At 54.6% G+C, this 118,703-nt stretch overlaps 3 protein-coding genes across 3 annotated transcripts; 1 reads left to right on the top strand and 2 right to left on the bottom strand.

Moving 5' to 3' along the window:
- Positions 1 to 7,215: 7,215 nt before the first annotated feature.
- On the bottom strand, positions 7,216 to 30,454 carry GNA15 (G protein subunit alpha 15). The gene is made up of 7 exons (XM_037824128.1): positions 29,937 to 30,454; positions 21,883 to 22,067; positions 15,919 to 16,073; positions 15,264 to 15,392; positions 12,327 to 12,456; positions 10,987 to 11,140; positions 7,216 to 8,117 (listed from the first exon to the last, which is right to left on the bottom strand). The coding sequence occupies exons 1-7, from the start codon at positions 30,079 to 30,081 to the stop codon at positions 7,891 to 7,893; spliced, it is 1,125 nt and encodes a 374-aa protein (XP_037680056.1). The 5' UTR covers positions 30,082 to 30,454; the 3' UTR covers positions 7,216 to 7,890.
- An 11,711-nt stretch (positions 30,455 to 42,165) lies between these two features.
- Positions 42,166 to 69,023, bottom strand: GNA11 (G protein subunit alpha 11). Its single transcript, XM_037824138.1, has 7 exons — positions 68,888 to 69,023; positions 53,155 to 53,339; positions 49,372 to 49,526; positions 48,502 to 48,630; positions 46,274 to 46,403; positions 45,888 to 46,041; positions 42,166 to 44,931 (listed from the first exon to the last, which is right to left on the bottom strand). Exons 1-7 carry the CDS (start codon positions 69,021 to 69,023, stop codon positions 44,741 to 44,743), a joined length of 1,080 nt encoding a protein of 359 aa, XP_037680066.1. The 3' UTR covers positions 42,166 to 44,740.
- Positions 69,024 to 98,326: 29,303 nt separating this feature from the next.
- Positions 98,327 to 106,481, top strand: TLE5 (TLE family member 5, transcriptional modulator). The gene is made up of 7 exons (XM_037823930.1): positions 98,327 to 98,484; positions 99,308 to 99,405; positions 102,051 to 102,114; positions 103,412 to 103,456; positions 104,040 to 104,102; positions 105,217 to 105,291; positions 105,374 to 106,481. The coding sequence occupies exons 1-7, from the start codon at positions 98,458 to 98,460 to the stop codon at positions 105,593 to 105,595; spliced, it is 594 nt and encodes a 197-aa protein (XP_037679858.1). The 5' UTR covers positions 98,327 to 98,457; the 3' UTR covers positions 105,596 to 106,481.
- Positions 106,482 to 118,703: the final 12,222 nt, after the last annotated feature.

The raw sequence follows: 118,703 nt of genomic DNA, 5'->3' as shown, positions 1-118,703 counted from the left end.
TTGGAAAATTCTGGGCTTCTGGAAAGCGAGTCCCTAGAAAATAGTGTCCAATATGAGGATTTAACTGAACATGGGTCAAGTCAGCCATTTTGGTGTAAGTCAAGATTGGAAATATAGTTATCCAGGAAGAATCTGTGCAAAGTTCTTTTGTCTGATCGTTTGGACCCCTGTGTACTACATGCAAAACTGAGTCTTTTTGTGAGTTCTGTATGAATGGAACCACTGCCAGCCTGGACTAAGAGGGACAAAAAAGGGACAGATTGAAGGAAAAATCGCTCCAAGGGCAGAAGAGTGGAAGGCTGAGGGCTGGTCTGAAGACGGCCCACCCTGTGTGCAAAAAGGGTGAGTCTGCCCTGGAGCTTGAAGAGGATGGGCCTTCCGCCCCATTGTTCAGGAAACCTGTGACCACCCTGGTGTTCTCAGAAGGTGGAGCCTATTCCCCAGGATTGCAGAGAGTCCAGCGGCCAGCCTTCTGCTTTTCCAAATTAAAGAAGACTAAAAATGCATGACAATGATTATGGGTTGAATTGGGTTCCCCCAAAAGGTACGTTCAAGTTCTAACTCCCAGTCCTATGAACGTCACCTTATTTTGACACAGGGTCTTTGAAGACGTGATTAGTTAAAATATAGTCAAAGTGGGCCCCCACCCCAATTAAGATGGTGGAGTGAGAGACTTTGGGGCTCTGTCCCCACCACAGAAGTTTTGAGTAACCAGCAAGAGCCAGCAGACACATCTTTCTCAAAGCTCCAGAAAACGGTAAAACAGGAACAGGCTGAGCACCAAATCAAGAAAAGGCCACTGAAAAGCAGTGGGATCTCCTGTTGCTCTGGCTGGCCCTGCCCCACCCCTCACCGGTTCAGCACGGAGCTGCCCTGCACTCCCACTGTGGACCCCTGTGTACATACTGGGAGCACGTATCTGCCCAGTGGTGGCCAGAGGGACTCATCATCTTAGAACTTGCCCGGTATATGGAAGGCGGCTCACAGAGCTTTCCCACAGAACACTGTGGTGCTGTCTGGGGCAGGCGATCACCGGCTGTAGGACATAGCAATCCATGCCCAGACTTTGAGGAACCTGTTTCCTAGGGAAAAGGGGACCTTTGGGACCAGGTAAACAGGGGAACTCTTAGGGCCACACATACACATACTCAAGATGCATGCACAGAAAGGATGGGTGGCACCTATGCTTTGGCCTGGAGCTGTCCTCTAAACTCATTGTATGGATAGCCCTGAAGGAGAGCACACTCACAGGTCAATCTGCAAAGACCAGGAAAGGTGTTTTCTTTTTTTTTCTTCTTCTTCTTCCTCTTCTTCCTCTTCTTCCTCCTCTTCCTCTTTCTCTTCTTCTTCTTTTCATTAGCTCCTGACATTCAAGGAATACTCATTCTTAACATTAGCTGGATATAAGTTTAAGGAATAGATGCCTCAGAATCTAAAATCCAGTGGTAACAAACTAAAATATCAAAATGTCCAGGTTTCAACAAAAGATTACAACACATGCAAAGCAACAGGAAGCGATGGCCCGGGCAAAGGAGAAGACTAAAGCATTAGAAGCCATCAGGACTAGGCAGACCAGATCTGGGACATTCCAGACAAAGATTTTAAAATGAGGCCAAACCGGATTAGGGCTCAGGATGGCCGGCAGGTCACCAGCAGCCAGGAGAGATGCAGGGAGCAGATTCTTCCCTACAATCAGAGGGGGTGTAGCACTGCCAACAACTGCATTTTGAATTTCTGGCCCTCGCAACTAGGAGATGACAAATTTCTGTTGTTTTAAGCCATCTAGATTCTGGTCCTTTGATACAGCAGCCCTAGAAGACTAAGGCAACAGCCGAATGCCATAAGTGACCCAGGACCTGATACCAGAATGGGGGAAAAAGTTGCTATAAGACAATATTGGGACAATTGATGAAATTTCAATATGGGCTCTTTTTTAGATAATATTATTAGATCAAGGTTAAATTTCATTTCCTGAATTTGACCGTTGTCCTCTGGTTATGAGAGACAATGTTCTTGGGAAATGCATAGTGTGTTTTGGGTAGACAAAGTCTCCAGCTTACTCTTAAACTTATTTAGAAAAAATTAAGAAAAAGAAGAATGCGTCTGTTCTCCATATAATATATGATACATTTTTAAATTATGTTTACAGAGAGATATAAAGCAAAATGTTAACCCGAGATGAATCGAGCTCAGGGGTTGGCAAACTTTTTCTGCAAAAGGGCCAGACAATAAATATTTTTGGTTTTGCAGGCTGTACTGTCTCTGATTGTATTGGGACATGGCCACACCCATTCATGTATCTATTATCTATGGTATGTTGTAGCAAAAGGTACATAGAGGAGAAGAACGGCAGCCGCAGAAGCCCGTCTCCCTAAACTATCACGACGAGAAAAGCTACATCTATGGAATGGCTATAGGACATATCAAGATTTTTTGTTGTTTTATTTTTCTTTTGTAGCTTATCTAGCAATGTTTTGGTTATTTGGAACTGTTTTACTCAAATATTTGACATCTAAAATCTTTGGCGTTGCAGATGATAAAATCAGTGACACGAACAGATATCTGCACGCCAATGTTCATAGCAGCATTATTCACAATTGCCAAGAGATGGAAACAACCCAAATGTCCTTCAACAGATGAGTGGATAAATAAAATGTGGTATATACACACAATGGAATACTACACGGCAGTAAGAAGGAACGATCTCGTGAAACATAAGACAACATGGATGAACCTTGAAGACATAATGCTGAGCGAAATAAGCCAGGCACAAAAAGAGAAATATTATATGCTACCACTAATGTGAACTTTGAAAAATGTAAAACAAATGGTTTATAATGTAGAATGTAGGGGAACTAGCAATAGAGAGCAATTAAGGAAGGGGGAACAATAATCCAAGAAGAACAGATAAGCTATTTAACGTTCTGGGGATGCCCAGGAATGACTATGGTCTGTTAATTTCTGATGGATATAGTAGGAACAAGTTCACAGAAATGTTGCTATATTAGGTAACTTTCTTGGGGTAAAGTAGGAACAGGTTGGAGGTAAAGCAGTTATCTTAGGTTAGTCGTCTTTTTCTTACTCCCTTGTTATGGTCTCTTTGAAATGTTCTTTTATTGTATGTTTTTGTTTTTTTTTTTTAATTTTTTTTTTCATACAGTTTATTTAAAAAATAAAAAAAGTTAAAAAAAAAAAAAACAAGGAAAAAATATGTAGTGCCCCCTTGAGGAGCCTGTGGAGAATGCAGAGGTATTGGCCTACCCCTCCTCGATGGTTGCTAACATGATCACAGACATAGGGGACTGGTGGTTTGATGGGTTGAGCCTTCTACCATAGGTTTTACCCTTGGGAAGACGTTTGCTGTAAAGGAGAGGCTAGGCCTCCCTATAATTGTGCCTAAGAACCTCCTCCCAAATGCCTCTGTTGCTCAGATGTGGCCCTCTCTCTCTAGCTAAGCCAGCTTGAAAGGTGAAATCACTGCCCTCCCCCCCTACGTGGGATCAGACACCCAGGGGAGTGAATCTCCCTGGCAACGTGGAATATGACTCCCGGGGAGGAATGTAGACCTGGCATCGTGGGACGGAGAACATCTTCTGGACCAAAAGGGGGATGTGAAAGGAAATGAAATAAGCTTCAGTGGCAGAGAGATTCCAAAAGGAGCCGAGAGGTCACTCTGGTGGGCACTCTTACGCACACTTTAGACAACCCTTTTTAGGTTCTAAAGAATTGGGGTGGCTGGTGGTGGATACCTGAAACTATCAAACTACAACCCAGAACCCATGAATCTTGAAGACAATTGTATAAAAATGTAGCTTATGAGGGGTGACAATGGGATTGGGAAAGCCACAAGGACCACACTCCACTTTGTCTAGTTTATGGATGGATGAGTAGAAAAATAGGGGAAGGAAACAAACAAACAGACAAAGGTACCCAGTGTTCTTTTTTACTTCAATTGCTCTTTTTCACTTTAATTATTATTGTTATTTTTGTGTGTGTGCTAATGAAGGTGTCAGGGATTGATTTAGGTGATGAATGTTCAACTATGTAATGGTACTGTGAACAATCGAATGTACGATTTGTTATGTATGACTGCATGGTATGTGAATATATCTCAATAAAACGAAGGAAAAAAGAAAAAAAAAGATCACATTAAAAAAAAAAAAAAAGGTACATAGATAATAAACAGATGAATGGGTGTAGTGATGTCCCAATGCAACTTTATTTACAAAAACAAGCTTAGGGCTGGATTTGACCCTCAGGTGGTAGTGAGCTGAGCCAGATGAAGTATATACAGGAATGCATTGTCAGGTTTTTGCAACTTCTGTAGGTTTGACATTTTTTTTCAAAATAAAAAAAAAAATGAATAAAAAAAAAAATCTGCAATTCCCAACTTGGCCTGTAAATCTCATCTCCCATTAAGAGGGAGCAGAGATTCTTGGGGAACTGGGGCTGAGAGAGTTCACAATGCATCTAAAGCATCTTACTGTGCCAAAAGTTTGAGCTCTCAAGACCAGTGGGGTCATGTCAGAAGGACTTGGGAGCAATTCGAAGAGGTTCCCACAGCCCAAAGATGGAATGATGCGGGCATAACAAAAGAATAGCATTTGGAGTAGATGTGGAAGCACATCACGTGTTAAAAACCATGATGCAAAAACAAAAAGAAAAACCCTTGGGGTATCTTTAGTGGAGGTTGGAGCACCAACTCATTTTTCTGAAAACTGCTAAATAAAGGGAAAGAAGCGTGTGAATTCTGCTTTTCCTGCTCACTCAGAGTATTTCTGGGTGGCTGATTACTTAATAGGGGAAAGGTTTTGTTTTCTCATAGAATAGTTCCAGGCAATTAAGGCAGAAGAAAGGAAAGCAAGAGAAGATTGTCATTTTGCAACCCAAGCTCTGAGCCTCAGTGGCCACTAAGGAAAAGAGGATGATGGGAAGTTCCTAATTGAAGGATTAAGCTGATGCTCTTTGGGGTGGGGAAGGAGGAGAGAGAGAACCAGATGGTTGGTGTATTCTGACGGCAGCTCCCAGCATCGCCTCCGAAATTCACTTGCCAAAAGCCCAAACTGGAATCTGCTCACCTTTCTAAATCAAACAACTGACGGGGATTGTAGGGGCTGGAGGGAAACCAGCGAATCAACCTGGGGTGCAATGAGCCCAAATGGGGAGCTGCGTGCCTTGCGCTCCCAGGGCTTCCGTAACAAAGCACCACGAATGAGTGTGGTTTAAAACAACAGAAATTTATTCTCTCACGCGTTCTGGAGGCCAGAAGTTCAAAATCAAGGTGTTGGCAGAGCCACGCTCCCCCTGAAACCCTAAGGAAAACTCTTTGTTTGCCTTGTCCAGCAACTGGGCACCCCATGCTTTCCTTGGCTTGCAGCACTCTCACCCTAATTTCCAGATGGTTAGCTACCTGAGCATGTGTTTTTGGAGGACATACTTCAACCCACTCGAGTGGGAAATCTATACGACAAATGAGCTTGTCTCCTCAACAAGTAAATGGCAAAGGAAAAAAGAAAACAAGACAGAGGGACAAAGACTGCAGACTCAGCACAGATCGAGGAGAGGAAGACGACTAAATGCAACGCAGGAGCCTCGGTTGGCTCCTTGACCAGAAAAGAAAGGGCATTCGAGGGAGAACTGGGACACCCCAATAACGTCTTATACGTTAACTCAAAGGACTGCGTGGAGGTTCATTTCCCGGCTGCCATTACGTAAACTGTTAACCTTACACAACTAACACTGGCCAAAGAGTGTTTGGAAACTTGGCGCTGTTTCTACAACTGTTCTGTATGGGTCTAAAGTTGTTTCAAAATTAACAGTTTTAAAAACAGACACGTCTGAGACAAATGCAGAACTCTGAATACTGCCTGGGTGTTCAATATGAAATATTAAGTTACTACAAGTGGTGGGATTCACTTGTCATCTCAGGGCAAACTTATTCTTTAGTTCGCCCACAGCTCACAATGCTTTTAAGGGCCCCATGGAAATTTTTTATTTTAATTTCTTTAAAAATCAGTAGAAAACAAAGAATATAATAATAGTAGTTAATTTATAATAACAAGCCCAGACTGGATCTTATTCATTTCTATACCAACACGGTAGTACAAGGTAATTTAGAATATTTTTCGATGGAGGAAGGAGCTCACAAAAGCAAGAGACCCCAAAAATGGGGCCCTGATTTTGTGTGGGCTTGAAAGTTCTGAGATCAAGAAGGTTTAAGAAAGTTCTGGATGGCCACCTCCGCCAGGTGGTGAGGTTGTGGACATCAAGTAATCAGACATCAGGGTGACAGTCCGTGACCTTGATAGGATGTGATGAAAATGGCCCTTTCCCTCTGTGATTTTCCTCCCGAAAACCCATAACGCCAGTCTAACCATGAGGAAAACATCAGACGAATCCCAATAGAAAGACATGCTATAAAGTCCTTCTGCCAAACTGTCACTGAAAAACAAATTCTGAGAAACTGCTCCAGGGGACATGACAACTTAATGTCATGTGGAATCTTGGGATAGAAAAAGGACATTAGGGCAAAACTGAGGAATTCTGAATCCAGCATAAATTTCAGTTAATAATAAAAGTATCGATACGGGTTCATTCATTTTGACAAATGTACCAACTAAAATAAGGGGAACTCGGTGCAGGGTATATGGGAACGCTATACTATCTTTGCAATTTTTCTGTAAGGTGAAAACTCTTCTAATAAATAAAGTTTATATATATATTTTTAACTGTAAAAAAAAAATTGTGTTTGGTATTGTGAGTGGAATTTTGGTTCTGCCACTTCCCAGAGGTGTGTGACCTGAGTCAAACTACTCAGCCTTTCTCTCTGGGCCTGGGTTTCCTCATCTGTAAAATGGGGAGATGGGGCTGGTACTCCTCGGGCTGCCCTGAGGATGGTGGGAGAGAATCTAGCACAGAGGGAGAACCACCACCATCATCTTCAACCTCATCAAAGCTGAGTGGATGGGGTGGGGGGAGGATCTGCTCAAATGTCCCCACAACCACGGAGGGAGGTCAGGACGCCACCTCCTGGATCAAAGTGAGCTTAGTCCCTCATAGCTGTGAGTATGGCGCCCAGCATGTGGGCGGATAACAAGTAGAACTTCCCCCTCTCCTTCCCGATGTTGCTAGCGGTCCCTGCTCCCCACTGTCACCGCTGGTGCCCGGGGAGATAAACACGACGCTGACCACCGGGCCCCTAAGAAATCACAGGTCTCCGGAATGTCGTTGCTTTAATGTCCACGCCGCCAAGAGCCCCCGCAGAAGGGGAGAGAATAAATACACAGGTTGGGGGAGGCCGCACGCCCTGCCCCCAGCCTGGGATGGAGGGGATCCCGGTGGGCCTCGGCTTTCCTCGTCTGCAAAACGGAGCAGGAATCGCCTTGGGCCACGCGGGACAGCGTTTTCCAGGGGCGTCCTGTCCCCCAATGAAGGGAAGGCGCTGCCCTGCCGGGTCCTCGGGGGGCGCCGGCGCGTTCCTGCAAGGAGGGGCCTTCTGCCGTCCATCAGGGGGCGTAGAGGCCACGCCCCCTCTCGAGGGGTCCCACGTGGTACATCACCTCCAGGGGCCCCAGACTCCTGAGAGAGAACCTCCATCCCCTATCCACGAGCTCCTGATTTCTCAACCTTTTCCTCCACAAATGACCTTTTTGCTCCCTTGCAAAGGAGGTAAACTGAGTCAGGGAGGAAGAACGCAGGCAGGAGGTGTCCGGGTGAGAAGCAGGGAGAGGGGGCAGATGTCCAGCCTTCCATCCAACCCCGACCCGCTTCGAGGCCCTTCTGCCACCCCCCGGGGCCGGGGCTGGAATGACAGCGGGCGTTTGGGTCTCACCGCGCGCGACCCCGGCGGCTGCCCCGCCGCCCACCTGCCCGTGGCGGTCGGGGCCTGGGTCACAGCAGGTTGATCTCGTCCAGGTAGCGGGCGAGGACCGAGTCCCGCACGTCCTTGAAGACCTTGCGGATGTTCTGCGTGTCCGTGGCGCACGTGTAGTGGCTGAAGAGGCGACGCGAGCGCGGGCCCTTCCTGCTCCCGTCGGGGCCGTGGGCGCAGCCCGCGTACATCCCGGCGTACATGTCCAGGATAAACTTCTTGGCAGCCTCCGCGTCCTGCTTCGGGCCTGGGGGGAAAGTGGGGGGCGCGGGAGTGGGGGGAGAGTCAGGACACGCGGCCCGTTGGGGCAGGCGACCCTCCCGCTCGGGACCACCGCGGGCTGGGGAGGTTTGGCCCATCGCAGCGTGGTTCAGGCTGGGCGCCGCCATGTTTGCGTTTTAGACTAGTCACATGACCTAGGCCCAGCCAATGGGAGCGCCAAGGGTTGGCCCGGGAGCGTCACATGACCCCAGATGGTCCAATGGGATTCGTTTTTGGGACTCGGGCCAGAACTGTTGGCAAGAGAGACCCTGTCTCCCTGCAGGGCTTAGGGCGGGGGAGGATGGAACCTGGAGGGGCAGAGACAGACGCCCCGATACTGTGCAGATGGGGAAACCGAGAACAAGAGCAGGAGAGGGGAGCCCCCCAAAGAGAGCCTAGGGAAACGCAAGGTGAATTAGGGGCTTCTGGAGACCCAGAACCAGCTCTGCTACTTCCCAGCTGGGTTGCCTTATATAACTCATGCACCGTCTCTGAGCCTCAGTTTCCCCATTTGTAAAATGGGGGTCACACCAGTCCCAGGCCTCCTAGGGTTGTCCGTGGAGGTTCAACGCCAACGCATACAGGATTCGGTGCTCAATTATCAGAAGCGTTCATCATTAAGTAGCAGACCCCACATTTCAGAAAAGCAGGGTAGGACAGTGGTTAAGGCCCACAGGCTCCCGATGCACACAGCCTGGGTTCAAATCCTGCCTTTACTTCTTACTGGCTTTGTAACTCTGTGACGACACCGCTCTGTGCCTCAGTTTCTCCATCTCTAGGATGTCCAGAAGAATAATTCTTATGGCACAGGGTTACTAATGAGGACTAAATGACTGCTCCAGTCACTCAAGAGCAAGGGTGACCGATGAGGGCACTCTTTGATCTGAATGAAAAAAAAAACATCCCTCCAAACTCTCCATCCCTATCCCTGTTCCCAAACTCTCCAAGCCATGGTCCGAGTTCCAGGACTGCTTGGCTGGGAAGGGGGTAAGGGACGTCCAGGCCACTATTCTGGAGCAGCTTGACATCTACTGAGATGTGACTCGGTCCTGGGAATGGCCCAACCCATGGTGACATCCCCAAAGCTTATGTTTACCAACTGTTAACCAAAGGCTTCCCCAGCTGCGGTAGCTTCTGTAGTGGATTGGATGCAGTCCCCCCAGAATTGATGGTTACCCAGAAACTCAGTATATGACCGTATTTGGAAATAGGGTCTTTGAAGATGGAATTAGTTAAGATGAGGTCAAGGTGGGCCCTAAATTCAGTGGCTGGTGTCCTTATGAGGAGAAAGAACGCACACAGAAAGAGGCCACGTGAGATGGACTCAGAGACTGGAGTGATGTGGCTACAAGCCAAGAACACCAAGGATGGCCAGAAGCTAGGGAGAGAGGCAGGGGACAGATACTTCCTCAGAGCCTCCAGAAGGCACAAACCCTGCTGATACCTTGATTTCACACTTCTGCCCTCCTGAACTGTGAAAGCGTGCATTTCTGTGGCTTTAAGCCACCCAGTTTGTGGCAATCTGTTGCAGCATCCCTAGGAAATGAAAACAGCTCATCTGCAAAGTGGCTGCCATTGTTTCATTCCCTCCCTCCCTGCAAACCAGGGTCCTTCCTCCATCCAGAAGTGGAGGCTGTTTCCCCTCGTCTTGAATCTGGGCTACCCTGGATGGGTTGCTTGATCCACAGAATCTGGCAGATGTGAACATTCTGGAACTTCGGAGGCTAAGTTGTAAGATGCTTGCAGCTCCCACTTGGGCTTCTTGGATGCCCACTAAGAAGCCCCATTTACTCTGGGACCGCCATGCTCTGAGGATGCCCAAGCTGTGGGGAGTTATAAGACACCAAATGGAAGGGGTGGCACCGAGTCACCAGACACATGGGGGAGAAGCCATCTTGGGGTCTCATCTCCAATCCCAGTCAACCCAGCTGCTGTCTCAGGGATGAGAGATGAACTTCTGCAGGCAGGCAAGCCTTACCCAAATCCCTGACACACAAAATCATGGGCAAAGTAAAATGGTTTGTTTTATGAAACTAAGTTTGGGAGAGGAGAGTTGGTTATGCGGCAATAGATAAAACTGTGCTACTTCTACCACCTAACTTGCTCTCTGGGTAGGGAGAGACCTAATACAGACCTTCCCCATCCCACTTCCTGGGTCAACTGAAAACCTACAATATGGTGCCCAGAGCCTACTGTGTCCCACTCCTAGAAAGCCTGGGCCCTTTGCCCCTCAGGTGTATGCCAGTTTATGCCAGTTTCACTTGTCTTGGTGAAGACACAATTGAATGAAACATTCCAAAAGCCACTAACTGCAAGCCCCAAACGAAAGTGGGGTGTTGTATCTGTGAAAACTAAGTCACGTGCTCTAGAAAGACTTGTCAAAAGGCGAGTCATGGATTTAAAAAAAAAAAAGTTATCCAGTTAGGTATAGGTGAGATGACTGAGAGTTTAGGAAAAGAAACATTTAAAAAAATCTAGACGATGCCTTCTGGGTGTGGTCTTTGAAAATTAACTCAAACCCAAACCAGAGATCTTGGCCCTGACTCCAAAAGGTGGCCAGACAAATGCAAAATTAAATGTTTAAGGTCTATATAATACGCTATATATTTCTAGAACTCTCCACTTTAATTGACTGGGTGGCGTAAGAGGGCTTCTGCTATTTTATCCCCATTTTACACATAGGGAAACTGAGGCCCAAGAAGTGGGGCCATGGAAGGAGTTGGATGTGAAGTCAGGTCTGTCTGATCCTAAATCCTTTTTGAATCTTCAATACCTAGGCTAGGGCCTGGACTGGCCTTTCTCTGCGGGTCTGCTTTTGGGGAGCGAAGGTTGTGGAAAGTTCTAGAACCACTCACCCTGGAAACTGGGGAAGTAGGTGGCCAGGTGGGACGTGCGGATCTTCTCCTCGAGGATGTCGGTCTTGTTGAGGAAGAGGATGACGGACGTGCTTTTGAACCAGGGGAGTTCCAGGATGGTGCCGAACAGAGCCAAGCTCTCCTTCATGCGGTTCTGCGGTGGGGGGGTGAGGTACGAGCCGGTCACCGCTCCAGCCGGCTAGCTCGGCCATTTCCGGAAACCCTCGGCCACGTGGAGTGTGTGTGTGGGGAGGTGGCTCCCTGCTTTCTGCCTGGCTAGATCTGGGGGGATGGATGTACCCAAGCCTGACTTCCACCCCCGTGTGCCCTGCTGTGTCTGAGCAGCTGCTTTGCCGCACACGTGGATGGTGGTCTGTGTCAGTGGTTGGGATGCTGTCCGTCTGTCTGTCCCGACTGTGTTGTGGCTGTGGATTTTCCCCCGAGACTCAGCCGAGTCTTGGGCCCATGCCCGGGCAGCCTTGTATATCCACGCATGACGAAGATCTGAGCGGTTCTGAGTGTGCGTGACTGCCCGTGGCTACCTGGGTGGGGACATCTTTTTGTTTAGCTTTTAGCAGACACTTTGGGCTGTCCATGTTCGGCCACACAAACACAAGAGATGCATTTAGGATGGCTCGTGTGGCTGGATTTGGGTCCGAACAACCCAAAACTCATTCTGGCTGACTCAGTCTGAGAGTGGAAATTGTAACTTCTGACCCTCCCCGAAAGGGCTGCCGAAACTTGAACCCCTGACACGCACACCTCCTGGACGATGACTTTCCTGATCTTCAGGCCTGGGTGCTCACGAGGAGAAAAGCCAGTGCTTACACAGAAGAGAGCACCCCCCACGCTTTCTGAATCAAGGTGGAAAGACTTTACCTGCGGAGGTGGGCTGCTATGTCTGGGCCGGACTGTCTGTGTGTAATTGTGGGTGATCGTATCTCTGGGCTTGAGGGTTCCTCGGTGTGTGTGTGTGTGTGTGTGTGTGTGTGTGTGTGTGTGGTAGACCTGAGCCCGTGACTCACCCCAGGATGTCTCCTTGAGTAGGTGTAACAGACCAGGTTTCCTTGGGTGTGGCTCGTTGTCGGGCGAGCCCACAGGGACTGGAATTTCCACGTGTCTGGTTGAATATGTGTGTGTGTGTGTGTGTGTGTGTGTGTGTGTGTGTGTGTCTAGGTTTCTGGACCTATAAGTGCTTGTGGATCAAGGACTTGGGCCAGTCAGCTGCACACAGGTTGGGGGGCCCCTCGAGAGCAAAGACCCTTCCTGGGGCTTCCTGCTCGGATGGGGGGGGTTCCCTGGGCCCATGGAGCAGGGGCAGAGGGGAGCAGTGCCCTCACCTCCTGGTTGTTCTCCTCGAGACGCTGGTCGTACTCGCTCAGCGAGGCCAGGTAGATGAGGGCGATCACGTTCTCGAAGCAGTGGATCCACTTCTTACGTTCCGACTTCTGGCCCCCGACATCGACGATCCTACCAGGAACCAGGACCCCCCTCATTTCAGAGCTCAGGCCTAATCGGCACCCCACACCCCTCAAGTTCAGTGATTGTAACAGCAAGAAGACATAGGGGCCTGCCCCCCCCGTGAATTATCGCACTTTATCCCCACGACAGATGATCATGGATACTGTCCCCATCTACAGGCAGAGAAACTGAGGCACGGGGAGGTGCGGGAACAGGTCCAAGCTCCTTCTGCCCAGGCTTCCTGCTTTCTCCCCCAACGTGGAAGGCAGAAAGTCGGATGGGGGAGGGGGTCCCCCCTGGCTCTGGCTGTGTGACCCGGGGGTAATGGCCAACCCTCTCTGGGCTCAGTTTCCCCGTCCTCCCACTGGCAGTGGAAGGGCCCGGTTGGCTGCACAGATGGGGAACAAGGGCCATTCTGCAAGCAAACAGCACCCACAGTGCCTGCAGCCCGGGCTGGGGGCCCAGTGACCGGCTCCACACACCACAACAAAGACCTTCCCCTCCCCTCCTTCCTCTTCTCTCTTCTCAGAAATGTAGGTCACCGATAGCAGACGGTGTGTCATTTCCCTGGAGAGGCGACCGTTACAGGAAATGCCAGAATCTGGGCTCTGGATGGGCAGGAGCCAGAAACCCAGGGCAAGAAGGGACCTGCCCAATCTTACAGTGGGGGAAACTGAGGCTGGTGATTCAGTGGCTGGAGTGTGGCTAGGACCACTGGGGCCCAAGGCCACCTCCTCTTGCTTGTCTTCAGCCTCCCTCGAAACCCCATACCGGAAGTGGGACAGGGGAGCGCAGTGGTCAAAACCGGGGCTCTGGAGGCTGAGACCGATGTGGGTTTCCAGTCCAGAGCTGGCGACTTGCCAGCCGAGGAACTTGAGGTGAGTCACCTCCCTCTCCAAGCTCCAGTTTCCTCTGAGAGCTCGGTCCATTCACCAGTCTCTCTCCTCGGCCTGCAACTGACTCAGCTCTCCCTGGCCTAAAAGTCACCTCTTCAGCCCAGCCTTCCCTGTGAGCTTCCCCAGTTCCACCTTCCCTCCTAAACTTCTACCCATCCACACATCCATCCACCATCCATCCACTTACCCATCTACCCATCCATCCACCATCCACCCATCTACCCATCCATCCACCATCCATCCATCCATCCATCCACCATCTACCCATCTACCCATCTACCCTTCCATCCACCCATCCTTCCATCCATCCATCCACCCATCTACCCATCCATCCATCCACCCATCCTTCCATCCACCATCCACCCATCCATCCACCATCCACCCATCCATTCATCCACCATCCATCCACTTACCCATCTACCCATCCATCCACCATCCACCCATCTACCCATCCATCCACCATCCATCCATCCATCCATCCACCATCTACCCATCTACCCATCTACCCTTCCATCCACCCATCCTTCCATCCATCCATCCACCCATCTACCCATCCATCCATCCACCCATCCTTCCATCCACCATCCACCATCCACCCATCCACCCACCCATCCATTCATCCATCCATCCATCCACTTACCCATCTACCCATCCATCCATCCATCCACCCATCCTTCCATCCACCCATCCACCCATCCATCCACCATCCATCCATCTACCCATCTACCCATCCATCCATCCATCCATCCATCCACCCATCCTTCCATCCATCCACCCACCCATCCATTCATCCACCATCCATCCACTTACCCATCTACCCATCCATCCACCATCCATCCATCCATCCATCCACCATCTACCCACCTACCCATCCAGCCATCTATCCACCCATCCATCCATCTAGCCATCCATACACCCATACACTCATCCATTCACCCGTCCATCTACTCACCCACCTACCCATTCACTCACACATCCAGCCACACACACACCCTGACATCCATCAGATGTTCATCCATCCATCTATCCATCCATCCATCTGCCTATCCACAGACCTATCCATCCAAACCCGCCTATTCATTCCTCCATCTTTCCAGCCATCCACCCATATTTACCAACTTCCTTTTTGACCTTGAGCTGACCCCTGGAGAAGCAGGAGAATCAAGCTCAGCCCCTAACCTTGAGGGGCTCTCAGTTGAGTGGAGGAGACCCAGGTAAACAGATAAATGATGAGCCCACCTGGTAAGGCTATCACAGAGGCCAGAACAGTGTGTTGGGGAAACCCAGAAGAAAGAGGGACCCAATGGGGTCCCTACCTCCATGTGTCACCTCCCAGCCCTCCTCAGCAATCCGCAGAAACGGATCTTGCTAAGGTCACTGATGACCCTCTAACTGCCAATTCCAGAAGTCTTTTCTCACTGTATCCTTCTGGACTTCTCTTTGACCCTTGACATTGGCCATCACTCTGCCTGGATGATCCCTTCCTGCCTGCATCATGACACTTGCCTCTTCCTGGGTCCCTTGACCTCCAGCCACACCCCTTCCAGGTCATCCCCTGACATGACCACTGGAAGGTTCCCCCAGCCCCAAATCCATCCCTCTGGCCACATGGGCTCTGTGTCTGGCTCTGTCTCCTCTTCTCCAGCAGCAACTCAGGAGTCAGGACTAGTGAACTCCTAACTCATCCTTCAAAGCCCTAATTTCAATACCCCCTCCTGGAGCCAAGCTCCTCACTCTGGGCTCTCACAGGCCCTGTTTCTCCCTCTGACCCAGTCCTGACCACACACAGGGCTGGAAATGCCTGTGTCCAGCTTTGCTTCTAGTTCTGAAAGTCCCTTGAAAGCCGGGACTTGGGAGCTTCTACTCATGCCTCAGGGCTCCAGCTCCCTTGCCCCTCTAGGATCCCAGCCGAGCACTCACCGCAGGTTGGTTTTCTGCACAGAAAAGCAGTACTCGTTGATGCCGGTGGTGGGCATGCGGCTGCGGAGCACATCCTGGGCTGTGGGGACGTAGTCCTCCTCCGTGATACGCTCCAGGTGGGACAGGTAGCTGTGGAACAAGGAGCTCTGAGGCCCAGCCTTGTGACCTCCCTTCACTTCTTAGACCCCCACCCACCCAGGGCCCAGTGAGGACCCCGCTGGGGGAGGAAGATCCCCTCCAGACAGAACCAGAATCTCAGGGGTCTGCAGATGATCCCAGGACACCACTCTGAGGCTGGCAGGGGACACTAAGAACAGTGTCACCTTGGGAGGCTGTCACACCCCCAACAGCTGTACCCTCGGAACACACTGCCCAGATATCAAGTCACCATAGATGGCCAGCATCAGTCCAGGATCCAGTCACCCCAGGAATGAGGTCATCCCACCATCAACCTGTGCCCATCAGTATCCCCACTTTACCCCACCCCCCAGATCCCCCCTTCTCCCCCACCCCATTCCTCAACCTCCCCCCACACGCCGCACAGAAAGCAGCCCCCCTGGGACCCCTCTGCCCGGGTTCCCGTCCCCTGGGGCTGGGCTGGCTGCATCTTGACCTCAGGCTGCACCCCGGGAACCCCCGTGGACCCCAGACTCACTATCCAGCCGAGTCGAGCAGGTGGTACTCGCGCCGCCGCTCGTAGCAGGCCCGGATGCCGGTGTCCCTCCACAGCCACTGGATGGCCGCGGCGCAGCACTTCTGGAAGGTCGTCACCTTGTAGGGGTCCTGGCTCATGACCAGGTCGGCATGGAGCTGGGGAGGGGTGGCCCGGCCCGTCAGAGTGGCCGAGAGGCTCCGCACCCCCCCTTGGCCCTCCCGGAGGCACGCTTTGTCCCACTGCCCCTGCCTTCTTTCCCAAAGCCAGTCTGACTGTCTGGGCCCAGTGGCTCCCCTCCTCTGCCCACCTCTGGTTTCCATTTGTCCATTCATCTATCCTCGGAGGGAAAGGCACGTGCAGAAGTGGGGGATGGGGGACAGCAGACAGCACGTGTGCCTTAGAGAGCGAGCTCAGAATAATGACAAGAGGCCAGAAATCACAGGCAATGAGCATTGTGTGTTTCTAACAGTGCGGCACCCCATAAGCATCTTTGAAGCCTGCACTGCAATCACCCCCAGTTTACAGATTAGACAACTGAGGCCCAGAGAAATGAGGCAACTTGCCCGGAGTCCTACTGCAAATCAGAGGCACACTCAGCTGGAGCTGCCCACGTGTATCTATGTGTACTTGCATGTGTGCATTTGTGGGTACACGTGTGCATGTATGTGCATGCCTGTGTGTGCATTTGGATGTGTGTATGTATGTGCATGTGCATCTGTCTGTGTGTGCATTTGTGGGTACACGTGTGCATGTATGTGCATGGTTTGTGTGCATTTGTATGTGTGTATGTATGTGCATGTGCATTGTGCTTGCATGTACATTTGCACTTGTGTGTGTGTGCATTTGTTGGTACATGTGTGCATGAATGTGCATGCCTGTGTGTGCATTTGGATGTGTGTATGTATGTGCATGTGTGCTTGCATGTGTAGGTGCACCTGTGTGTGCATTTGTGGGTACATGTGTGCATGTATGTGCATAGTTTGTGTGCATTTGGGTGCATGTACGTATGTGTGTGTGCATGTATACTTGTGTGTGCATGTGCATCTGTGTGTGTGCATATGTGTTTGCTTGTGTGCATTTGTGTGTATGCATGCATGTATCTGTATGAGTGTGTGTCTATGTGGGCACATGTGCATTTATGTGTGTGCACGTGTGTATACATGTGCACGTGTATTTGCATGTGTGTACATATGTGCATGTGCATGTGTGCTTGCATGTGCATGTGCATCTGTGTGTGTGCATTTGTGGGTACACTTGTGCATGTATGTGCATAGTTTGTGTGCATTTGGGTGCATGTATGTATGTGCATGTGCACTTGTGTGTGCATGTGCATCTGTATGTGTGCATGTGTATTTCCTTGTGTGCATTTGTGTGTGCATGTGTGTATCTGTATGAGTGTGTGTCTATGTGGGCACATGTGCGTTTATGTGTGTGCACATGTGTATACATGTGCACGTGTGTGTGTGTTTGTATGTGTGCGCTTGTGTGTGGAGTATGTACGTGTGTGTGTGTCTGGCTGGATGGGTGTTGTATTTGAATTTCTGAAGCATCGGCCTCAAACCCTGTTCTCTGGATGTTGGGTCGGGGGCCAAAGGAGCCTCCAAGTTGCTTGGGTGCCATCTTGGCCATCCCCCTGCATCATGCCAGGCAGGCACAAAAGGCTGCTTCCGTGGAGGCAAACATCTGGGTTGGGTGGGCTGGGGGTGGGCAGGAGAGGGTGGCCCCTGAAAAGCAGCAGGTTTTCCCCCATCAGCTTCCCCGGGCTAAGGCCCTTTGCACCCAGCCTGAGCAACCAGATTGGCCCAAGCAGAGCCAGGAGAAAAGGAATCTGATGTTTTCATGCCCCCCCCTGTCCCCCGTGCCTCCTGGCATTGCCCAAAATTCTCCACAGGGCATGTGCATCCCTTTCATTATTGCACTGGATGTGGTTAAAGTCTGGGAGATGTGGATGACAGCGGGGTGGCTTTGGGTAACTTCTGGGTGCGATTGGGTAATACCTGAGTTTTTGTGGATAACCTCTAGGTAAGATAAAGACCCTACAGAAAAATTTGCAACCTGAAAATATATTGGCTCCCGTGGTTGAAAAAAACACAATCAAAATGAATAATAATTTTAAAAGCAAATTTTAAAGGGAAAATCCTTTTAAAAATTCAGAGTAACAATTATATTCAAAGAGGGTCATGAATACAGCTGAATCTCATTTGAATGAAGTGAATGTGAGTCTTTTGAAGTTTTTTAAGAGATAGGAGGCTTTTCTTCTGAGATTGGGAGTGAGACGAGGATGTCTATGATCCTCACTTCTAATTAACACCATCCTGGAGTCTGGGCCAATGCAATAAGGCATGAAAAATAAAAGGTATAAGGTGTGGTAAGGAAAAAACTACCCTGCTATTATTCACAGATGACATGACTGCATATGTCAAAAATCTAAAATAGTCTACGTATAAACTATTAGAATAAGCAAGTACATTTAGCAAGACTCCTGAACGCAAGGTCAATCAATATACAGAAACAAATAATATGTCTGTATCCTAGCCATTGACTAAAGGAAAAATTGAAAAATGTTTAAGTACCATTTACAGTAGAATAGCAACAAAAAACATCTAATACCTGGGAATAACCCTAACAACAGATGTGAAATTCTCTACACTGAAAACTATAAATCATGGCTAAGAGAAATTTTATAAGACCTAAATAAATGGAGAGCTATTTTATGTTCATGGATTGGAAGACTAAATATTATTAAGCTTTCAGTTCTCCCCAAATTTATTTATAGACTTAGTGCAATCCCAACCAAAATCTTAGAAAGAAGTGTGTGTATGTGTGTGTGTGTGTGTGTGTGTGAAAATTAACAAATTCTAAAATTTATATAGAAATCCAAAACCCAAGCAATACTAAAGAACAACATAGTGGAAGGATTTACCCTACTGGATCTCAAGACCATCCTAGAAAGCTACAATAATTGACATGATACAGATATCAAATGAACAGAATCTGTATTCTTACTGTAACAGATCCAGGCACATATGGACACTTGATTTATCATGAAGGTGAGACAGTGGTGCTATAGGAAAAGGGCAGTTTTTTCAAGGTGGGACAATCAAAAATCCACAAAGGGAAAACAAAAGGAAGAAACTTCTTCCCTGCCTCACACCCTACACAAAAACCAGTGCCAGTGGAATATAAATCAAAATGTGAGACAATAAAGCTGCTAGAAGATAGCAGTAGAGAATTTCTTCATGATTTGCAGTAGAAAAAGATTTCTTAGACTGGCCACACACACAAACACAAACATTCACCAGGAAAGAAAAGATTGATAAACTGGGCTTCATTAAAATTAAGAACTTCCATTCATCAAGACATCATTAAAATAGTGAAAATGCAAGCTATAGATGGGGAGAAAATATGAGCCAACAAAGGGCTCATACCAGACTAAACAAAGAATTGTTACAAATCAATAAGATAAATGGTTAAAAATGGACAAAAACAAAACAAAAGCAAGAACGAACAAGCAAAAGGTTCGAGCAGATGCTTCATAAAAGAGGATAACCAGGTGGCCCCCCAAAAATATATGAAAAGGTGCTCAACTTCATTATTAATTGGGAAAATTCAAACTAAAGCCACAATGAAATCACCAAACATATGGCAGAAGGGCTAAAGTGAAAGGACAGATAGCATCAAGTGTTGGCAAGAAGGTGGAGCACCTGGAACTCTGTGTACAACTGGTGGGAGAGTGAGTTGATACAATCCAAAAACACAGAGGCATCGCAAACATAAGAGAACATTCCGTACAGTTCCACAGGTGAGAAGTTCAAATGCAGGCAAAGCAATCTATGGTGATAGAAGATACGATAGCATCCCTTTGCGGGTAGTAATTGAGAAGGGGTTTAAAGGGGTTCTGGGAGCCAGATCTGTTTTACCTCTTGACCCAGGCAGTGGCTTCACAAGTGTATTTACCTTGCTTATTAATCACTTTAATTTAATTAATTTAATTTGATTATTAATGATTTAGTAATTAAACAATAAAATTTAACTAGCTTGCGAGTTTTGAATTTTTCCGCATCGTGTTATATCAATTAAATGTTATTTTTAAAAAAGCCAATATAGGGCAGCAGTTCAGATAGCAAATATGCATCTTTCCTCTTCTCCTTCCCTGTGTGCTGTGCACCACAAACAAATTACTTCCCCTCTCTGAGCCTTCCTCTTCTCATCCATAAAGCTTGGAAGAGAGCACTGTCAGAAATTATGGGAATCATTCTGTCCACTGACATTTACTGACATTACTGGACATTTACTGTCCACCCCATATCCCAGCTTTGAGACGATCTGAGAGATTTACGCACTTTTGATTCACCGCATCCTCACATTGCCCTATGAGGTAGATATGACAGGTCCCCAGTTGCTCATTTGGAATCCTTGGGACCAGCCCAGATTGAAAATTCAGAAGCTTTTGGATTTGGGGGAGATGGTATGGAGGATGTACCCTTTCATGACCCAGCCCGGAGCAGGGTCCGGGGCAGGACTCGGTAACTGCCAGTCACACTAATGTTTCTACAGCGAGAGGGGCACTATCGGGGACCCCACCCCAGGCATCCTGGGGTCTAATGAGAATCGGCCCCACTCTGGAGGTCCATGGGGGAGAAGTGGGGGGGGGGCTCATGCTGGTGCCGCCATGCCCGCGATGCCATGGGAAAGAGTGGGCCTTCCCTGGGGGATCGCAGGAATCTGAATTTCTGCTGGGAAAAACATGTCACGACGCGGGGGTGGGGGTGGGGGGGCTGGAGACCAGGATGGAGGTGGGACTTGGTCAAGTGGGGGGAGAAGGGCTGAGCTGGGTCTGGGGGGGCAGCGGGGAGGGTGGCGCTGAGACAGAAGTGGACACCGAGGGGTGACAGGTGGGGTGCTGGGGTGGAGGGCAGGGCCAACTCAAGGATATGTTTGGGGGTACCTGCAGGAGGGGGGCCATCAACAGGGTGGGCAGCAAATTAGGAGAGAAGCTTAAACTCCAGTCTAAGGAGAACACGGCCCCATCCTGGGGGTTCCGAGGGGATGTGGCCCTGATCTGGGGGGTCTCAGGTGGCTTGTCCCTGATCTGGGGGTTCCAAGGGGATGTGTCCCTGATCTGGGGGGTCTCAGGTGGCTTGTCCCTGACGTGGGGGTTCCGAGGGGATGTGGCCCTGATCTGGGGGGTCTCAGGTGACTTGTCCCTGGCTTAAGGGTTCCGAGGGGATGTGGCCCTGATCTGGGGGGTCTCAGGTGGCTTGTCCCTGGCCTGGGGGTTCCGAGGGGATGTGGCCCTGATCTGGGGGGTCTCAGGTGGCTTGTCCCTGGCCTAAGGGTTCCGAGGGGATGTGGCCCTGATCTGGAGGGGTCTCAGGTGACTTGTCCCTGACCTGGGGGTTCCGAGGGGATGTGGCCCTGATCTGGGGGGTCTCAGGTGACTTGTCCCTGACCTGGGGGTTCTGAGGGGATGTGGCCCTGATCTGGGGGGTCTCAGGTGACTTGTCCCGGACCTGGGGGTTCCGAGGGGATGTGGCCCTGATCTGGGGGGTCTCAGGTGACTTGTCCCTGGCCTGAGGGTTCCGAGGGGATGTGGCCCTGATCTGGGGGGTCTCAGGTGGCTTGGCCCTGACCTGGGGGGTCCGAGGGGACATGGTCCTGATCTGGGGGAGTCTGAGGGCTCATAGTCCTGCCCAGACATCTAAAGGGATGCAGCCCTGCCCTGGGGGGATATCTCTTCTAGGCGGTTCAGGGGACACAGCCTTGTCCCAGGGGTTCTCAGGGACATGGCCCTGGTCTAGAGTTTCTGAGGGGATTCGACACTGATCTGGGGGTCTCAGGGGCTTGACCCTGAACTGGGGGGTCTCAGGGGACATGGCCATGCCCTGGGGGATCAGTTCTGGGGTCTCCCTAGGGGTCCTAGGAAGGGGCCCCAGTGCACCCCCGTGTCGCACCCCGGCTCACCTTGCTCTCGGGCCTGCCGAAGGGGATCTGCAGCCGGTCCATGGCGTCCACCATGGCCTGCATGGAGACGAGGACGTTCTGGAAGACGAGCGGCCGGAAGCCCCTGCGCTCCTCCTCGGAGTACCCGGCCCCGTGGATGATGCGCATCTGCTTGATGAATGTACTCTTCCCGCTCTCGCCCGTGCCTGGGGGGACGCGGGGGCCCGCTCAGCCCGGCCGGGAGGCCCCGAGGGGACACCACCCCGCCTCCCGGCCCTGCACACACCCCAGCAGGCGCCAGGCCTGGCCGCGGCCACTGGAGGCCGCGGGTTCAAATCCCGGCTGGGCCAGGCCCCGACCCGGGGGCCCTGCGCGCTCCGTGCCTCAGTTTCCCCGTCTGTAAAATGTGGCCCTCCACACGCTCTGCCGGGAGAAGTGGACGGGACCCTCAGATGAGTTCTTCGGAAATTGCTAAACACGACCCCCGGGCCAAATCCTGCCCGCGGCCTATTTTTGTATGGCCTGCTGAGGGGATTGTTAACATTTTTTCAGATGACTTTTACATTTTTAAGACCTTTGATGGTTGTGAGTTTTGCATTCTCTGGGTTGTAGAGAATCAAAAGAAGAATGTGTTCTGGGCGGTGAAAATTATACGAAATTCGCTTGTCAGGGTTTGTAAATGAAGACTTATTGGAGCCACCTCCGTTCATTTTCATATTTTCTATGGCGGCTTTTGTGCTGCAACCCAGAATGACGCAGTCACAGTAGCCACTGACTGGCACGCAGAGCTGAAAACATTTGCTGTCTGCCCTTGACAGAAAAAGTTGGCCGACCCCTGGCTTATGGCTATGCCCAGCAAATAGGAACAGCTAATAAGATTAGTATTAGTATTATTACTATTACTAGTAGTAACAATTATATTACATAAAATATATAATTAGTATCATGATTGTATTAATACAATCTACTATATTATTTCCTCTGTAATAATTATTGCTATTATTTGTTATAATGATTTCAGGTAGAGAAATTTTTGGAAGGAGACACACAGAATAAGTAGGATACAGGGGGACTGGGCAGCTGCTGTGGCTGGGGAGTCAAGGAAGGCTTCCTGGCGGAGGTGACTTGTGGGGTTGGGATTGGAGGGTTGGGAAGGGGATCTCACATCAAGATCTGGAGGAAGGGAACACCACACAGACGGAGCAGCCCGTGCAAAGGCCCTGGGGCAGGCCTGGGCCTGGCATGTTGGAGGAGCAGTGAAGAGGCCTGTGGGGCTGGAGGAGGGAGCGAGGGGGAGAGCGGGAGGAGGGGAGGGCAGGGAGGGGACAGGGCAGGGCATGCAGGACCTGGTGGGCCGCGGGGAGGACTTGGGCTTTTCCCCCGAGGAAGGTGGGAGCCATGGAGGGTTGTAGGCAGAGGAGGGACAGGCCCTGACTCGGTGCTCACAGGCGCCCTCTGGCTGCTGCAGGGAGGACAGACTGTGGGGGGTGAGGGCAGGAGCCAGGGGGCCAGGGCAGAGGCCACTGTGGGTCCAGACGGGCGATGGTGGGGACAGACCAGGTGGAGATGGAGACAAGGGGGCATCTTCAAGAGAGACTGGGAGGCTGAATTGGCACGGCCTTGTTGATGGATCTGACAAAAGGAGAGAGAGGTCCTTATAGGGCCGGCTTCAGAATTTGGGGATCCAGTGTGCAAAATGAAAGTGATTACAATACTGGAAACTTCCAGGGCTTGAGCTCCAACACCATGGCTCCCTGCTCTCCAAGCCCTGGGATCCCAGGCTGCTCCCTCCTCCATGAGCCTCTGTTTTTATGGAACAACAGGTGGGAGGGGCGTGGCCAGGAGGCCCTTCCAGCACCTTCTGGCCCCGCCCAGCTCCTGGTGGACACAGACCCAGGGGCCCCTCCGGGGGCAGGATGGAAGGGGCTCAGAGGGACCCCTTTCTGCCTCCCCAGGGTGCAGACTGGGGGAGATTGAAACAGGGCGAACTGCAACAAGCAGCAAAAAAGGGAAGGACTGGCCTGGCTGGAGCCCAGAAAGAGGAAATGGGAGGCAGCAAAGTGGGGCCGGGGCAGGGGTGGGGAAGGTGGAAAGCGGGGAGCAGAGGAGGGGGCTCCATCTCACCATGGCCCCCCACCGAGGAACTCTGTGCCCCCTAACTACTCGCCAGCACCTCCCAGCATGGCCCTCACCCAGGTCCAGGGGAGCCCCCGTCTCCTGGGGGTCAGATAACTCAAGTGGACTTGAGGTCCCAAAAAAAGTCACTTTTCCCTTGCTATAAAGGACATCAGCAGGGACACTGGGAAAATTGGAAGCTGTGAATAAGGTCTGACAATTAGCTTATAGCATCGCATCCTGCTAATTGCCTTCTTTTGATCGTTGGCAGCAGCTCTAGCTTTTCAGTAAAATGCAACTGAGGTTTTTAGGGACAAAGAGGTAACAAGTCTGCAACTTACTTGCAAATGGTTCAAAAAATAAATGGACAGGTTTGTGCTAAATAGAGAAATCTATAATAAATTGTAAATTTAATTATATATTGTGTAAATTATCAAGGCATATATAGAGAGAGACAAAGATGGAGAGACAGAGGAAAACAGAAATGTGATAAAATGTTAATATCTGGGGACTCCAGGTGCCACTTTTCTATAAGTCTGAAATTTTTATTTCATTTCATTTCATTTCATTTCATTTTATGTTATTTTATTTATTTCAATTCATTTTTACTGAGATATATTCACATACCATGCAGTCATACAAACCGTACATTCAATTGTTCACAGTACCATTATATAGTTGTGTGTTCATCCCCCAAATTAATTTTTGAACATTTTCATTACCACACACACAAAAATAATAAGAATAAAAATTAAAGTGAAAAAGAACAATTACAGTAAAAAAGAATACTGGGTGCCTTTTTTTTTTTTTTTTGCCCCCATTTTTCTACTCATCCATCCATGCACTAGACAAAGGGGAGTGTAGTCCATATGGCTTTCCCAATCACATTGTCACCCCTCATAAGCTACAAGTCTGAAATTATTTTAAAATAAAAAGTTAAGGGAACTTGATTGTGGGGATGAATGCACAACTATATGATGATACTATGAATTGATTGTACGTCATGTGAATATATCTCAATAAAATTGCATTTAAAAAAAAAGTTAAGGGAACTGAAAAAAAAATGCTTGAAACGCCATGTGGGATCCCCAAACAGAAAAAGGGCATTAATGGGACAACCGGTCAAATCTGAATGAAGTCTGGGATTTAGCTAATAGTCAGATATCGTGTAAACTTCCCCAGCTGTGACAACACATCATGGTTAGGAAGATTTTAACCATGGGGGAAACTGGTTGAAGTGTGGACGGAGACTGCCTGTACCGTCTTTTTAAGTTTTCTGTAAATCTAAAATTATTCTGAAATCAAAAGTTTACTTAAAACAAAACAAAACAAAAAACAGAGGTCTAGAACTTTCTGAAACTCTCAGATGCAGGGCCCTATGTGTGTCCGATTCCGGAATTTCTCAGATTTGGAGAAGAGGATGCGAGCACGTGGGCCATGCACGCCACACTAATGTTTCTGCAGCAGAACACAGGAACAGTCTCGAAAAGCAAGGAAAGCAGCCTCTCACAGGTCCCCGTCAGGTTTCACACAGAAACTTCCAGAAATCTTCCAGGATTTGGAGATTTGGCAATTTGGGGAGCAGGGAGAGGGGTCCCCCCTCTGCAGAGGGGACTGTGAGGTTGCTTCCCTGGTGCTCACAATGTGCTAAAAGCTAGTGCCACCTTGTCTGAGCCCCACAATAACCCCAATGAGAGGGACAACTCTTTGCATCATTTTGCATATGGGGAAACTGAGTTTTGGGTGAGTTGAGTTAATTGCCTTGGGTCATGAAGCTGGTATGTGGCCAAGCTGGGGGCTCAAACTGAGATCTGTCTGAGCCCAGAGCTCATGGGCTTTTAATGTTATACCCAAAAGTTCTCCATGCTCTGCCTGAATCACCGTCATCATCACCATCACCATCACCATCATCACCACCTTTGCCACCACCATCACCATCATCACCACCATCATCATCACCATCATCATAATCATCATCACCACCATTGCCACCACCACCATCACCATCACCACCATCTCCACCACCACTATCATCATTATCACATCATCGCCACCATAACCATCACCATCACCATCATCACCACCATCACCATCATCACCATCATCACCATCGCCACCACCACCATCACCACTATCACCATCATCACCGCCGTCATCACCACCATCACCATCACCATTATCACCACCACCATCACCATTATCACATCATCACCATCATCATCATCACCACCTTTGCCACCACCATCACCATCACCACCATCATCATCACTGTCACCATCATCACCACCATCATCATTATCACATCATTACCACCATAACCATCACCATCACCATCATCACCACCACCACCATCACCATCATCACCATCATCACCATCGCCACCACCACCATCGCCACCACCACCATCACCATCATCACCATCATCATCATCACCATCATCATCACCATCACCACCACCATCACCATTATTCCACCATCATCACTGTTATCACATCATCACCATTCCTACTGTCTTCATTATCATCACCATCATCACTGTGACCATCATCACCACCACCGTCATCACTACTATCACCATTATCACCACCACCATCACCATTCCTACCATCTTCATTAGCATCACCATCATCACTATGACCATCATCACCACCACCATCGCCATCACCATCATCACCATCGCCATCACCTCCATCACCATCATCACAACAGAGAACATGATTTAACTCTGCCCAGCCCTGCACCAAGGACCTCTGTAATGCCTTCATTCAATCCTCATAAAGATTCCAGCTCTTCTCCCATTGGCAGTGGAGACAAAGGGGCTCAGAGAGGTCAAGTGACTTTCCCAGGGTCACACAGCTAGTGGGGAGCAGGGGCGTACACCCAGTCCGCACACAACTCTCACCAACGCAATGGGACACGGGCACTCAGCCTTGGTCAGGCGTCACCAAAACGCTCGTTAACGTGATTCTATGGACTGGGGAGCGAGCCAGCGCCCATGCACGTCACTGAAGGTGGCATTTAGATCTACCACAGGGGACTGGATGCTATGACCTCTCGGGGGGGGGGGGGTCTTTCAACTCCCAGCTCTCGGTCTCCTCACGTGACAAACAAAAATTTCCCAAAGCCACAGTGAACTTTACTTTGTTGCCGTGCACTGATTTCTGTCTCCTATTTTGTTCTTTTCCATTAAGAAAAAATCCTGTTGCCATGCCCTAAAGGGGGTTTGTGACTCACAGACGTGTCACAAACCAAAGTCCAAAGACTCCACCTGAGCTGCCCCTTTGCTCCGATCGCTGTCCTGAAGCCCCTAAGGATTCTGGTGGTGCCTCTGCAGTCCCCACTTTTGGGCAGAAAGAGGGGAGACTGCCCAACGGGGCTGGGGGCTGGTGGGGAGAGCTGCTCCCGCCCATTGTGGCCGCACAGCCCAGACGGGAAGTGGCCACTTCCTCCTGTGGATGGATGAGGAAACGGAACCAGACCGTCACCAGCAAGGAGATGTGCCAAAACCCAGGGGCACCGGGAGGCTGCCTGCCTGGGACACTGTAACGGGGCTCCTGGGGAAACCGAGGCAGGCGTGGGCCACGCAGGGGGTGGGGGGCCCGGCTTTGAAGCCCGGCTCTGGCTCAGACTGGCTGCTGACCCCAGACAGACCCTGCCGCCTCCCTGGGCCTCAGTTTTCCCATCTGCCTTTGACACCAGAGCTGGCGCCTTTAATTTAATGGCTCCCCTGCCACTCGGTGACCACTTCGTGTCAGGGACAGCCCCCCAGCCCCCCTTGCCCTCTTCCTCAAAAGGACCAGCCACCTCTGGGGGTTAAAAAACAACTCTGGGATTCAATTCCTGTTTTCAAGAAGGAAAGGAAGTGTGGAGGTGCCTCTCGGGCCTGGGCTGGGGGGTGGTCTAACCCACAGCCTGTGGTGCCCCCATCAGCATTGTGGGGCCACGGACAAGCCCCTGCCCCAGCAGCCAAAGGGGCTTCCAGACTGGGGGCTGGCTGAGCTACTGCAGATAAGGGATTTCACCAGCTCCAGGAAGACACAGCACAGCCCTTGGGAAAGGCCTCCCCAAAACTGGCTTCATTCATTCATTCGTTCATTCACAAAGCATTCATCGAGCCTCCACCAGGTGCCAAGCTCAATGGACACCTGTGTCAGGGGCTGGGGACATGGGAATGTATAAGAAGACAGACACGGCCCTGCCCCTGGGTTGTTTGCTGTGCAATGGGACAGACAATAAACAATAAAGGAAATGCCTCAATGTCAGCTAGTGAGAACCAAGGAGAAAGCCGGGGTCTGTCGCTGCAGCCGGGGTAATCAGGGAAGGCCTCTCTGAGGAGGTGATGATTTGAGACCTGCATGGTGTGAGGGAGCAAAGTCTGATGCGCTGAGAGCTCTTGGCAGCGTGCACATCTTGTGCAAAGGCCCTAAGGTAGGAACTCATCAACTTGAAATCTTCAAGGAAAGATCAATGAAACTGATAAACTCCCAGCATGACAGATCAAGAAAAAAAAGGAGCGAAGACACAAATATCAAGAATGAAAAAATCCTGATGGGCCCCGAGTTTCCATGTGGAAAAGTTTTTGGTCATGGATGGAGGTGACAGTAGCCAGTTTCGTGAATTCAATTCACACCACGGAAATGTATACGCAAAAGTGGTTAAAATGGGGAATGGTATATTGGATATATATGGTCCCCATAAAAATGCTAAAGGAAACAGAAAGAAAGATCCTAGACGACAGATCTCACAAACATTAACAAGGGAATATTAGGGAGAATCTTATGCCAATAGTTTTGACAACTTAGAAGAAATGGACAAAGTCTTTGAAAGACACAAACGAGCAAAGCTCATTCCAGAAGGAATAGATTGCCCCAGTAGCTCTTTATCTCTTGAAGAAATAGAATAAAATGATTTACAAAGGAAATTAAATTTGTAATGAAAACTTTCCAGGCACAGACATTTGTGTTGATGTTTTCTACCCAATGTTTCAGAGAAAAAAAAATGAAATATTCAATTCAAATATTCAAGAGCAAAGAAGTTGGGCGGCGGCTGCCGAGCAATTATGGAAGAAAAAATTATGGAAGAAAGTGGGGGCTCTAGGGTTGGAAAGGGCAAGGTGGGGCAGAGTTGGACTTTTATCACATCTCCTGGCTAAACGGGGAGAGGGAATTATTTTACATTGTTCAGCCATAGGGACCAAGTTTAGAATCATTGGAATGGCCCTGAACTAAAGTGCAATTTCTGGGCTACTCCTTTTCCCCACTTCCTTTCCTTTCTCCATGCTTGGGCCGATCTCTTCCTACCAGGCAAGAGAAAAAAACATGGCGGCCGGAAGAGGCTGACATGCCACTGCCCAGGGCAAGTGGGTACAACGTGGACCCCGGGCCCTTCTCGGGGATCCCTGGGAGCCCCTCCATGCATAGGGTTTGGGGGTTAGACTAGTGGGGCCGTGAGCAGAGCTGTGTGGATGACAAGACCTTGGGTTTTCAGAGCTCAGAAACTTGCAGCCTTCCCATCCCCACCGGCTTTACTTCCAAAGCCACCCCGCGCCCCGTTTTATTTCCCCCCTTGCTCTTCTGCACCGTGAAATTATTTCCTGGGCCTGTTAGTTGCAGATTTCCTGTCTGCCTCCCCGGCTAGGAGAGGAGATCCCTGGAGGCAGAAAACTTTCCTACCTCTTGGATTGCCACGTCCCCAGCACCTTGCACGGGTGAATGAATGAACCCATCGATCGATTGAGCGATCGAGCAATCAATCACAGCCCTGGAACTGACAAAGCTCCCCCAGAACTAATCCCGCTCGAGCCCTCCCGGGGTGGGGGGACCCAGGCCCCCTGCAGCCCAGGCTGGAGCCGGCCCATGGCACGATCTGAGCTGGGCCTTCTCTTCACCGGGCCTGGGTCTTCTCCCCCCTCCCCGAAAAGTGGGTTCCCGGCCTCCCCCTGGCCTGGCCCCCGGACTCACCCAGCAGCAGCAGCTTTAACTCCCCTCGATCTCGCTTCTTCTGCTCCAGGAGGATCTTGTTGATCTCCTGGTCGATCCGGGCGGCCGCCTTCTCGTCCTCCGTCAAGCACCAGGGGCAGCAGCGCCAGGCCAGTGACCGGGCCATGGTGTGGGGGTGTCAGAGGGCACGAGGCGGCATGGCCCCAAACCCCCAGCCCCCCGCTGGGGAGGGCAGCCCCAGCCCCGGCTGGCTCTGGTGCTGGGGCGAGGGCTCCGGGCAGCCGGGAGAGAAGGGGCTGCCTTCCTTTTGGGGGATCACACCCCACCCCTCACCCTGGGGTCCTCCGGCTTCCCTGCTCCGGAACACGGGGTGCCCAGCTCAGCCAGGCCGAGTGCTCGGAACAGGGCGGGGACTGGGAGGAGGAGCCGGGGGGGGGCGGTGGCGAGGCTCGGGGCTCCCCGCCCCTCCGCAGACCTGCCTGGACCCAGCCAAACAGGTTGACGGGTGCCAGGCGGTGCGAAGGGGTGCGGTGGGTGCCCCGGGGGAGGGCGGCGGTGGGGAGAGAGGAAAAACAAGCAGCCACAGAGCGGGCCCGGCAGTGGTCTGCTGGGTTGTCTTCCTCATTCCAGAGAAAGGGGGTGTCTGCTCTCCTTGGGCCTCTGATGCCTCCCCCTGGCTGTCCCCAGGCGCACCCCACCTTCTCCATGTCCTCCGAGCCAATGGGCGTCCTAGTCCGTGCTGATACAGAAGCCAAGGCCAGTGGCTGTCGGCCTCGGGTGCCATCAGTATCCCCGTTTTATAGATAAGGAAACCGAGGCACAGGGTACGGAAGGGACTCGGGGTGGGGGGACCGTGAGGGGGAGACGGAGGCGGGATTCTCGCCCACAGGGCCCCATGGTCTAAACTCTGAGCGGCAAGCTTTGGGGAGGGGGAAGGTGGGCTCTGCCCGAGGCAGTTGCTCATTCTGCATTTATTGAGTGCCTACTGTGTGTCCGGCGCAGTGCAAGGCGGGGGGCAAGAGGACAAATTGGAATCGCGACTGTCAGCTTCATGTCAATGTTAAAGTTCTTAAGGTGGTTACAGAAGCGAGTGTCCTTGTCCTTTGGAAATGAACAGGGAGGTATGACGTGTTCAAGGAGCATCATGTGTACAACTTACTCTCAGATGTTCAGAAAATAGATAGATAGATAGATAGATGATAGAGCTATGGGGGAATGGAAGGAAGGAAGGTAGGTGGATGGATGGAAAGATGGATGAATGGAAGGATGGATGGATGGATGGATGGATGGGTGAATGGATGGATGGATGGATGGATGGGTGGATGGATGGAAACATGGAAGGATGGTTGGATGGATGGATGGAAGGATGGATGGAAGGATGGATGGATGGAAGGAAGGATGGATGGATGGATGGAAACATGGATGATGGATGGGAACATGGAAGGATGGATGGATGGATGGAAACATGGATGGATGGATGGAAGGATGGATGGATGGATGGATGGATGGATGGAAGGATGGATGGACAGGTAGATGGATGGAAACATGGAAGGATGGATGGATGGATGGAAACATGGATGGATGGATGGATGGAAACATGGATGATGGATGGAAGGATGGATGGATGGAAGGATGGGTGGATGGAAACATGGATGGATGGATGGAAGGATGGATGGATGGAAGGATGGATGGATGGAAACATGGATGGATGGATGGAAGGATGGATGGATGGATGGATGGATGGATGGAAACATGGAAGGATGGATGGATGGATGGAAACATGGATGGATGGATGGATGGAAACATGGATGATGGATGGAAGGATGGATGGATGGAAGGATGGATGGATGGATGGAAACATGGATGATGGATGGAAGGATGGATGGATGGAAGGATGGATGGATGGATGGAAATTTGGATGGATAGATTTACAGATAGAATGATACAGCAAAATGTTACAAGTTGGTCAATCTCAGTATCTGGGTAGGGGATATATTGGAGTTCTCTGTGCTGTTTTTATATTATTTTTGCAACTGTCCTGTAAGTTTGAAATTATTTCAAAATTAAAATTAAAAAAAAAAATCTCCCCAACCTTCCTGACATTATAGGTATGGAGACAGATAATAAAATAAAAACATGAAATACCTGAGCCTGTCAGACAGCGATCAATTCTCAGGAGAATGGTGTAGCTAAGGAGGGGGGTGGCAAATGTCGGGGGGCCCAGGGTGGCGGCCTCGTTTGGGGTGCGAAGGAGAAGTCAGATGCGCATTTTGGGTGTGAAGGGTTTTGGGGGTCAGACTCGCTGGTCCAGGAGAACTGCACAAACGAGGCCCCCACAGCCTGCAGGGCCCTAGAAGTGGGGAGGGGAGCTGTGGGTGAAAAATTTGGCTGCTTTCTAGACATTCGCAGGTAAAGAAGGGGGTCACAGAACAAATTCAACCCAGCAGACCTTCTCCCCACTTGGGCATGTTGAGAAATGCTCGCAAGTTCCTGATCAAATGCTCTGAGATACACACACTTTGGGAGCCTCTGGACCCCCCCAGGACGGCTCCAATGAGGCTCAGAGAGGGCGAGTGGTGCCTCCAGCGTCACACAGCAACTGGCGGCCACGGTCGTGCCCTCCCCCACACCCCGGCCCGGCGGCCATGGCAGCCTCTGTGGTTTCCTTTGTTGTTGATTCATAACGAATGGCAGATGGAGAGCAAGATAGGGGCCCTGCAGGGTCACCAGAGCTGGCGGCCGCGGCCCTGGCCGTCCCCTACACCCGGATGGCCGTGAGGGGGACCCTCCCCAAGGCTGGGGGTCCCCGGGCAGCTTCCCGCCCTAGTGCAGGAGAAGAGAAGTAAAAACAGGCCAAGGCCACGCAGCAGCAGAACCGAAATAACCAGCTTGGCAGAACCGGGCGCCCAGCTGAGTCACGGCCCCAATTGCCGAGGGAGGGCAGAAGTGCCCACCATGCCAGGCCACCCCTCCCGACGTGTCCCCGCTGGCCGTCTCCGGACGGGACATCCAGTGCCCAGCATGAGCCCACGGGGGGCTCCCCAGTGTGGAAGACCCTGGCTTAACACCTTCCATGGCTCCCGCTGACCTCGGGGAAAGCGGCCGGGACGCCACTCACTACCCCAGCTTCAAAACAAGGCTCCTTCTAGTTCCCCAAACAGGTGGCGTGGCCTGTGTCCGGGGTTCCGCACTGGTGGGGACACTTTTCATGTATTGGATTTGCAGACCCAGGGAAGCATGAGTGGGCATTGAATTAAAAACAAGAGCAAACTTGATGTTCCCATAAACGTTGAGGACTGGCGGTTTGATGTGCTGAGCCCTCTGTCTCGGGGCTTGCCCCATGAAGCTTGTTGCTGCAAGGAGAGGCTAAACCTGCTCATAATTGTGCCTGAGAGTCTCCCCCTGAGTGCCTCTCTGTTGCTCAGATGTGGCCCTCTCTCTCTCTAGCTAAGCCACCTCGGCAGGTGATCTCACTGCCCTCCCCCTACGTGGGACCTGACTCCCAGGGGTGTAAATCTCCCTGGCAACGCAGGATATGACTCCCGGGGATGAATCTGGACCCGGCAGCGTGGGATTGAGAACATCTTCTTGACCAAAAGGGGGATGCAAAATGAAACAAAATAAAGCTTCAGTGGCTGAGAGATTTCAAATGGAGTCGAGAGGTCACTCTGGTGGACATTCTTATGCTCTATATAGATAACCCTCTTTAGGCTGTAATGTATTGGAATAGCTAGAAGTAAATATCTGAAACTACCAAACTCCAACCCAGTAGTCTTGACTCCTGAAGACGATTGTATAACAATGTAGCTTACAAGGGGTGACAGTGTGATTGTGAAAACTTTGTGGATCACACTCCCTTTATCCAGTGAATGGGTGGATGAGTAGAAAAATGGGGACAAAAACTAAATGAAAAATAGGGTGGGATGGGGGAGTGATTTGGTTGTTCTTTTTTGTTTTTTATTCTTATTTTTATTCTTTCTGGTGTAAGGAAAATGTTCAAAAAATAGATTGGGGTGATGAATGCACAACTATAAGATGGTACTGTGAACAGCTGATTGTACACCATGGATGAATGCATGGTATGTGTATCTATCTCAATAAAACTGAATTAAACAAAGGAAAAACAAGAGCAAACATATGAAACGTGCTGTCTGGGTTTTCCCAGGGCTGCTGTCACAGGGCACCGTGGAGCAGGTGACTTACACCTGCAGGGGTTTATGGTTTCACCTCTCTAGAGGCCAGAAGTCGGAAAGTGGGGTGATGGCACAGCTGCGCCCCCTCTTCAGGCTCCGGGGGAGACCCTTCCCTGCCCCTTCTGGCTTCTGGCAGTGGCTGTCCGTCCTTGGTGCTCCCTGGGCTTCAAGACGTGTCCCTCTGGTCTTTGCATCCGTCGTCACATGGCCATCTTCTCCTGGTGTCCCTGAGTGTCTCCAAATATTGGATCAGGGCCATTCTCCCTCAACGGGTGATTAAAGATGAGTTTGGCCTCATCATTAACTAATCACGTCTGCAAGCGCCCAATTTCCAAAGAAGTTTGCAGTGATGGGACAGGGCATTGGAATTTGAACAAATCCTTTGGGGGTGCGGGTGGGGGGCATAACTCAACGCCCAACACATGTAAAACGTGGACGTGTAACTTCACCAACACCCACACCCCCAACCAGGCCAAGACTAAAGATATAACCAGCCCAATGGAAGCTTCTGGAAATCCTTCCCAGAGGTAACCTCCTCCTTCTCACCCAGCAGTAACCACTCTTCTGACTTCTTCAGTATTCATTTCCATGTTTTGGTTTTTTTTTTTTGGGGGGGGGATTTATCTCATTTTTTATTTTTGTAATTTACGCAGACTTGTGTTCACCTTCTTTGGGGTACAGTTCTCTGAGTTTTAACACATTTGGCTTCGTGTAAACCACCACTATGGACCAGATACAAAATCTGTCCATCACCCGAAGAAACTGTTCTTCTATTCCTTTGTAGTGGGGAACCCCCCAACCCTTTTGTCTTTCTGAGAACGTCTGATAAATGGAATCATACGTGATGTCGTTTTCAAACCTGGCTTCTTTTGTTTGGCACAAGGCGTTCACTTAGCATTTGAGTCAGCCACGTTGCTGAAATTACCAAGAGTGCATGACTTTTTATTGCCGAGGAATATTCCACTGAACGACAGACGTCACTTCATCCATCCATCCATTGAAAGACTCTTGGGCTGCTTCTGGTTCAAGGTGATCACAAAGAGTGGGGCTGCTATACACATTCACGTATGGGTTTCATATGAACACACATTTTAATTTCTTTAACGTCGTAAGGAACCGCCAAATGTTTTCCAGAGAAGCTGCGTCATTTTGCATTGCCACCAGTCATGTGTGAGCGTTCCAGTTGCTACACATTCTCGCTAACACTTAGTAAGGCTGGCATTTTTGCTTGTTTGTTTAGGGTTTTCTCGGCCATTCTGACACATGTGCAAGATGTTGGCTCATTATGGCTTGGATTTGCATTTCTCGGGTGACAAATGGTGTTGAGCATCTTTTCATGTGTTTATTTGCCATCCGTACATCTGTTTGGGTAAAGCGTCTGTTCAAGTCTTTCGCCATTTCACATACTGGATTGTTTGTCTTCTTCTTATTGAGTTTTCAGAATCCTTTAAATATTCTGGATACAAGTCCGTTGCTGGATATTTGGCTTGCGATATTTTCTCCCGGTCTGTGGCTTGCCTTTTTATTCTCTTCACCGTGTCCTTTGCAGAGCAAAAGTTTTTTATTTTGGTGATGCTCTATTTATCATTCTTTTTTGGTTATGGATCATGCTTTCAGTGTTGTATCAAAGAACTCTGTTTTCTTCTAAGGGTTTTACTGTTTACATTTAGTTCTAAAGATCCATTTTGACTTCATTTTTGTATATAGGATGAGGTATAGGCCAAAGTTCTTTGTTTTCAAATGGATGTCCAGTTTTTCCAACACCCATTTGTTGAAAAGATTGGCCCTTCTCCATGAATTGCCTTTGCACCTTTGTCAAATACTATCTGATCAAATTTATATGAATCTATTTCTGCACTTTGTTTTAGTCCATAGTCTCCGTATTTTCCTTTCACCAAAACCACATTGTCTCGATCACAATAGCTTTACAGTATGGCTTAAAATAGGGTACATCCATCCTCCAACTTCATTCTTCTTTTTCAAAATTCTTTTGCTTATTCCTTTAACATCCCATATAAATTTTAGAATCTGCTTGTCTATATCTGCACAGAATCCTGCTGAGATTTTGATCAGTATTGCATTAAATTTATAGATGAATTTGGCTAGAATTGACCTCTTAACTATACCACACCTCCCCTCCCATCCATAAACATAGTATGCCTTTCCATTTATTCAGATTTTTCTTTTCTTTCTTTTATCAGAGTTGTGCATTTTTCAGCCTATAGAACCTGTACATATTTTGTCAGATTTATACCTAAGTATTTCATTGTTTGGAGTCATTGTAAATGGTACTTTTTATTTTAATTTCAGTTTCCAATTGTTCATTGCTACTTGTTCTATTTGCTAATGCTGCGGAATGCAAAACACCGGAGATGGATTGGCTTTTATAAAAAGGGGGTTTATTTGGCTACACAGTTACAGTCTTAAGGCCATAAAGTGTCCAAGGTAACACATCAGCAATCGAGTACCTTCACTGGAGGATGGCCAATGGTGTCCGGAAAACCTCTGTTAGCTGGGAAGGCATGTGGCTGGCATCTGCTCCAAAGTTCTGGTTTCAAAATGGCTTTCTCCCAGGACATTCCTCTCTAGCAAGCTTGCTCCTCTTCAAAACGTCACTCACAGCTGCACTGAGTTCCTTCTCTCTGAGTCAGCTCATTTATATGGCTCCACTGATCAAGGCCCACCCTGAATGGGTGGGGCCATGCCTCCATGGGAATATCTCATCAGAGTCATCACCCACAGCTGGGTGGGGCACATTCCAAGCAAATCTAATCAGCACCAAAATGTCTGCCCCACAAGGCTCCATGGAAGATAATGGCGTTTGGGGGACACAATACATTCAAACTGGCACACTACTGTATAGAAATATGACTGATTTTCATAACTTGCAACTCTGCTAAATTTACTTATTACTTCCAGGATCTTTTCTGTAGACAATCGAGTCATCTGTAAGTAGGAGCATTTTCTTCACTGCTTTCCAATATGATTGCCATTTATTTGTTTTTCTTGTCTTATTGCATGTTCTAGGCTTCCAGGATAAGATTAAATAGCGGTGGCAGCAGACATCTTTGCCTGCTTCCCAATCTTAAGGGGAGAACGTTAAATCTCTCACCATTAAGTCTGATATCAGCTGGAGACTTCTTGTGGATGTCCTTTATCAAGTTGAGGAAGTTCCTTTCTATTCCTAGTTTGCTGAGAGTTTTTTTCATGGATGATGTTGGATTTTGTCAAATACATGTTCTTCATCTGTCAACATGATCACATGGTTTTCTTGTTTCATCTTTACTATGGCAACTTATACTGACTGATTTCCAGATGTGGAAATGGTTTTGCATTTCTGGAATAAACGCCACTTGACTGTGGTGTATTTTTCTTTTTATATATTGCTAGGTTTGATATGCTGATATATTGCTAAGGATCTTTCCATGTATGTTCATAGGAGATACTGGTTTGTGCCTGTCCTGTCTTAGGATTTTATATCAGGGGTTGTTCTGGCCTCAAAAAATGAGCTGAGAAGTGTCCCTTCCTCTTCTATTTTCTGGGAAGAGATTGTGACGAATATGGTTTTATTTATTCCTTAAATTTTTGGTAGAATTCACCAGTGAAATTATCAGGGCCTGGAGTTTTATTCTTTGGAAGTTTGCAACTTCAAATTTAATTTCTTTCACAGGCACAGGTGTATTCAGGTTATTTATTTCTTCTTGAGTGGGTTTGGTCGACTGCGTCTTTCAAGAAATTGGTTCCTTTCCTGTAAGTTGTCAGATTTATGTGCATACAATTTTTCATAGTACTGCCTTATTATCATTTTTTAATTTCTCTGGTGTCAGTCATGGTATCACTTCTTTTGTACCTATTTTTGGTAACTTGCCTTCTTTCTTTTTCTTGGTTAATCTGGCTAGCCATTTTACTGGGTTTTTTTCAGAGAGCTAACTTTTGGTTTCATTGCTTTTTCTCTACTATTTTTCTGTTTTCAAATTCATTGATCTCTATTCTTATCTTTATTTTCTTCTTGCTTTGAGTTTAGTTCACTCTTCTTTTTCTAATTTCTTATGGTGTGTTTCAGTTTACTAGAGCTGCCAGAAGGCAATATACCAGAAATGGGGTTGGCTTTTCAATGGGGGGGTTTTACTAGGCTACAAATTTACAGTTCTAAGGCCACGAAAATGTCCAAACTAAGGCGTCAACAAAAGGATACCTTCTCTGAAGAAAGGCTGCCAGCATCTGGGGTTCCTCTGTCAGCTGGGAAGGCACATGGCTGGATTCTGCTGGGCCTCTCCAGGGTTTAGCTTTGGGTTTCTGTGGCTGTTTCCAGAACGTCTCTGGGCTTCTGTCTGAGTGTCTCTCTCTCAGCTCCTGTGCATCTTTGCTTTTTTCTCCCAGGTTAGAATTTTTCTCTAAGCATCTGGGTGTCCTCTCTTAACTTCTCTGGGGGAAACTCTGGATTTAATCTCTCAGCATCTCTCCTGGGTTCTGGTTTCAATGGCTATCTCCAAAATGTCTCTGTGCGTTTCTCTCAGCTTCTTTGAGCTCTCTGAGTTTCATCTGTCTTTTCTGTCTTTCATCCACTCATAAAGGACTCCAGTGAAGGATTAACACCCACCTTGAATTGGGTGGGTCACATCTCCATGGAAACAAGCTAACCAAAATGTCCCACCTACAACAAGTCAGCACCCACAGGGACGGATTAAGAGAACATGGCCTTTTTGGGGGTACACAACAGCTCCAAACCCGCACATTGTGGAAGCTTAAAATATTGATTAGAGATGTTTCTCTTTTCCTGGTATGTGTTTAATGCTATAAATTCCCCTCTAATACTACTTTAGCTGTAATCCACAGATTTTGATATATAGGATTTTAATTTTCATTCATTTCAAAGTATTCTCTAATTTCCGTCAAGACTTCCTCTTGAACCCACAGATTATTTAGTAGTGACATCATTTAACTGCCAAATATTTGGGGAATTTCCAGATATCATTCTACTATCGATTTCCAGTTTGGTTCTGTGTTGGCCAAGGAACATACTTTGAATAATTTCAATTCCTTTAAACTTGATAAGATTGGTTTTGTGACACAGGATTAGTCAAATCTTGGTGATGTTCCATGGTGTATATTGTGCTGTTGGGTGGAGTGTTCTATAAATAGCAATTAGGTAAATTTGGTTGACAGCATGGTCCAGATAAGCTATCTCTGTTTTTCCATCTACTTTGTCTATTAATTTCTGGAAGCGTAGCATTGAAATCTTGAAGCATACTTATCTGTTTACCTACTTCTCTTTTCTGTTCTACCAGCTTTTGTGTCGTGTATTTTGCACACACCCATTAGGGTTAAGAGGTCCTCTTGGTGGCTGGTATATTATCTTACATAATGTCCCCTTCGCTTTCTTGCTTTTCTTTATAATTTTACGACTGTATGAAGCAACATTAAAAATTCTGTTTAATTTTTCCCCACTTTGAACTTCCTGTAAATGGACTTGCCCAATGGAGATTCTGATGGGCCTGGTTTCTATCTCTCTACATTACATTAGTGCAATAAATCCGCAGGGTTGCGTGTGGCTGCAGCTCATTAATTCCCGTGGCCACGGATGATTCCATTGTGTGACGACACCACAATTTTTTCACCTGTTCTACTGTTGAGGGGCATTTGGTTACATTTCCATGGGGGATTTCAATAAAGAGTGTGGCTACGGACATCCCGGCCCCTTTCGAAGACCATATGTGTTCCTTTCCACGGGGAGACTCCTGATGATGAGATTGGTGGATCATACAATACTTTTTTAGACGTTAACCATCTTTTTTTGCCAACGTGTGTGCACCAATTTACACTCGCACTAGCTCTGGTGAATTTTCCTCGAGCTAAACCTATTCTGTCAAAATGACTCTCCTTTATTCAGAAAGGATGCACTTCTTGCTTTTTTTTTTTTTTTTTTTTTTTGGTGTTAAACGTGCCATTTCTGTTGAGATTTGCACTGTTTCAAAGGGCCTCACTGGAAATGCCGAGAATTACAAAGGGAAAGGAGGAAATTGACAAAGCAAGTGAGGGAAATGACAATCACCAGCAAAGGGACAGGTCAAACTCACTTGTCACCCGAAAGGTTTGCCAGAGATATTTCTGGCCAAAGACATGTAGCCCTGATAGAACAACCAGGAAACACCCGACAAACCCAAACTGATGGACATTCTACAAAATGACTGACCTGCACAATTCTGAGGGAACGAGGCCATCGTCACCAAGGAGGAAAGGATCACAGCCAGGAAATGCTGGTTTGCTCCCGGGCCCTGGTCAGCCCCTGGCCAGCCCTGAGCCTGTGTCCTCCGGTATTTGCCTACAAGCCTGGAAGGGGTGGACTGTACCGGAGACCGCGGGACTCCACCTCGATCCCTCTCCGTGGCCCATTCCCCCCCTTTCCAGCTGCAGGGGACACTGGCTTCTTCTCGGGACTGACCCCCAAAGTCCCAGCCCCCTCCAGGGCAGCAACAAAGGGCCAGCCTGGTGCCAGTGCTCCCCCTGGGGTTGGCGAGGCTCAGGCCTATTTCCAGGGAGCCCCCACAAAAACGAGGGTTGGGATTGGATGGTCAAGACCCTCCGTAACCCGAAGGCACGGCCTGGAAAGCCCCAGGAAGCCCAGTTTTTCCCTGGTCACCAGGGCCGGCCTTCCCAACATGGGGACAGCCAGTCGTGCCTGGCGTCACGGGTTCCCAAGCTCGTGCTCAACTTGGGGGGCTTCAGCTCTGTCTCCCCGATTGGACCAGGCACCCCACAGCGCTCAGTCTCCTTCTGCCCCGTACCCCCAGGGACCAGTGCTCTTGGGTGCATGGATGACAAAAAGACCAGGCTGGGAGCGGGGAGGCCTGGGGGCGAGTTCTGACTCGGTCTGTTGCTGCATAGACAAGCCTCAGGCGAGAATCAACCACTCGGGGCTTCTGCTTTTGAGGGGTTCAGTCGGGAGTTGGGGCACCTCCCTCGTGGTGGGGGTCCGACTGTGGGGCATGGGACCGTGGCCAGTGGGTGAGCTGCTCGGGTGTCCTCGGTGTTGCCTTGAAATTCTGCATCGCGTGGGAACACAAGGCCCTGCACTTTGGTTTCTGCCCAGGGCCCTGCCACTTGGGGAGCCAGCCCTGGTGGGGGGTCCTTGGGGGCTGGACAGGCCAGGCCTTGGGGAGCTGCTCGGCCGCGGGAGGAGACTTGCCCCTCTGTGACTCAGTTTCCCTTTCAGGAAAGCAGGGGTGACAGGAACAGGAGGGGTGGGAAGGCCGAGCTGGTGGCAGTGCAGGGCGACACCTGGTGGACACAAAGGGAATGACACCACGTCAGCCTGGGCACCCTCCCCGGCTCCCGTATCCCCGAATTCATGTCCCCCTCACCTCTGCCTCTGCCTGGTCTCACCCCCATCTCCACCTGCCTGGAACAGTTCTGGTCCCCTGACTCCTGCCCTCGCCCCCCAACTGTCTGTCTTCCCTGCAGCAGCCAGAGGGCGCCTGGGAGCCCCCAAGTCAGGGTCCATCCCTCCTCTGCCTACAACCCTCCATGGCTCCCACTTTCCTTGGGGGAAAAGCCCACGTCCTCCCTGCAGCTCACCAGGCCCTGCACACCCTGCCCTTCACATGAAGCCTCCGAAATCCTGCTCCTGCGCCACCTTCTCCGAGAGGCCTTTCCCAAACAGCCCCTCAAGGCAGCTGCCAGGCTCTGCCCCATTTCCGGCGCTGCTGCTCACCACAGATGAGAAGCCAGGTGACAAGTGCCACCTTCACCCCTGGGAGGGCGGCACCCCAGTGCCTGGGCCGGTGCTAGGCACACAGCCGGCCCTCGAGGCACACCTGAGTGGTGAACGCAGAAACAAAGCTGGAGGACCCTCGGTTTACAGAAATGGACGCCCCAGGAGAAGGGGGCCTTCCCGGGGGGCTTGGCAGGCCCAGAAGCAGGGATGCCCCCATCCCGCTCCCCACCCTGAGGTGCAGCCTCCCAGGCAGAAAGGACCCGGAAGACGGGGGACACCCTGAGGGCCCCTTCACCCCCACTCCAACAGCAAATGAGACCAGAAGGGCAGGGGGGGGACCGCAGCATTTAGGAACAAAATTTATTCCAATTTTAAAACAGAGAATTCATTTCAGGAGAAAGATATGAAAAGTTGATTTCCGTCAGGTGTTTCTGGATTGAGGGGCTGGGGCCCCTGGCTCTCACCGCGCCCCATCCTGCACTTGCCAGCCCGGGGCAGCCCTCGCCGCCGAGGGGACACCGAGGGGACACCGAGTGGTGCCGGCCTCCCCGCTGCCCCACGCACAGCGGCACATGCATCGCAGGGGACGAGAGTTTAAAAACAGCGTTTGATAGAATCTTCTCCTTAAATAGGTGAGGGTTTAAATTGTCTGGAGTCAGGACTGTGTAATGTACAAGGACGACCGGCGGGCGCCTGGGCACTGGCGCCTCAGCCTCGGGCAGGGGCCTTGGCGTGACGACGCTTCCGGGGTGGGGCACGGCGGGGCACCCGGGTCTGACGCGGAGCGGGGGTCGGCGCTCACAGGGACGGTCACGGAGATGACAGCCACCAGGGAAACACACACACAGCAACCTCACACACACACACACAACAGCCACACATGCACACACACGCGCCAGCCATGCTCACAGACACACGCCATCACACACACACACACACACACACACACACACAACAGCCACACATGCACACACACGCGCCAGCCATGCTCACAGACACACGCCATCACACACACACACACACACACACACACCAGCCTCACACACCAGGATGAGGGGACGACAGGGCCATGCTTTCCCCAAGGCCAGGTCTGAAGGGGGTGTGTGGGGGCCCCAGGGTGGGCTGCCCGTTGGGCCTGCTCAATCCTGCTCCCACCCCACAGCAGCCCCAGCCGGGGCTCTCCAGGGTAAGTGCAGTTGCCCTGCCTGAGGCCCCGTTGAGACAGGCTCAGGCCAACTAGAAAACTGGGGGTGGGGGTCTCCCCAATGCACAAGGGCCCAGGCGAGGAGGTTTGGCAGCTCCAGCCCCTGTCCTGACCCCGGAGGTATTGACACTTGCACTTCCTTTGGCTGTGCCCCAGCCCTGGCCTGTCACTTGCCTGCATGCCACCCGCCTGAGCCCAAAGAGGGTGCAAGGAGGACAGGCCCCGTGTCCCGTTTGTAACCAGGGCACTGAGCCTGCCCCCCGAGGACTCCAGGCTCCCTGGGGCAGGCCCCCCACCAGCCCAGACGTGGGGCAGCACCATCCTCTCCAGGGGCCACCCATCCATGGGTGGGGGCTTGGTGTGGCTTCAGGTTTATGGCACAAATCCTCTCGCGGGGGTCTTGGCACAGAAAGGGCCCTCTGGGGACAGACACAAGAGGTAAGGGGGCACGAGGATGGTGGCGGCCAGCCCAGCCCCTTCTGCCCCCATATGGGGCTGCTGCCCGGACATGCAGCTGTCCCCCGACTCCCACGAGGAGCACCCCGTCGTTGCCAGCAGGCCCTTGGCACATGATGAGCACGGGGGTGGGGGTGGGGTGCAGAGAGCGCACCGAGCTGCCGCTTCCTGGGTGGCCCCATAAGGCCCAGATGTCACAGGTGGGGTGAAGGCATTGCTGGCGATTCGTCCTCCCACGGCTGCGTGAAAGCCCAAAACTCCAGGCTACAGCTTTGGACGGTGACAGATGAAGCCACCCCTGTCTCCCAGAAAGCTCCCTGCCGGGGGCCTCCAGGTCACTCGGGGAGAGACGTGACCCTGGGGTGCTCCCGATGCTCCTGACGTGCCCGACCTGGGCACTCGTCCCCCGGCCACGGCGGGCAGGGGCGCTCGGTGCGGTGGGAGCAAGTGGTTGGGTCCCTCTCTCTCGGGGACAGACCTGAGAATATCCTGAAAAAGTCCCCACCCCGTCCTCGCTGCTTCCAAACTGGTTAAGATTAAGAAGGAATCCCAGACGCACAACACACCTCCCGATGCCCGGGGCTCAGCACAACACACCTCACCCGCCCGGGGTTCCCCGACAGCTCCCCGACAGCTTCCTGGCCGACGCGGGGTGCCGTGGGGGGCAGCACCCCCACACCCCGCGGCCTGCCCCGTCTATGCAGCCCCTGCAGAGGGCCGCGAGCCAGGCAGCGACTGGGCCGCCACCAAGGGGTCTCTCCGACATGATGGACTTTTCTTTCTCTTCCTCAAATAAAAAAAAAAAAAGCTGGTCAGGCACTTCCCGGGGTGGCCAACTGGGGGCGCCACCCACCCCCGCCTTTCGGAGTCCGGGAGCGAAACCAGCGCTACGGCAGCGACTCTGCAGCGGACCTCAATAACTTAAAAAAGGCGCGAAACCAAAGTCCCAGTCTCCAGGGCTCCAGATGTGTCATAATTAAGAAGAAAATCAGGGGCAAAAAAAAAAAAAGGGAAAGGAAAAGCGCCCGCTGGAGGCGCCCCTGCCTCGTCTCCGGTCGCCGCCTTTTTCTTTCCGTGTTTAAAAACAATGAAGCCGAGAGCAGGGCAGGAGCTGGCCGCCTCTGCCGCCTCGGGGGAGCGGGCGCCCAGGCGGGGAAGGAGGGGCGCCCCGTGGGTGCGGAGGACAAACCACTGGCTGAAGGGGGACGAGGCCCTCGCTGCCCCGCGCCCCGGCGTGCGCCCCTGGCGTCCCGGCCGCTCACACCAGGTTGTACTCCTTGAGGTTGAGCTGCAGGATGGTGTCCTTGACGGCCGCGAACACGAAGCGGATGTTCTCCGTGTCGGTGGCGCACGTGAAGTGCGAGTAGATGATCTTGTCGCTGTCGGGGTTCAGGTCCACGAACATCTTCAGGATGAACTCCCGGGCGGCCTGCGCGTCCCGCTGCGGCCCTGCGGGGCACGGGGGGCCGCGGTCAGCCTGCCGCCCCCCACCCCCGTACCCCAAAAAGAGCAGCTCCCGCGCCCCCCACCCCTGCCAGTGCAGAGGCCCCAGGGCGCCCCACTCGCGGTTTATGCCGCTCAGTCCCTGCTGGGGGCTCCCCGCGGCGCCCCGCAAGCCCACCTCCCGCCCGGCCCCGCCCCACTTGCCGGCCACGCCCCCACCTCCGCGCCCGGCCACGCCCACCCAGACGCCGGCGGGACCCGCTCCCCACGACCCCTAAGCCAAGTCCAGGCACCGCACACAGGAGCCCCTGCCCTTCTCAGGACAGTTCGCGCCCCACCCCACACACCCGCGCCGTGCACCCACACTCCACACCGTGCACAGACACACACACACCCGGGGACCCCGGCTGGAAGCCGAGACCCCACCCCCAGCCGGGCCGGGCCCCTCCCGCCAGCCGCCCCCCACCCCCACCAGCCAAGTGGGCGCATGCGCACGTCCCACCAGGGCCGGCCTGCACGGGGGCGCCTGACAGCCCGCAGCATGGCCGCGGGGGAAGGACGGGCTCACCCCACCAGCGTGCTCTCCAGTTCAACGGGGAGGGAGGGAGGGCGGACGGAGGTCGCCCTGGGGGCCACGGCCTCGACCCCACCTCCTCGGCCCCTGGCTCCACCCCCACCCCACGTCCCAGGGCAGTGAGCAATCGGGGAAGCCCCCCAAAAGACAAGGAGGGCCTCTCTGCCCCCGAAGTCAGGTGAAGCCCCCAGGGCTCTCGTGGGAAGCCCGGCCCTGCCGGACACCGACGTGGCCACGAGACGCCAGCACCGCGACAGCCGCCACCTCAGGGACCCGGGACCCAGCCCGAGGCTGCGCAAGGGTGTCGCGGGGAGCCCGGCATCCAGAACGTCCCACCCGGGAGAAGGAAGGCAGGGGCGGGGGTGCCCCGTCCCCAGCGGGGTCTCACCGTCAAACTCGGGGAAGTAGTCCACGAGGTGGGAGTGCAGGATCTTGTCCTCGAGCAGGTCCTTCTTGTTGAGAAAGAGAATGACGGAGGAGTTCTGGAACCAGGGGTAGGTGATGATGGTCCGGAACAGGGCTTTGCTCTCCTCCATCCGGTTCTGGCAGCAGGGAAGACGGGGGAGAAGGCACGGGTCGCCATCCCTGGGGGACCCCAGCCCAGGGACCCCGGCGCCCAGCTCCACACACACACACACGGAAAGAGGCCAAAGCGTGGCGGAATCAGTTCACGTCCCCAAACTCACCACCTCCCAGGCCAGCCCCATGCAAAGGGGCGCACTGTCCCCCAGCCCCTGGCCCTCTCCACAGCCCGCGCCCCCCGGGGAGCCCCACCTCGTTGTCGGACTCCACGAGGACCTGGTCGTACTCGCTGAGGGCGACGAGGAACATGATGGAGGTCACGTTCTCGAAGCAGTGGATCCACTTCCTCCGCTCGGACCGCTGCCCACCGACGTCCACCATCCTGGGAGGGAAACGGGGCGGCCTGGAGGACTCGGGGACTTGGTCCCCGCTCCCGACCCTGAACCTGCCTCGCCAGCCGGCGGGCACCACCTCCTCTCGGCGCTGAGGAAGAGCCTGGAAACAAGCCATCGGTGGCACAGGAAAAGGCAAAATTCCCCGGGAGGAGCCAGAACCTCGAGACGGGCAGGCCTTGGACCTGCCACCCCTGAGCCTGGACGTCCCCCGAGGAAATAAAACCTTTTCCCTGATCCAGGCACCGCTCAGAGATGTTCACCGCAGCACTGCTCAAAAGTAAACCAGCCGAGATCGGTGTTCATCGTTCCTCCTCGGGGAGACCGAGCAAAAGCCCGGACGCCACCCGGGTGGACGTGGCCCGGCAGCCACGACGTGCCAGCTGCTGGGAGCGGGCGTGTTTGTCCTGGCGCTCAGGGGAAAGGGCAGGGTGCAGGATTTTCTGTCTGGAATTATAAGCACGAAGATGACAAGAAAAGGAAGTAGCAGCACAAGAAACAAAGGGAGGTTGAGGGTATGTGGGAACTCTGCATTTTACACGATTTTTGGTAAACCGATGGCTTTTCTAACAAAAAGAAAAGAAGGAAAAAAAGGGAGGGAGGGAGGGTGGGTGGGGTTGAAAGAAAACAAACTCAGCGACGTCGACGTCGTTGGGGGTTGGGGGTGGCTTTCGTGCTTCCTAAGTGTCCCACGGTGAGGAAATGCTTTGAGGAGATAAACGGAAGGCGGGAGGCCCAGCCCTCCATCTGACCGGGGGACACAGCGGGGAAGGCCGGGGCTCCGAGGGCACAAGGGGGGCAAACGAAAGGAGGGAAGGCCACGGGAGGGCGGCCAGGTGAGCCCCTGCCCCACTCGGGGGGCCTCGCTCCGGTCCTCCTGAGCTCACAGACCCCAGTCATTTTTAAGAAAAGAAAATCCAACCCCCACGCCCTCACCAGAACAACGGACAGCAGGCTGGTACAGCAGCTACCACCTCCGGGGCCCAGCACCCTGGTCGAGGTTCCCGGAACCTCCTGGGGGCTGGGGGCAGAGACCCCCGCAGTCCAGTGGGTGAGCCGGGGGGCACCCCACACTCTACTCTCCAGGGCAGGGCGGGGGAGCAGGTGAGGGGGGACTGCGAGGCACACCCAACAGACATCCTCGAATCCCCTGCTCGGGGCTGGATCACATCTCCCCAAAAAGACCCAACCCCCGGCCTTACAAGTGGCCTCACTTGGAAACCATGTGTTTGAAAATGCAATTAAAATGAGGGCAAACTGGATTTGGGTGAGCCCCAATCCAACATGCCAGGTGTCCTTGTAAGAGGATATTTGCAGACAGACAGACGGGGGCGAAGGTGGAGGCTGGGGGCTGCACCTGCGAGCCAAGGGCAGCTGGCAGCCAACGGAGCTGGGAGAGACAGCAGGTGCCGCCCCACAAGTCTTGGGGTGCACGCCCTGCCACCACCTGACTTTGGTTTTGGACTTCCAACCTCCAGAGCCGGAGAGAACGGATTTCAGTGGCCTGAAGCCCCTTGGTTGGCGGTGCTTTGTCACGGTGCCCCAGGACCCTGACACACCCCCAGGGAGCTGGTGTTTGGAGGCGGAACCCAGGACATGGCAGGGCCAGGTGGGGTCTCTGCCCGGTGGGCGCCAGCTCTCCCTCACCTGCGATGCCACGAGGGAAGGCCACGCATGAGGGGGACCCGCATACATCCCCCGGCTCTATGCCCCATGGGCTGTGCCAGGACTGGAGGCCCCAAGGGAGAACTCGAGCCCACCAACCTGCCCGTGAGCCCTGAGGATGAGCCCGGCAGCCACTTGTCACCCCCACTCCTCATGACTCCGTGCCCCAGCAGCATCCTCTGCTCCAGCCGGAACCCGAGGCCACTCGCCTTGTGCCCCATGTCCGGGCTTCAGCCCCCACGGGCCCACCCCCATCTCGGCCCACTCTGCACTGCCACCTCGCAGGCGTCCCGTGGCACCAGCCAGGGATTATGGATCTGTCCATCTCATCTACCACCCCTGGGTGAGGATCCCTGGGAGTGAGGATCTGGGTCCAAGGAAACTTCCGGGCCCTCACCCTGCCCAGGCACTGGGCCTGCCTACCTGAAGATGATGTTCTCCAGGTCAAAAGGGTACTCGATGATGCCTGTGGTGGGCACTCGTACCCGCAGCACATCCTGCTGGGTGGGCAGGTAGCCCAAGGTGGCGATGCGGTCCACGTCCGCCAGGTAGCTGCAACAGAGCATGGGGAGCTCAGAGGGGCGGGCGGGGGCCTCCCTGGGCCCCCCAGCCACCACCAGGACCTGAGACCACCCCGGCAAGGCAGACAGGAACAGACCCGCTGGCTGGGCCTCGAGGGATAGAAACAACCCTGCACGGGGCAGCCCCCAGCATGGGGACCCCAGCTCATCTGAGGGACGGGCTCATTGAGGACCCCAAAGACGGATGGACTGGGGGACACAGACCCCCGTACGAGACTCTGCAGAGACCTGGGCTGCGCCAGAGCTGGGAATTTTTCTTAAATGAGCTTTCCATTTGGTAACGGTTTCAGATCTCCACAGAATCCTCATACGACCCCACACTCTGTTTTCTGCTCCCAGTGGGGAGCTAACAGCGACACACTGGCCTTAACTAAACGCCTCCAGGACTGGCCTCTGAAACTGAGGGTGGCTGGAAGGCAGCATGGCCAGGTGCACGAAGAGAAGCAGGCCAGAATGTTCCGTAGGAGGCCTGAGGGCCGGCCGACAAACCAAGGCAGCACAAACTTGCACCAGACGGCGTCCATTAAAATCCGATGGGCTCGGCCGGGACAGCCTGGTCCTGCCCGTGTGCCGGGCAGAGCTGGAGGGGCGGCTACAGCTGCCTGAAAGATGAGGCCCCGTGTGGCCAGGTCTGAGGGAACCAGCCCCCGGGGCTGCCCAAGGAGCTTCTGGAACGTTCCCTGGGTGCGTGCACAGCGGGGCCCGCGCTCACTATTTGGCAGAGTCGGAGAGCTGGAACTCCCGCCTCCGGTCGTAGCACTCCTGGATCCCCGGGTCGCTCCACAGGTTCTTGATGGCGCAGACGTACTGGTGCTCGAAAGTCGTGACCTTCTCCACGTCCACCTCCCGGATCAGGAGCGCGTTGGCCTGCGCGTGAGAAGGGGTGGTGTGAGCACCTGCCGGGCAGCCAGGAGCCTCCCAAGGGGCCTTCCGAGCAGCCGACGGCACTGTCAGAATCGTCAACCTGAGCGTGCCCCCGTCAGGAAGCAGCGAGGCCCGTGGGAGAGACCTGTCCTCGAGGCAAGGGCCCCGAACGCCACACCCGCCAGGGTGGCAGCCCCTGCAGAGAGGGCCGCCCCCTCTGGGTGTTTCCCCCTGGGAAGCAGTCACACACACCAGTGAACGTGCCCTTTTAAAAAACCTGTACAAGGGAAATACCCCCAAGACGGGGTTTCAGCCCCCAAACACAGAAATAGAACAGCAATGGCAGCAGCCTCGGGCAGGCATTTCAAGGGGGGGAAACTGAGTCATGGAGCTGCCAGTCAGGGGCAGGGGCAGGGCTAGGAACGAGACCCCGGAGCATCTGGCTGCAAGGCTCAGAGCCTGCCCAGGGTGCCAACCTCTTATGCCCAGAATGCATTTATTAAGTGCCACAGGGAGCAGGATGGCCTCACAGAGGCCACGCTCAGCAGTTTACGGAACAGCGCAGCAAGGCTCGCAGGGCTCTGAGCGGAGGGAGCGGCCTCTGACCCAGACGCACAGGCAAGGTTCGGGTTCCGGGGGACGGCCGGGCACAGCTCTACCCGCTCCTGCCGCCGTGGTCCTTGGGAGACCTCAGCTGCAAGATGCACACGCTCGGGAGACGGTGCAGTTTCCCCAGCCTGTGTGGCACGTCTGCCTGGGAACCACTCAGGCTGGCACGACTGGGGCAGAAGAACGCCCAGGCAGAACCCCAAATGGGTAACGAGGGGCTCCCGTGGGCTCCGAACCCAGCCAGCCCCAGAGAATCCCACTGATGTGGGACACTTCTAGAGCAGGGGTTGGCAAACCGTCTCTGTAAGAGAGTCAGAGAGGAAATATTTTCAGCTCTGGGGGGCAGGTCTCTGTCACGACCACTCAGCTCTCCCACTGCAGCGCGAAAGCTGCCGTAGATGATATGGAAATGAATTTGCACGGCCAGGCGCCAATAAAGCTTTATTCACACAAGCAGGCAGTGGGCCGCCTTGCCCGGGGGCTGTGGTCTGCCGAGCCCTGTTCCAGACGCCTGTGGGGAGCCACAGTCTAAATACGAACCTGGAACTCCCGCCTCCCTCGGAGACCCGGCTGGGAGAGAGCAAAGCGGGGGCTGAGGCAGGGGGCCCCTGGTTATTTGTGGGTGGGGTGGGGAAAACAGAGGAAGACTCAAATCGGATGCACATCAGAAATCTGGGTTTTGATCTTCCCCGGCCGTAAAGGAAATGCACTAACTCGAGCCGTATTTGGACAGATCTGTACTCCCACGCCATGCTTCAGCCCTGGGCGACGTACAGGGCTACAAAAGGGAAGCCGACAGCCCCCGTGCTGGGGGCTCGGGAAGTCACCAGCCAGGGCGCCTGGAAGTGTCTGCAGCTGCTGGAGGGGGCCCAGTAGCCTCTGTCGTTCCAGAAAAGCCCTGCAGCGGGCTGGCGGGCAGCAGCGAGGGACCCCTGGCACGTCCCGTCTCAGCAGGGGGCTGCACCCGGCTGCACCCTGGAGGGTGGGCTCCCCGCAGAGCCGAGTAAAGGGGCCCCTCTCCAGGACCAACACACCACTGCCCCAGGGCCCCCAGGAGGCTCCTGAGCTGAGACGGCAGGCGGGGTGCCAGGGGAGGCCCCGGGGTGGCAGCTCATGTCACTGCTAACTTGCTGTGCAGCCCTGGGCAAGTTGCTGCCTGTCTCTGAGCCTCAATTTCCTCATCTTTAAAATGAGGAGGGAACCTTTAGAATGCAAGAATAAAGAGAAATAACCCAATTTAAAAGCGGGCAACGGAAAAAAATGGAAATAATCCAATTTAAAAATGGGAAACAGAAAAGGATGGAAATAACCCAACTTAAAAATGGGCAAAGGAAAAATACGGTAGCGATCCAAGAGTCCATCAACAGACGAGTGGATAAAGAAAATGTGATATGTACATATGAAGGGAAATTATGCAGCGGTAAGAAAGATCGTGCTCCCGAAGCATGAGACAGCACGGCTGAACCTCAAGGACACAACGCTGAGTGAAGTAAGCCAGACACAGAAGGAGAAATTACGTACGATTTCACTAATAAGAACTAACTAGGACAGTTTGTAAACTCAGAATCTTAAAATGTAGACTACAGGGTACTTAGAGATAGACAGAAGCTACACAAGGCGGAGTGGTTACCTAATATGTAAGAATTGTTAACAAGGTTGGACTTAAACGTTTGGGAATGGACAGAGTGATGGCAGCTCGCCACTGGGATTGTAAGTAGTCGTGCCATACTGTAGTTGAATTTGATTGAAAGTGGCTGTTTAAAGTCACGTATGTCACTGATTAATGCTACAAATACAAATAAGCTCTTGCATGAACTACTACAAATTAAAATATGTATAATAGAGGGGTATATGGGAAAAAAAACATAGTTACTGCAAACTGGACTGTATTTAATAGTAATATTTTAGTATTCTCTCATCAACAGTAACATATTTACTACGACAATGGGGTGGAAAAAGGAGTATAGGAGGATTTGGGTTTTATATTTTATTCTTAGTTCTGTTCTGGAGTAATGAAAATGTTCTAAAATTGATTACGGGGCTTTATGCACAATGAGCCAGTGATCGTCTCTTCAGGCAGTTTGGGTAACTGCGTGAATATATCCTAAAAAAACTGAAAAGAAAAAAGAAAGAAAGAAGAACAGGCAAGCGATTTGAGTAGAAGTTTCTCCAAATATCTACAAATGTCTGAGAAGCACATAAAAAACGCCCCTTGTCATCAGCCGTCAGGGAACTGGAGACGGACGGCCAGATGTCTAAAGACGGACGGTGGCAAGTGTGGGCGAGGAGGGGGAGCCGGAGCCCCCCACCACCAGTGGGGGGACGGTGAGGAGGTGCCGGCTCTGCAGAAAACCGCCCGGCACTTCCTCCGAAGGTTAGACGTGGAACCGTCCCAGGACCCCGCAACCCCGCACCGAGGTATCTACCCGGAGCGATGGACGCCCGTGTCCACACAAACACTTGTGCACAGGTGTCCCTGGATCCACCATTCTAGGGGCCACAAGGTGGAGACAGCCCGAATGTCCATCACCTGATGAACCGAAAAGGAAAACATGGTCCATCAGACAACGGAATATTATCTGCCATAAAAAGGAAGGAGGTTCTGAGACGGGCGACAGCGCGGCCGGGCCCTGGAGCCCCGACGTGGAGAGAAGGAAGCCGGGCACAAAGGGACAGACAATGAAGTGTCCAGGAGAGGCAAATCCAGAGGCAGGATTCAGGGCTGGGGCCGGGGTGGGGAGTGGCTGCTGGTGGACGTGGGGTTTCTCCTGGGGTGACAAAATGTCCTCGAGGTGACCAAAGTGGTGGCAGCAGGGCCCGGGAACGTGCTGGGCACAACTGGCCTGCACACGGTCGCTGGGTGGCCTCGGAGCAGTGCCTCAGTCGAGCCGTTTATTTTGAAAAGGGGGAAGGAAGGACCGGCCCGGGGCTCCCCGGGAGGGTGGGCTGCAGGGGTGAAGCGCCTGGGAGCCGGGCACCCCCTGGGCTGCTCGGTAGGACGTTGACCCCGCCCGTGCCCCACCTTGTTCTGCTCGTCCTTGTAGAGGATCCGCAGCGTCTCCATGGCCCGGACCATGGCCTGCATGGCCGTGAAGATGTTCTGGTAGACGAGCTTGGTGAAGCCCCGCTTGTCCTCCTCGGAGTACCCGGCCCCGTGGATGATGCGCATCTGCTTGATGAACGTACTCTTCCCGCTCTCGCCCGTGCCTGCGGGGACGGGGGGCCGAGGAGTCAAGGGTGGGGGGCGGCTGGGGCAGGCACCCCCCACCCCGACCTGGCCCAGAAGCCGGGGGACCCCAGCCGCTAGGGGCGAGCAGGCGGGTGGCAAGTGTACTGGGCACAAACTCCCCGCAGAGGGGCCAACCGAGGCACGGGAAGGCACAGCCCCTGAGCAGGGCCGCTGGGTGGGGCGGGGACAGATCCGGGCTGCCAGGGCCTGTGCCGTCAGCACCGCGCTGCAGCCCACCCGCCCTGAGGACACCGGCTCTGGGAGAGCAGAGGCTCGTCGGAGGGCCTCTCACCTGCCCCCGGGGGCCGGCATCCGCACCAGCTGACCACTTGGCAGAGCACCTCCCCACGTGTGCGCTCCCCACTCACGGCCCCATTTGACACAAGAAACTGAGGCTCGGAGAAAAGTGCCTGGTGCCAACATAAGATGTACTTAATGAGTACCACATGCTTAGTGAATATGGTGTGCTTAGTAAGTACCACACAGTACTGTGGGCTTAGTAAGTACAACACGCTTAGTGAGTACTGTGAGCTCAGTAAGTGCCACATGCTTAGTGACTACTGTGAACTTAGTAAGTACCACACACTTAGTGAGTACCATAAGCTTAGTGAGTACCACAGGCTTAGTGACTACTTTGAACTTAGTAAATACCACACACTTAGTACTGTGGGCTTAGTAAATGCTATGAGCTTAATAAGTACCACACTTAGTACCACAGGCTTAGTGAGTACTTTGAGCTTGGTAAGTACCACGCACCTAGTGAGTACTGAGCTTTAGTAGGTACCGCACGCTTAGTGAGTACTGTGGGCTAAGTACCAGAGGCTTAGTAAGTGCTGTGGGCTTAGTGAGCACCACACTTAGTAACTACCCTGTGTTTAGTAAATACCAAGCTCCCACCCTCCAAGACATCTGCCCAGTGTCACATTAGGGTTGAGAATTGAGCAAGAGTTGAAGCTAAAACCCAGCTCTTCTGAGTCCAAAACCCAACAGCAGCAACACCCATGAAACCACTTCTGCTAGCAATGCAGCCATGGCCCCCACAGAGCACTTTTAGGGGTCGGGCTGTCCTGGGGTTTTAAATGAGTTGAACACATCACAGAGGAGGAAACTGAGGCACGAAGAAATGAGGCGTCTCCCCACGAGATCCCGCTCCCCCTAACTCGCCAGGGCTGCCGGATGAGACCGCCGGCTGCGCTCCACTGCGCCCCCTCCCGGCCCCATGATAACAGGTTTCCCTCTGGAGCCCGAGTCTGGCACTTGCACCCCAGGCCCTGCAGCCTGAGGGTCGGGTCGGGTCGCACAGCTCCACGTCACACACAACGGTCTCCGGAAAGCTCCATCCCCGGCACCTCGCGTCAGAGCCCCCGCTGCGGCAGGAGAGGCCGGGACGCACGCGCGGCCGTGAGGGTGACCAGCCACTGACCTGTACGCGTGAAGGGGCAAGTGGGCAACTTGGCGCTGTGCGCAGAGGTTACCGCAATAAAAGTTACAACAAAACAGAACAAAAGGCGCGTTTTCCATGACACAAAGCACACGTCCACTTGGAGAGGCTCGCGGACTCACCGGGGCTCTGTGCGGGCCCCCTGAGGCTGGACCCCTGGGGCTCGGCCCTCCCCCTGCCCAGCGCCCGGCTCCTTGCCCGTGGACACCTCCCCGTGCTCGCGCTCCACGCCCGGGTGGCCTCGGCACCCGACAGCTCCGCCCGGGCACCCCGCGGGCCACTCGGGGCAGCCAAGCCCGTGTCCACGTGCACACCCACCGGGAGCCTGGACGTCGCCGTCCCCGCCTGACCCCCCCGTGTCACCTGCTCTGTGCGCCCCTGCCCTGTGCACCGGGGGGACTCAGCCTGCCGCCAGAGGTGGCCGCTCGTGCCTGCCCCTTGCGCTCCGCTTCCTCCCCGACAGGCGAGGGTGACGCAGGCTGTCCCACGGCTTTCCGGGGGGCCTGCTGCACCCCGTTACACATCCCCAGCTCCGCGAGGGGCGAGAGATACCACCACCTGCCCCCAGAGTTGGGAAACTGAGGCTGTGGCTTCCCATGAGATGGACGGGATGGGAAGTCGGGTGGGGAAGCTCCCAGGGGAGGGCACTGAGCCACCAGCCGTCGCCTCGGCCCACGCGGGGACCCCTGTCCTCCCCCGACCCAGCGCTGCCCTGGGGGGCCGCTCCCCTCACCTCCCAGCAGCGCACCCGCCTCCCCACCCAGCCCCTCACACGGAGACTCGTGTGTCCCCCACTCTCTGATGTGACTCTGTCCGGGGCAGGAGCCCCCTTCCTTCCCGCCTGGAGTGCGCCTCCTCGGGGCTGGTCCAGAAGGCTCTGCCGCGTCCCCGGCTCTCTCCCTGTCTCTGGCTCTGGGGACCCTGACGCAGCACCAGGGAGACGTCCACGTAGGGGAAACCGAGGCCTCCAGCCCCAGGCCTGGGAGAGAACCTCCTCGGAAGCCCCTGGACAGCCTGACCGAGCCTCACGAGAGGCCCCAAGCGGGACCCCCCACTACACGGCTCCCCGATTCCCCACCCTCAGGAGCCGTGCGAGGGGACAGGTGTCTGCCGGGCAAGGTGCCAAGTTTTGGAGTGATTTCAATACACAGCAACAAAAACGGATGTTCTCAGAACGCACCGTCTCAGTGGCCTCCGACAGGCCCTATCTGCCTGGATGAAGCCCCCCAGCCCCCTTTTGGGGTCTCACAACTTCCCAACATCCCCCGACCCACCCCTCCAGCCCCTGAACCACATCCTGTCCCGGCACCTGCCCGGCCGTCCCCACCTGTCCCCACCTGTCCCCACCTGTGTCCCTCCCATCGCACAGACGCTCCCCTGTTGGGGTCCAGCCCGACCCCCCCCAGCCTCCCCTCCAGAAGCCCCTGAGGCCCAGCAAGCAACACCCCCTCCCTGTGCTTTCTGGAACGTTCCCTGCCGCCCGAGTCAGGAGGAGGGATGGGGTCTGTGGGCTCCAGGGTCTCTGAGAGCCACATGGCCAAGCACGAGGCGCAGCACACACCCGGGGCCTGGCTGCCGTGGGCTCTCTCTAGCACTTTCATCAACCATCTCGGCTCCCTTCCAGGGCAAATAAAATTTTACTTTGCTTTCGTTTCAAACAGCCATTGCCCCCACCCCGTCCTCCCTCAGATGACCCACCTCCTTCACAAAATCTACCCGACTCTGAACCCACCCACCCCCCAGCACTCACCCAGAGCACCGGGGACCCGGTGGCCGCCCCTCCCCAAGGGCCTCGCTCGCTCCGGGTGCCACCTCGGGTTCTGGGTTCCTTTTCACCAGGGCCTCCCCAGGCACTCGGCACCTGGCTCCCCCCACTCGATGCCAGGAGCCCCCTCCCCAGTCACGGCACCCACAGTGTCTACACACTTCGCCCTGTGTCTCCTGGGGGCAGAGTTGTCTCCGGATTTTTGACAAATGCTATCACAGAAAGAACTGCCCGCTGGCTCCTTTCAAAGGGCGTTTGCCTGGAAATGGCAGGACAGGTACCCCGTCTCGGAGCCTGCCCCCCGCGGCAGGGCCACCACGTCCAGGCCAGGGAACACTGCCCGAGACACAGACCCCCCGTGCCACCAGTGCCCCCTGCAGACAGGGAGGGCGGCCCTCAGCTATGGCTCCGGAGGGCTCTGGAGACCCAGGGACCACGGCTGGAGGGACAGAACAGCCCCGTGTCTGTAAAACAGGAAAAACGATGATGCTGGGCCTGCTCACCAAGGCCCCCGGGGGTGGCCCAGGGACACGGGGGTACACAGGACACAGCCCAGGGATGCTGGGGGGACACGGGACACAGGGGACACGAGCCAGGGACACTGGGGAGACACAGGGGACACGAGCCAGGGACACCTGGGGGGACACAGGGGACACGGGCCAGGGACACTGAGGGGACACAGGACAAGGGGGACACGAGCCAGGGACACTGAGGGGACACAGGGGACACAAGCCAGGGACACTGGGGGGACACGGGGGACACGAGCCAGGGACACTGAAGGGACACAGGACACGGGGGACACAAGCCAGGGACACTGAGGGGACACAGGGGACACAACCTAGGGATGCTGGGGGGGCACAGGACACAGGGGAAACAAAACCTGGGGACACAAGGGGGACATGGCCGGGCAGACTGGGGACGCAGCCCAGCCCAAAGGGCGCTGTGTGCTCCCCAACGTGCACGCTGGGTCCCCTCCCCAGACACACGGAAGGCGCCCGTCACGGACAGCAGGTGGCCGCCTGCTGGAGCCCCGAGTGAGACACTCAGGGCAGGGCGAGGCCAAGGCCACGGGGTGGGGTGCAGGGGCGCAGGGGTGGCCGGGCAGACAGCGCTGCCTGGAGGAGGCTCACGGACCCCGCCCGGAAAGCGGCCCCCGAGAGCCCCCGCCCCTCCCGGAACCACAGAGAGTTCAGTGCACGAAAGTGGGTGCCGCCTCCCCCCACTGGGACGGCTACTACCCCAAAACAGACGGTGACAATTTGGGGCGAGTGTGCAAAGAAACTGGCACCCTCGGGTGCTGCTGGGGGGGATGCAGGACGGTGTGGCCGCTGCAGAAGGGAATACAGGGGGGTCCCTCAGAACATCAAACAGAATCATCTCTGACCCGGTGACCCCAATTCTGGGTGTAGACCCCGAAGAGCTGAAAGCGGGGACTCGGGCAGACGCTTGCACAGCGGCGTCCATCGCAGCCTGACTCGCAGGCGCCAGAGGTGGAGACGCCCGAGCGTCCGGGGGGCGAGCGGAGAAACGGAGAATGGTACACCCGGGGTGGGATGTCACCAGGCCGGGAAGAGAGGGCCACACTGCAGAGTGGACGCACCCTGGAAACCTTGAGCTCCGGGGGAGACGAGCGATCGCACTCACGCAAAATATCCAGAAGATGCAGATTCGCGGAGACAGAGGGTAGAGTGGCGGCCACCAGGACAGGGTGGGAGCAGCTGCTGCCTGGCCACAGCGTTCGTTTGGGGGGGACGGGAAAGTCTTCTCGTTGCGGGCGGTGGGGACGGCGGTGCAGCACCATAGCGGAGCTCACGCAGGTGGGGCGTACCTCAAGATGGTTAAAAGGGCAAAACTGGATGTTTCAGCGATAAACGGACATTTAAAAACACACAAGAAGCGAGCCACGCGCTGCCAACGCCCCAGCCCCGGCTGAACCGCAGGTCTCGGCTTCTGGCTCCCCCGGCCCAGGAGAACTAAGTCACTGTGTGTTCACATGGGGGACCGCCGGGGTCCCCCACGTAGGGCGGCCATGCTGTGAGCCCACGCATGGGGTCCCCAGGACTCCCGTGAGGTCAGTGCCTTCTCCACCCCTGGTCCAAGCCAAGGGGAGGCCGTGGGCCAAGGTCACGGGTCCGTGTGTGGCAAAGTGGGGCCTGGGACCTGCTTGGCCGACTTGGGGGGCAGCCAGGCCTGGCTCCCTCCAGCCACTGCGATGGGACAGGAGCCGTGGGGGCAGGCAGAAGGGAGAGAGGGTCAGTGAGACCCCGCAGAGGAGGGAGGATCAGGGGAGCCCCATGAGGAGCCTGGAGCTGGGATGTGGGCCCGAGTGCCCCCTGAGAGTGGAGAGCATGGCTGCCCGGCCCCCACGGGCTGGCAGGACCCAGGACGCTGCAGGGAGCCAGCTGAGAAGTGGTGCGTCAGACACAGACCACACCCGGTGCCTCTGACACAGAAGGGACACGCATGGGACACACGGGCCCAGGGACCCTCCGCCCGGGATGACCAAAAGCCTGTGCCCTGTTCCGGCCTCACAGACGTGGCTCTTCTGAACCAACCGACGGAGAACATGACAGTGTCATCAGACGGTGACGAGCCAGAACCAAGAGGCTCCAACAGGGCAGCCGCCAGCCAGCTTCGTGATCTGAGGCAACCACAGCCCCAAGACCTCAGTTTCCCCATCCATGAAATGGGTATAACCGGGAGGAAGATCTGGGAAACTGCACGTGAGCGCCCCTCGTCACGCCTGGCACCCAGCAAGACGGACGGGCGGCAGGGGCGCCCGGGAGAGCAGGGGGAGTCCTTTGCAACACGTGCCACGGGCGAGGGGTGCCAAGGAGCCCAGAACGCAGCTCACCAGTGCAAGGCCGGGCTTTCCGGATGATATGCAAGAAACCTTAGTTCCAGGGCTTTAATCCAGAAGTGCTGTCAGGACTAAGACTGGCATTTCACAGCTCATGGGGCACCCCCAGTGCGTCCAACATGGTGGCCGGCAAACTCTGTCACAGGCACGAGAATAAACATTTCCAGCCTTGTGGGCCTCACCAGTCCTCAGCTCTGTCACTGACAACACGCGAGTGAGCGGGCATGGCTCATGCCAATAAAACTTTATTTGCAAGGAGGGGCCATGGGCTGGGGCGGTTGGGGTCCGAGCGTGCAGACCCCAGGCCTAGAACAACGCACCCGCTGTGCAGCTGGAACCCGAGTCCAGCCCAAGGACAGCACCCCACCGGGGCAGGAAGAGGAGGTGCCTGTGGCCCACCCGCCAGGGGAGAGCTGGGTCCGGGACGTTCCGGCTCAGCCCGAGGTGGCGCCCACTGGCCGGACTGGACTGGATGGTGGGCAGCGTGGCTCCCACCGGCATCAGAGCACGAGAAGACCACCAGGCGTCTGCGGGTACAGAGGGGCTGCTGGCTGCACCCCATGAGCGTCCCCAGCAAGATGTGGCACAGCCCTGGATTGTTTGGCTCAAAAATGCTGAAGGACAGGGGACCTGCCCCACCGGGGGGACAGAGATGAGCAACACCCCCAGCCAGAGCTCATCCCCCAACCTCCCCACTGCTCCTGGCTGAGATGCCGGACGGCAAAAGGCAGGACCCGAGGACACTGCCTTCAACGTACCCCCTTCCCTGCGGCCAGCGGTGGCGGTGGACGCCGGGCGGAGGCTCAGGGAAGGACACAGATGACCTGCCTCCCCAGGTGCTCCCGGTCCAGCGGGGGAGACCAGCACCCCAAAGGAGCACGTCTCCGATGCCGGCCCAGCCCCGGGCCAGTGCGGGGGGCAGGGGTGGGAAACAAACCCCACCACAAAGACACCCCCAGGCCCGGCCAGCCAGCGCCGGGGCCACGTGGGAGAGAAGAGCCCCTTCCTGGCAAAGCTTTCACCCAACCACGGGTTCCTCTTGGAAAAAGCGAGCGTTCGGTGATGGGAACGACAATGCGATGACGGGGGGGTCTACGGGCTGGGGGTGGGGACAGACGACGATCTGGCTACAAACTTCTACTAAATAAAGGCCCCACAGGGGTCCGCTGGCTCCAGCCGCCCCCACAGGTCCCCCAGGCCCTGCCCGCATCACCCCACTCCTGCATGAAATCCGGGGCACCACCTGCAGTCTTGCCTCCCCTCAGCCGACACTGGCCTGGGGTCGCAGCTGGTCTCGGGGTGTCGGGGAGACAGGAGCCGGACCCCTCGGCCCCACGGCTCTCAGCGGAACATGAGGGTTGCCATGGACCCCAGAGGCTGTGCTCAGACAGGCTGGCACCCACCTGGAAGACAGGGCCACGGGGCACCCACCCTGGGGCTGCAAGAATTCACACCAAGACGCAGTGTGGGAAGTGAAGGGCGCGGGGGAGCTCCGTCGCGCCTGAGACGGGGGCACAGCCTCTGTGACTCGGTTTCCTCACTGCCCAACGGGAAGGTTCTGCTCCGTTCCCAGCAGATTCCGGAGCAGAGATGCTTTCCGTCCTCAACAGAGGGGCCACGGCAAGGCAGAAGCTTCTCCAGAGGGGCAAGGTGGCTGCCAGCCAGCCGCCCAGCGGTACGAACCCCCAAAAATGTTTTAGAGACTCGGACGCCTCAGGAGGAAAGTGGCCCAGGTCCGGCACCTGCTCCAGGCAAGATGGAGCAGGAGCCAGCAGGGGAGAGGGCCACAGGCCGGGTGGAGATAGGGGGGCTCCTCCCGCAGAGACCCAGGGGACACCGTCCTCCCAGAAGACAGTCGTGAGCCCACAGGGTCCCGCGAGGATCAGGGACAGTGGGCCCAGGGCCACCAGCAGCTCCGTCACCGGTCACCTCTGAGAGGGGCACTCAGACCAGCATCCGGGAGAGGAAGGAACCCGAAGTCACCTTCGAGGAGAATGAGAAAACTACCGTCCCCAACTGGACGCCTGGGCCAAGAGCTCAAAAGGTGAACCAGGGGGAACTGAGCCCTAGCCTGAGGTCCTGGGGGGACGCGCCCCTGATGTGGGCCAAGAAAGGGATGTGGCCTCAGCCCGGGCAGCACGCAGACAGCAGGGCCATCGCTAAGGACCGGCCTGCATGGCCACTCACCCGCCGCGGCCCCGGGGCCGTCCGGACCTGGGTTCAGGGCTGCTCCCGGCTGCGGGGCCTGGGCCAAGCCCCGGTGGTGCCCTCGACTGCACGATGAGGCCACCCCCGACACAGGCCACGTTCGCAAAGCTGAGGGTCACGTGCTCGTGCCAGGGAGGTCGTGGGGCCGGGCTAGGCCGGGCAGGTCTGGTATCGCCACGCGTGTGTGTCCGTGCCCCGTGTGTCTGTGTGACACGTGGCCCAGAAGCCACTGGCCTGACGCCCACCAGCTGCAGCCCCAGGCCCAACCTCCACGCCGGGGGTCCATGAGATGGCAGAGCCTGGCGCGGGGCAGGACAGCGGGCGCGACGGGCTTGGCACTTGACCACTGGCCACTCACAGGTCACCCCACTTCCTTCTCGGGATTCCTGGGGGTGAGGACCCCCGACAACCCCGTCTGATGGAGGAGAACTGGGGCTCACAGAGGTGTGGTGGCTTCCAAAGGCTGCACAGCCACTGCTGTGGCCCGGGACAGCTTCGGGGCTCCTGGCTCCCCAGCTCAGCCTCTCCCGCCACCCCAGGCTGCCTGTCACCCCACGTTCCAGAAGGGCCAACACTCCGGGGAGCGGGAAACAAGTACGCTGGCTGGGAGAAGCCCCTCGGTCAGCCTCGGGGGGGCAGACGCAAGTGTGGAGCTGCCAGAAAAGTGGGGGGACGCCCCACAGGTGGTGTGAACCCCCAGCCACGATAAGACGGACCTCTGGACTCTGCCCGTCAGCTTATCGCCACGACAGTGACAAAGTCTGCCGGTGGCATCTGGGCCGTGGCCCCCGCCCCAGGGCCCCAAGGAGGCCTGTGCCCCCTCGCCGCCAGACCGGGCCACGCCACCCGGCGCCACCTCCGAGGGCTCCCCACAAAGGGACACGGGGTGGGGCGCTGGCCCCCCGGTGTCGCTTCCGGGTCGTCCATCCAACACGTGGTTCTGAGCCCCTGCCTTGTTCCCTCGTGCTGTGGTCTTACTGCAGCCCTTCCTGAGGCCCGCCGAGGCTTGGGGAGACCTCGTGTGCACCCCAGTTGCAACCTAACCACACCGTCCAAGCCAGCTGGGTCTGGTACTGGGCCTGGGTGCTGAGTGATGGGCCTCAGCGCTGAGTGCTAGGTGATGGGCCTGGTGCTGGGCCTGTGTGCTGAGTGCTGGGTGCTAGGCCTGGGTCCTGATGCTGGGTGCTGAGTACAAAGTGTTGTGCCTCAGTGCTGAGTGCTGGGCCTGGGTGCTAAGTGCTGGATGTTGGGTGCTAAGTATTAAGTACTGGGCCTCAGTGCTGAGTGCTGGGCCTGGGTGCTGGGTGCTAGGCCGGGGTGCTGAGTGCTGGCTGCTAGGCCTAGGTGCTAAGTGCTGGATGCTGGGCCTGGATGCTAAGTGCTGGGTGCTAGGTGCTGAGTGCTGGGTGCTAGGCCTGAGTGCTGAGTGCTGGGCCTGGGTGCTGGGTGATGAGTAAGGCCTGGGTGCTAGGTGCTAAGTGCTGGGTGCTGAGTGCTGAGCCTGGGTGCTAAGTGCTGGGCCTGGATGCTAAGTGCTGGGTGCTGGGTGCTAGGCCTGAGTGCTAAGTGCTGGGCCTGAATGCTGGGTGCTGAGTGCTGGGCCTGGGTGCTAAGTGCTGGATGCTGAGTGCTGGGTGCTTGGTGCTGGGTGCTGAGTGCCAGGCCTGGGAGTGGCCCTGCCTGTGTCCACCAGTCTCCTCGGGGACACGACCAGGCACCAGAGACCAGAGACACAAACCCAAAGCCACAACCTGGGGCTGCCCTCCAGGACCCCACTCCGCGCCGGCCGGGACAGGCCCACGCAGGGGCAGAGGGCAGCCGCCTGTCAGCGTGGATGCCACGAATGATGACAACGGTGCGCCCCGTGGCAACACGCTTCCACACGCCTCACCCCGTCTCGTCCTCGCGACCATCCGACAAGTTGGGGGTCACACGTTGCCACCTGCCACCCGCTGCCTTCCAAGCCTCAGGGACCCCGTGCAGAAGCTGGGGAGGGCAACCCCCGCGCCCAGGGCCCTTCCGCAGCTTTGCCCCGAGAGCTGATGCACACTGTGTATTCCCCGCTGGGCGCCGACCCCACGCCAAGGTCTAGCCTGCTGCCCCCCACCAGCATGTGTCCCCCCAGCAGCTGCATTTCCCAGGCCCGACGGGAGCTGTGGGGAGCCCCGGCTCACCCTCTCCAGCTTCCCCGGGGTGCCAGGCCAGTGAGCACCCCGGGCCCCTCCAAAGCCACTTCCGGGGGGGCTGAGGCCTGCAGGCTCATGCACGGTGCCATGGGGATGGGGGGCTGACCCCACACAAGGCTGCTGCCTGGAGGGGACAGTGGGGGGGCCCAGGCAGGCAACGGGGGCTCCCAGTCATGCAGCCAGCGGTCCCTAACTGGGGGCGATTCGGACCATTTGATGATGTTGGGGTGCATTTTGCTTTGTCACAACTGGGGTGTTGCTGCCATGGAGTGGGGGGGAGCCCAGGGAGGCTGCTGGACACCCTCCAGGGCCTGGTGAACATGGGGTGGCGGCCGGCATGGGGCTAAACACCCGGTGCAGGTGGTGGCCGAGTCCTCGACCCCCCCCTTTCTAACAGGTGAGGACACTGAGGCACACGCCTGAGGCCACACGCGGCTACTGAGAGGCAGGGGTGGGCCCTGGACCCCGACTCCGTGGGCCCGAGGAGGAACTGGAGGGCCCGGCCCCCCATGCGTTGGCGAAAACCTGGGGGGTCAGGGGTGGGGGGCACAGAGGCAGGGAGGGAGGAGATCCGGCCCCCCAACACCGCCGGGGACCCTGCCAGGCCTGGGCGGCAGTCAAGTACAGACAGCAACCCCGACGACCCGGCGGGAGGGCAGAGAGGCACCCGGATAACTGCCCGCGAGCAGGACAGGCGCCTCAGAGCCCTCGGGGGCTGCCAAAGCGCCCCCCGGCCAGCGGCGCCGAGGCCCGGGACCCGGGTTCTGGAAGCAACGTCAAGTTCAGCCACGACATCGCGGACGCCCCGGCCACTCAGCTGCTCGTGGCCCTCGACGAACAGAGCAGCCAGCCGGGGTCCAGCCTGGATGCCACCGCCGAGGGCCCCCCGCTGCAGCGGCCCCGCACGCCCCCGCCCCGTGTGCAGGGGGTCCTCCGCCGCCGCCCCCTGACTCCCAGGGCCAGGAGAGCAGCTGAAACGAGCGTCCTCCAGGCCCCGCCACAGAAATCAGAAAGTGAAAGCTGCGGTCACACGGCTGCGGGGAGCACTTCCTCCGCCCTCACGGCCGCGGCCACCGGGCTGGGCAGGAGGCGCCGGGCTGGGGGTGCTGCCGCGGTTTGGGGGGATCGGGTCCGGGCCCCAGATAGGCCGGCCGGGTCAGCCCGGGGAGGGGGCCCGGGGGGCCTGGGGGACAACTTGGGGCTCTGGCCAGGGCCCCTGGTAAAGGGGGCGAGTGCACCCCAAGCTCTCTGCTTCTCGGGGGGCCCCTCCTGGTCCCAACAGGGAAGCCAAGGTAGAGGTTACGTCTGGCACCTCCAGGGACCGTGCCCCAAGAAAACAGATGCCTTTAGCAAAGCAGAAAGAAATTAAAACTAAACTCCAGTGGACCCCCCAGTACACCTGGGGGGAGTCACTGTCCTGCCCCAGCCGGGCCCAGGGCCATCCCGGGCGCTTCCTGCTCGGCCGGAAGGCGGTGCGGCCACCCTGCCCGGGCCAGGGCCCCTCTGTGCACCCCCCGAGTGCTGGGGGGTACGCCCTTCCCGCGGGGCCACCCCGCCCCACGCCGGATTCCACGCCGGATTCCGGGCCTTCTCGGCATCCTTTGGGGACCCGCGGGGGCCGGACAGGAAGGCTCCGGAGACAACCGTCCCGCTTTATTTAGAAACCCTGCCACTGCCGTGCTGGGGGGGCCCAGCTCAGGGACGCGGGGACCCCGGCCACAGGGAGTCTCACCAAGTCCTCGAGAGGGGGCCCCGAGCCGAACCCCAGACAGACCCAGACGGCGAGGTGGGGAGCCGGGCGCCCCGTCACTGCCCCCAGGCCTCTGGGGTGACCCAGGGGGAACAACGCTGCCCCCCGAGGCCTGATCGGGAGGACAGAGGGTGACAGTGGTGGAGACGCTCGGCCCCCATCTCCATCACCGACCGGCCAAGTAATTGACAAGGACCTAGACAAGAGTCGCAACCCACACAGACCTCTCTACACACACGCGTACACACGCTCACACACACGCTGGCCCCAGAACACTCGCACACGCAGCCTCGGGCCTTAGGATCAAAAAAATCCCCTTCCCCAGGTAATTCACGAAATGCCCGGCGAGATAATTTATGGTGATTATGCACCAGCTTTTCAACAAACATTTTATGCCGTGTTCTACGGTACGGGGCAGCTCTCAAACGGGGGGCTCTGCCCCGCAAGAGGACTCTGGGCAATGGGGAGACGTTCGAGGCTGTCTCGACTGGGAATGGGGGAGCTGCCGGCACTGAGTGGGGGGAGCCCAGGGAGGCTGCTCAACATCCCCCAGGGCCCAGGACGCCCCCACCCCAGAGGTCGGCCCCGCCCGATGTCAGGAGGGTGAAGACGGGGGCCCCGCGGTCTGGGAAGGAGACGCACGTGTGAGGGGAAAGGTAACTTCTCATCAGGAGCGGGAGCCCCTCCCCGGGGAAGACGGCACTCGCCCTCACAGGCAGCGGCAGCCCCGGGGACACGGTGGTGGGCAGGGACAAGCAAGGCGGGCAACACACTGCCCACCTGGCCCCAAACCCAGGTGAGAAAGCAGCACCTTCGGGGGCCCCCCGAGAAGCCAGAGTCCCACACAGAAACCAGACCTTCCCTGGCAGCTGAGGCCCTGCCCGCTCCCCAGTTCCCCACCACGGAACACCCCAAAGGAGCCGTGGGAGGGGGGCCAGGGGCATGGAACCCCGTTCCGAAACAGCTTCCCCTGTGGGCCGCGGAGGACGGGGAGGGAAGGATCAGGAAAAGGCAGACCCCACTCCCCCTCCCGGCCACGGGGCCACCTCCCCACACTGCGCACCTGCGCCAGACCCTGCACCCTCCTCCCTGCAGAACGGGGCCGAGCACTCGCTCACGAGTCACAGAAGGGGTGAGGGGCCTGGCCCCCTCCCCGCCCCCTCAAGCCTCAGGGGGAAGCAGCCTGGCTCGGATGTGAGCTTTCTAGAGAGTGACGGGGCCCCCCAAAGTGTGCAGAAGCACTGAAGGAAGCAGCCTTCAGGGCCAAGCCGGGGGCCACCTCCTCCAGGAAGTCCTCCAGCCCCGCTGCACCTGGACCTCTTTCCGGCACCATGGTGGTCTTCACCTTGGCCGCGCCAGCCCCCTGGCTGGGCAGCACTGCCTCACCCGCTCTCCTCTCTACCCACGAGGCCTTGAGCTGGGTAACAGCCTTCTGGGCAGTGGCTGTGAGTCCGCATTCTGCAGGCCGAGGGGACAAAGGTGGGGGTTAGGCGACTATCCCAGGGTCACACAGTGGGGGCCCCTTCCGCAGGCGCCTGGCAGCCCCCGGCGGGCACCCCACCAACACTGTGGGGCTGATCGACCACGCTTCCAGATTTGCTCCGAGCCCCCAACCCCGGGCCCGGGGCCGGCCTGGGCCTCCCACTCCGGGGGGGCAGAAAGCTCACCCCAAGGCTGCGGCAACACGAGCTGCTCGCCCACATCCTTGCCCCCAAGTCCTGTGGGAAGCCCAGAGCGTCCGAGGGTCACCCAGCCACCGAGGCAAGGCCACCTGCTCATCGCGCCGTGACGCCAGGGCCGTCCACCACCCTTCCTCCAAAAGGAACACGTCCACCGCACGTGTGGACGTGCAAAAGCCGGCCACTTCCACGCTGTCCCCCAAAAAGGCCCCTCAGATCTCACTGCCAGAAGTTCCTCCAAACTTTGGGGTCACCTCTCTGCCTGGCTGTTTTTCCTAGAGAGGTGGCCTGTTTTATAACCTTCAGTCAACCGGAACTTCTGTTCTAAAAAACCCAGGAAAGGTATTTCATCGAAAGCTCCCCTCGGAAATATCCCCCACCAAGACTGACCCCTTTCCAATCCGATGCCCAGTGCCAGTTCCTCCGCCATCGATCTCGGGCACCCCTAAAACCACCACCATTCTTCGGGTCCCTCTCTCCCCTGACCCCTCAAAGCCACCTCTGAGCACCATGCACACCTTTCCCCCTTGCCCACAGTCCAGGAAGGAGCCGGGGAGAGTCAGGGCAGGGCAGGGCGAGGGTTCGTGTTTTGTAAACGACCTCTTGCCTCTGCGGAGGTGAGGCCCTCGCAGCCCTTATTTGGAGTGACAACACCTGGCTGGCAGCTGGGCCGACGGGCTCCCCGCAACAGGTGTGCCTTGGGGAGACGAAGACCTGAGCTGGGACCTTCTCCAGGGGAAGGAGGACAGGGAGGTCGGGGCTGGCCCCAAGGAGGACGGGCCCGCAGGCCACCTCCCCGTCCCAGCTCCCCCCCCCCCCGAGGGTTTAAGGAACGGAGGGGAGGGCGGAGGGTTGGCCCATTCTGAAAACTTGGGAAAGCTCCCGCAGGTGGCAGCCCCGCCCCAGCCTCTGGCTACAGCAGGGGAACCCCAGGGAGGGCGGGAAGATGGGGACAGCGGTGCCCTCCCCGGGAGCCGGCTTTTCCCGCAGAGGGAAGGGGAGGCAGGGAGACGGGCCTGGAGGGTCTGGGGGGGCAGGGGGGCGTCCTGGAGGGGGGCGGGCCCTGAAAGTAGGGGACAGGGCTCCACCTGGTGGGAAGAGTCAAAATGGGATCCTGGCGGAGAAGGGGTGCGTCCTGCAGATGACAGCCCAAAGGTCTGAAGAGATGCCAGGGGGCAGTGCACAGGGTCAAGGGTCAGCCCCGGGCCTGGGAGGTGGGGGGCTGGGGGGGATCGCCTTATGGGAAGAAGCAAAGAACAGACCCGGGCCAAAGTGGACAAGCAGAGGCAGGGGCTGACCCTGGGGGGTCCTGGGGTCCCGACTGGACGGCGGAAGCAGGGGCCGGCCCCAAAGGGGTTCCGGGGGCCTGTCTCGTTGGGGGGAGGCGGGGGCTGACTCCAAATGCTTTGGGGGGCCCATCTGGACAGCAGAGCCAGGAGGTGACCCTGCGGGGTTCTGGGGCCCCCCGATTGCACGGCAGAGGCAGTGGCTGACCCTGGGGACCGGGGTGCAGGGGAGGAGGATCCGGGGCCCCCCGACCGGTCAGCAGAGGCAGGGGCCGGCCCCGCGGGGGTTCCGGGGGCCCGTCTCGCGGATAGAAGCGGGGGCCGGCGCCGGGGCCGGGGGGCCGCACTCACCGAGCAGCAGCAGCTTGAGCTCGCGCCGGGCGTCGCGCTTGTCCCGCCGCAGCTGCTTCTCGATCTCGGCGTTGATCCGCTTGGATTCCTTCACCTCATCGCTCAGGCAACACGCCATCATGGACTCCAGAGTCATCGTCCCGGCCCCGGGCCGCCCCGCGGCCGCCCCCGCCCGCCGCCGCCGCCGCCGCCCCCCGGGCCCCGGGCCCCGGACCGAGCCGCCTCGCCCGCCGCCCGCCTCGGCCCCCGGCCCCCGGCCCCCGGCCCGGTCCCGCCTCGGCCGCCGCCCCGCGCCGGCCGCGCACCCCCGCCCGTGCGCCCCGCAGCCCGCGCGCCGCCGCCGCCGCCGCCGCCACCCGCAGCCGCCGCGACCGAGCGACAGCGCCGGACAACCGAACCTCGGGCCGGGAGAGCCGCCGCCGACGGGCAGGCGGCGCAGCCAATGGCAGGGGGCGGCGGCCCCGCGCGCCCGCCGGCGGGGGCGGGACTAGCGGCGCGAGCCGGGCCAGGGCGGGGCGTCGGCCGCGCGCGGGCGGGGACGGGGCGGGGCCAGGGCGGGGGCGGGGGCGCCCGCGGGTTAGGTTGCGCCGACGTGGGAAGGGGGACGCGCCGCCGGGAGCCGGGGCGGGGCCGCCCGGGATTGTGGGAATGTGGCGGACTCGGCCCGCCCGGCTCGGCCCGGCTCGGCCCCGCTCGGCTCCGCTCGGCCCCGCTCGGCCGTCGCTCGGCCCCGCCCGAGAAGGAGAGGGGCCGCCCGGGCCGCGGCGGTCCCTGGGGGTCCAAATACCCCACCACCACCACCAGCACTACGCCAGACGCCGGAGTACCAGGCTCTCCAAGGTCGCCGGTGTGCAGGGAGCCCAGGACGTGCATTAATGGAACACCTACTGTACACAGCAGCCGTGGACCAGGCATTGATGCAACGCCCACTGTATGCTGGGCGTGGAACAAGCATTAATGCAGTGCCTGCTGTATACCAGGCATAGTCCAGACATTAATTTGGTGCCTGCTATTTACCAAGCAAGAAGCGAGCATTAATGAGGCGTCTGCTGTATACTGGGCATTAATGCAGCACCTGAGAATTAATGGAGCACTTGTTATATACCAGGCATGGAACAAGCATTAACAGAGTGCCTACTGCGTACCAGGCACTGCTTGAAACCAACTCTACCCAGCTGCTATTTTTATCCATATTTTGCAGATGAAACTACAGCGGCCACCGGATATTGTAACGACATGAGTGCGTTCCCATTGCATTGTTGAATTTGCCTGTAACCCTTTTCCCTCCCTGGCCCCTTGCCCGACTCCTGTATACTCTAGGTCTGAGTTCAAACGTCACTTCCTCAGGGAGGGATTTCCTGGTTCCTCAGATCATGCCGGGTAACTCTCTCTCGAGGCACGATTTGAAATGATATCTTCTTCGTGGGCGTATCTGATGACTCAGTTTCCCCAAATGGCAGTGAGCAACTTGAGGGCAGGAAGTGGGCCTCTACGTAGTTGGCAAACTACGGTCCTCAGGCCGGGTCTGGCCCGCCACCTGGCTTCTGTATGGCCTGCTGAGAATGGTTTTTATCTTTTTAAACGGCTGGGGGGGATTCAAAAGAAAATAATATTTCCAGATGTGAAAATTATACGGAATTCAAATCTAAGCATCTGTAAATAAAGTTTTATTGGCACACGGCCATGCCCGTTCGTTTACAAGTTGTCCGTGGCTGCTTTCCTGTTACAAGGGCTGAACTGAGAGCTCGCGACAGGGACAGTCTGGCCCGGCAAGACCAGAAATGTTTCCTATCTTGCTCCTTACAGAAAAAGACCTAGGACAAAGCCCAAATACACAGCAGGCGCTCAATCGATGCTTTACGAATGAAGGAAGCAAAACGAAAGTGCCTAGTGTGTTCCTGGGCCTGGAAACCCATGTTACAGCCGAGGAAATTGAGGCCCCCGTTGCTCACGGCCCCACCCTCACCCGGCCTGCCCCCTGCCCCCTCCAACTCCTCTCTCCACCTGGCCCTGCCCAGATTCAAAGCTCTCCCTGGACATGCTGGGCCCCCCTGCCTCGAGATAAGAGGAAGAGCTGAGGGTCAAAGTCTCCATTTATTAGTTGATAGGGCGTGGGAGAAGATTAGCTCCTTGAATTTCTCAGCCTGGGGGTTTCCATCCCCCAACCTCAGCTGCACCCAGCCCAGGCAAGAGGCTCCTGGGGGTCCCCCACCCACCCACAAATAGACAGAAACTTCATTTATGCATAGACCCCACAACCAGGGGTAAAACTGTGAAGGAAAACATTGTCACTCAGGCCTCAGTTCAGACACCTCCTCCTCCGAGGAGTCTTCCCAGATCTGCCCCTAATGCACACCACCCCCACCCTGTCACTCTCTATGGCTACACCCTGCTGATTTCCTCCGTAGCACTTGTCACTGTCTGAAAGGATCCTGTTTACGTATTTCTTTACTCACTGATTATTTCTCCCATCGTAATATAAGGCATCTCCATCTGCCTGGATCCCCGCCGTATCTAGAACTCAGCTGGCATACAGTAGGTGCTCAATAAGGATCGAAGGGAAGAACAGATGAGTGAACAAGTTACTACTGGCCTTCTCCCGCTTCTAACAATGGCAATTGTGGATTTATTTGCCTAGTTGTTCATTGTCCATCTCAGCCACCAGCCTATGAGCCCCAGGACAGCAGTGACCAGGACAATGCATTTTGGTCACCTCCGGATCACCTGTTCACTCCTGGGATTTTTAAATGCACTGATGATGCCCGAGGTCCTTTCTGAGCTGCAGATTCGATGTCCAGCTGCCTCTCAATGTCCCCACGTGGGGGTTTCGTAGCATCTCACTGTCCACACGGACAAAACCGTGCCCTGATGTTACTCCCAGATGCTTCTATCTTAGAGCCTTTGCATCTGCTGTTCTCTCTGCCTGGGTTGTCTCCCTCAACCAGTCTCCCCACCCCCACTTCACCACACAAACTCCTACTCCAGGTCTCATCTGAAAAGCTTCCTTCCTGAACCCCAAAACTCACCTAGACCCACCCCCACCTCCCCCCCAGTAATCACTCTTGTGTGCCCTGTCGTTTTCCTTCATAGTGTTTGTCACCGTTTGAAATGGGATCTAGTTGTTCAGTGATGGCTCTTTATTGAGCAGCTACTATGTGCCACATGTCAGACTGGATATTTGTGAATGGAATCATTTTTCCCGCATGTGTGAGCGCCACGCACACAGGCAACTTTATCCGTTTTGTTCACGGCGGTGTCCCCAGACCCTGCAACAGCGCCAGGCACACAGCAGGTGCTTAATAAGTATTTGTGGAATTGATGGAGGAGGCCAACTGTCCTGGAGGTTTCTCTTCTTTCTCCAGATGGAAAAAAAAATCCTGATAACTGGACTCTCCTTCTCTTCTCCCTTCTTTGCCCCTCTTTCTTGCCTCCGTCAACCTTAAAACTCAGGATCAAATCTCGCTTTGCAGTCGACAGCTCATGTGGCCAGTGAGAAGGCGATTTAACTTCTCTGGGCCAGTTTCACCATTTGTAAAGTGGATATGATACTAGCTCTGTCTCAGAGAGCTGCAATAAATATCCCATGAGAAGGTTCTGGCAAAGTACGCAGTAGGTGCCTAACAGATGCTTGAATGTTTAAATAGTAGGAGACTGTGGTGTGTGTCCTCTGCCATGGCCACCCCAAACCCCCAGCTTCCTGGTATTGCCATCCTCGTGTAAGCGCCTTCCCCAGGATGTGTGTTGAATTTAGTGATTTGCGTCTAAGAAAGAGAACGGGGCAGATATGACAGACTGTTGTTTCAGAACTTGGGTTATAATCTTACTACAATGCCATCTTGGGCTCCCTCTCTTGCACTCTGAGAGTTGCTGGGTAAAGAAGCCCAGGCTATCCCACTGGAGAGGGCACACCTGGCAGAGAACTCGTCCCTCCAGCCAAGAGCCAAGAAACAGAACCTCCAGTCCTGGGGGGGGGGGGTGTGTGTGTCTTTGGATGCAGATGTCATGACCCACATCTCAACTACAACTTCATGAGAAACCTTGAGTCCTAAAGACCCATCAAAGTCACCTCCAAGCTCCTGGCCCTCAGAAACTGTGCAAGTTGACAAATGTTTATCATTTTAGGCTATCAAGTTCGGGGGTGGGGGGATATTTGTTATGCAGCAGTTGGTGACTGATACATGCACCCAGGAGACACGAGACTGTGTTTTCTCACAAAGACTTGTACACAAATTTTCACAGCCGCTTTATTCATAACATCTCAAAAACGGTGACAATCCAGATGTCCATCGATTTGCATAGCGATGTCCAGAGTTTGCATAAACAAAGGGCTGTGTATCCATCTATGGACTATGACTCTGTGATAAAAAGGAACAAACTACAGATACCTGCCACGACATGGAGGAATCTCAAATGTAATGTGCTGAGTGAAAGAAGCTAGACCCCAAAGTGTATGTGCTGCGTGATTCCATGTATACAAAATTCTAGAAAAAAAAAATGTCAACTTCAGAAACCTGAAGTGACAGAAAATAGGTTAGTGGTTGGCCAGGGATTGGGGGTTCGGGACAGAAAGGAACTTTTGGGGGTGATGGAAATATTCACGGGGGTTGCATAGGTGTAGACACAGATCAAAACCCATCAAATTGTATACATTGAACCCATGCAGTTCATCATATGTCGATTGTGTCTTAATCCGAAGCTAAAAAAATTTCACGGAGACGGTGCTTATGAAGTACACAGTAGGCACTTAATAATTGCTTAAATGTTTAAAAACTGAAGACACAGAGGCAGGTGCAGGTAGGCTTGGGGCTGCAAGAGTGGAGAGGGGATAAATAAGTTGAGAACAGCTCGGAGCGGCCATTCATTCCATGAGTATTTGTTAAAATCCTCCAGCTCTGCCCTGGACATTGGAGGGTCAGGAGGGACACCCAGTCAGGAGTGAAAGGAACAGGGGTGTCTTGTCATTCTCGTCCCTTCACTAAGCATGTGCTGGGTGCCAGGCCGGGACCCAGAGAGCTTCTGGGTGGGTAAACCCAGACCCTGTCCTGCTAGCATCCCAGCTTCCAGATGGGGAAACTGAGGCCCACGCAGAAACGGTGAACCTGCCCTGGAACCCAGGCAGGGGCCAAATGCTGACTCTAGCTTCCCCACCCCGAGGCCCTGAGAGAGCCAAAGTCCTCGGCTGCCTCGTCTTGGAAGCGTGCCTTCCCTTATCTTGGGGAGCTCGGTTTTATGAGGGGGTTCAGGGGCTAGGGTACAAGGCCAAGGCCATTTCCTGGCCCAGAGCTGAGGGCAAAGGTGAGCAGGGGTGCCCAGTCTCGGGACAGGCATGTCGGAGGGTCCTCGGGGCTGAAAATGGGGTGGCCGTAGCACAGAAGGAAACTCAGCAGTCCCTCGTGACACATGGACGTTTAGCAAAGTACCAGAGAGGAGGCACCCTGTGCCCCAAGCGCTATCTCCACCCTGCAGGTATTTATTTGCCTGCTTTTAAATTCTTTTCTTAGATGGTGAATTCCAAGAGGGCCCAGTGGGTCTGAGTCACTCTCAGTCACAGCCGTGTCCCTGACGTCCAACTTGGGGCCACAGCTGTAGTAGATGCTCAATAAATTCTACTATGGAGCTCAATCAACATCAGCTCTTAACTCTTTACAAAAGAAGACATATAAATGGCCAAGAAACACCTGAGAAAAGGACAACTCAAAAGCCCACCGAGATGCCCCTGTCCACCCTCCATAAAGACTGAAACTGAAAAAGATCAAACACCCCAAGTGCTGGCAAAGAGGTGGAGAAGCAATCGTTGCAGGTGGGGACACAGAATGGGGCAGCTGCTTTGCAAAAGAGTGTGGTGGGTTCTTCAAAAGTTAAGCAGACACTTCCATCGGACCCGGCCATTTCACCCCTTACACTTGTCATGGCTTGGAGCTCCATACCCCAGAAAAACATCTTCTTAATTGTCATCTGTCCCTGTAGGATCTTTTGGTGAAGTTACTTCAGTGCCACCACGTGCCTGGGCAGGCAGCAGAAAAGTGGGCCGATAAATTCCTGTTGTTTAAGCCGATCCAGAGTATGGGGCTTCTTTTAGAAGCCGGGAAACTAAGACAATACCCAAGAGAATTGAAAAGACACGTCCACACAAAAACCTGTACAGGAATGTTCATCGCAGCTTGATTCACAAGAACCCAAATTGGGAACAACCTGAGTGTCCATCAATGGATGATTGGATGCACAAAATGTGGTTGAGCCAGGCAGTGGAATATTATTCAGCCGTCAAAAGGAACGATGTGCTGGTACGTGTGACAACATCGCCGAACCTTGAAAACATGTTGCTGAGTGAAAGATGCCAGGCAAAATAGTCACCTGTGGTATAATTAATTCCATTTACGTGAAATGACCAGAGTGGGTCAGGGGCTGGGGGGCTGGGGGTGACTGCTAGCGGGTTCGGGACTTCCTGTGGGGGTGATGGAAATGTTCCGGAACTAGACAGTGGTAAGGGTTGCACAACTCTGTGAATATACCAAAAAAACACTGAATTTATTCTTTCAAAGAGTGAATTTTGTGCTGTGTGAATTATCTCAGAAAAAAAGTATCCAAAAAAAAAAAGAATTTCCACCTAGACAGGTGTGCAGAATTCATAGATTCTCAGGATTATCATGTTGAAGGGCTTAGTGGACACAACAGAGCCAATTGTTTATTCAATAAACACATGGCAAACACTATGTGACAAACATTCATGCAACAAGCATTTATTGAGCACCTGCTGTGTGCCAGGGATGGTTCTGAGCACTGAGGACGCGGCCATGAAGAAGTCGGACAAAAATCCCTGCCCTAGTGGAGGTGACTTTCTAAGCAGAGAAGATAGACAATAAACAAATGTAAATAATTAAAATATATGGGTATCAGCTGGGGTAAAGACTAAGGGGATAGAACAAAGCAGGGAAGAGGTCTTGGGAAGGGAGAGGGATTTTAGATACAAGGATGACGAAGGCCTCTCTGAAAAAGTGAGCAAGACACCAGTATTTCTACAGGAAGCGTGCTGCTGGGAGAAGAAACAACCCGTGCAAAGGCCCTGAGGCAGGACTGGGCCTGGCGAGATGGAGGAGCATCAAGGAGCACCGTATGGTTGGAGCGGAGGGAGCGAGGAGGGGAGGGCAGGGAGGGGACGGTGCAGGACGTGCAGGGCCTGGTGGGCCACGGGGAGGACTTGGGCGTTCACCCCAAGGAAGGTGGGAGCCATGGAGGGTTGTGGGCAGAGGAGGGACGGGCCCTGGTTCGGTGCTCACGGGCGCCCTCTGGCTGCTGCAGGGGAAACAGACTGTAGGGGCGAGGGCGAAGCCAGGGACCAGGGCAGAGGCGACGGCAGGGATCCAGGCGGACGACGGTGGGGACAAACCAGGTGGAGGGTGAGAAGTGAGGTCCTGAGTTCAAATCCCAACTCTCCTTTCGAGTGACGTGATCTTGAGCCAGTGACTCAATCTCTCCCTACTTCCGTTTTCCTTTTTGTAAAATAAGGATATAACAGTTACCAACCTCATTGGGTTTAATTCATGCAAAATGCTTAAAACAAGACAAAGTAAACAGCCAATAAATGTGACCTACTGTTATAATTAGAATTATTACTATTATTATTAGTTATTTGTTATTCCAGTGGGACAGCTGTTGACCCAGAATCCAATTCACACTGACCTCTCTTTCCCTCAGTTTCCCTGCGGGGGAAACCTCAAGGCCCAACCCGAGGTGGGTCCTGGAGGACAGGGACTACAGTTTTGTCATCTCCGTGTCCCCAGCCTCCAGGTCAGGACCAGGGATTGGGAATGTGGCACTGAATACATGAATGTCCCTCCTGACTCCACCAGACAGAGCCCTGGCTGTCCCTCAGGGCTTGCCAGCCCTGGGTGCCCTTCTCTGTCCCAGTCCTGACCACAGAGCACTGTGTCTGGCCTCCTAGACTAGAGGCTGCCCAAGGGCCAGGACTAACAAACTCCTACCCATCCTGCAAAACCTCAGCTCACATGCCCCCTCCTCAACACAGACTTCTCCAGCCTGCCTCTGGCAGAGACTTGGCTGCCTCCCTATAGGCTCCCCAGTCTCAGGCCCTCCCTCCACCCCACCCCTGTATTAACAGGTCTCCAAGAACATTACCACATCTCTAAAGCTCCCCTCATAGTCTTGCTACTTCCCATCAGAGTATATTTATTGCAGTCCCTGCAAACCCCATACAGGTTCATACCCCTGAGCCTTTGCTCATGCTGTAGCATCTGCCTGGAACATTCTCCTCACCTTCTCTGCTTAGCCAACTTCCCATAGCCCAGTTCCAATGTCTCCTCAACACAGCCTTCCTTACCACTTCCTTCCCCCACCCTCACCCCAGAACCCAACTTCCTGCACCTGAGCTCCCCCAGCCTCAGGTCCCACCCTCTGCACAAGCCTCAACCCCACGGGCCTGGGAGCATCTGTGCCTAACTCTGTCTCCTCCAGGCTGGGGGTTTCTCAATAGCCAGAACTGGTGAGCTTCTATTCATCCTTCAAAGCCCCAGCTTAAATGTCCCCACCTCTGCACAGTCTTTGACATCCCCCCTCTGACCCAGATACTCCATTCCTCCCCTTGGGTTCCCCAGCATCAGGTCTCCCCTTCTACCCCAGCTCTGACCCCTTTGGGCTGAGTGCTTCTGTGTCCTGGTATCTCCCGAAGACTGGGGACTTTTCAAGGGCCAGACCTCAGATCAGGCCCTCCTGGGGCCCCTGGTTCTGCCTGGCATGGGGATGGGAACCGAGAGGGCATTGAGGAGGGAACTAAATATGAATGAATGAATGCACAAATTGAGGGCCTCACATCACACTAATTACAGCTTGTACCAGGATTTCAGGCAAATAACTGAGCCAAGACTTTCTCTTTAAAAAAAAAAAAAAAATCATTAAAAGCCATTTCTTCCTCTGGGCTGGTTGAGTTTCTTATTCCCAAGTAAGGGCAAAACAGTTTACACCCAGGGGTGGCAGGGCCTGGCACTGAGGCTGCCTCTTACCCAGCTTCTCCCCGCCTGGCTCCCCTATCTCGGGCATCAGAAACAGCCAGAGCTCCAGTTCCAGGTGCAGATTTGCCCCTCACGCCATTGACTCAGTCTCTTCGGAGAGTCAGGCCCAGGAAGCTGCATTTTTAACAAGCACCCCAGCCGACTGTGAACCCATGGAGATCTGAGTTCTCACTGACGTCATGTGGGGCCTGGGACAATCTGTGCTCCGTTCCCAGGAGACACAGATTCAGTGGAGAAGCCTCTTTGTGTTAAACTTAGAACTGAATTTAAACCTGAGTCAGGGCTTGTCCCTCCTCTGCCTACAACCCTCCATGGCTCCCACCTTCCTCGGGGGAAAAGCCCAAGTCCTCCCCGTGGCCCACCAGGTCCTGCACACCCTGCCCCGTCCCCTCCCTGCCCTCCCCTCCTCCCGCTCTCCCCCTCGCTCCCTCCGCTCCAGCCCTTTCGATGGATCCCCAACATTTCTGAGTCTTTCTTCATTTTCTGGAATAAAGAGATGTGCCAGGTTCATCTTGTATTTTCCAAGTCCCAGTCCTGAAATTGACCATTTCTCCAATGAGCCAATCTCTGGGTGCTGAGTATGTTCACTGTCACTGGGGTATCTCACCTCGAGGCCCCCTTGGCAGAAAATTCTAGCAAATATATACACGAACACATATAAATGTATGTGTTCACCTCTTTCCATCCTGCCTCACTTTACATCGCTACTTGAAACCACTGTTGGATGTGCAGTCAGTTGTCATTATTAGTGGATACTGTATTTGCAAATTTGCCCATTTGCTAAAAAATGTATGTTTAATGCCCAAATCAATACAGCACTTTTGCGGTCATTTGCAGACATGCACGGAGCAGCAAAAAATTTCGGTCACCCGACATGCACATTCCTGGCTGGGGTTGAACAGGGGAAAGCTCTGCCTTCCAGCTCCAGTTCTCAGAATATAAACAAGTGTCCTTTTGCAGTCCATTGAGCGCCGGGTTTTTTACATTTTTGTGCTTTTCATGGGTGATTTCACAGTTTAAAATGGCCCCCAAGTGTAGTGTCGAAGTGCTGTCTAGTGGTCCCATGTGCAATAAGGCTGTCATGGGCCTGATGGAGAAAATGTGTGTTAAAGACACTTCATCCAGGTGGTGTGAGTTTTAGTGCTGTCGGCTGTGAGGTCAATGTTAACAAATCGACAGTATGTATTCAGTAAGTTGTCTTTAAACAAACACACATCAAACAAGGTTATTTATTGATTGGCTGACGAAATGTGATCAGAGGCTCATGGGAAACTAACCCTTCATTTCCCCAGGAAGTAATGATTCAGTATTCACGAATTCAGGCTTCGTGGAGAGCGTATAGAAATAACTACTGCAAATAATGAGAGTCTTTCTTCCACCCTAATGCACATTAAAATAAAGGCGGAGCTTTTGAAATAAATACCGTGCATCATGGAGCAAAGCTACCTCGCCAGCCTTTAGAAAATGCTCAACTATCCTAACCCCTGCCCCTTCCTATGGAGGGGGCAACTGAGGCTCAGAGACGAGAAATGGTGTCTGGCCTCTAGTCATGCCCCAGCCAGCCTGTGGCTGCAAAGACTTTCGTTTTCGGTTTCTTTGAAACTCTGCCCATCTTGGTTCTCTTATCACCCCTTATCTGTGGCAATAAAGTCACCAAGATTCCTGGCCAGGCAGAGATGGGTGAAAGAGAGAACGGGGTGGGGGGAGACCCATGGGAGGAGTGTGGCAGAAAATAGCAGCAGGAATCTTGCCCACCAGAGAGGACCCACACACTGGTTTAGAGAAGTAACTTCTTACCAGGCTCCGTTCTCAGCAAGTATACTTATTAACGTGTTTATTCCTGACGACGACAATGACCGTGGGAAGCGGATACGGTTGTTTGAGGCTGACCCTCAACTCGACCTGCCGAGCTAGACTGCCTCTAAGAAAAAAGCTGCAGGGAAGAGGATTTGGGACCCAGCAGGGAATCCAGGAGGGTGGGCACAAGGAGGAGGTCCAGGGGAAATGCAGCTCAGGTAGATTTAGCAAATAAAAGTACAGGATGCCCAGTTAAATTTGAATTTCAGATAAATAGCAAATAATGCTTCAGTATAAGAATGCCCTATGCAATACCACATTTTATCTGGCAATCTGACAATCTTAGGCCCAGGCAAAGTCCCTGTCTGCCCCACCCCCTCTACAGGCAATCCCAGCCCCTATCCCTCTTTCTGACTCAGCCTTGGCCATGTGGGGTTGGTAGTGTCTGTGCCCAGCTCTGTTTTCCCTGCCCAAGCAGGAGTGCCTCAAAGATGGGCTCTAGAGAACTCCTATTCATCCTGCAAAACCCCAGCTCCAATGTCCACTCCTCTGAGAAACCTTCCCTGATCTCACAAACAGAAACCTATTCTCTATCCTCCCTTCTCAGATTGGAGAGGAGATTGATGATGCAGCAAAGAATGTGCAGACTCAGGGTTATCAGACAGACCTGGATTTGAGTCCCAGCTTCCCTGCTGGGACTATTCTCTTCTCAGAGCCTCCACTGCCTCCCCTATGTAAGGGGGATGGCATTTCCTTTCTGGCACAGGTATTGGGGGATTAGAGATTGCAAGAACTGCTTGCAGGTGTTGCAAGCAGGCCTGGAAGTGCTTGCTCCCTACACAAATAGGAAATGCCAGCCAAGAGATACTCCAGCTCGGGGCCTGTTCTAAGCGACCCATTCGAAAATCACTGTAGGGGGAGAGAAAGGGGCAAATGGTCTTGTTTGTGGGTCCAACATGTGCCAGGAATTGATTTAGGTCCTTTATAAACATCATCTACATCAGTGGTTCTCCAACTTACTGGGGCCCAGCCTTGTGAACCACAGCTCAACAGCACAAGCCTGACTGGGGAAACTGAGGCTCAGAGTGGTTAGGTTATTTGCCCGAACTCACACAGGAAGTTCAGCCAGTACACAGATACTCAAGGAAAGGACAAGCAGAGGGAATTGAGGGTGTCTTTCAACTCAATTCAGCTGGTATTTACTCATTATCTGCTAGATGCCAGGAACTTGACAATAACCAAGACAGAACCAACCCACCCCACCCCAGGTTGACAGTCCAGCGGGGAAGAGAGACCCTAAACAAGTCATCAGATGAGATTTTCAGAGGGTGCCACGTTCTGTAAAGAAGATGAACTAGAAAGATGTGATTGAATGGGGTAGTCAAGGAGGGCTTCCTGGAGGAGGTGACATCACATCTGTCATAGTCCAGAGTTTGTGGTTCAAAGCTGGGCTCTGAGCCCGGTGGCTTGGATTCAAGCCCCAGCCCTACCACTCCATAGCTGGGTGAGCTTGGGTGAGTTAATTAACCTCTCTGAGCTTCAGACCCCCCACCTGTCAAGAGGGAATAATAAAAATTCGTATCTCAAATCAGGGTTGGACAAGCTACCTCTGTAAAGAGCCAGATAAGAAATATTTTTAGTCTCTGCCATCCTCGTGGTCTCTGTCGCAACTCCCAGTTCTGCCATGGTAGCACAAGCAGCCACGTGTAAAGGAAGGGGCATGGCCGGGTGCCAATAAAACTTTATTTATGGAAGCCGAAATTTGAATTTCAGGTCATTTTCGCCTGTCAGGAAATATTAGTGTTCTTTTTATTCTTTCAGCCATTTGAAAACATGAAAACCGTTATGAGCCAAGAGGCAGTACAAAAACAGGCAGTGGGCCGGATTTGACCGGCGGGCTGTAGTTTGCTGACCCTTGCCTTTTTGGGTTGTTTTGAGGATTAAATGAATCAATAGATGCACAGTGCTTACAACGAGACCCGGCCCACTGTAGGCTCAACAAGTTTTTTCTGAATGCCTGCATGCATGAATGAATGAATGAATGGCAAAAAAGCAGACAGCCATGGAAAGATCCAGAAGAAAAGTGCCAGGGAGCGTAAATAGCACGTGCAAAGGACCTGGGGCAGGCACATGTCACGGCTGTTGGAGAAAGAGCTGGAGGTCAGAGGTGTGGGAAGCAGCTGGGGGAGACCTGTGGGGCTGGAACCAGCAAGGAGTTGGGATTTTCTCCTGAGGGCAAGGGAGCTGCGGGGTCCTGGAGAGCCGGCACCCCAGGTCCGTCTCCAATGGGCTCGGTAATTCTGGACAGGTTCCTGCCCCTCCTTGGGCCTCAGTCTCTCTCTTCTTTCTCCTCCACTGGCTTCTGCAGATACCTCCAGACTTCAGAAGGCCACAAGTGGCCTTAGATAGCCAGGCTTACCAGTGTCAGCTGTGCCCACCCCGGGGGCAGCCGGGCACCACCGTGGCCCACACAAAACCGCCATCGTACAGCAGAGAGAGGGATTCTTTGGGTGTCTGCCAGCCCCTCACCAAGGAGCAAATCGAGAGCGCCCAAGGCCCAGGGGTCCCCAAATCGCCCAGCCTCAGGACTCTCGAGCTAGCCAGCCCTGCGGTTGCACCCCAACTCCTCCACTCAGCTCCGGAGCAAAGGGGAGGAGAGGGGATCTCACACGCAATGCAACACTGAAGCAGGGAACAAAATACTTGGTAACTGAGAAAAATAATGTTTTCCCGTTACATTTTAAAAACCAAAATTTGAGCCCCTGAATTCACGATGAAGGAAATACCAGAAATCAAAAATCAGTCTGGCTGATTTTTCCCTGTGTCGCAAAATCTCCATCGTCACTTGGCCGGACACTACCACAAAACAGGTCTTTGTATTTATGTCTAATAGTCAATATCGTTTTTTATTCATTTTATTTATTTTGATTTCAAATTGTAATGTGTGTTGTCATCGCAAGTTTAATTTTATTGTCATTTTATTTTTTTAAATTCGGTTTTATTGAGATATATTCACATACCCTACAATCATCCACAGTTTACAATCAACTGTTCACAGTCCCATCATATAGTTGTGCATTCAGCACCAAAATCAATTTTTGCACATGTTCATTACTGCAAAAATAAAATAAAAATAAATTTTTAAAGAATAAAAAAATAAAAAATCTATAAACAAGAATGTCATTTTATTTTAAATTGTATTTTTGTTGTAATTGCCCGGGAACCAGGCTGGGCTGAACCGAGAGAAAAAAGCATGAAAATGGATCTTGTCTCTAAAACATTGATATTTGAGTCATCATGGATTTTTTTTTTGCATCAATTTTTATTTTTTTTAAAAAGATTGCATTAAATATTGTTTATTTTGATGACCAAGTGCTTTGGCACTCCCTCCACCCCTAAATTTCGCAATTCGTCCCAGCCCTGTCTTCACATCAGTGATTTCAGTGTTTCAGGAAAAGGGGGGAGGCAGTGGGAATTAAATTAGATCATCCTTGTAAATTCAGTTGCCATATTTAGCAAAGGAAAATACAAGACTCCCAGACACACTTGGATTTTGGATAAATAACCGATCATCTTTTTAGTATAAGTATATCCCGTGCAGTGCTTAGGACATGCTTATGCTGAAACACCACATGTAGTTTTCCGGAAATGCAAATGTAACTGGGGGACCTGGATTTAATCTACTTGTAAGGCCCCTACCACGTGATGGACGTTCAATAAAGATTTCTCTCCTCCCCACTGTTATTCTTATGCTCCCGAGACTCAGGGAAGGGAAGTAAACAACCCCAATTCCAGTCTCCCATCCTCCTGCTCCTGCCAAGCTTGATGATCTGGAGCAAATTACCCTTGCTTCTGGGTCCTCAGTGTTCTTTCCTATAAAATGAAGATAATACAGCCCATGCTTGTCATTTGCAGGAGTTATATTCTGTAAAGCCACTGAATTCACGAATACCGTCCCCTCGCTTCAAGGGGGGAAACAGACAGTTAACTTCCTGGCCGGCCTCCGATCACAACATTTTCATCATCGATCAAAACCTAACCTTGTTCGATGTGTGTCTCTTTTTCAAGTTACCTTATTTAATATTTGTTGCGGATTCACTGACGTGGAACTCACGGCTAGCAGCGCCAACAGCGGGCCTGAGCGAAGCTTCTCTAACAACATGGACTTCCTCTATCAGGCCCAGCTCAGCCTTCTCACGCTCAGGAACACTGGACAGCACTTTGGCGCTATGTTTGGGGCCATTTTTTCAAAATGTAATTTTATTGAAAAATATTCACGTACCGTACAATCATCCAAAGTGCACAACAGTTGTTCACAGTTTCATCATATAGCTGTGCATTCATCACCACAATTTTTGAACATTTTCATTACTCCAAAAATATAAAAATGAGAATAAAAATAAAAGTAAAAAGAACACCCAAAACATTCCATAACCCCTCCTCCATATTATTCATTTACTTTTTGCCCCCATTTTTCTCCTCATTTGTCCATACACTGGGTAAGGGAGTGTGAGCCACAAGGTTTTCACAATCACACAGTCACACAGTATAAACTATATAGTTATACTCTTATCTTCAAGAATCAAGGATATTGGGTTGCAATTCAACATTTTCAGGTATTTCCTTCTAACTATTCTAATAAACTAAAAACTAAAAAGGGATATCTATATAATGCATAAGAGTTATCTCCAGAATGACCTCTCGACTCCATCTGAAATCTCGCAGCCACTGAAACTTTATTTTGTTTCAATTCTCTTCCCCCTTTTGGTCAAGAAGATGTTCTCAATCCCATGATGCTGGGTCCAGATTCACCCCCGGGAGTCATATCCTGTGTTGCCAGGGAGATTTACACCCCTGGGAGTTAGGTCCCACATAGAGGGGAGGGCAGAGAGTTCACCGGCCAAGTTCGCTTAGAGAGAGAGGCCACATCTGAGCAACAAAGAGGTTCTCTGGAGGTGACTCTCAGACACAATTATGAGCAGGCTCAGCCTCTCCTTTGCAGCAACAAACTTCATAAGGACAAGACCCAAGATCAAGGGCTTGACTTACTAAGCCGGGTGTCTTGGGGGCCATTTTAAACAGTGAAATTACCCACAAAAAGCAATAACATGCAAACAATGTGGCGCAAAATGTACTCATGGATGGTCTGAGAGCTGAAACAGGAAAGCAGCGCATTGTCTCCTTCAACCTCAGCTGGAAACGTGTGTGTCGAGCGACTCAAATGTTTTGCTGCTCTGAGCATTTCTGCAAATGACCGTGAAAACACAGCGAGTATATTAATTTGGGGGTTACAAATAAATTGTAGCAAGTCAGTGAGTTTACAAATGTGGAATCGGTGAAAAATGAGGATCAACCATATATGCCAATTCCTTTGGGCCTTCGCGTGTGCGGGACACTGATTACGTGCTTCAACTTGGCGGGCCTGGGCTGGGGGACCGGATCCACCCCTGGGGAGGGTAGTGGGTACGGGTGACAGCGCCCTCCACAGCCCCCCGGGCCTGGGAAAGTGAGGCCGGAGGCAGGCCCCATTTCCTCACCCAAAATACCAATGTTAGGGGAGGCTTGCCGGAGGGAACCGCCTTTTCCCCACCCCCTTATCTTGCCCGGACACTCCCCGTTGCCGGTGCAACTCCCATCACCACCGGTGCGCATACATTGTTGCCAGACACCGTTACCGGAGCAACTCTCGCCCCTTTTCAATCAACCTCCGCGCCCTCTCAGAACCAATCCAAGCCTTTTACCTCTACAGCTACCCCGCCCTCTAAACGCCCGATATAAGCTTGTACTCTCCCCTAATAAAGCTCTCTCTCTCTCTTGGTTTCTTCACCCTAAAAGAACCGTGTCCCGCCTGTTCCTTTCTCGCCGCCCTCCATACTTTGCACGCCTCCCGCCGGGGACCTGGCCAAGTCCCCCGCCTCGCCCTCGCCTCCGGGAAAGAGCCCCCGCCGCCGGTACCCTCGGAGCAATCCTGAGAGCCTAGGATTTAGCAACCGGCCGCCACCCTCCCCCAGACGAGTCAACTGCGACCGCAGCGTGTATTGCCAGAGAGGCTGAGGGGAGGGCTTATCCCACTAGGTGCTTGCACATACAGGGGGTCTGACAAGTGGCACACCCACCTTCTTTGTGGGGCAGAAACCATGCTGTGGTTGGTCCATTTTTTCTGCCAAGGGTCACAGTGTAAATCATTTCGGTTTTGCGGAACATCCGGTCTCTATCATGATAACTCAGCTCTGCAGTTGTAACATAAAAGCAGCTACAGACAATGTGCAAGCGAATGGGCGTGGCCACATGCCAATAAAACTTTATTTACAAAAACAGGCTGAGGGCCGGATTTGGCCGAGGACCGTGGTTTGCTGACCCCGGGGCCTGCTAGTAGTAATAATAATACTGATATCGTACTTCTGAGCACTTAGTATCCAACCATAATTCACTCAGTTTGGCCTCATTATCACCCCTGCTTTGGCAATGAAACGATGGAGGCACAGAAAAGGAAAGCAACTTGCCCAAGGCCACACAGCACAGAAGTGAGTGCGTGCAAGTTGGAATTCTAGCAGCCCAGCTTCAACTTTGTGGTCCTTTTGTCCCCCCACCCCCTTTTTTTTTCACATTCAGTTTTATTGAGATATATTCACATAGCATATAATGATCCATGGTGTACAATCAACTGTTTACAGTGTCATCATATAGTTATGCATTCATCACCCCGATCTATTTTTGAACATTTTCCTTACACCAGAAAGAATAAAAATAAGGATAAAAAAGTACAAAAGAGCACTCAAATCATCCCCCCATGTTCCCTCCCTTTAAAAAAAATATTGTGAGACATTAAATATATACAGAAAAGTACAAACCATGTTTACGGACAGTTTAAAAATAATTATTGGAAAAACACCTATGCTATCATCTCCAGGGTCAAGGAAGGGAACATGGCAGTTCCCAGAATGCCCTCCTGGGTGACTCTCCCCAGTCGGAACCTTTTTCCTGCCTCACAGGTAAACTCAGAGACCTTTTGGGATAGTTCTGCCCCTGCTTTCCTCTACGGTTTTATCAGCCCCAGCTGCCTTGCTCATCCTTGCACCTGGGTGTCACCTGCTTCTGAATGTCATTCTAGGCCCTGGGCAGCCAGCCCACCTTAAAAACCAGGCCCCTTTGCTCCGTACTCATTGTGCGTGTGTGCAAGATGCATCTGTAGTTAGGGTGCCGGTCACCCCCTTCCCAAGCCGTGGCTGCGTCAGAATTCATCTATCTGTTCTATAGAAAATGGGTCTCGGGAGCTGTTGCCAATTTGGGGCTTTCCCAACTGTACATCATCTTCTTCAGCTTTTTAAAATGTTGGCCATTTCATAAGTGCACGATTCAGCAGCATTACTTACATTTGAAATGCCATGCCGCCACAGATATGACTCCTGGGGATGAATGTGGACCCAGCATCATGGGACTGAAAACATCTTCTTGACCAAAAGGGGGATGCGAAATGAAATGAAATAAAGCTTCGGTGGCTGAGAGATTCCAAATGGAGTCGAGAGGTCACTCTGGCGGACATTCTTACACACTATATAGATAACCCCTTTTAGGTTTTAATGCATTGGAATAGCTAGAAGTAAATACCTGAAACTATCAAACTCCAACCCAGTAGCCTTGACTCTTGAAGACGATTGTATAACAGTGTAGCTTACAAGGGGTGACAGTGTGATTGTGAAAACCTTGTGGATGACACTCCCTTTATCCGGTGTATGGATGGATGAGTAGAAAAATGGGGACAAAAACTAAATGAAAAATAGGATGGGATGGGGGGTGATTTGGGTGTTCTTTTTTACTTTTATTTTTTATTCTTATTCTTATTCTTTCTGGTGTAAGGAAAATGTTCAAAAATAGATTGGGGTGATGAATGCACAACTACATGATGGTACTATGAACAGTTGATTGTACCCCATGGATGATTGTATGGTATGTCAATACATCTCAATAAAACTGAATTAAAAAAAAAAAATTCCATGCCACCATCTACCATCCATGGCCAAAACTTTTTCATTGCGCCAAACTTTTTCGTTCTGCACCTGCAAAGCAATAACTCCCCATTTCCCCAGCCCCGCCCAGACCCTGGTTACCTCTAATCTACTCTCCACCTCTATAGATTTACCTATTCTGAAGATTTCATATACATAGAATCATACAATATTTGTCCCTTTTGTGTCTGGCGTCTCTCACTCAGCAACACGCATTCAAGGTTCATCCCAGTTGTCACATGCGGCAAATCTTCCCTTCTTTTGCCGGCTAAATAATATTCCATGGCATGGATGGACCACTTTTTGTCTGTGGGTTCTCCAGGGCTGGACACGCCTTTTGGCTTTTATTAGTCATTGCTTTATTCAATCTGCGGGTGAGAAATTGATTTAATGGGTCACGACCCACATTTTTATTTTAAATGAGATGCAATAGGAAATATAATGTATTGACCATGGCGACATTGAGTGTGATCTCAACAAACGTTGATCGGAGTTATCTATGTATTCAAATGTGTGTCCTGAACTGCAGGAATATATATATTTTTTCAATGGGAAGGGGTGCTCACAATCAAAAAATAGTTTGAAAGCTCCCTGACCTTACTGCTTCTTATTTCATAATTTAAATATTTACATGCACCATGGCTTAATTCCTTAGAACGGTGATTCTGCTTCCAGGAGACGATGTGGCGATGTTGGGGGACATCTGTGGTTGTCACGAGTGGGGAGAGGGGGTGCCGCTGGCATCACGTGGGTGGAGCCCAGGGACGCCCCCCAAGCAGAGAACGACCCGGCCCCCATGTCAGCAGCGCCCCAGCTCATGCTTCCGGCACGGAGCCCGGTCCACCGCAGGGGCTCCCCAAGGGGACCCCAAACCCAAGGCACCTGCTCCCCGCATCCCGGCCGCGCTCTGCAGTTCGAGGGGCAGCGGCGCTGCGCGGCCGCCCAGGCGCGTGGGTTCCGGGGAGACGCTGCCCCCGCGTGGACGGACGTGGAAGCGCAGGCGGCGGCACCTGCGCCCAGGTGTGTGGGTGCGTGTGGGGGGAGCAGGGCACCCCGGCGCCATCTTCCCAGGCCTGCGCTCCCCGCAGGGTCTCGGCGCTGCCCGGTCCAAGGGACCTTCCCGCACAGCCGCTGAGCAACTTGCAACGCGGCCAGGAGGACCGAGGCACTGCAGCTTTACTTTTAATGCATTTAAATATTCATTTTAATGCATTTAAATATTCGTTTTAATGCATTTAAATACCAATGCAAATCGGCTCACGTGGCTGCTCAGGTTTGGAGGGAGAGCAGACGCATGGCCTTGGGCACGGTTGCCGGTATGTGTGTGCATGGGTGTGTGTGTGTGTGTGTGCATCTGTATGTGTGTGTCTGAATGCCTTGTGTAGCTCTGTTGGCAGACACACTTGTATTCATGATCATTTTTTAAATTCCTATTCACAGAACCCTTTCGGATGCCAGATCCAGTTCTGAGCACTTTATGCCCAATAACTCAAGGTAGGTAATGATCTTATGCCTGTTCTACAGAAGAAGAAACCGAGGGTCATAGAGGAGAATGGCCCCAGTACTCTAACCCTCCGTAGTAAACACCAGCTAAGGGAACTAAATGCCTCATCTTACTCAGTCCTCCTCTGGGACTGTTTTGCAGATGAGGAAACTGAGGCACAGAGAGGGGAAGTGCCCTGTGTCGAGTCCACTCAGCGAGTAAGCTGCCAGAGTGAAGATTCAAACCCAGGACCATGTATAAACGATCAGCTGCCTCCCTGGAGTGGTTTGTGGGTGTCTGGGGGAGGAGCTTGGGGAAATATGCCTGGGACTGAGAACGAGCCAGGACCGAGTGTGAATCTCCCAGCTCTCAACTGCTGGCTGTGTGACCTCTGGTGAGCATCTTGCCCTCTCTGAGCCTCTGGGTCTCCTTGGCTATATCTGCTTCCTCCTGGGTCTCATTCAGACAGTCAATTATAAAACTCATACAGAGGACTCAAAGCAGTGCCCTCACTCAGTAGGACCTCGAGAAATACTGGCCCAGGGTTTTAGCTTGGTGTTGGGGTTCAAATCCCAGTTCCTCCACTGACCAGCTGTGTGCCCATGAGCCAGTTTCTTGACTTCTCTGGCCTCAGTTTCCGTAGCTGCAAAATGAGTGATGACTGTGCACATTTCAGGTGTTGGGAACAGTGCTGGGGATTTGAGAGAGCTGGGTGAACCTTAGCTGTTGGGATGGAGGGGTTGTGGACTATGCTGTTAGGAGATGAGGTTGGGGGTATCTGAGCACCGGGGAGCCAGGATGGGGCCATTCGATCCTACAAAACTGCCCTATAACTCCATGCACCTGCTGTTTGATAAGGAAGCAGAGGCCCAGAGAGGGGCAGCCCCTTGTCCAGGTTGGCACAGCCCACTGGTGGCAAAGTGGGGCTGGCCCCTGGCCCTTGGGTGTCTCTGGAGAGGCAGCAGGGGCCCCTGGAAGGGTGGCCAGGTGATAAGCCTCAAGTCCCTGCTCCCCACGGTCCCCCAGATGTCTCCAGGGACAAGCCCTAATCACCATGCCTAATTACCACAGGGCCCCTGGGGTGGTGGCAGGAACACCTTTTAAAGGCTCTTAAACACCCCAACAGCAGTTCCCAGCCCTGCCAACGCCAGGCTCCCAAGGGTGGCAGCTGGTAGCTCTGGGGAGAATAAGAGGCACAAAAACAAAACGTATTTCACCTTCAAGCAAGGCCCTGGGGGTGGTAACGAGGATGCAGAGGTGTGGGTGCTCGGCCCCTGCAAGCTCCAACTCTGAGTCTCTACTGTCCCCATTTGCAAAATGGGTCAACAGAAGTGAGTCCACATCTGAAAAATACATGGAAGTGAGAGCAACAAAAGAAAACATAGATAAATGGGACCTCATCAAAATTCAGACTTTTGTGCATCAACGGATTTATCAAGAAAGGGCAAAAGACAACCTGCAGGATGGCAGGAAATATTTGCAAATCGTATCCCTGATAAGGGTTTAATAACCAGAATATATAAAGAACTACAGCTCAACCACAAGAAGACAAACAACCCAATTAAAACATGGGGCCAAGCAGAGAATAAAAATATATATTTGGGGCCCCCCTGAGGAGCTGGGGGAGGATGCGGAGGTGTTGGGCTTCCTCACCTGGATTGTTGCTGATGTTCTGACAAATATTGAGGACTGGCTGTTTGATGTGCCGAGCCCTCTGTTATGGGACTTGCCCCTATGAAGCTTGTTATTGCAAAGGAGAAGCTAAACCTGCTCATAATTGTGCCTAAGAGTCTCCCCCTAGTACCTTTTTGTTGCTCAGATGTGGCCTCTCTCTCTAGCTAACCCAACTCGACAGGTGAACTCGCTGCCCTCCCCCTACGTGGGACCTGACTCCCAGGGGTGTAAATCTCCCTGGCAACACAGGATATGACTCCTGGGGATGAAACTGGACCTGGCATCGTGGGATTGAGAACATCTTCTTGACCAAAAGGGGGAAGTGAAACGAAACGAAATAAAGCTTCAGTGGCTGAGAGATTTTAAATGGAGTCGAGAGGTCACTCTGGTGGAAGTTCTTATGCACTATATAGATAACCCTCTTTAGGCTTTAATGTATTGGAATAGCTAGAAGTAAATACCTGAAACTACCAAACTCCAACCCAGTAGCCTTGACTCTTGAAGACGATTGTATAACAATGTAGCTTATAAGGGGTGACAGTGTGATTGTGAAAACCTTGTGGATCACAATTCCTTTATCCAGTGTATGGATGGGTGAGTAGGAAAATGGGGACAAAAACTAAATGAAAAATAGGGTGGGATGGGGGATAATTTGGGTGCTCTTTTTTACTTTTATTTTTTATTCTTATTTTTATTCTTTCCGGAGTAAGGAAAATGTTCAAACAATAGATTGGGGTGATGAATGCACAACTATGTGATGGTACTGTGAACGGTTGATTGTACACCATGGATGATTTTATGGTATGTGAAAATATCTCAATAAAACCAAATTTAATTTAAAAAAAAATGAGCCCAAGACTTGAATGGATAGTTCTCCAAAGAAGATCTATAGATGGTCAACAAGGATATAAAAAGATGCTCAACATCATTAGCCATCAGGGAAAGGCAAACCCAAACCACAATGAGAAGCCACTTCACATCCACTGGGGTGGCTGTAATCAAAATGGCAGACAATCGCAAGTGTTGACAAAGATGGAGCATAATTGGAACTCTAGTGCATTGTTGGTGGGAATGTAAAATGGTGCAGCCGCTCGAAAAGCTGAGTGTAGACTTACCATACGACCCAGAAATCCCACCCCTCAGTATCTACCCAAGAGAAATCTGAAAACATACGTTTACGCAAAAACTTGTACATGAGTGTTCATCGCAGCGTTATTCACAGTAGCCGAAGAGTGGAAACCACCCAAATGTTCATCAACCGATGAATAGATCAACAAAATGGGATCCATCCATACAGTGAAATATTACTTAGTCATAAAAAAGGAATGCAGTTCTGACACACTCTAGGACCAGAGTAAAGCAGACAAGGGGACACTGCCTTTATGTAAAATGTTGAGATTTTTCTTACTGTGGATTTGCATGCACTAATTCTCATTTTTTAAACAGTGAATTGAAATATTATTCATCTTGATGATGGAGTTTTTTGGTGCCCCCTAAAGTTTGTGCCTGCCCCTCCCCCTAATCCTGTCTGTGCTGGTTTGGATCTATTATGTCCCCCAAAAAAGCCATGTTCTTTTAATCCAAACTTGAGGGTGGCGATTTAGTGTGGGTGGGATCTTTTGATTAGGTGGTTTCCACGGAGATGTGACCCACCGAACTGTGGGTGGGACCTTTTGATTAGATTATTTCCATGGAGGTGTGGGCTCCACCCATTCAAGGTGCATCTTGATTAGTTCACTGGAGTCCTTACGAGAGCTCAGGGAGACAGAGAGAGCTCAGAGCTGACGCAGACCCAGACGCTTGGAGATGCAGACAGAAGGATGTTTGGAGATGCTAAGCTAAGAGATGAGGCCCCGAGTTTGCCCTGGAGAAGCTAAGAGAGGACCCCCAGATGCTTAGAGAAGCAACCTGGGAGAAGAAGCAAGAATGCACAGGAGCTGAGAGAAGCCCAGAGACATTTTGGAGAAAGCCATTTTGAAACACAGCCTGGGAGCAAAGAACCAGCAGACGCCAGCCACGTGCCTCCCCAGCTGACAGAGGTGTTCCGGACGCCATCAGCCTTTCTTCAGTGAAGGTATCCTTTTGTTGATGCCTTAGTTTGGACACTTTTATGACCTTAGAACTGTAAATCTGTAACCTGATAAATCCCCTTTATAGAAGCCAATCCATTTCTGGTGTTTTGCATCACAGCAGCTTTTGCAAACCGGAACACCGTCGCTGCTTAAATAGCACCCACTGGCTTTACAGGAACATTAATTATTAGAGTTGTTTTCCCCAGCCCAGGCGTTGCCTCTGAGCTCCACAGCCTGACATTTTTGTGGGTGTTTCACCAGGGTCCCTGAAACCAAGCTCGGTCTGAAACCAAGCCCGCCGGCTGCCCCCAACACTGCCCGGTTCACTCTTAGCAGATGGCACTGTTAGAAGCCAAGATCTGTCCCTGCCATCACCTTCTCACTCTCTCTCAAGCCTGACCACCTTGCCAGGGCCCACGACCCTTTTAGAGACCCTTGAAAATACGTTAATGTCTTTTAAAATGGGGAGAAAGGAATGAATGTCTTAATCGTGCATATAGAATAACGACTCCAACCTGGGTTATATTTGTCTTGATACCAAGCAGTTGTAAAAGATGATCTGTAATATTTTGGGGAGCGAAACAGGCTCACAAAAATCCTAAGGCCGTCCTGCCTCTGCTCTCTTGGAAGAAGCAAGAGGGAGGTTTTTCCAAAGCAAAATGAAACCCATCGCCCCTATGGGACACTGAAAATCCCGCTGTGGCTGCCAGGCACCGTGCAAATAAATGCCAAGTGCTGGCCATGGACGACAAGGCCTCATGTGCTCTGCTACCCCTCTGTCCCCCTCATCTGCCCTCTGCTTTCCCTTTGCCCACTCCCTTCCAGCCCCCTCATAGTTCCCCATCCTGGGCTGCCTTGTTCCTTGCACAGGGCCTTTGCACATGCGCTTTATGCCACCAAGATGGTCATCGCCAACTAACTCCCACGTTGCTCCCTGATCACTCCACACACACACACACACACACACACACACACACACACACACACACACGCACACCCCAGCCCGGGTTAGTTCCGTGGGTACACAGGCTCCTGGGACAAAATTCCCCGTGCACTTCTCTCGATTTTCATTTGACTTTCAGTGGAGCTGAGTCTCTCCCCCTCGGCCTGGCTGACATTTGGGGCCGGAATCTTCTCTGGGGTGAGGTGTCCTGGGCACTGCGGGGTGCTGAGCAGCCTCCCTGGACTCCCCCAACTCGAGGCCAGGAGCAGCTCCTCCCCAGTCGTGACACCCACAAATGTCCCCTGCCACAGCCAGTGTCCCCCAGGGGGGCAGAGCTGCCTTAGAGAGTGGCCATCGGATGAAGGCGGGCCTCAGGGCGGACAGCCTGTCCCTGTCGCTCCTCCCGGGCCCGGGGCTCAGCACTGGGTGGACCCGTTACTCACGGCACAGGAACCCAACTGTGTCCGGCGACAAAATGTTGACAATCCCGAGAAAGGATTTTCACATGGACAAACATTTATCAAACAGCCACGTCAGGGCAAGCTCCGTGCAAGGAACAAGGAAACAAGTCCCTGTCTGCGTGGGGCTGGCGTCCTGGTGGGGAGTGGGGTGGATGATAAAAACTTCAACGAACACTAGAAAGACAGACCGAGATGGGTGCTATAAAGAAAAATGGAGACAGGTGAGTAATGGGTGTCAGGCTATTTTAGGGAGGTCCCGGAAGGTCTGTCTGAGCTGAGACCTGGGGAAGGTGAGGGAGTGAGTCAGATGAGGGCACAGCCCGTGCAAAGGTCCTGAGGCAGGACTGGGCCTTGGGTGCTGGAGGAGCAGCGAGGAGACCCGTGGGGCTGGAGCGGAGGGAGCCAGGGGGAGAGCGGGAAGGGGGGAGGGCAGGGGCCTGGTGGGCTGCTAAGAGGACTTGGGCTTTTTCCTCAAGGTAGGTGGGAGCCATGGAGGGTTGTAGGCAGAGGAGGAACAAGACCTGACTCAGGTTTTTTAAAGACTGTCAACTTCGTGAAAGCCTGGATCACAGTCATGGTAGTCACTAATAAACCCCCACTTAGAACCATGCCTGGCACACAGTAGGTGCTCAGTAAATACTTACCAAGAGATTGAATGAATAAAAGCTCCACGATGGGGTGGAGGGTGAGACAAATGTCGTGCAGGGTGAACTCACACTGCCCTGGGTCACCGGCCAGGCAGTGGCAGCCAAGGGGCTTGAACCCAGAGCCCACAGCTGAGGCCCAGGCCCCTTCCAGACCCTTCCCCAGCAGCCACCTGTTTCCTCCGGCCTCTGATTAATGACTGCAGGGCCCCATCCATCACGGCCGCCACTGGCTCTGCCCTGGAGACCGCGGGGCCTGGTGCTCGTTTGTAACCAGGCGGGTTGGATGGTCCCAGGGGGTGGGATTCAGCAGACAGTTTCCCTGCCCGGCCTACCCCGGTCCCTCCTTGACCCCAGATGTGGTCCTAAGAGCCCCCAAGAGAGGAAAGACCCCTGATGCGGACGTGTGGGGGTGGGGAAGTGGGGGTGATGGCTGCCACCCAGGCACTGGTATTTTCCAAAGCCCCGGTGTCCCCAAATCATGCAATTGAATCTGCTCCCTCTTCGATGAGTTTTTGTTTTGGGTGATGGAAGGGTAGCCGTGGCAGCACTGTAGAGTAAAAGCAATTAATGCCGCCGAATTGTACGCTTCAAAATGGTTAACGTGGCAAATTTCATGTCATGTATGTGGTACCACAATTTAAAAATAAAAATACAAAATAAACGAAGTTTCAGCTTTTTGCCCTTTCTCTCTCCTTCACGCCCATGTTCTGTTCTTTCTGTCTTCTTGCCTGCCCTTTCCCAGATTTGGTCTCCGTGCCCCTGGCATGTGGTGGGTAGAAGCCAGAGACGCTGCTCAACATCCTACAGTGCCCAGGACGGCCCTCATCCCGGCAAAAAATTATCCTGTCCCAAATGTCAGCAGTGCAGTGCTCTGAAACCTCCCATGGCTCCCTAGTGCCCTTGGGGTAAAATCCCGGCTCCTCAGTCCAGGATGTGGGCCGCGCCCCGCGCGTAGTTGAGGCTCTTAGCCCTTTCCAGCCAGTTTTCCCACCAAGCCCTGTTTTCCTGCCTCTCCCTACCCCCCGAAGGGCAGTGCTTTGTAGGAGTCAAGGGCTCAAGCACCTGGTTTTAAATCCTGGCTCTGCCACCTATGAGCTGTGTGATTTTAGCCAAGTCACTTAACCTCTCTGTGCCTTGGTTTCTCCATCTCTAAAATGGACATGATGGCAGTAGCTAAGGCTCCAAAGGCTTAACAAAGAGCCCAGAGCATTGTAAAAACATGCAAGGGGGTGGTTTGTTATTATTTATAGTTTGGGCTGCACTTCTGGAGTTATCTACACACTGAAAAACCCTTTCTTCTTCAAAGCAAAAGCCGGGGTCCTTTCCTGTGGTCCAACCCCAACCCCTTGGGACTGGGGGTGTCTGTGTCTGATTCTGTCTCTCCTCCCCCCGCAGACTGAAGTGTTGGGCCTGTAACCTGGGCCCAGGGCCCCCAGCCCCAAGTTCCGAAGGGCCCTGTGTCTATTTTCTGCTCTGTGGCTGCCCGCCAGACATTCTAAATAATTTCGGCAAAAGGGGCTCTGTATTTTCATTCTGCCCTGGTTGGGGGGCCACCACAAAGTCTATAGCCAGGTCCTGATCAGGGGTCCCAGTACAATTCGTGGGTCCTGCTTATTCCGGGACCTGACAAGAATATCAAAGAACTTTCCCAAAGTCCGTTCGTTTTTCTCCTATGGTGTCAGGATGGAAGATAGCTCTGTATTTGCCCAGCAGGCCACCCTCCTCTTGTGCTAATTTTGGCCCTTTCAGATTGTGTCTTTTTGCACCATCATCATGGATTTATTTTTTGCACGGATTTTTATTTTTTAAAACTCTGCATTAAAATACTATCTTGTACACAGACGATGGAATATTACCGTGCTCTAAAAAGGAATGCAGTTCTGACGTGCTACAACATGCACAAACCTTGAAAATGTCATGTTGGGTGAAAGAAGCCAGACAATAAGGACAAAAATTGTACAATCCCACTGATATGAAATAATTAGAATATGCAAATTTCTAGAGTCAGATTAGAATACCGTTTACCAGGGTGGGGGGTGGGGACTGTTTGGGGGGGGATGGAAAAGTTTTGGATGGTGGCGATGGTGGTACAAGATTGTGACTATAACTGACACCTCTGAATCCTGAATCCTTTACTAGGAAGTGGTTAAAATAGGAGACGTTATGTTGCATTTATGTTACCACGATAATATATTTAAAAAAAAAACTGCAAAAGAAACACGTGTGTGTGTGTATTGTCTGAACAGCCTCAGCTAGAAGGTGACCATCAAAACCCAGGACAGGCCCCCCAGGGACCCCACCTCGCTGGGTACAAGCCTAAGTCCTCCCCACTGTCCCTAAGGCCTTGCACATCTGCTGTCACCCCCTTGTAGAACCAGCTACATTATTCGCACATCCGGGTGCAAAACCGAAACTGCAGGCTTTTTGTTCAAAAACTAGTAACAATGTCAAGAGGCAACGCGGGACATGAAACCTCCCTGCACTCATCTCCTTCCACAATCCCCTCTGTGCCAGGCGCAGCGCTGCCCCAGGGCCTTTGCACTGGCTGTTCCAGCTTGCAGACCTTGTCTTCCACCCCCACACCCCTACTGGCTCCCTGCCACCCCTTCTTTAGGTTTGTGAGCCCCTCTCGACCTCCCCCCCGTTTAAATTGCGCTCTCTCATCACCATCTGAACCCCAGGAATCTGGCCAGTGGATTTGCTCCTTGTCCGCCCATGTCAGCTCCCCTTGGAGCAGCCTTGGCACACAGTAGGCGCTCAATAAACGCCCGCCGCAGGGGCGCCTCCTCGGAGGCAGGCGGTTATCACCGCTGCCTGAACTCGGAGAAAGAAAGAAACTGAGGCCAAGGTCACCGAGCCTGGCCCCTTTCTCTGACAGATGGGGAAACCGAGGCGCAGCGGGCGTGGGCGGGCTGGGGGCGCGCCGTGGCCAAGGTCACCGCGCCCGGCTGGCCCTGGGGAGGGCGGGCGGCCTGGGGGGGTGGGTGGGGGTGGGGGTGGAGGTGGGATGGGGGGGAGAGGCAGGCGGGGGTGGGGATCCGCAGGCCTCCCCGGGCGCGCGCTCCCCCCCCTCCGGCGGCGCGCACGGGGCTCGGGCAGCAGCAGCGGCGGCGGCGGCGGCAGCAGCAGGTGGAGCCGGAGCCTCCGCAGCGCCGAGGCCGCGGCCACCGCCGGCGTCGCCGCCATTAGACAATAGGAGCGGCGGCCGCGAGTGCGGGGAGGCGGGCGGCGGGGCGGGGCGGGCGGCGGGCGCGCAGGAAGCGGGGCCCGGGGCGCGCCGGGGCCGGGGCGCGCGGGGAGGGGGCGCAGGAAGCGGGCGAGGCCGGGCGCGGGAGGCGGCGGCGGCGGCCCCGGGAGCTGCCGATCGGCGCCGGGACAAAGGCGCGGCCGCCCGGCGCCCCGAGCCGCCCGAGCCGGGGCGCACAGCCGGGGCGCAGCGCGCGCCCCCCGCCGCGACTGACATGATGTTTCCACAAAGCAGGCATTCGGTAAGCGGGGCCCGCCCGGCCCGGCGCCCCCTCTCCACCCCCCACCCTGAATCCCCCCACTCACACCCCCACCCCACCCCCGCACCGCCGGCTCCAGGGCCCGGTTCCCTCCTGCGCTCCCCCCCCCATCACCACCACCAGCAGCTCCCGGGCCCCGCACCCCCCACCGAGCCAGGCCTTGGCCTCGGGCCTGGGGCGCTCCGGGAGCCCCGCCGGGCACCCTTGGCGCCGGAGATCCTTTTGGGGGCCTGCTGGGGGGGGGGAGTAGGGAGATGGCGCACCCCTCCCGGAAGAGCGCGGCCTCGGGAAGGGCGCTGGGGATCTGGGGTGGGTGCACCCCCCCCCGGAAGATCAGGCCTGGGAGAAGAGGCCCTTCCCCCAAGGGGACTTTGCAAGGAGGCCCCCCCCCACCTCCCGCTCCAGTTCGAGGTGGGGGTTTTCTAGGACGCGTCCTTTTCCTACCATCCCCCCCCTTCCCGGGGCGGTTGGGGCGCTCGGATGTGCACCTCCCACCCCCCACTCCGGGTGCTTTGCAGGAGCGGTAGAGGGCGCACCCTGCCCCCACCAAGGGCGGGCCTTCAAACGCACCCCCAAGGCTGGGGGTGGCGGGGGACGAGGCGGCTCCGGGCGCACCCACCCCCTCGGCTTCCCGCGGGAGAGGCGGGGGCAGGAAGCGCGGGCGGGGGCCGCGCCAGGGGCTGTAAACACGGGCCCAGGAAGTGGGGCAGGAGTGGGGGGGGCACGCTGCAGCTGCGGCGATCGCGGCCTGTGGGGCGGCCCGGCCCCCCGCCTGGCCCTGACCCGGGCCGCCCCCTCCCCGCAGGGCTCGTCGCACCTACCCCAGCAACTCAAATTCACCACCTCGGACTCCTGTGACCGCATCAAAGACGAGTTTCAGCTGCTACAGGCCCAGTACCACAGGTGAGCCGCGGGCGGGGGTCCCAGGGGCTGGGTCAAGGTGGGGGGGGGGGTGTCCGAATCCTGCCCATCCCCCACCCTGCGCCGAGGGCAAGATTGAGGCCTGGAGGGGGAGGTCGTGGCCTCTGTTACAGACCTCGACTTATGCAAACAATATGTGCATAGAGATTCTTATTATATCTCCCCAAATCCTAAGGACGTTCCTGACATTAACTCATTTATTCTTAAAAACAGCCCCATCCCACAGCAAGGAAAATAAGGCACAAAAAAGTTGTGCCCAAATACGCAGCTGCCTGGCTTCAGAGCCCCCGTTCCACCATCCCTCATAGATTAAAAACCTCCTAACAACTGGAGTTAGGGGACAGAACCTCCTGCCACCCTCCCCCCCAAAATTTGTTATCTCTGCCCAGTTTTGGGGAGAGGCTTCCTGGCTTCCAGCAGATTCTCCAAGCGGATTCTGTTGCCCAAATTTAATCTAACGTTTCTAAAAGGCCTGCCATGGGCCAGATCTGGCTGGAAGGAACTGTTCCTGGCTTCCCTTTAGGTTTAGGAAAAGTTAAGCCCAGAGAGGTTAGGGGTTTCCTTCGGAATGCACAGCAAGCGTGAGGAAGCAGTGAAGCTGAGCTTTGAACCCGGGTCTAAGAATGCAAATTCTCAGCCCCTCTGTCCTGGAGGGTGGGGGCTGGACTGGGAATCCGATGAAAGTGCTCTTTGAAGGATCCTGGATTTTCTCTGGGAAGAAATGGGAATGCCAATTTGTTTTTTTAACGCAAATATCCACTCTTTTTGGGTATTCCCCATGTGCTAAATACTGAACGCATTCCCTCTTGTTTAGTGTCCCCCGCTGTGCTATCATGCTGCCCATTATAAAGATGTGGAAACTGAGGCAGAGAGGGTTGAAGGCATCGGAGGGTGTGGGGGCTTTGTGTGGTAGACTTGGACGTTTTGGGCCCATTGAGGGGGTCTCCCCCTGCCCCAGCCAATGCCCAACTCACCGGGAGCCCACAGTGGTCCCAGGGTAAAGTCAGGGAGTCAGATAGCTAACAGTACTGTGTGACCCCAGGCCAGTTGGAACCCCATCTAAACTACATCTCCATCCGCTGGACCTGGGCATCCCATGAGGGTAGACATCTGTCTGGTTCCTCAAGAATGGCTGGAAGTCCAGAGAATGGGGTGAAATTGCCTGGGTTTTTTTTTTTGTTTGTTTTTGTTTGTGTCTTTATTTTCGGCAACAGTTGCACACTTTTAAAGAAAATTAGGGAAAACCAACGCTAGTGGGGACCAAAGAAACCCCACTCATGGGCATGTCCATGTCGCGGGCAGTCTCGTGGTGTAAAATGCCGGTGTCCCGGGGTGATGAGTTCCACCTGCATTAATTGAGCGCTTACTGCATGCCAGGCTCAGTTCGAAGAGCTCTCCTTGAATTAATTCATTTAATCCAGCAAACCATCCTAGGAGGTCAGTACTTAGCAGACGAGAAACGGAGGCTCAGAGAGGGAGAGGAATTTGGCCAGGGTCACACAGCAAGGAAAGGACAGCACTGCGCTTTGAACCCAGTTCATGTGGCTGAGGAGTCTGAGCTCTGACCCATTCTCCCTCTCGGATGGTGGGGGATGGCCAAGGTGGGCCGAGGTGGGTTTGAAGCGAGAGCCGGGCTCTTTGGACCCTTTGTCTGATCGGATTTAATAGAGTAAAGGATTAGAGAGGCTTGTCCACCCCCCCCTCCCAGGTCTTTTCTCCAGCCCTGACATCCTCGTGGGGAGCTTTGAGAGGTAAATGCCCACAGCTCATCTTTGCTGGGGGAGCAGGAGAGACGGATAACAGCTTCTAGAACCCCACGTGGTGGAAAGGATGTGTTTTCTCCCAGTTGAAGAAAGAAAGCAATTACAGAGAAAGAAACAGGGCAGCAAGCTCTGAGCTGGGCCAGCCCCCTCTTGGTTTTACCTCCAAGAAAAAGGAGAAGGGGGCCCGGGGCCTGTCTGGGCCTCCTTTGACCCACCCACAAAGGAGCTGGGACCCCTTGGAGATTGCCAGTTGAATCTAGGCCAGAGCTGGCCCTCCCAGCCCCCAGCCTGCTGCTCGCCCTTGTCACAATGTCTGTCTGTTCCTCCTTCACCGGAAAGTTTCCCGCAGTGATGGGGAATGTGGCCTCTCAAACCTGCCTCGCTGCTTCTTGGCTGTGTGACCTTGAGCAGCTTACTCAACCTCTCTGGGCATCATCTGGAGAAAATGAGAGTGACGATAATTCTGTTGACCTCTCAGCCGATTTCACAAGGATCGGATGAGCTGGAATCCCGGGCTGGCACAGACGCAGTGCATTTGTTTTCCTTTTTGTCATTTTGTGTTACGGTTACTTCCTTCATCAGCAGTCTAGACGGCCGGTTTCCTATCCCCAGTTTACAGTCAGGGAAACCGAGTCGCACGGCTCCTCTCCCGGCATCACAGAGCTCAAAAGCCATCAGTTCCCCCGAGTTCAGCAGGTTGTGATTGACCCTCATCGAGGTCTGTGGCTTGACCCTGAAGGCTTGAGCTGATCTTGTCTATACCCGGAACTTGCCTCAGTTTCTTCCCCTGCCCCATGGGGGAGCCTGAGCCTGGCCTCTGCCCTGACTCGGATCATATCCCCGCGCCCCTTCCTCCTTCCTCAGCCTGAAGCTCGAATGTGACAAGCTGGCCAGTGAGAAGTCAGAGATGCAGCGTCACTACGTGATGGTAAAGTCCCCCTGGCCCGGCGGGCAAGGATAGGGGGTGGCGGGAGGACGGACGGACCCCAGACCTGCCTGCCCTCCGGGACAGCTGCCCTTTAAACCCTGGCTGCCTTCTCTGGGGAGTCCGAGGCTCAGGGCCTGTCCCCCACTCAGCTGGCCCTGCCGGGCTGAGCCCGCCTTGGTCTCCTGGCTGCATGCCGAGGCGGTAGCCGGAGGTGCCAAACCACCGGATTGTGGCTGAGCCTGCCAGGTCCCCCCCGCCTGTCCTTGGCAGCCGGGCACCAGCACCACCGGCTGTGGCAGTGAAAAGTGGGGGAGCAGCTGGCCCCTCCTGCTCCTGCCCCCAAGGTTCTCCGGACAGCTGAATGCTTAACCCCTTCCCGCCCGAACGGTGGAAGAGCTGCCACCCCTCGTGCCCCACTCCCTGCATTCCGAGACCTGACACTTGAGGCCCTGCCCAGCTGAGCTGCCAGAATCACTTGCTTGGCTTCATACCCGCCAAGTGGCTATTTCCACATCAAAAACTCCCTGCCTTGCCCCACCCCTTGCCCAGCCCAGCAGAATTCTCCGAGGGTCCTCAGCCCAGACCCTCTGCTCTCCCACGCTTTGGGGGACAGAAATGGGGCAAACGATGGGACCCAGGACTGGGGGGGGGTGGTCCCAGAGGGAGGCATTGCCTGAGGTGGAAACCACGAAGGCTGCCTGGAGGATGGGACATTGCAGCTGGGATCTTGAAGGATGAGTAGGAGCTCGCCGGGCAGAAAAAGGGGAAGGCATGCCAAAGCCTGGGAATGAACTTGGCTTTCTCCTGGGAGTGATGGGAGGGTTTAGAGCAGGGGGGTGGGGTAGGGTCAGAGCTGGGGCGTGGAGCCAGGGAAACTGCAGGTTCCAGAACCAGGCCCCAGAAGGCTTTGTTTATCCTTGATTATTTCTACCCAGGGAGGCAAACTTCCCCGAGTCTGGGGCCACCCGCAGACAGGACACATAAAAGATAAAAGATTGGGGGCCCTGGATTATGCGGGGAGGGTTGAGGGCTTGAAACCAGGAGAGCCAGGCCGGGCTGGGCCTGAAAGCTTCCCAGCTTCTGGGTGGGGGGGGGTGTTTTCTTTTTCTCCCTCACTCTGTCTTTTTCTGTCCCTCTCCCCCCACTTCTCTGTCTCTCCCCCTTTTCCTCTGGCTCCTCTTCTCTGCCTCTTGCTGTCTTCTCCCTCTCTGTTCTCTTGTCTCTCCCCCTCTTTGTCCTTCGATGCCCCCCCATCCGTCCCCACCTCCATCTCTCTCTCTGTCTCCCCCCCCCACAGTACTACGAGATGTCCTACGGCTTGAACATCGAGATGCACAAACAGGTATTCTTTGCCTTCCCCTGCTCCACACCCCCAGGCAGGTAGAAGCCCGCCCCTTGGCCGAGCCCCAAGTCCTCCTGGTTATCTTCTTACCTCTTAGCCTCCCCAACGTACACACTCCGTTCTTGTTTCTCTTGGGCCTCCCTGGGAGTTTTCTCCTTCCTGGAGACCTTCCCCCGGGCCTGCCAGCCGGCCACCCACCCCTAGCCAAGGTGCTGCAATACGCTGTGTGACCCCAGGGAGCCTGCTCACCCTCTCTGGTTTCGTCTGGACAAGGCCAACCTTAGTGAAAGTCCCCGGATGACGAGGCCAGCACCCTCCACCCCTCCCCGCCTCTTCCACGGAGCGCCCTCACCTTCCCAGGACCCCCCGATTCCTATTTGAATCCCACCTCTGCCGCTGGTTGTGTGTCCTTGGACCCTGGAGAGGATTTTGCTGGCCCAGCCCTGCCCCGACCCGGCCACCTCTCGGATAGACAGAAACCCTGGGTTTGGGGGCCGGGGCACCCCTGTCTGGACCTCCTGGGGCTGCTCCTGCCCCCCAACCACCCCCACCCACCCTCGCCTGAACCGTCTGTGCCTTCCAGGCCGAGATCGTCAAGAGGCTGAATGGGATCTGTGCCCAGGTCTTGCCTTACCTTTCCCAAGAGGTAAGAGGAGCCGGGGTGGATGGGCCTTGAACTTGCCCCTGGGGCCTCCCAGCCACCCGCCCCGGCCCCAGCAGGCCCCGCCGTGGGGAGAAGAGTCGCCAAGCTGGAGCAACTCCAGGGGTTCGGGGAGGGGCCGCACCTCACAGGGTGGAATTCCCAGCCCCAGTGAGTCATTTCATGGTGAAAAATGCCAGATATGCCAGAGACGGCACCAAGAAGTCTTTTTCCCCTTCTCCCATCCGCCTTTCGCCCTTGGGAGACACAGCGGCGGTGGGGGGGGGTGCGGGAGTCAGCGGAGGGACCCATGCACACCGACGCAGAAACAGACACGCAGATATGCACAGATGCACCCACAGACGCAGACACACAGATGCACGTGCAGACGCTTGGAGATAGTTGCACATGCAGACACAGAGACTCACACGGATACACAAACATAAATACATGCACAGCAGAATAAGTAGACAGACACAGACATAGCAGATGTACACACACACATACACAGTCTCTTGTCTCTCTTTCTCTCTCTCTCTCTCCCCCCCCCCAAGATAGACCAGTTGCCCAGATCTTTCCCTTCCACCCCCTGCCCCACCCCAACCTTGGATTCTGAGGTTTTTGGTCCCATCAGATCTCAGGGGCCCCCAGGCCAGGCCAGGCCAGGCTTCTGCTGATAAGTCATCATTTCTTTTTTAATCCCTGCCCATATCCCACAGTCCTTTGGGTGAAATATAGCAAAATGCCCAGAGACGATTCCATGGGTGCAGAAGGATACGAGGAAATCCGCAGAGAGAGGCCCCAGGACCCTGCCGACCCAGACTCCATAGGGGCTTCCCACGGGGGCTTCCCAGTAGCCAAGGCAAAAAGGGAAAGACTCTGGCATCTGAGAGCCTGATCTCTTGCGTGCTTGGGATCAGGGCTTCCCTGTGCTGTTGGGCAGGTTGTGCACTGCACAAAGACCCACTTCTTTTTCTTTTTTGGAGTCTTCTGTGCATGTTCCAGGAGACTGAGTTTCGATGAAGGGAAGCAGCAGAGAGTGGGCTTCCTGTTGGGGTGGAAAGCTCTGGGAGGGGGTTCTCCCGGCTCTGTGTCACCCACCCTCACCCCCTTTTTCCAGCACCAGCAGCAGGTCTTGGGAGCCATCGAGAGAGCTAAGCAGGTGACTGCTCCTGAGCTGAACTCCATCATCCGAGTAGGTCCAGGGCAGCGGGTGGGTGGCTGGGCAGGCAGGCCAACCTGAAGGGGCTAACGCGCCCCCTTTCTCCGCCCTGTAGCAGCAGCTTCAAGCCCATCAGCTGTCCCAGCTGCAGGCCCTGGCTCTGCCCCTGACCCCGCTGCCCGTGGGGCTGCAGCCACCCTCGCTGCCAGCCGTCAACACAAGCACCGGCCTCCTGTCCCTGTCTGCTCTGGGGTCCCAGGCCCACCTCTCCAAGGAAGACAAGAACGGGCACGATGGTGACGCCCACCAGGAGGATGATGGGGAGAAGTCGGATTAGTGGGTGGCCAGGAAGTGGGGGGACAAGGGGGGGGAGACAGACAGATCCACAGAGAGAGGGAAAGCTCAGCCCATGAAAGTCAAGCTGGGGATTGGCTACTTCCCGTAGTATTTATGGCAGCCGCCGGCTGGACCCCTGGCCCTGCTCGTGCACCACCCCCGAGCTTTGCCCCTGCCTCCCCCCTGCTACTGTCCCCCCAATTCCCAGCCTCCCTCCTCCTCCTCCCCTACAGCCTGCCCCACCTGCTTACTCCACAGGTGAGGCAAACAGGAGGCCAGGCCGGAAGGGAGCAAAACTTCAAGAAGCCCCGACACCCCCCTGCACCCCCCGTTTCACACACACGAGTCCCTGACAGTCTGCCCGCCGGGCCCCCCTCCCTGGCACCGCATGCAAACAACGCTAGCTGCCCCCCTTCCCGGCCCTGGGCACCCACCTCCGCCCCCTGCCCCATCTGCCCACTCATCACTTCTGCAAGTTCCAGACGCTCTCCACCCACCCGGTCCTCTCCCCCCACCCACCAGAGGGGGACACAGGGAAGCAAGCTTAGCTGGGACAGGCGGGGTGGGGGTGGGCGGCCCAGGGTCTCCACCCCCCCTCTCCCCCTTCCCAAATAAAGATGAGGGTACTAAAGTTGCGTTGGTTTGGATTAATTTTTTTTTTCTCTTTCCAGTATACTAGCTTGTCATTTAAGAGAGGGGATATTAAAAAAAAGAAAGAAAAAGGTTTAAAAAAAAAAAAATTCAACACCCCCACCTGTGTCTGTATTTAGCTTTTTAGACTGTCAGCTCTTTTTGTGTTCAGTTGTTTGATCTCCGCGGAGAGAAGTGAAAATGCTGTATTGAGGGTGGGCTTAGCTGTGCCTTTCAAATAAAGATGTGAGAAGGTTGCTGGTTGTGTTTCTGCCTCTTGTGTTGCAAGCTGCCCGCGGTGCCCCCTTTCCCGGGGGAGGAGGGGGCTCCCTTCAAGTCTGTGTGAACCGGACAGGGGATTGAGGGGTCCCCACAGAGTCAGCATTTGCACGCACCTCGGTGTCCACCCCCCAGACTTGATGCATGGCCCAGAGAGGGGCAGCCAGGGGCTCTAGGTCACACAGCATGCAGTCCGGGGGAGGCAGAACTGGGGTTCTTGAGGTTTTGACAGGTGGAGAAAGGGCACAGTGAGGCTAAGGGGCTCCCCAGGGGTCGCCAACTAGTAAGTAGCAGGGCTGGTTTCTGAGCCCCAGATCAGAAGGCTTCTACGTTATGTTCTTTTCCTGTTGAGACTGCAGCATACTTCCCCGTCAAACACGTGCGTGCACACACACACACACACATACACACACAGTTTTTACAGATCAGGGAATAGACTCCCAGAAAGTGTGTTGTTTGCTAAGCCAGCCTCCATCCTCCAAAGGACATCTTGGAGACTCGCCCACGTGGCTCACCGCCTGGGGAAGCCAGGAGAGTGTCTCACGTCCCTAAGGAGGTGGCCCGGGGGTTGGTGGGTGCTGGGTGAGCATGCCAATCTCCTGCTGGGTACACCCAGAAGCTCCCAATAGGGTCACCTTCCTCTTAGCAGCGAGCTTTGCACAGAAAGCCCGAGTTTGCATCACTTGGGTGGGGCAAGCAGTTCAGTCTGCTTCCAGAAGCTGTTTGGCTTTCCCCTGAATCCATCCCCCAACAGAAAAGCTACTTGATTCCACCAAAAGACACAAGCAAGGGTGTGTTCAGAGCTGTCAGAGTTAGTCATACTCGCCCCAAATTGGAAACTCCTGGAATGTCCATCAAAGGCACAATAGATCAGCTGTGATGTGTTTGCACAATGGAATACTACGCAGCAAGGAAAAGGGATGGCCACCTCTGCTCAGCATGCACATCTCACACACGCAATCTGGCAGGAGAGAAGCCTGATACAAAAGAGATATTGCCGTGTGGTTCCACTTTGATACAGAACAGAAGCAAGCCCCACGGACACAGTGTCGGACTCCATGGGGCTTAGTTACCCTTGGTGAGGGGCAGAGGAACTAGAAGGGGCACGAATGGGCTTTTGGAGGGCTGGCCAGGTTCTGTTTCTTGCCCCTGGGGTATGACATGGGCTGCTCACTGACAAAGTGTCTGTTCTTCTGGATGTGTGTTAGGTTTCACAATTTTTCAAAAATTATTTTAAAAAGAGAATAATGGGTTTCCAGGACCCTCAGAATCAATTCCCATTTGCTCACCCAGGTGTGAGAGACCCTGCAGGGCCTGACCGGCTGGCTGCCCACTCCTCCAATCACCCCTACTTCGCATACCACAGCCTGGCTTCAGGAATTTTGCACTTGACTCCAGGAGTTTGCACATGCTGTTCCCACTGCCTGGAACAGCATTTTCTCTCTTATTTATTATTATTATTTTTTTCTTACCTCTTCTGCCTTCGGAAGTCCCTCTTTTCTGGAGACTCCCCTGACTCTTCCCGAAAGTAGGGTCCCGTGGCTCTCCCTCCAGCTCCTCCATGAATTCCCACAGTCAAAGGGAAGACTGGCTCTTAAATTCTGGCTCCTCCCGTCATGTAGCTCATATAGCTCCGTAAGCCAGGCAAGTGTCTTCACCACTCTGCGTCTCAGTTGCTTTATCTGCAAAATGGGTATAATCTGTACCCAGACACCACGAATCTCAGCTGCTTTATCTGCAAAATGGGTATAATCTGTGCACAAACACCAAGAACTTCCGCTGAGCTGGGACTCAGCAGGGAATGAAATACACCCCGGCCTTCCCGCTGGGATGGACTAGACTAGGGCCTAAGTAAATAAATAGCAGCCTCAGTGGGTGCGTGCTGGAGGATAAAAGCGCAGAGAAGGCTGGGCAATGTCTTGCGGGTTGTTGTTATAAATTTGCACCCAGAAAGAACTCAATAAACGTTAGCGCCTTTACGAAAAGCTTGGTTCAAACCCACCCCCCGACCTTGATCGTGGTGTCTGCTGCGTTTCAGGGACGTTGCTCCCAGAATTAGCAGCCGTTCTGCAAGGGCCATTGTTGTTGTTATTATATTACTGTTATTTATTGCCGAGGTTGCTTGCATATGAAGGGCGCCGCGGGGGTCACCCCCCACCCCAAGTCTCCTCCCAAGAGGGATCTTGCACAAGCACGGCCTGGGGTGCTCCAGGAGGGGGAGGGGGCCGCCGTGGGGCCTGCGGGGGCGCGATCCGGGCCTGGGAGCGGGGAGTGGGGGGCGGGCGGCCCCCCGGAGCCCCCTCCCCGCCGCGGCCTCCCTGCGCTTAACGCCGCAGCCGCCCGCGACCTCGGCTAATTGATCCGCTAATGGGCCCCGCGCCGCGGCCGCGCCTAATGAGGCGGGAGGAAGGGGAGGGGGAGGGAGGGGGAGAGGAGGGGGAGGGGAAGGGGAGGAGGGAGGAGGGAGGGGAAGGGAGGGAGAGGCTCCCAGCTCCTTGGGCACCAGACTGGAGGAGAGGGGAGGGGAGCAGAGGGGCCTGGGGGTGAACCCCCTCCTTTCTGACTACCCCCACCCCCACCCCAAGACCTTGCCCCTCTCTGGGAGTCCCTTCTCAGAGCCCCCTTCCCGCTCCTCTCTGAGCCTCCTTCCTCTCCTAGCAACTAACAACCCCCACCCCACATACAGGGACTTTCCAGCATGTGAAGGGAAACCAGCCAGATTGCACTGTGCCTCGATTTCCCCTCCATGACCATTCAGTGGTTCTAATGTCCTGGGGGTTGGAGAAACCCTCTGGCTCCCACCGCCTGAGAGGGACCCAGCCCCCGTCCCTAATAGCCTGGGGCCCAGCAGGGAGCTGGGGCAGGAGAACCAGGACGACGTGCGGACACCCCCATCCCCACCCCACCCCCATGTAGCTGGGCAGGAAACCCGCTAGAACTAGAATGTGACACATTCAACATCCCCGTGGCAGGCCGCCTGGGTACATCTGCTGCCTGAGATATTCAAGCGGCCTTCCTCCTTCCCAGGCTGGTGGCTTTAACGGAATCTTGGAAGAGGAAAAAAGGAGCTTCGCAGCAGGGAGGGGATTAGAGACCCAGAAATGAGCTCACTCTCTCCCCATTGGGCAGATGGAAAAACTGAGGCCCAAAGAAGGGCAGGAAATTGTCCAAGGCCACAAAGCAAAGGCAGGGAGGCAGCTGGGGCTCCTGCCCTGGGCTGGGTTAGGAAAGCAGAGCAACTCCTAACTGTAACATAAACACAAGGTTAACAATAGAATGCGATTTATTGAACATCTGTAATCCTCCGGACTTGCAAAGGGCTTTAACTTGCATCTCCCAATTCTCGAAAATGCCCTTGGAGCAAAGAAGGGCCTCTCTACAGATGAGGAAAACTGAGGCTCGGAGACTTGTTCACGTGGGATTCCAGGCTCTGGGATTGAATTCTTAATCATTTTGTTCTAGGAGGTGACAGAGAAGCTTCCAGATGCAGTGCCAGGCGGGAGGAGTTGCAGGAGTGGGAAGGAGAGGAATTCAAAAGATGGGGGGCTCCAGGCAGGGTGAGGGCTCAGCAGGAAGACAGACTGAGCCCGGGACTGAGGTACCCTTGGACGTGCACAGCCCCCTCCCCTAACGCTTTGTTTTCATTCTAGGCATTCTTGGCCTCTTTTCTGTTCCACCTCGGACGCTTTGCTGTTCTCTGTGCCTGGAACACCCGCCCTCAGACATCCATCCACCGGCCTCCCCCTCCAAGGGACCCTGGGAGGCCACCCCGGTAAAAGCGTCCCCATCATCACCTGCTTTCCCTGCTTTCCTTACTTTCACAGACTTGATCACGACCCACAGTTGAATTCTACAAATCTCTTATTCCTTGCGATCTGCCCCTGCCCTGCCCTCAGGTGAGTTCCACCAAGACAGGGGTTTTGGGTGTCATTTTGGTCACCCCTGAATCCCCTGGGCCTAGAACCGTGCCTGGCCCAGAGGGGGTGCTCCGTGATTTATGGAGAAAGTGGGAAAGCACCCAACAAAATGGGGGGGTGCTGGGTCACCTGCCTGCTGGGCTGGGGAGTCAGGGTGCTGGGGAGCCATGGGAGATGTTTGAGGAGGTGAGGGGCACACCCAGATGTGGGCTTAGCAGCGTCTTTCCTGGGTACACTGTGGGGGGGAGTGGACAGGCTGGAGGGGAAACTGAGGCAGGAGCTTAAAAGGAGGCCCTGTGGTCCTTAGATGTTTTAGAAGCTGCAAAAGGGAAACAAGCGCCCCCAGTCCGGCTGCCTGGCCGAGGAATTTCCCGGCTGACCGTCTCTCTGAGCCCCTTGGCTCCCCTCTGCGCCTGGGTTTGTGACTCTTGTCCCCCTCTTTCCTTCTCCCTCCCTCCCCTTTCCCCCCTTTTTCTCTGCAGGTTTCCCTCCTCTTCAAGATCTTCCTAGGTTTCTGTCTGGCTCCCTCTCTTTCTCTCTCCCTCCTGCTCTCCCTGCGTGGGCGAGCTCTCTGCCCCCTCCCCACCATCCCCGCCTCGCAGCCGTCCTTGCTGCTCCCCCCACCTCCCCCAGCAAAGCCTCTCCCCCCCACCCCGGCCCCCCGGGCCCTGCTGCTGGGCGCCCGCCAGGCCTGGGAGCCGCCCTTCCCCCGCCCTTGACCTCCGCCCCCTCCCCGTCCCTCCCCTCCGCCTCCTCCCCCATCCCTGTCTCCTCCCTCCCCCCCCTCCGTCTCCTCCTTCCCCCCTCTCCGTTTCCGCCTCCCCTCCCCCTCCCGCCTCCCGGATCCCAGCCCCGGGGAGGGGTTTGCGCCCGCCCTCTGCCCCCCACCCCTGCAGAGGCTTGGCGGGTAACTTACACGCGTGGTAAATGGGGGGCCCCCGGCGGGGGAGAAGGGGGCGCGGATGGCGTTGGCACTGGGCCCGGCCCCGCCTGGGAAGCTGGGAAGGGATGTCCGCGGGGGCCGGGGCACAGCAGCTGGAGAGCGGCCCACCCGGGGCGCCGCGCTGTGTGACCTTGGGCGGGGCCCTGCGCGTCTCTGGGCTTGTTCGCCTCTCCCTCTGCAAAGCCGGGTGGCCCGGGACCCCCCGACTGATGGGCAGCGGAGGAAGAAAAGGCTGCCTGTAGCTCCCTGCGCGGCCTTTCATCTGGGTGTACAGCATGTATTGAGCGCCTGCTGTGTGCCAGGCTGTGTGGGGTGCCAGGGACTCAGGGCGAGCCCCTCTTGTCCCTCCTGGGGCCCGCTGAGTGTGTTGGAGCCGGACAGCAAATACACCAACAAAGAACATAATTTCAGGGCTGGGAAGAAAGTTACCGCGGGGGCAGGAGCTGGGGGAGGCCTGAGGAGGCTACATTTTTTTTAAATTTTTTGGTTTTGTTTGTTAGGTGACATGTGAGCTGAAACCTGAGTGACACAGGAGTCTTCAGGGGTTGCTGGGCAGGGGGCAGGGGTTCCAGGCGGAGGGGGCTGTGCCTCAGCATTTGCAGGCTCTACACCCCAACCTTGCCAGGTCTTTGGGGAGAATCAAACCCAAAGCAAAATGGGAAAAACAGCCAGTCCTGTGACAACAGCGGCAGCAGGGACTGTTATCAAGTGCCAACCCCTCTGGGGTAGATAATATTACCACCACCCCCTGTTCCAGATGGGTACACTGAGGCTCAGAGAGGAGAAAAGCCCTCTGCCTGGGTCTCACCAGAAAGCAGAAGCTGGAAGCCTGAAGTTCCTAGTGGACCCCAGAGCAGGGTGTTCAACCCATATCTGTGTGACTGTGCCTGCTGGGTGCTGGGCGAGTCTGGGGTCTAGAAAGGGGCATGTAAGAATAAGGAGACCCCAGAGATTTAAAAACTGGGGGTTGCCTGCTGAGTGCCCCCCACACACACACACACCATGGACATGTTCCTGCACACCCTCACTCAGTGATAATGGCTAAAGCCATTTCCTCCACTGAGCCATTTGGGAGTTAGGACAACCTGATGAGGAAGTTTCCCTCATTATCCCCATTTCATAGGAGAACAGAATCCCAGTGACCCAGGAGCCCAGGTAGAATTGAATCCAGGCTTGGACCAGTAGCCGACCCGGGCTCCCAGCCTCCAGGGGTGAGGCTGGCATTGGAGACTCCCCAGCAGGCTGTGTTCACACTGGGCAGGTTATCAGGGGCCCTGTCACCCTGTCCACGCCCTGGTGACTCGGGATGAGGCCCTGTCCCTCTCTGGGTCCATCCATTCTGTTCATTTATCATCCCAATAAAACTGTGCTGGCTGTGGGCAGACTATGAACACAGGAGCAAATAAATGGAAAGTTTCCAGATGTGGAGGAGGTCTCTGAAGAAAACAAAATGAAGAGGCTGACAGGTGGGGAGGCTGGGGACTTCTTTAGCCAGGCAGGTCAGACATGGCCTCTGTAGGATGTGTCTTCTGGAAGGAAGAGAAGAGCCAGTTATGATTGAGGCAGAGAAAACAGCCTGTGCAAAGGCCCTGAGGTGGCCCAGGCCTGGGTGTTGGAGGATCAGCGAGGAGGCCAGTCCGGCAGGAGCAGAGTGAGTGGGGAGACGGAGGAGCTGAAAGTAGGAAGGTAGTGGAGTCAGATTGTGTTGGCAGAGGTGGTAGGTTTGGATTTTATTCTGGGGACAATGGGCAGCTATGGAAGGTTCTTGAGCAGGGGAGGGATGGGATCTGATTCACATTTTGATGAGTTTTCAAAGATATGAGAGGAATGGAGGGTGCATAGCCCAGCTGAGGAGGGGGTGAGGTTCAGGGTGGGAGAGAAGGCCCTTTAGGGGACATTGGGAGCAGCCCCTAATTATGAATAGTTTGAAGTGCTTTATAAGCCTTCACTTACTGGAAGATTCTACTATCAACCAGTTGAGGAAACCCAGGCAGAGTAAGTGCTTGGTGCATGAGCCCCACCCCAGTGCCTATCACCCTTTCCTTTCTCCCCCAGTCCCCTAGTTCCTGTCCAGGGAGAGACTGGAACCCCTGAGTGCTCAGCCAATCCTTGTGCCCCCTCCTTTTGGCTGCTGGTTCCCTGACTCCCATGGCCAGAGCCCATTGTGACCTCACTGAGAGCATGTGAGAGCAGGACCCAGGCCCTAGAACCCATGGGGGTGTCTGCCTGCCCCCATTTCACAGACAGTAAATGTTTGGAGGTACACACAGCAAAGCAGGGTGTGTGTGTGTGGGGGGGGGGGGGTCAGAACTCAAGGTTCCTCCATCCCTGAGAGGGCTTAAGGTCCCTTGATCCATCCTGACATGGGGGATTTAAATGCAATGCTCAAAAGAGCCAACTCCTACGCATTCTGCAGAACCCCAGGTTAAACGCCCCCACCCAACATCTTGCAGGCCTCCCCCAATTTCCTGGGAAGTGCCTTCCCACCCCACTAGCCCTGTTTCCCCCCACTACTCCAGTCCTGCCCCAGGGGATGCTGAGAGTGTCCACGTTCTGCTTTGCTCCCTACTTCCTCAAACTCAGGAGCCCTTCCTTGAGTCTCCAGCATGGCCTAGCCCCAGCAGCTCACAGGCCCCGCAGCAAGCAGTGCTGTTTTCACGACTGGGTTTTGTCCAATCATCCCACTGGATGGGAGAGAAAAGCGAGGCCCAGAGAGAGGCCCTGGAGAGCCTCAAGGTTACATGGGGGGGGGGAGCAGGACATGGGGGAGGGTAGCTCCCCATGGTCCTGGGTGGAAGGAGACGTGTGTGTGGGATTTTTCCGGGGGGCTCATCGCCAACTGTGGCGGGGAACCAAGGCTCAGAGGTCACCGGGGCCGGCGGGAGGGGACAGGCCTGGCTGGTGGCCAGCAGCTCTGCTGGGAGGTGGAAGGAGGGGGGGGAGAGGCAGGCAGAGGTTGGCGGTGTCGGAAGCCAAAGGCTTGGTCTCCCCGAGGGAGCTGCTTTCCCGGCCCGGGTCGGATCAATGGGCTGTAATTATACCGCGCCGGGCCCGGAGCCGGCGGGGAGGGAGCGGGAACTGGCAGAAGGGAGGTGGCGGGAGGTGGGGGGAGAGGGAGCGCGGGCTGGAGAGGGACCCACGTTACTTTGATTGACAGTCCGGGCGGGCGCCGCGCGGGAGCTTCTGGGGATCGTAGTCTTTCCGAGAGAATCCCTGCTCCCGGCTCCGCTCCACTCTACGCTCGGGGAAACTGAGGCACGGAGGCCAGTACCTCCACCCCCACCCCCAGCCCCTGCCCACAGGCCGGTCCTTGCCTCCCCTATCTGACCCTCTAGGGACAAAACTGAGTCCGTGCCAGGAGCCTCCAGGCTCGGTCGGGTGCGGGTCTCAGCTCTTCCCCAGGCGTCCAGCGTGACTTAACTGCCCCCTACCTCAGTTTCCCTTTCTGTAAAATAGGGCGAAAGGTGCATCCTCTGCTCCGCCAGCTGGCCGGGCATCTGCAGGGTGCACGTTGCACAAGGGACTACTATTTTTAAGGGGGGATCTCCCAGGCCTAGCGGATGGCCCGCTTCCCCTGGTTTTTGGATACTAATCGAGCCCGCACCCCAACTCCTGCGGGCCGAGCTGGGGCGTCCACGAGGGTCCCAGCTTCTCCAAGGGCGGGGCAGCCTCGCTCGCTCTACCCCGCAGGGAGCGCCCAGCCGCCTTCCCCGATTGGTCCAGCCGATCCTAGTGCCTCCTGCCATTGGCTGCCTGCTCCCTGACCCCCATTGGCCAGCTCCCGCTGTGACGTCACGGACCCATGTGGGAGCGCCGCGGGCGGATTGGCTGGCGCGCCCAGCCAACCACTGCGGAGAAAGGAATTTCCACAGTAGCTGGGGCAGCCAGGCTGATTTAAGGTGGTCTGAGCAATCTCGGGTCTTGGCGCTGTTTCTCAGCTTTTTCCTTTAAAAAAAAAAGAAAGAAAGAAAGAACAAAAAAAAAATGCACATCATAAAACCCAGCCAGGAGCCGGGACGAACCCTTTCTTTGCAGTAGGAGAGGAAGGAGAGCTGAGACGCGAAGCCTCTTGCTCCATTTTGCAGAGGGGGAAACTGAGGCCCAAACCCCAACCCTGCGTAGGAATAAGTGGGCGAAGCCAGCTGGGGGGGGGGGGGGAGCCTTCTGGGTGGAAAGAGCTCGACAGTGCCCAGGCTGTAACTCACGCCTGCTGAGCCCTTTCCCTGCCTCCTGCTCAGGCCGGATGTGGCATTTCAGCGAGTTAGCGAGGATTAGCTGCCTAAATGTCCCCAGACTGCTGTCATCAGAGCCTCAGCAAATTCTGCCCACTGCCCCCCAAAGCTGGGGACACTGCTGCTCAGAGCAAAACGTCTTGTCCTTCCTGGCAGATGCACACACCGAGAGATGGTGTGTGTGTGTGTGTTTGTGCAACCCACAAGTCTGTATTTATTCTCCCCTCTGGGGTGTGTCTGGCTGAAGGAACTCAAGAGTGGTGGGTGGGTGTGGGCAGATCACCTCCTCCAGGAAGCCTTCTCTGACTTGTGAGACAGAGCCCCCCCTGCTCCCTGCTCTGTGGACCCCTCAGCCCTGGGAGTGTTAAGTGTTCACCTCTGTCTCCTCCCCACACCCACCCTGGGAGCCCCTCAAGGGCAAGGTCTGGCTCCCAGTCCTCTCTGGGGCTCTAGCAGCTTCCAGCATAGGGAGGTGGTTGTAGAATAAAAATCCATTTATCCACCAGCATCAGCCCGTCTGTGTTGAACGTCCTGGAGGTGGGACGGGAGGCTGGGGAGATGCCTCTTGCAGGAGAAGTCTTTGTGGTTAGGTCTCAAGAAAGAAGGAACTTTCTCTCCAGGCAGCAGAGGAAGGCCAGGGGATTCCCAGCAGAGATAACAAAAGGCAAATGCCCAGACGTGGGAAAGTGGGAAAGTAGGCAGGTTCAGGTCCTTTGGCCAGTGCAGCTGGAGCAGGTGAGGTGGGGGGTGTGAACAGCACGGTGGTGCAGAGTGTCCAATGCTGGCTTGAGGAGCTGGGCAATTTGTCCCGAGGGCAATAGGGAGCCATGGGAGGATTTTAAGTGAGGGAGGGACAGACTGAAATTGCAAGTCACAGGAGTGGAGGCTGCTCAGAGGGAAGAGGTAGCTTGTGGCCTGGTTGGGAGAGGATGAAGGCCTGGTACCCCAAGGGGGTGGGTAGGGGGGAGCTGCGGGGATGGGAAGCAGGGTTGCACGGCGGATAGGAGAGAGGGGGACTAGGCAGATGTTTAGGTCACTGACTTGGGGGATCAGGGTGGACTGCAGGACTTGACAGGGTGAGGAGGGGTTCTGGGGAAGATGCTGAGTCTGAGGCCCTGGACGTGCAGGGCTGGATCTCGGGGTCCTGGGGTGGACCCAGAGCTTGGAGCTGCACGTGGTGGCTCCGAGAGTGGCAGCTGGTGACATGGGTCAAGGTGACTCAGGTGGCCAGGGAAGGTGGCCACCAAGTCAGGAGAGTGTCAGATCAGCAGATGCTGCTCTGAAAAGGGCTGTGAAATGAGGGCCAAGAAGGAGCATCGAGTTTGAGAACCTCCGTGGCTCTGGGCAGGAGAAGGTCCAGGAGAAGATGGGGGGTACAGGGGAGCAGACGATGGGGGACAGGGGGCAGGCGTGTGTGTCTGTGTGTGACTATTTGAAGTCATGCTCTAAGGAGGGGAGATTTGGGGGAGGCAAGACACCTTCTGGAAAAGGTTTGGAATCAGGACTTCACAGACCCCTGAGGATGTGGAATCCCCAACTCTTAGCACTGTGCAGTTGGGGAACCCCCTGTTTCTTAGAATTCCCCCTGATTTCTGGCTTTAGCCCTGTCACTCACCTGTTCATTTATTAGACACTTACTGTATTCCAGGCCCCACGGGGACCAAGAAGGGGCACTCAGGGAGGGAAACAAAGATGAATAAAACAACCTGTGGATAAACAGAATCCTGTAAAACAAGCAAATAAAACTTCCGGTAGGAGCTAGGATGGGAGGGAGTAGGACAGGATAGGTGATGGCTGCTTAAATGGGGAGGGGGGTCAGGAGAGCCTTTCTGGAAAGCGGGCATTTGAGCTGAGACTTGAATGATGAGAAGAGAAGGGGGCTCCAGGTGGGGGGCTCAGCCCGTGCAAAGGTCCTGAGGTCACACTGTGTCTGATGTGTTGGAGGGGCAGGAGGAGGCCTCTGTGGCTGGAACAGAATGAGCGAGGGGGAGGGCAGGAGGAGGGGAGGGAGGGTAGTTGAGGGGGGTGGAGGGGGCTTGAGCGGGGCCTTGTGGTAGAAGGAGGGATTTGGATTTTATTTTAATGGCAATAGGGAGCCATTGAGTATTGCCTCAGAGAGAGAGAGAGAGATTGATTCATAACTATCCCCAGGAATGCCCACCCTTCACTTCCATGGTTGTCCATCTTCACCCTTCAAGTCTCAGCTCAAAAGTTAACTTCCTCAGAGAGGTCTCTCCCAAATAAATAGGTCCCCTCTTGTGACTCTCTGTCACTGCTTCCTAAATACTTCCTTTGCACATGCAAATAACGCCACCATGATCTTGCTTTGTCTGCTGATAAGGGGCTTTTGTGCCCATTTACTTGCTCACTTCTCCACCAAGGTCGGTAGGGACATTGACACAGAGCAAGGGTTTTTCAGTTTGGTTCTCCGCTGTCTCCAAGAGTCTAGAGCAGTGTTTGTTGATTGACTTAATGAATGACAACTCAGAGGTATCTTCTTTGCAGAATGGGAACAAGAACCTTCCACCTCCCAGGGTGTTTGAGGGAAGCTCCCTGAATGTTTGTGGTGGGAGGTGGGAGAAGGAGCCCCTGCCCCCTGAAGACCTCAGTCTGAGAGCGGAGTTGTGGTTTTCCCCATAGTCTGGGAGGGGAGAAAGCTCAGTCTGCTAACTTCCATCTCTGGCAGTTTACTCCCTCCAGGCCAGGCTATATCCACCCCACTTCACCCCATTTTACAGGTGAGGATACTGAGGCCTGGAGAGAGCAAGGACTTGGCCCAAGCCAGGAAAAGTGGTGGAGCCAGGCTCTGCCACCAGCTCCGTCCCTCCTGGGGGGGAGGCATGTTTGCATCTGTTATGTCCCTTGGCCAGGTGCCCCCCCCCCCAGTGCTTCCTCCTCATCCTTAAATCCTACCTGATTCTTCTGACCCCCAAACTGCCCCCCTCCCCGCCAAGCTACTCACCACAGTGGGCATTTAATGCGATCTGCACTTGTTGACTTGCTTCCTGTCCCCCCACTTCTTTATGCCCCCCCCACCGGGCTGGACGCGAGCCTCAGTTTCCCCGCCGGTCCAAGGGAAGGGGGTTCGATTCCCCGGAGCGCCACAGC

This window comes from Choloepus didactylus (genome assembly GCF_015220235.1).
Source record: "Choloepus didactylus isolate mChoDid1 chromosome 25 unlocalized genomic scaffold, mChoDid1.pri SUPER_25_unloc1, whole genome shotgun sequence".
In the NCBI taxonomy this organism is placed as follows: domain Eukaryota; kingdom Metazoa; phylum Chordata; class Mammalia; order Pilosa; family Megalonychidae; genus Choloepus; species Choloepus didactylus.
The sequence above is the reverse complement of the archived record's forward strand: the minus strand, read 5'-3'. Positions and strand labels throughout refer to the sequence as shown.

Coding starts and splice junctions, on each gene's coding strand:
- GNA15 (XM_037824128.1), bottom strand. CDS start 30,081: ATGGCCCGGTCACTGGCCTGGCGCTGCTGCCCCTGGTGCTTGACGGAG. Junction 15,393..15,918: donor CTGCTCGACTCGGCTGGATA/GTGAGTCTGGGG, acceptor CTTGTTCCACAG/CTACCTGTCCCACCTGGAGC. Junction 11,141..12,326: donor TCGAGGAGAACAACCAGGAG/GTGAGGGCACTG, acceptor CCCCCACCGCAG/AACCGCATGAAGGAGAGCTT.
- GNA11 (XM_037824138.1), bottom strand. CDS start 69,023: ATGACTCTGGAGTCCATGATGGCGTGTTGCCTGAGCGATGAGGTGAAG. Junction 46,404..48,501: donor CTGGAGAACATCATCTTCAG/GTAGGCAGGCCC, acceptor TTTCCCTCCCAG/GATGGTGGACGTCGGTGGGC. Junction 44,932..45,887: donor CTACTTCCCCGAGTTTGACG/GTGAGACCCCGC, acceptor CGTGCCCCGCAG/GGCCGCAGCGGGACGCGCAG.
- TLE5 (XM_037823930.1), top strand. CDS start 98,458: ATGATGTTTCCACAAAGCAGGCATTCG. Junction 99,406..102,050: donor CTACAGGCCCAGTACCACAG/GTGAGCCGCGGG, acceptor CTCCTTCCTCAG/CCTGAAGCTCGAATGTGACA. Junction 105,292..105,373: donor AGCTGAACTCCATCATCCGA/GTAGGTCCAGGG, acceptor TCCGCCCTGTAG/CAGCAGCTTCAAGCCCATCA.